The sequence below is a fragment of the Mya arenaria genome, chromosome 10 (genome assembly GCF_026914265.1).
Source record: "Mya arenaria isolate MELC-2E11 chromosome 10, ASM2691426v1".
Taxonomy (NCBI): Eukaryota; Metazoa; Mollusca; class Bivalvia; order Myida; family Myidae; genus Mya; species Mya arenaria.
In genome coordinates, this window is record NC_069131.1 from 55,100,031 (window position 1) to 55,244,209 (window position 144,179).

General features: G+C 35.3%; 7 protein-coding genes across 10 annotated transcripts in view; 4 read left to right on the forward strand and 3 right to left on the reverse strand.

Annotated features, from left to right (window-relative positions):
* Positions 1-20,426, forward strand: part of LOC128205467 (nuclear receptor coactivator 2-like) — a 108,319-nt gene extending 87,893 nt beyond the window's left edge. For all 3 annotated transcript variants that reach the window (XM_052907118.1, XM_052907119.1, XM_052907120.1), the window contains 13 exons: positions 1-14; positions 543-743; positions 2,302-2,445; positions 3,137-3,283; positions 3,685-3,889; positions 6,621-6,730; positions 7,997-8,160; positions 9,376-9,496; positions 10,144-10,242; positions 10,428-10,593; positions 11,564-11,680; positions 12,504-12,646; positions 12,945-20,426. The exon at positions 1-14 is cut by the window's left edge. In XM_052907118.1, coding sequence (XP_052763078.1) covers positions 1-14; positions 543-743; positions 2,302-2,445; positions 3,137-3,283; positions 3,685-3,889; positions 6,621-6,730; positions 7,997-8,160; positions 9,376-9,496; positions 10,144-10,242; positions 10,428-10,593; positions 11,564-11,680; positions 12,504-12,646; positions 12,945-13,013 — 1,700 coding nt within the window. In that variant the 3' untranslated portion in view covers positions 13,014-20,426. The remainder of the gene's footprint in view (positions 15-542; positions 744-2,301; positions 2,446-3,136; positions 3,284-3,684; positions 3,890-6,620; positions 6,731-7,996; positions 8,161-9,375; positions 9,497-10,143; positions 10,243-10,427; positions 10,594-11,563; positions 11,681-12,503; positions 12,647-12,944) is intronic.
* A 3,970-nt stretch (positions 20,427-24,396) lies between these two features.
* On the reverse strand, positions 24,397-28,117 carry LOC128204159 (60S ribosomal protein L30-like). The gene is made up of 5 exons (XM_052905532.1): positions 28,064-28,117; positions 26,733-26,772; positions 26,183-26,328; positions 25,237-25,367; positions 24,397-24,482 (listed from the first exon to the last, which is right to left on the reverse strand). Exons 2-5 carry the CDS (start codon positions 26,751-26,753, stop codon positions 24,436-24,438), a joined length of 345 nt encoding a protein of 114 aa, XP_052761492.1. The 5' UTR covers positions 26,754-26,772; positions 28,064-28,117; the 3' UTR covers positions 24,397-24,435.
* Positions 28,118-33,507: 5,390 nt separating this feature from the next.
* LOC128205860 (WD repeat-containing protein 35-like) lies at positions 33,508-59,633 on the forward strand. Its single transcript, XM_052907873.1, has 28 exons — positions 33,508-33,634; positions 34,855-34,972; positions 35,803-35,877; positions 38,977-39,069; positions 39,402-39,583; positions 40,074-40,154; positions 40,884-41,049; positions 41,392-41,537; positions 42,382-42,507; positions 43,174-43,266; positions 44,472-44,619; positions 44,990-45,131; positions 45,564-45,690; positions 46,507-46,616; positions 46,991-47,132; positions 47,860-48,057; positions 48,757-48,963; positions 49,367-49,452; positions 49,946-50,089; positions 50,978-51,110; positions 51,665-51,727; positions 52,524-52,736; positions 53,372-53,515; positions 55,808-55,940; positions 56,316-56,402; positions 56,758-56,887; positions 57,931-57,999; positions 58,185-59,633. The coding sequence occupies exons 1-28, from the start codon at positions 33,611-33,613 to the stop codon at positions 58,348-58,350; spliced, it is 3,546 nt and encodes a 1,181-aa protein (XP_052763833.1). The 5' UTR covers positions 33,508-33,610; the 3' UTR covers positions 58,351-59,633.
* A 3,257-nt stretch (positions 59,634-62,890) lies between these two features.
* LOC128205861 (uncharacterized) lies at positions 62,891-76,098 on the reverse strand. Of its 2 annotated transcripts, none has more exons than XM_052907874.1 (5): positions 75,994-76,098; positions 70,479-71,079; positions 70,215-70,373; positions 69,387-69,672; positions 62,891-68,732 (listed from the first exon to the last, which is right to left on the reverse strand). In XM_052907874.1, exons 2-5 carry the CDS (start codon positions 71,007-71,009, stop codon positions 63,607-63,609), a joined length of 6,102 nt encoding a protein of 2,033 aa, XP_052763834.1. In that variant the 5' UTR covers positions 71,010-71,079; positions 75,994-76,098; the 3' UTR covers positions 62,891-63,606. The 2 variants fall into 2 exon arrangements, with proteins under 2 accessions (XP_052763834.1, XP_052763835.1); XM_052907875.1 differs by lacking the exon at positions 75,994-76,098 and adding an exon at positions 73,017-73,106.
* Positions 76,099-87,524: 11,426 nt separating this feature from the next.
* LOC128204832 (WD repeat-containing protein 35-like) lies at positions 87,525-91,101 on the forward strand. The gene is made up of 6 exons (XM_052906240.1): positions 87,525-87,536; positions 88,277-88,409; positions 89,110-89,196; positions 90,028-90,157; positions 90,680-90,748; positions 90,936-91,101. Exons 1-6 carry the CDS (start codon positions 87,525-87,527, stop codon positions 91,099-91,101), a joined length of 597 nt encoding a protein of 198 aa, XP_052762200.1.
* A 4,323-nt stretch (positions 91,102-95,424) lies between these two features.
* On the reverse strand, positions 95,425-104,308 carry LOC128204833 (uncharacterized). The gene is made up of 4 exons (XM_052906241.1): positions 104,060-104,308; positions 103,796-103,954; positions 101,847-102,132; positions 95,425-101,144 (listed from the first exon to the last, which is right to left on the reverse strand). Exons 1-4 carry the CDS (start codon positions 104,195-104,197, stop codon positions 95,425-95,427), a joined length of 6,303 nt encoding a protein of 2,100 aa, XP_052762201.1. The 5' UTR covers positions 104,198-104,308.
* Positions 104,309-126,349: 22,041 nt separating this feature from the next.
* On the forward strand, positions 126,350-129,664 carry LOC128204834 (WD repeat-containing protein 35-like). The gene is made up of 5 exons (XM_052906242.1): positions 126,350-126,625; positions 128,130-128,216; positions 128,576-128,705; positions 129,248-129,316; positions 129,499-129,664. The coding sequence occupies exons 1-5, from the start codon at positions 126,463-126,465 to the stop codon at positions 129,662-129,664; spliced, it is 615 nt and encodes a 204-aa protein (XP_052762202.1). The 5' UTR covers positions 126,350-126,462.
* Positions 129,665-144,179: the final 14,515 nt, after the last annotated feature.

The following is a 144,179-nucleotide window of genomic DNA, read 5'->3' on the forward strand; positions in this document are numbered from 1 at the left end:
CTACAGCCATGCAGGTAACCAGTCTAGAAATAAAATATTATTTGTTCAGTGTCGCAAATTTATTATGAAGGTAAATGTTCCAAAAATTAGATTGCTTCATGATTGCAGTAACCAGTTAAAAAAAAATCATCATCATCATCATCATCATCATCATCATCATTTGGGTAACCAGGATTAATTCTATAGTTTTTCATTACATTATGAATACAAGAATTTTTTGATGCAAAGCATTGAATATGTGGCTGAATAGATTAAGATATGAATGTATATTTTTATATCCTTATTAAAATGAAGGTAAACATGAATTTTAACATTCTTATAAGTGATAGAAATAGTCCATTACAAATTGTAAACATGTATTCTGCTAGACACGGTCTGAAGGCTGCGTCTAGTAAGCAGTCTAAAAATAGAGGATTTATTCCATCAGGTACTGGACCATTTTGAAACCCCAGTCATTGTCGAATTGGACAACTTTATCTTGTATGATTATTATTATTATGTATTGTAAAAAGAGAGCTGAAGTCTTAATTTTTTATTCCTAGGTTCGACAGTCATTACTCCATCAGCAGAAGTTGAAAATGCAGAGAGAACGTGAAAAGGAAAGGGAACGGGAAAAACTGCGGGTACAACAACAGTCAGACAGGCAGAAATTGGTGCTGCAACAACAGCAGCAGCAGCATCAACAGCAGCAGCAGCAGCGGTTTCAAGGACCACAGTTTCCCAGCCAACAGAGGTTTTCTAATGTAAGTTTGATAATTTCTTAAGCAGCTTTTATGTACTCCTACATACAAAAGTAATGAATCTAATAGGAAACTTTTAAGGGACTTGGCATAGTGTGTGTATACCACGTGATAAATTATGTCATGCTATGTCAGAAGGCAACACTTTGCTTAAAATAATAACTTAAATCAAACATAACTTTACTCTTACTACACCATTTTATAAAAAACAAAGGGCACTCTATGCCGCTTAAAGAGTCTCACTTCGTTTTATTACCTAAGTTTGATAAGGTAAAAAGTTTCATCATACACTTTGACAAGCCAGTTTCCAAAATAATGCTTTGACAGTGCTCCGTCAGACGGCCATATTGTGAAAAGGTTAGTCAAAGTGTTTGAAGAAACTTAACCCTCAATCAAACACTGGTAAAAGACTGAAGGCGGGTCTCTGTAAGAGGCGTAGACTGCTCTATGTTTCATTTAAAATGGAGCAGAAATAGTGAACTTATTTTCGTTTAAAGTCTTCATTCGAAGCAAAGTATTGCCTTCCAACATAGCATCTATGGTGCAATTTATCACGTGGTATACGCACACTGTAGACACCAGATGATACAGTTGCAAGAAAAATAAGAAAATTTTCAAAACCAACAAATATTATGTACAACAAAATTTAAGGTTAAGAATTTCTTTAAAAAGTTGAGTGATGGTCGGACATTTAAGATTTTTTGTTACAAATTTTGCCAGTAGCCAGTTAAAATAACAAATAAAGACATTTGCAGATGTTTTAGCTACTCAGAAATATTGATCTGAAAAAGCATTTGTCCAATATGTGCATCGGTAAAATGGTCCCATCTTGTTACGAGGCCTATTGATAATACGAGATCCTCGTGGGTATAACTGTAAGTTATGTGATGTCACACAGTGTGACTCTTTGATCTGAAGCCGATTCAGTTCAGTGCATGTATAAAATGGTGTTTTAATTAACTTGATGAAGGATTTACACTTAAAGGCGTAATAAATAAGTTTATGACCATTGATTACTACGGATAAATTAATAAGTGGTAAAAAGCAAACATGAAGAAAAAAGGCAGGTTAAACAAACATGTAAATAAAATGTAAAAATGATAATTTTCTATGTATTCGGAGAGCGAAAAAAATAATTAATTTATAGTGTCCGAACTCTTGTGAATTACGGTATTCAATATTATTTTAAATAATAAATTGAATTAAACAAAAATCAAACTTACATATAAAAAAGCAAAGTTGGGCACTGTCAAAATATTTTTTGCATAACATAACTTTTCATTCTCGACAGTATGGTTGTATGGTTTTAAAGATAACCATCGCCATTTTCACGAAAAAAATTTTTTTGTCACTGTCAACAAACATGATGGCTGAAAATGCCGGACGATTTTGACATTTTTTCTATGCGTCTTTTAACCAAAAACAGATTAAAAGTTTTTTTCTCAGACTTTTCACAGATTTTTTTCCTGCGTCTAATACCCCCTATCGTCTTATACCCAGTCATTTGCGGTAATTTAATGTTGACTGCTTGCTGATTATATAATGTTGTAATGTATTTCAGGATAACCTGCCTATGAGTCTCAGTGGTTCCCAGCTCCCAACTTTTCCGGAGAATCTTGCTGACATGATGAACAGCGGGAATGTTCCCAATGTTACCCTTCAGAGGAATAACGGCCTGCCCGGGCCTATGTCGCCCAGATATCAGGTATGGGCAAACTTTATTTTGGGGCAATTAAGTTACATCAAATTCAATAGCCACACACCCAAATAATGAGCCAGATATACTATAGGTATTATAGGTACACAAGATTGTATTTGATTTAAAGTTCATGTGGCTAGATAGTTAAATCGGAAGCAAGCTGTAGCATGTGATAAAATATTTCATGTCTTTTTATGATGAATGTTAATCAGATGTGGATTTAGTACTGATTAAAATTCAAAGTAAAAAAGATTAACCCCACCTTTCTTAAGAGTAAGGAATAGAATAAAGATAATGTGTTTTATATCTTAACACAAAAAAAAGCTTTCTTAATTTGTTTGTGGATGGATTTTGCAGATTTCGAGTTTGATTTTTTTGTGAAACTTGATACATTCACATATTTTGTTTTATTTAATTTTGTTAAAGCTACACTCGTTAGTAATTAAGGCACTTCGCCATAAAACATCAATTTTCAAACATCAATATGAAAACTGCGATCTGTTCTTTTGTGAGCAGTCTTTTATCACTTGTTTCCCGACATTTATGCAAAAATTGGCTTATTCCAAGACAAAAAATGAAAAAGTTGTCTAAACAATCAATCTGTGAGAATGCAGTTTTAAATGAACTTGGCTGCCTTTAATGCACATAAATGTATTGTTACTGCTGTTAAATCACTAAAATATTTGTGTAAATTCAGACGGGGATGCTGCCGCCTCAGAGCCCAAGCCAGGGGGGACAGGGCGTGATGTTGCCTCCCAACTCCCAGCTGTCTCCAGGGTTTCCTCAACAGCAGCAGCAGCAGCAGTGGGGTGCCACAGGGGCAGCAATAAACATCTCACCACAGGTATGGAAGGCTCCACAGGGGTGTAAATGTGACATTCACAGATTTGGAAGAGAATTTAAGTGTCTTCAATGGCTGAGAGTGTACAAAAGGTTTATCCCAACCTGAGTGAAGGGTGTCTGGCGAAAACAAAGTTTTTCCAGAACACACTGTGCTAGGGTTTAGATGAACCTATCTTACACAAGCAGCGATGGTAGATATTTTTTTCTTTAAACTCAGTTAAACAATATATAGTATAAATGTAATTGTACACAATTGTTAATATAAGATTCCAATCTTGTGAAAAACAACACTGAAAACAGGTCATTTTCCCGAAATACCAAGAAAGAACAAATGTTAGAATGCATTGAAACACTAATATATTCTTAGGACGTTAACATCATTTAATTAAATAATCCACACAGGGAGGCAGTCAGTACAGTAATCGGCACCGGTCCATGTCCGGTGGAACGCCAATGCAGACATCTCCGACGCAGCGGTTTTCCTTTGCCGACGGGCAGTATGGTGGGAGCGCCCCTGTGGGAGGTATAGGTTATCCCCAGCAGCAACAGGCGATGTACTCGCAACCTAACCGGGGCAGTCTGCTGCAACGCCAGCTAAGCATGCCTGGTAAGAAATCGCTTTAAATAGACACGTGTTAACTTAAGTTTATTATTTAAAAGAAATATTGTTTTAGAGCTGCACTCTCTTAAGATAAATATGTAAAACATTTTGACCATTTTTGAAAAAAGAATGTCTTTGAATGAACCAGTAAATGGCGTGTCTTGAAACCGAAGACTGCTGACAAAAGATAAGATTGCAGTTTGTAATTCATTTGAAAATTGATGTTGTATACATGTAGTTCGAAGCGTTACTAACGCTTTAAGAAATGTTTTCGGCAGCTTTCAAGACAAATTTAGATCTGTTCTTGTGGGAGTTATCTTATATGACTTAATTGAGGCCATAATCAGCTGATTAAGTAAAAAAAATAAAAGAAACGTCAAAGAAACATCAAAACTGTCAATCTGTGAGAATGCAGCTTTAAAATATGATATCGAATGAAAAATAATTTATGGCAAATTCAGTGTAGTATGAATGAAAATGTGTATGATGTTAAAGAAGTAGATAAATATACATTTTCATTGAAAGCCAACGTGAATACACGATAAAATGCTACAGAATGGAATGTAAAACGTCAAAAAATATTTTCGCCTACATGAAAAGTCAACAACAGGTTTTGACACATGAGTTAGGCGTCATTTCAGTCTGACAAAATAACATTGTTATAGATAGATTTATTCGTGCATATATATATGTCATAGTAACAAACCAAATATCTCATAAATTTATAACACAGACTGATTAACAAAGTACTAGTGATGATATCTATACTAAAGCACAACATCATTAGAATGCTTTGGATACATACGTGCGTTAACAAAGATTTAATTCAATGTGACAAATATATAACACAGGATAACCCATTTAAGTTATTCAACTTATTTCCAATGGGGTCCTTATGACAAATATAATTATTTGCCAAAATCTCAGTTGTAAGCTGTTTAAATTAGGTTTTCTTATACAAAAATAACATGCATGTCACAGTGCTCCAGCCAGGATTTGAAAGGGGCAGGGTGGAGTTTTGAAAAGGGCAAGCTACTTAAGTCGTGTAGAGGTTGGGGGGGGGGGGGGTCCACCCCTGTCACAAGGTGTTTGTTTTTTTTGTGGGGGGGGGGGGTCTCCCCCTAGAATTTGTTTTGTTTTTATACTCAATTTAAATCATTTTCCATGATTTTCAGACTTATACAAAATGGTGTTGTTGTTTTTTCTCAAAATTTAGAAGGGTGTGTTTTAATATCAAAATTAAAATTTGTCTTTTTGTCTGTGGTAGTATGATTGCACTTGTTTGGCATCTTCTTTAGTGCAATGCCACATATTTCTTTTAAAAGTTTGTAAGATGAAGACAAAAACAAACACAGTTAAACATCAAATAAATAGATACACACACAAAAAAAAATGTAGGGGACGAATCTTAGTTTGGTACGATCGGGTTTGGGTACGAATGTTACATTCAGCCTGTTTGTTATTTAATTGTCTTTGGTAAAATAATGTTTAATATGCTGATGTTTTAGAATAAAATGACAATAAAAATCACTACCCTGGTTTAAAAAATCACTTATTAAACATAGAACATTGATAAAATAACTCCGAAAATCGTTCTGATAAAATGGCAGTTTCGGCGAATTTTGACAAGATCGTGGACATGATAAGTAAATACTAAATAAAGCATCAACATAATTTTGTGGATTACAAAGAAATTTTCATCATGAATATTTTATAAATAAACTTTCCAAAAATTTACTGAAAAGGTGATGTATTTGATTGTATTAGCGCCACCTTTCTTATGTTTACATATCGGCAGTGCCGTCTGCTTCAAATAAACAATGTTGAAAATGGCAAGTCTCGTCTGTACAATACAATAAACAATTATTTTAAAAGATTTAATTGTGCTTCACAACATTTTTCACCATCCCTTCGCATTTTCTATCGCATTTTACGAGCTTTCATCATTGGTTGAACGAGTTCTCAATGTATATTCTGATTGGCTGACATTCAATAGGCACGCCTCCTGCCGATGTTTCCCTATTTGGCTCTTCCTAATTATCGGATTAGTAGATGACCGATTATGAATACACAGGTCGTCTGCTCACTACACAAATACACAATTAGCTGTCATATGACTTGGTCAAGGCACATGGAAAGATGAAAGGGCAGTACGGCATATTTTAAGCAATCAATGGGGGCATGGTGACACCTAGCGGGAACACTATTATCATAGATATTACGTAATTTGTCTCAATTATGACAGCGGATTAAGGGCTGTCAATCTTTTATAGTGATTTCAATAGTAAAAAGGGCACTAACGGGATATTTGGGGCTAATAGAGCATTTGTGAAAAGGGCACTACTCAAAAAGGGGGCAGGGCGGTAAGAAAAGGGGCACGGGCGCTGCGCCATTGAAAAACGGGCTAGCTGGAGCACTGCCATGTACTCTTGACCAGTTAAAGAATGATTAAATGTTTGAGATCAAACTTTTACAGTTATAATGCAACCGACGGTTAAAACCATATGACACTTCAACATAATATGACAAGAATCTTTGAACTGATATGCAAGATTAATTGAATAACAATTAATAAAATAGGAAAAATGGTTTAAACAGTTAAACGTGACAAAAAGTCACTTAAAGATTGCATGCACACTGTGTACAACGGTTGTTCACAAAATGTTCATCAAATTCACGCATGAAAATAGAAAAAGAGATATCATAAATATAATGTAATTTTTAACTTTATTTTTAGGTCGAGGATCCCCTAGGAGTTCACAGGGAGGTTTTGGTGCGTCGAATGACCCGCTGCTAATGTCCCCGCATAATGTATCCCCTAACTCAATGAGAGTACCACAACAACAGGTGAGATTTGAAGGGTTTTCTTGGGGTGGGGGAGTGGAGTGCTGCTGATTGGAATTCCCAGGGAGCTTTTGGTGTTAAAACTGAGTTCCAAGGGAGTGCTTGTTGTGGCCAACAACCCCTCCCCTAATGTTCCCTTCTATGTCCTTGAGTCAACCTTGAATGGAACTTTCATATAAGTTTTATATTTACCTTATCTGTTGCTGTTTTTTTTGAAGAAAAATATCTCGTCACTGTGATAGCATGCATGTTGTTATCATTGGTTTGCAAAATCTATCAACTATAACTAGGCCATAATTTTCAAACCATTTAAGATATTCAAATGCAACTCGCTCCTTTACTATGACAAACAACATTAGACAATCTGTGTCGTAGGATTGATGGCGCTCTTTTTTGACAGAGGAAATTGCATTTTAAAACATGCTTCACCAGAATGTACAATACCATACATGATTTCAAAATGCTTTGATTTGCATGCAAGCAAATAAAGCAATGACATTTACGATGCATAGTTAAACATATGTTATGTTATAGTATAATTATGTTACAGACTTTCAAAAATAAAACATACAAGGGGATTGGGCAACGAGTTTTACTGACACCAGTTAGTGGCATCTTCCAAAACATGACATTAAATACACAGCAAAAATCCTAATATAGAGACTTCAGTTTTAAGGGAGATTAAATGTCAAACGTTTTTTTAAAGCAATTTCATTCAAGGTTTATCTTAAAAATGAACTAAATATCGGACATCAGACTTGCTTGAATGTCTTTTTCTCCTGACATGCTCAAAAAAATCTTGAGTGAGTAGATGTGATGATGTTAACGTCATCGGGATTGCCAATTCTGTTGGCCACGCTGGCACAGCATAAAGGTCATTGTCACAAGGACAATTCATGTTACTATGAATATTTGTGAAAAACTTTGTTTCTTTTCCTAAAAAAGTGAATTTTCAAGGGGCATTAAGCAAACTTATTTTTCAAGTTTAATTTGAAGCAATAGTTAGTATTATCAGCTCTAAAATAATTGAAGTCTTGACTGCCAAGCTTATATCAATGTTTTTACACCCGCCATTATAGAAATGTGGTCTTTCTGAACGTGGAAAATGTTTTTTGTGTGAAAAATTTGTTAATTAAATATTGCATACAAATGATCAAGAATACTTTTAATTATTTAAATTTCTTTGAATTATTTTTAAGAAATACTCTATTTAAATTTCCTTAAATTATATTTAAGTAAAACTAACCTTTTAACGTTTCAATATTCCAGGTGAGCCCGCCTTACAGTGCCGGCTCGATGACCAACACCACCTACGGTCCACCTTCTGTAACCATGGCAACAGCTGCAAGTGCCCTTCCCTCCCCACAGTACGCTCCTGGGGGTCAAGGTCACATGGGAGTTGGGGCCGACCATGATCTCGCACTATTTGATAGGTAGGTGAAGATTTTACTAGCTTGTCTGATTCTCAAAAAAAGGAGAAGGTCTAGTAGATGTCATAGTCTTGGTGTTATTGTTGCCATTCGGATCCATAGTCTTTGTGTTATTGTTGCCATCCGGATCCATAGTCTTGGTGTTATTGTTGCCATCCGGATCCATAGTCTTGGTGTTATTGTTGCCATCCGAATCCATAGTCTTGGTGTTATTGTTGCCATCTGGATCCATAGTCGTGGTGTTGTTGTTGCCATCCGGATCCATAGTCTTGGTGTTATTGTTGCCATCCGGATCCATAGTCTTGGTGTTATTGTTGCCATCCGAATCCATAGTCTTGGTGTTATTGTTGCCATCCATAGTCTTGGTGTTATTGTTGCCATCCGGATGCATAGTCTTGGTGTTATTGTTGCCATCCGGATCCATAGTCGTGGTGTTATTGTTGCCATCTGGATCCATAGTCGTGGTGTTATTGTTGCCATCCGGATCCATAGTCTTGGTGTTATTGTTGCCATCCGGATCCATAGTCTTGGTGTTATTGTTGCCATCCAGATCCATAGTCTTGGTGTTATTGTTGCCATCCGGATGCATAGTCTTGGTGTTATTGTTGCCATCCGGATCCATAGTCTTGGTGTTATTGTTGCCATCCGGACCCATAGTCTTGATGTTATTGTTGCCATCCGGATCCATAGTCTTGGTGTTATTGTTGCCATCCGGATCCATAGTCTTGGTGTTATTGTTGCCATCTGGATCCATAGTCTTGGTGTTATTGTTGCCATCTGGATCCATAGTCTTGGTGTTATTGTTGCCATCTGGATCCATGCAAAACTTAATTCTTACCCATAACTAAAGAACTGCAAGATATTCAAATGAAATTTGGTCCACATGTTGGAATAGACGTAAGCAAGTCCCATAACGCTGCCATTAACAATAACAACCATATACAGTACCATTTGCATTCTCTCCTTATTGCTTGTGTTTAAATAACCAGTTAATAATTATGTTACACATGATGCTAAGTCAAATTCCTTATTTTGTCATATACAGAATTGTTGTTTTAATTATATATTAAAATTATTTGGATTTTCTTAAACGATTCTCACATTCTTAAACTATAATGCCTTCAATTAATAGGAACCATTCACACACAAAACTGGTATTTAACATAAAAACATGAGAACAGGATCAGTTGCTGTAAATATTAACCGTCTCTGTTACAGCAGTAAGAAGGGACTAGATGGATCTGTGCCGGGAACCAACCCCGGGCTCGTGGGTAACAACCAGGGCTCCTCCCAGTTCATCAAGCAGGAGTTACGGAACATCTGTAAAATACGCTCACAGGTATTTGGGAATTTAGGAATACATACTACAAATATATATTACGAAAATCATAAACTCATGGAATATGATATTTATTTTTCGGTTGCCAGTCTTGTTTATGGTATGTTTATAGGTCATATAATAAACATTTATACTTATCAATTTATCCTCCTTAAAATATGGCCTTCAAATATGTCAGATTTGATATAATCCATCCTCCTTAAATTAAATCAGATTTTCCTTAAAATTTATCAGATTTGATATAATCTATCCTCTTTAAATATATCAGATTTGATATAATCTATCTTCCTTAAAATATATCAGATATCAGATTTGATATAATCTATCTTCCTTAAAATATATCAGATTTGATATAATCTATCCTCCTTAAAATATATCAGATTTGATATAATCTATCCTCCTTAAATATATCAGATTTTATATAGTCTATCCTTAAAATATATCAGATTTGATGTAATCTATCTTCCTTAAAATATATCAGATTTGATGTAATCTATCTTCCTTAAAATATATCAGATTTGATATAATCTATCCTCCTTAAAATATATCACATTTCATATAATCTCTCCTCCTTAAAATATATCAGATTTGATATAATCTATCCTCCTTAAAATATATCACATTTCATATAATAACTTATATTTCAGAGCGGAAGTCAGATGATATCGCAGCCCTCTCCTCAGTATATGGCCCAACAACAACAACAACAGCAACAACAACAACACTCTGCTTTACAACAACAACAGGTATGTTTTGCTTCAGTTTTAGATTTGTTTTTGAACCGAACCTAAGAACAAAGATATGTCCTGGTATTTTCTGTTATTAGAAATGTTGAACATTTATGGTTGACAGTTGGTCTGAAGTCGCAAATTATTCTGTCAGCTATGTTAAATGGTAGTGGAGGTAAATAATATATTTTTTTAAATTACAGGCTGTCTTACACCAACAAAGACTTAAGCTGCAGCAACACCAGTCAATGCTACAACAGCAACATCAGCAGCAACAGCAGCAACAACAACAACAACAGCTTCAGCTACAGCAACAGTCGTCAGCTGATGATGGGATGTCTGAGCTACCACTTGATATCCTGGAACAGAGTAAGGACATGCTACACTTTAGATAATCAGAATCAAGCTTTATTTGCACTGCCACCTGAATTACAGATAGGATTTGTTTTATCACACACACACACACACTCACATTTCATTTTGTTAATGTTTGTTGCAACAGACAAACAAAACAACATTACAATCCACTCAGCAATTAACATGACAAATGTTCACTATTAGGCAATCTTAATTAGTAGGGTAGAGTGAAGTAATATCACACGACAATCAATCAACGTTATGTGATTACTGAAGAGAAAATACAATGATGTCCATACTTTAAAGTACACAAAAACACACTAAGATTTTTACTTTATGTATATTTTGTAATTAACATGTCATAGATAACATGATCCATTTAGAAATAAAATGATCTGTAATCGTATCTGGTACATCTATCTTCGTAACATCATAACATGGGGCTTATGCCAATAGGAATCAAGCGACCTTAAAGTAAGTACTTCTGCACCAAAGCTGCACTCTCACAGATTTATCATTCTTAGAACTTTTTTAATTTTCGTCTTTGAGTCATATCTGCGTATTTGTCTGGAGACCAGTGATTAAAAACTACTGACAAAAGATAATATTGCACTTTTCTTATTTATGTTAAAATGTTTTATTCCAAAAAAAATCATTATCCTAAAAAATATTATCCTTAAAGCATTAGTAAGGCTAATAGCCATAAAACATAAAAAATTTAACATAAATATTAAAAGTGTGCTCTGATCTTTTGTCAGCAGTCTTATATCACTGGTTTTCTGACATTTACACAAACAAAAAATGGCTCATTCCAAGACAAAAACATAAAAAATGAGAGTGCAGCTTAAAGATAAGGAAGGTTTTGGTATTGTCAGCATTAACTTATGAAACATGTACCTTATCTCTGATTGGCTTTACTTAATCATTAGACCAATCACCTAGAAGATACCTGACTTTATAGAAAAATATTTGCATGTTACAGTAAATGAGATGACAGAGGAACACGGCATTGAAGATTTCAAGGAGGAGGTGATCGTGCCTAAAAAACGTGAGGAGGCGAAATCACGTTACGAGAAGTTTCAGAAACTAGCAACCTCAGGTATACAGTCATCAATGTTATTCTTCTCATCTTTTTGTGAATGTGGCCATTTAGGAAAAGTGCAGTGCAAAGAACCATAGCTCTGGGCTCAGTTTTGTTTTGGTTATTGCCCTTTGTGAATTTTCATACTTGTTTTCTGTCCGGGTCATAACTTGAAAAGTCTGAGGTATATACTTAAAATTCATATAACGAAAAATATCATTGAGGAGAACCACATACCATGTGACACTATTGTTTGTACAAGGTGATAAAGTTTACTTGTAGTGTGTTACTTTGACAATATTCAGGATTCTAGCTAGGTCTATACAGGAGATTGGGGCACCCCGCCGCCCTTCTCCAGAACCCTGCTGTCTTTTTACTACACCTGCTGTGTTCTTTTGTTTGACATAGTCAATTTTCAGAAATAAGTATAAAAAACATCATTTTGACTTTAAAGTAAAGATAAAAACTGAGGTATTTATAACAAACTATTAGTATTGAAGGTAGTTTCAACACATACACAATAAGAATTAAACATAAGCCCTTGCAACAGATCCTTTAAGGCTCATTCAATGTCACCTAGCACCCTGCCCTTTTCAAGTCCTGGCTGGAGCACAACAACATAAATGCCAGATTGTGTGTAAACAACTCAACAATTTACATACTCTGTACACAACAGAATAATTTTCCAAAATAATAATGCTTTATCCATTTACCTTGCCTTTTTGTTTGTCAGTATGTAACAATATAAAAACACTTTATTTCTGTTAGGCTTTCTTTAGGTATATGACTGTCTAAATTACTAATCAATTTCATTATTCATTCTCTGCTTTCCTGCACACAGAAGAACAAGATGGAAAAGCAACGAGCCTGTTCCGCAAACAGTTAACGTTACACGGCGGTCAGCAGCGACCAACATCACGGGACTCTGGTATCTCAATGTTGCCCGACCATCAACCAGTTAACGTCGTACAGAGTGAACCCAGGGTATGTCATTATGTTTGGTCTTGCGGCTTAAAAATTTACCATACAACGAATGCCACAATGCCTTTGGATGAATAATCAGAACTTAGCATGTATATTGCAAGGTAGATTACATTGAATTACATAACATTACATTACATAAATTAATTAAAAAGATATGACAAACTATGGTTAATCTCTCAGAAATAAATCAGTTTTAATATAATTATTTAAATCAATGTTGCTCATCACATAAAGCAACTGACTGATTTTATCAACTGCGTTGAAGGAATGATAATTTTGAATTTGCTTTCTGTTGCAGACACCTATTGAAGAAATCAAGCCAGCTAATCAAAAAGACAGCTTACTTCAGCAACTGCTAGCAGACTGAAGAAACATCTGTACTCAATACTGTTGTGTGGTTTACTTGTGTTCTAACAAGTGCTTGTGTTGTTGTTTAAGAGTTGAATAAGGTCTGCTGGCACATGCCTATTAGCTGCAAAATGGCCTGACCAAGTGTTCGCAATAAGAGTATTATGAATACTCTATCATTGTGTAAAGGATTATTCAAAGGGATACTCTTCAATAGAGAAGGTAGTGCTCTTCAAAGAAATACTCTTCAATGGAGAAGGTATTAATCTTCAAAGGGATACTCTTCAATGGAGAAAGTAGTGCTCTTCAGATGGAGGTGGAAAAAGCTGCTCAATTGGAATGTCTCGGGTATTTTCCTCATACACATGTGATCAGAATTTGTGTCTTATCACATTTTCTCTATGATATTATTTGGCTTTTTTTAGTCATGGACAAAAAATCAGGGGATTTGATTTTCAACCCAAAAAAGCCAATCAGCATTAGATGTTCAAGTTTCAATGCTATTATAAAGACAATCATATAGCTGCCAGAATGAGTTATAGTGTAACTAACAGTCATAAAATGACTACATGCTCCATATTTTTGTGATTTTTTACGTGCAAAGTGCTTTCACTGTTGGGAGAAAAGTGAAATGACAAATTCTTGTGGATTTTGCGTTATAGCGTGTAATTCTGTTTTTAAGAGTGTAACGGCTGGAAACTAGAGCCGTTAACATTATTGAATGACGCTGTGAGGATTTGAAGGTGTATTAAAGTCTAACAAAGTTGTTGCAAGTTTTCCGAAACTTCAAATGTAAGAAATGACTCATTGATAGTGATGGATAGGTATTTGTGTCATAATATTTCGCTATTGAGCTTTCTTACACAAGGAAAACTTCATCTGGACACTGGTTGTTATCAGTGAAAACAATTTTGACAAATATTACAAGTTGTGTATAGATTGAAGTGCTATGATTTTCAGAGTCTGTGATATAATCTTTGAAATTTTGAAATGTTGTTAAGAATGGATTCTGTTGTTGACGAGATTTGTTTTGTTTTTTTATTGAAAATTGAAAAACCTTTTTTCAAATTGTGAGTGAAATATTAGATCGTTAAATTCATCAGGAATTTGTTTTGAAGGCCAGTGGTTGAGAGAGCTGGGATATTTTGTTGATTGTAAGTGTGTCTTTAATTTAGGAGCTTTGAATGATCTCAGAGGTTACATTATACTATTTCTCATTGCTCATGTGTTGTGCTTTGAAAAGAAAAACATATATATATATATACATATATATATATAAATTGTTGTTTGTTTAAACGTTAAAGCTAGCAAAAATTATGCTGTTAATTGAATTTTGCCTTTAAGCATGCTTGTTGCTGAATCTGTTGAGATTTTGTTAAATGTGTAAATATAAATTAGTTTGTGTCATATTGAGTCTATGTTTAGCACTTTTGAGCATTAAGGTTTATAGCCATCAAAATATTTTTTTTTACAGAAATCTAAATTAAGCAAAGAAGCAATAACTATCTGTAGATACAATGTAGCTTAATGATTTAATATAGACACATGGTTGGTTTCGAAAATGGAATCTGATGCTAAGCTTAGAATCAATTTGGATATATGGTTTTGCTAGCTGAATATGTTTTAAAGCTAACTTTGATTTCACTTGTGCTTTCGGTCAAGGGTTAGAAAAGTGCTATCCTTACACTCTTAATTTTTTTTTAAAAACAAACAATTATATGAAATTAAAGTGTAATAATTTTTTACCTGAAAAAAATCATTTGTAATTTCATAATTCCTAAGTATAAGATTAGTTGTATAATCTGTGAAAATTATAAACAGATATTTTAATTGAAAATGCATAAACTACTTCAAATATTTTTTAAAAAACCCATAAAATTTTAGCTTGTCCATTGATGGAAAGAAGATTTTTAAACTGAATAATGTGATGTAATACCATAGCATTATCATCAAAGTGCAGATATTTCAACATTGCCTGCTTGAAGTGTTTTACAAGTGACAATACACTTACTATGTGTAGCATAGCCCATGACTCCCGCATAATTGTCAAGGTATAAAGACCATGATCAACTCGGAATATGTATAGGTTTTTTTCCTGTGTTTCTTGTTCGATGAAAAATCTGTCCCTCTGGCATGCTGTGTAGCAGTCAACTCTGTAAGCCTCGTTATCAGCTTTTGCAGGTGCCCTCATGTCGGATTTTTACCATTCGCACCGGAAACACATGATTGAAACTTTTCTTGAATATATTTAACTTTAAAATTTCTTCAGATTTGAAATTAAAAGCATGTTTTTTGTACACTTCACCAAAAAGCATGTGTCATTATTTACTGGTTTTCATCAGTAATTTAAAATAACATTTGACATCGAAAAGTTCCTAAGAGTAACACATTATAACAGAGTTTGAATAATTTGTTCAAATATCTGTTCATTATCATTTGATTTGGCTTTTTTTTTTAAATCTCATATTTTAAATTGCATCAAATTTTACACCAAAATATTGATCACTGTGCCTAGCGGCCAACGTCATGTCCAGCAAAATTGACGAGCATTTTCATTGCAGTATGATTTTTTAAAAACATTTTTTTCATTTTCAGTAGTCAAATAATTGAATTAATATGTTATCTTTAGGTTGATAAAATTCGCTGTTAAAATGATTTGAAACTTATCATATTTTTAAAATTGAACAGTTTTAATGTCTGCTATAACATATTTTTACAAAATTGTCAGATTTTGTGTTATATACAGTTATACACATTTATGTACATGTATATATCTGAATCGTGTACGTGAATGCTGGATATAAAGTGCAATTGTTGTTAAAACTATTCGGCAGGATTTAATAATAAAGGCATCAATGTGCATAGAGAATTGTGACGTGTAATATTGATCGTTTCTCTGTCATAGAAGTTTAAAATTCATCTCTTCATTCTTCTGTCATATAACTCTTTATTCAATTGTAAAATAAACATTGTACATTGGATGATATAATATATAGTGTGTATATTTTGTGAGATATATCATTTAAACATCGTTAGTTGAAAATAACATTTTCTTGTACATCAGACCTCATTAGCCTTTTAAACACATTGCACAAAGTCATTAATATTCATCCGTCATTTATATACATCATGTCATTGTAAATGATCATCTTTAGTCTAATCATGTTTTTCAATATACATATGTACATGTATATGATATAAAAATTGTCTTCACGCCATAACTTACACTTTAATACATGGACTTATCAGAGTTTAAAACTGTCACTGTTTCGTTTTTAGCTCGTCTGTTTTTCCAAGAGAGAAAGTCAAATGTGTCATAGAATTATGTGTCATTATTGTCAACGTTGTGCAAAAAACTCTAAAGACTGTTTCAAGTATTAAATTCTGAAACTCGAAACACCTGTTGCCTAGAACAATGCGCACACATAACGCAATGGCTACCGGTATATATACCTGTTTTTCTACTGATAAATCCAAGAAAAAAAGACTATGAACGGTAGAGTCAGTGCCTATTTCATATACAGATAGGGTCGGGTAGCCGGAACCAAACGTTTTTTTTTTAGGCTTTAACACAACAGATGAGCATTTGTTTTTGTTTCTGAGGCACTCTTTCTTAGATAAATATACGATAAATAGCTAGAATAAAGGGTTTAATAAGCTAACACATAATTGCACGTTTAATCATAGTATCTTTTCTATGTTGTACAAAGAAAATTGTTGTAAAACTTTACTGTACCCAAGACCAGTGTCATTGAAATGCATGATACACGGGTGCAAAGGGCGAGTTGTGTAATTAAAATCAGGAGGGTAGTCGTAGAAGTATCTCTCTTTAACCATATTTTCAAGGACTGCTTTCATTAAGTAGCGTGCCTTTAAGTGAACATCGTTTTAATTTGTACGCTCACTCCTTATCGGATAATAAAAACTCTGCCTACCGGTTCCCTTTCTAAAATTATTGAAAACTAAGAAAATGCTGAGATTTAATGAATCACTGAACATTTAGTAAACACTTCACAATTTTTTGGAAAAAAGGATTACTATTTCAAATTTGGAAAAACTTTCTGTTATGGAGGTTAAATATTGTGTGTATATTCCGCCAAGGGAACAGTATAAGCTTTAAAATGTCTGTAACCCATGTCTTATTGTATTCTGCTTAAGTAAACTATATGGTGGTTGTGAGACCTTAATAAGGGCATTTTGATGAGAAAATAAATATAAACTAAAATAATTATAATAGACCTATGCCATCAACCTTACATAGCACTGTTAATATCACCAGCAAAAACATGTTTCCAAATTTTGGAAGGTATATAGTTTCGGAACATTTACTTCTTACATTTTAAGCTTAGTAGTTTTTTAACATTTTGGAACCTTTGCTTCTTAAATTTTAATCTAAGGATTATTTTAACATTTTGGAAACATTTTCCTTAATTTTTAAGCTAATGAGTTTTTTTTAATATTATGGAACTTTTTCCACTTAAATTTTAAGCTAAGAAGAATTTTAACATTTTGGAACATTTTTCCTTAAATTTTAAGCTAAGGAGTGTTTGATGCTTTGGAACATTTTCTTTTTAAGTTTTAAGCTAAGGAATATTTTAACGCTTTGGAACATTTTCTTATTAAGATGAAAGATAAGGGGTTTTTGAACTCTTTGGAACATTTTTCCTTAATTTTAAGTATTGGAACATTTTCATCTTAAATTCAAAGCTAAGGAGCATTTTAACGCTTTGGAACATTTTTCTTTAAATTTCAAGTATTGGAACATTTTCATCTTAAATGCTGATACTTGGAAGCATTTTAACGCTTTGGAACATTTGTCTTTAAATTTTAAGTATTAGAATATTTTGAAGTTTGAGAATTCTTGACCGTACTCATTTGGAATATTTGATAAACGGCGATCAATGTTTGATCTCATTTTGCTATAAAAACCAATGTTAAATGATATTGTATTTCTACAGATGTCCGTTTTTGAATTGTTTCATTATGAGTGCAGACAGACATATTGCTATTAATAATTTCCTTTATACCATATTAGCGAGAAATTCAGTATTCACTTTAATGAACTCAAAAATCACAATCATCAAGTTTTTATCCCAAAAATATATGAATAGTTATTATGATAAATAATTTATTACCTGATGTGATGTTGAATTGATATGATGTTTTAATCGAATTAAGACTTCTATCGTTAATTATTATTTACTTCGCTTAACAAAAGAATAATTTGAATCCAAGTTCACATGCATTTGTTTGAATAGGGTTATCATGTGACTACTATATCTCCCGATAGGTTTAATGGTTATGAATATTTATAACAGAGTGGTTTCAGCGTCACACCAATTAACCATACACGAATAGGAGTCAAGTCATGCCTGGGCACTTCTTGGAGGGTGGTCAAAGTAACCCATTGAATTTCACAACCATGCATTGAAAGTGGTTATTTATCGATGAAATAAAACTCCTTTATCGGTCCATTGAATGGTTAAACGACAACCATCTTCCACCTTAATGATAAGAAATACTTCATTATCGATTCCTAATAGAAATTTACAAATTATGATAGTTCCTTATCTATGAATCAGTGCTATTTACGTATTGCTGTACAATTTTATTACCCCCCCCCCCCCCCATTCTCAGTATTACGCGAAGTCTTGCTCACCCATTCCTGGTACGGAGTCTCTTCAAAACATGTTATTCCAAATTGACTGCAAAGAGACCTCCTTGTTATTATGAATAGTTAATAAGGTGAAATCCAGAGGTTTGATTGGATGTCCGAGACACATTTTAGGTGATACTGAAATAGCCTAGAAGTTATGGAGATGAATATTATTGCATTACAAAGTTTCTTAAATAGTCTATGTTCCAATGGTATTAGTGTAATCGGAATGATATAGCATGGGTTCTGACTCACAAGGGATTGTAGTTAGTAATAAATTCAAATATTTGATCAATAAATCCACAGAAATAGTTTTAATGATTTACTGAATCATGATTTAAATATTTTGAGGTAAAAACAATAACACTTTATGTGGCTATGAGAGAGAAATTTTGCTTAAAAACAATGTTTTTTCCTTGTTGAGAAATTATGTTGATGATGAACAGTAAATAAGTTAACTTATGCCATTAATTGAATCTGAAATACAATTATTTTCATTATTATTATTATTTTCAAGGCATTTTTTTCTGCAAAACACGGACTTAGATATAAAAGAAAAAATGCACTGGTCAATTCTGCGAAGACTTGCTCAAAATCTGGATTCTATGTAACAGGGCTTGTTAAAAATAATTTGTGCCGAGCAATACTGAAAGAATTAAATGGGCTGGTTCATCCAAGTCGTAATTTCAATGACTGCCTTGCCAGTGCTTCATGATAAATTTTAAGAATCACCTTACATGAAATTTGTGATTTCTGTTCTAGAAGTGCTATTCTGTAAAGTATGTGTATATACATGTAATACAGTTTTTGATGGGCTCACAACTTCACTGTTAACATTTTGATTACACTCAAACTTGAACTTACTTCTAATAAATCACACTTTTTAAGCAATATTCATGTAATTTATATTTCTTGGCCTCGCTTTTTAAACTGCCCATATTGGCTCCATTTTATCACATAATGACTAGGATTGATTTTCATTTATATTCAGTTATATTCATTTCGAAACAAAATGACTAGTTCAATTGGACAAAGCACTTATGACTTTAAAATAAAACTTTATTCAATTTGTATCTCTAATTTGATATTGATGTTACATTACTTTGCCTTTCAAGGCATACTATAACCAGGATAGTCCTAGTTTTACTTTCTCTTGCACTCAAAACCTACTATTCTAATGTTCAATTTTCAGGTAATTTCCTCTTGTACAGTATTCATAGAAATTATTCAATAAACAGGAGTTAGTCATTCAGATCTTGTATTGTAGATCTTGTACGATAGTGCCGGATCTTGTATTTTAGATCTTGTATGATAGTGCCGGATCTTGTATTTTAGATCTTGTATGATAGTGCCGGATCTTGTATTTAAGATCTTGTATGATAGTGCCGGATCTTGTATTTATTATCTTGTACGATAGTGCCGGATCTTGTATTTAAGATCTTGTACGATAGTGCCGGATCTTGTACGATAGTGCCGGATCTTGTATTTAAGATCTTGTACGATAGTGCCGGATCTTGATTTGTAGATTTGTACGATAATGCCAGATCTTGTACGATAATGCCGGATCTTGTATTTTAGATCTTGTACGATAATGCCGGATCTTGTATTGTAGATCTTGTAAGGTAGTGCCGACATAATCATGTTTTTGTTGAGTATATATCTGTTATGTGATCACCATTGTTTTGGCTTGTTATGTGTAAATAGATTTTAAATGAACAGACTTCTGTTGTATGGTGACCATTGTTGCTATGACAAATAAAATATTCTGTATGAAAGGATTTTGTTTTTACTTTACTGAAATTTCTTTCACCAAGAATCGTAGGTACATGGTGCACAAAACACTTGTCATTTTGTCACTTTGTAATCATACCAAATTCTTGTGCTCCTCTTCAAAGGAGAGGGAGTACATTACTTTACAAATGTCAGTCAGTTGACGAAAGCTGAAAGCTTGTGTTCAAGTTATAACTCGACAATGCCTGGACCTATGGTCCTCAAATTTGATCTGGAGGTTAGGCCTGACCTTAAGATGACTCCTATTGATTTTGAGGTCAATGGCTCAAAACTCTAGGTCACTGAGACCTTGAATGCAAAAAACTTGTCAGAGTGATAACTTGACAATGCCTGCACCCATGACCCTCAATCATGACATGAAGGTTGGATGTGACCAGGAGATGATCCCTATTGATTTGGAGTTCATCAGGTCAAAAATCAAGGTCACTGACCTTGAACCTGGAAAGCTTGTCCGAATGATAACTTGTGCCTGAATCCATGGCCCTCAAACTTGACATTAATGTTGTGGGTGTGACCAGTAGAAGACCCTAAAGATTTTGAGGTCACCAGGTCAAAAGTCAAGGTCACAGTTACCTTGAAAAGCTTGTTCGAGGGATAACTAAACAATGCAGACCTATGCTCCTCAAAATTGACATGGAGGTTGGGTGTTTGGCAATGACTCCTATTGGTATTAGGGTCATTAGGTCCAAAGGTCAAGGTCATGATGACCTTCAACGCAAAAAAAACTGGTCTAACTGATAACTTGACAATACCTGCACAGAGGGTCCTCAAACTTGACGTTATCAGTCGATGACACCTATTGATTTAGAGTTCATCAGGTCAAATCAGTTGGGATTTCAGTCCATGCATATTTCATTAAACTGTCCAAACATTCCTGACAACATGGCACTCAGGAGAGCATAATAATGTATGACAAACACCACATGTTAATTGTGAGACATGTTTAAATTAACTCTGTTCCTTTTAATCCTTAGGGGTTTGCTTCAGTATAGGAGTTTATTTGTAACTTCTATTATCTTTAATCTGTATAGTGTGTTTTTATTTCCTCACTATAGGTATTCATTTTTCAATATTTGCTCTTGTTATTTCAAACAAATGAAGCTAAATTATGAAACTCAGGCCCTAAGATAATTTCAATTTACAACTAAAATTGACTAATATCTGAAGTGAAATGGCCCACATTACTTCGAATTTCATCTTAATTGTGCTGAACTACAATATTTTCCTGTGTTTACTGTTTTGGACCATTGTGCTGGAAACTGCAGTTTTATTAAACTGGTTTATGTGATTGTAGGACACTTTGACAGTAATAAGTTGAAAAATTATATATTTTACAATCGTGAAGAAAGCTATGATAACTTGTACGAAGTTGATTTTGTTGGCACAATTTTGCCCGCGCGGGACCGGTCCCCTTGTGGTCTTGTGGAGAAAACCGTACTACCTGGAGGAAACCCCCTTGTCCGGCTTGGTGACCACTTGCCACATTCACATGCATCCAGGCCAGGAATCGAATCCGGGTCTCCTTGGTGAGAAGCGATTGCGATAACCACTGCGGTAACTGGACACCCCAATTGTATTAACAATTAACAGTTATTGGGTTAAGACAGGTCTCTGGCTTAAAGGGACTAGACACCAGATGAAACCATCGCAATAAAAAAAGAAAAATGCCAAAAACTTATCCAAAATTGATATTTTTGTGTACCATGCATTGAAACTTGTACTAGAAGTGGTCTTAAAGTGACGCTCTTATTCAAATTCATACACATGTATAACAAACTTAAATTTTGAGTGATAAACCTTCAACTACTTACTAAATAATGCTTTTATGAAAAAACAATCCTTACAACATGATTGCAACCATGTATTTAATAGCTGAAATGCAAAATTATTAAATGATTGGTGAGTGCTAAAAGATTTACTGTGATCTTCGATTGTCTCATTAGGTAGAAATGCCGTGTTTTTTGCATATTTTTCAAATTAAACTCGGTATACTCGAACTATTATTTTTGACATTTGTTTATCCTTTTTGGGATATTAAAACAATTATACAAATTGTGGTAAATCTTATTTGGGAGTAAGAGTGCATCTTTAAATATCCAATAATTGCTACAGCGAGAAGGGACCTCATGTGTTCTCGCTAATAGCTCTCTGCCTATAAAACTTGCCCGAGGGTCTTCTCATGGACAGGTCCAATGTCGAGGCAACAACCTGGGTGCGTTGATTAGCCAATTTCTAGCAGGCAGTTTACAGCCAAATCCCGGGAAATGGAAAGTTAGCTGTGATCACCATGCTCTATAGTCCCATGGCTGGAATCATCCAGCCTTGCAGATAACACGATTTTTTTACTGTATGTTAAAAACCATGTGATCTTACTTTGGGCAGAACTTAAATTTTCCGCTCTCTATCGGTCAACTTAAATAATTAACCACACTCAGTTTTTCAATTATTTAAATAGGACTCTTACTGAGCTATGTGGTACTCTCTGTCTTTGCAACTCCCGTTTATCAAAAGCGCTTTCACTTTGGGGAACTGGAGGTCACAAGCTCAAGTGTGCATTAAAGCTTTCGGCTTAAGCAATGCACCTTCACTGCTTTATTTTAAGGCTAACAGTCGCTCACATTTGCAAGTTGGTCTCACGCTTGCAGTGTGTGTGCTAGTCTGGAGTTCCTTCCATGAAATATCAGTAAGCAGGGAACCAGACTATGTATGTGCTTGTAAGCAGGGAACCAGACTATGCATGTGCTTGTAAGCTGGGAACCAGACTATGTATGTGCTTGTAAGCAGGGAACCAGACTATGTATGTGCTTGTAAGCAGGGAACCAGACTATGTATGTGCTTAGATACATAATTGGCTTACTTGAGCTACTGCTGGCCTTAACTTCATGCCAAGAAAACAGGCTAGCCATCTCATTACCTCACAACAGTATGTATATATTATATACACACCAGAACTACAATAGGACTGTCAAGCATGGGAAAAACTTTGAAATAACTGCCCTACTATCAAAACACATTTGAGTGATGTCGTCTGAAAGCCATCAAACAGAGTCAATATGTAAATAGTTTGTTATGCCATAATAGTGCTATTTGCAGGCTATCGAGACCTTGCAAAGACGATCAATGCTCAACACTTAATCTGGTATGGTGACCCTAACATAGCATGGTTCTAGCAGGTTTTGCAGATCATCTTAATGTATGCATGTGACCATTATCGTTACGTTGACTAGATGAAATTTAATAACTTTGCGGCACAAGTTGAACAAGCTTGACTTGACAGTTGCCAAGTCTCTCATGGGTTCTGCACATCACCTAAGTTTGAGAGTTGTGATTGGACCATTTCTGAATTTTATTTGTAATTCTCTATGTTGAAGATACAGAGCAGACATAAAATCAATATTCAAACTCATAACCTACGGGGTAGTTTCAAGACCTTGACCAGCCGTGGTTCAAATATTTGTTTTTCATAAAATCATGAACATGGGTAAAATGTGTGCTAGAAATGCATATAGCTTTACTAAAAAAGTGTAAATACTAAGTACATTCCTTTTCAAGTTCATAGTAATAGTTCACAGTATAAATAGTTCACAGACCAATTGCATGTAGCATTCATTAAAGCCATCAAGTTTATGTTTGTTCTTTTTGTGTGCTTTCTGACGAGTACTACAAATCTACTTTTATATAGAACTGGAGTATATTTCTCACAAACCCATTGACAACAAATGAAGATACAGGCACTTTAGGCTAAATAATTTATTTTTTATTGGTTTGAACTGTTCAATGTGAACAGATTATCAGAATTCTTGTTTTAAAAGTTATTTTTTATATATAATTCTGATTTTATTTCAAACTCGACTTATTTTCAACAATTATTCACCAGGGTGAAAACTGTGTTGCTTTACAATTACAGACAGACCCAATCATCAGTTTACAAATGTTGAAGGCAAAACAAGACTGATTTTCTCGTACAGGTTTATTTTATCAGCTGTACAATAAATTATGAAGTCCCGTCTGTTGGCATATTTCTGATGATGTCAGAGTCACCTGAAATTAAACAATGGTTTGACAAGGTTACAAATGATATTTCACTAGGAAGAATGTTTTATACCTACATTGTACAAGTTCACCAACCAATTATAATTACGCAGCTTAAATCTCATAAAATACAATCCTTTCCAAACTCAACAAACTACTGATAAACAGTCATTAGATTAACAAGCCAGACTGACTACACTAATGATTGGTATCAACTTTTTTTAACCCATAAGCTGCTGATGGCGATTTTAAAGGCTTTGCAAACAGCTTGGAACCAGACCAGACGCCGAGTAACTCGGCGCCTGGTCAGGTTCCAAGCTGTTTGACACTCAGTCAATATATCCCCAAAGTTTTAAGTAAATTGAAAGAAATTTGGAATAAACCAGACAACATTTTTGAGCAGACGACAATTTACCCAGCATGCAAAGGGTTAACAAGTGGCCAGTTAGAATTTGAAGGAATGGTCCACATTTTGACACAACATTGAAAAAATTTCAAACTGGTCACAGGAGTGGTTTAGGATTTGAATGGTGAACTACCCAAACAGCAGAAATGACAGGCAGACAGCGAAACAACCGTTTATCAATACATCATAACTGTTAAACCAATGGAAAGATTCACTGGTCACATGACAACAGTGGACAAACAACCTGAGGACTTGGATTCAATACATTCTTTCGTTGTATCAACCAATTTAAGCCTCATTTTAACTCTATCACTGGTGCTTGTATCAATAAGGACTATTGCAGAACGAGCCACGTACCAGGGTCTGTGATGCTGAGTGTGCAGACTCGGAAGTATTTACCACAGGCGGTACCCAGCTCAATGTTGTTGCCGGTGTAATGATGGACTCCGGTCTTGGCCAACATGGCGTAGTACTCAATCTCACTCTTCCTGTAAAACATACAGCAGGTTAACATTTTGGCAACATCTGGTTGCCATTTATATTGGCTTATTGACTTAACTTCTAGCATATTTTTTTTTAATGTTTTTAATGTGTATAGTAATATCTAAAAGAATAATTGTCAAAGTAAAACTTAAATTACTGCCACAAAAATCATGCATCATTGATTAACGAGTAAACCATGTGACACATGATTGTTTATCTCCTCAGTCCTGGAAGGTCCAATTATTGTCCGCAACATCACTCAGAAGTTTTACCTTTTTACCAATAATACACGAGTGTACCATTCAAACCTGCCAGCAATAATGGCTACAAGGCCAGCGTGCTATTTGCTGTTCACTTGGAGTAAGAAAACAGAGCACATTAGAGAAAATGACTTCATCTTAACTGGTCAAGAGGCCCCAGCTCCGAAGTCCAAACATTAATATTAATTTATAATCATCATTCAAACATACATGGATACGGATAAAAAATTAATTTAGAAACTGCTAAGAATGGTCACAAGTTTTCCTGCATGTGATATATTATAAAACAAGATAAATGAAGAGGAGGCATCAGTCAAACGAGTAGTACCCCTTTATAACACAAATGTACTAAAACTTTTGATATTTTTGCTTCAAGTTGACAAATTTTAAAACTATTTTCTACCTTGTCTTTCCTAGCAAAAGAAATGACAATGAATTATCAGACTGAATTAACAAGACAAATATAATGAAATATCCCAAGATGAAGTTCATTCAAAATTTACAGACACCACTATGCTGCATATGCCTTCCCCAAAATGTAACTTTACGACAGTACTAACCTGAGGGGTGGAGTGTTGTTGGCGATGATCACGAGCTTAGCCTTGCCCTGGCGGAGAGTCTTCAGTGTCTGCTTGTACCCAAGACAAAACTTGCCACTCTTCATGACAAGAGCCAGGCGAGAATTGATGTTCTCAACATTCTTTTTCTGTAAAAAAAGAAAGCATGTATAATTTAAGAAATAATCAATACAATGATAAATACATATGTTATCATAGTAATAAAAAGTTTTTTCATAATTTTATCAGACTATCACTGTTCAAAAACAGAAAGAAAATATGACATGTAACCAGCAAATTAATGTTCACTGTGCATAATCGAACCATCAGGCAGACATAGGGTTGAAAAGGTTACAAATGATTACTTAATAACTGCATTTTTTTAAAAATAATTTCATTATCAGCTATGCACGCTATTCCCACCTATTCAACAGAGGCAAGTCTTGAGAGCATGCTTCATTTCATTCACAAGCCTGGTAAACTCGCCTTTAAGAACAGTTAAATAACTAGGATGAAAAACTTCTGTCTCTGTAATAAAATTACTAATATTTACCGTCTTTTTAGGGGGTGCCATTGTGATTGTTTCTGAAGTGCTGAAATAAAAAATAACTATAAAAACTTTATCTGGGTAAATTTATTTGTAAAACTAGTTATTTTCAATTTAAAGGCCTTTTTGCTGTTCCACAAGTCATAGTCTGACAACTTGATCAAAACAATTTTGATTGAGCAAATCCAAATGCCAAAGGCTACATCGCTAAAAATTGATGCTGTACTATGACCATGACACTTTAACTCGAAAGTCATATCAGATATATTACCATACTAATCATGTATATACAAATAAACTCTGTGCAAAATGACAGGAAGTCTTTTGATATACTGTATTCTGTAACAAGATTGTTTAGAATAGGTTTTAAAGTAAACCTCGGAGGAAAAGTGCGCCGGTGTGGGGCTTGAATCCTTGTCCACAGGAGCACTAGCACGGAGCTCTAACCAACTGAGCTAACCAGGCGGCTGGTGCTAACCCTAGCTACAATAATGAGCGATCAGGGATACTTTTTTTTATTATTTTGACATTTCTTATGTATCCCTGTAACGCTACAACTCTCTACCATTTAACACTTGGCGATAGATATATAGTAATATTATGCATCGATGTTGAATAATAACGACAAAGTTGTTCAATTTATAACCGACAATATTCTAAACTGGTCATAATCGTTATTTTCACATAAATATATTCTTGGTCACGAATACCGTTAAACATGTACACAACCAGTCAGATCTGTCCCAGATTTACAGATATCGGAATACTTCATAAACAATCAACACATGTTAGCGTTTTATGATATCTGGAATATGTATTTTGGCATAATGACATAAATACGTGCTTAATAGTAGGCAATAATATTATGGTAGAAATTTGAATTTATAACGCAAACATCTCTCTGCGCAAAGACCGTTTGCTACTTTTTGCTGGGATGGTGGACGTCACGAGACTGCCATAGTAAAACAAAATCGTCAAAAGACTTGTGTACGGCCATTTAGGTGGACTAGTGCTAACCCACACACTACATTTACTCCTAAAGCATTCTAGTAAAGCATGAAGAGCAAAAGTGGGCCGAAAGAGACCAGTCATAATCGTTGACAGCAAACATGAAGTATATGATTTGACTTACTGTACTGACTTAGTGGCCGTAACTTAGTCATTAAGATTTATGGCACATTCCATAAAGATTATAACTGAGCATCAAGACTTTTAAAAATAACGTATCACACGGACCGAACAATGTTTGAAAATTAGCAGGAGAAATAAAACATTTTGAGCAGTATGGCATTGATAATTAACATTATAATGCATTTTTTTGATATGATTCTACTTACACACGTGCTTCGCCAACGAGGTCCAAATTAGAAAGGAAGTGACGTCAAACTTTTAGCGAAATGTAATAACGGCCCGAAGTAAAACGGGATACCCGGTGCGATGCGAGGTGATACAGGCACCAGTGGATATCGGGTCGGTATGAAATGCATACAACAAAGAAATAGACTAACGCATACAACATAGGCAAAAAAGGGTTTTCACATTTGCATACAACATACACAAAAAAGGATGTTGAGAAACGCATAAAATATAGAATAAGAACAAAAATATTGACATTGAAATTTTATTGTTTAAATCAATAAATTATTGTGTTTACTCAAGTTAAAGATACTTTATTCATTTATTTTTGAATTTTGCTTTTAAAATTAAACATAATTGATTGTTTTTTTCAAACTTTTTGTTTTGTCTGAATAGGTAAAAGAACCTCATTTCAAATCATTAAAATTGGTTTAATAGCTTGAAGGAAACAAAATATTAGTTTTTATATGAAAACTTTGCAATTGGATGAAATAAAGAAAAATAAAATAGAACTTTGAAGAGTGTATTCATTATTCATTACGAAACAGAATCATACCATGTCACACTGATTACAATACATATCAGATACTTGTAAAATAAATAGATATAAATAATTTCTCATAAGTATAATAAAACACCACGTACATAATAATACTTTATAGACATACATGTATTTTCAAGAATTATTGTAAATACAGTTATAAATTGTATCCGAAATTAACAACACAGTTGCATCAATATGATTATATAAAAATGATGTTTTACAAAAAGGAGCATGCTGGATATAAAGAGTATAAAGAATAAATGTACATTCATTCGTGTACTATACTGAGTATTTTTTACTTAAATATTGCATGAAAACACATTTCTAAATTCCTCAGTGGTTGTTGAAATGTCTGCAGGTGCGTTAACACAATACTTGTGAAACCAACAGAAGCATTTGTCACATTGCTCCATATTATCAAAACAAGATGGCATGTTGCATATAAAGTAATTTTCAATTTCTATAACTTTTATTTGTTTATTCCTTCTTAATCCTATTGTTTTACCTGTTGTTGGAAATGCTGTAAGTTTTCCGTTTTCAAAGCATTGAAATAAATGTTCTCTTAATTTAGTAGTATCAAATAATGACGGAGTGTTTTATTCAAACAGAAGAAAGTTGCAAATGCAATGGCAAAGAGGCCACAATCAATTTTATTTGTTTGTTTCACATCACTAGGCACTTTTATTTTAATTATATATATTTTTCCCCCATAAATTTGTGATATTTATTAAATTTTCAATTTGTCTGGTATAATATTTTTCTATCTGGTCCCAAACTATCCAATAAATAAATGATATCTTTGTGAAAAATTGAACACACCCAATAAAGTCTTTTTTGCTTTCCCGGAATTTTGTGTTGTCTTTGGCGTTAAACTTAATAAGTTATCAAGTTTTACAAAATCATCAAATTTAAAATTCAATAAAGATTAAGATCAATACACAGAAGCTGTGACATCATGAAACTATTGAAACTTATAATATAGACAAGTAAAATGAAATATCTTATATTTATCAACCATATATTAAAAGACTTACCGAGAAAAAAGGTGCAATATCCAAGCGCTGACAAATATTTTGTCTGACTATATCCTATCACTAAAGCCATTGTTAATAAAAAAAATATGGTATTTTTATTTCAATCACTAATATTGAAATTAATAAAATATGCCCATGTTAACTATAAATTTAATCTAACAGAATAACCAAATTGACTACACAAACTTTTACTCATTTTCCCTTTTCAATTTATAATTTCAAAAGGATCATTTCATACATTTTGGGATTGTTTGTACTAATGAAATTTCATTAGTACAAACAATCCCAAAATGTATGAAATGATCCTTTTGAAATTATAAATTGAATGTATTGGATACGGAAAGATCAAACGTTTCTTTTGCATTGAAAATTAAACTATGTTATTAAACTTTATTAATATCATCAACTAATTATCAAATTTAACATCTGAGGGTTATCCCTTTACAAAATATATTAACACTTATCTATATTTCTCAGTTCGCAATGAATGAAAGAACTTATAAATCCTATTTTCACCTATTACAATACAAATCATCAATTCAGACAATTTTACAACCCCCAAAGAATTGTTCAGTTTTTCATGTCGTAATGAAATGAAAGTTATTAAAAGTAATTCTGTTTTTGGTCTTTATAATCCTCATGCTTCTTCATGCATTCTTAAAATTCCTATTTTGTTATTGTTGTTTCATGTTTTTTACTTAATCCAATTGCAAAGTTTTTATAAAAAAAATAATAAATTGCTTCTTCATAAATCTAGATATTAAACCAATTTTAATGATTTGAAATGAGGTTCTTTTCCCTATTCAAACAAAACAAAATGTTTGAAAAAACAACAACAATCAATTATGTTTTAATTTAAATAGCAAAATTCAAGTGAGTAATCTATTTTTCACGTGACTTAACTCTTAAACATATTAATTTAGACAAAAAAAATCAATGTCAATAATTTTGTTCTTATTCTATATTGTATGCGTTTCTCAACATCCTTCTTTGTGTGTGTTGTATGCAAATGTGAAAACCCCTCTTTGCCTATGTTGTATGTGTTACTCTATTTCTTTGTTGTATGCATTTCATACTGCGCCGTGGATATCACGTGAAATCCAAATATGATTTATTTCATATGTTTTGCATTTTGGCTATGGATGATATGTCATTTAATGCTGAATAAATGTTATGTTATGAAATCCAATTGAAAATTGAAATTCACTAATAACTCATTAATTATTTACAACTTTTTGTAAAAGTATTGAAATATGCTTTTTAAAGGGTTTATATTTCAAATTCTAATGAAATTAATAAAAAATGAAATAGTTATAGAACAGTTTCGATAATTGTACCGAAATCGACGTGAAATCTAATTTTTGAGAAGTGAAATTTTAATAACTTTTCGATTTTCACATTTTTTTATATTTTACACATATTGGAAGGGGCTTTTTATTTCACATTTTAAAGAAATTGAGCCCAAAATTAATATTAATATATATGGAAACTTTTCAAAACATGTACGGAAATCAAAGTGAAATCTAGTGATGGAGAAGTGAAAAATGCAATTTTTCAGAAGGAAATTCATTTTTACAAAGTACAAAGATTTTTTATTTGATATTGTTTTAATGGGAATCATGGTACGATGATATTACAATATATTTCATATACTTACAATAGTAAAATATAATCCTTTTTAGTCATGAATTTCTATATAACAATAAGTCAAATACCTAAGGCAGGATAGTAATTGCAATGTCGTTTTTGTGTGTGTGTGTTTTTAAGCTGTAAATACATAAACCTTTAATATAAATATATTCAGTTGTTTTTCTTTTCCTTGGTCTGTGTGAAACAAAGCCGGTGACCTCGACTTCCATGTGCCGACACGTTCGCGCCTTTCACAATTCGCTGTTCAGGTGTTTAATCAAATTTCCGTGAAAGTAACAACCTTTAAGACCTATATATCGAGTGGTGATGTTTGATTTATCAGTGTACCATTTATTGGTGTGTCTTATATGGTGACAAATTGACAGTTATGACCTTTTCTATACAAAATTAGCATGATATATCTAAATATGAGTTATATTTCCAGACCGTTATATTATTTAATATATGAATTGTATGAACTTATGACGGTATTTAAATATATTAAGGAATAAGGACTAAAACTTTTGTGTTCAAAATTAATTGCAATTATTTTTACAAAAAGACTTAAAGACGCCCAAGACTAAAACAGTAGTAGTTATAAGGCAACCAAGCTAAATCAGAATTGTTACTTCTACATAAGTAAGTTACAGGTCTGCCTAAAAGTAGAACATAGTTAAATAACCTTGAAATAGCTCTTGATCCATCGTACGTCAATGAAGTGGCATAAAAAATAATAGAAATGTACTATCCAGTAGTGGACCAGACTGTGATGCCTTTGAAAACGATTAGCTACGAAAACTGTATGTACAGCGCTGTTTCGCTGTCAGTGTTCTCAGCGCAATAGTATCGCTTCGTTCTGCGTTTATTAACAGCAATACAAATTATCCGAAATCGAACATTCTACGATAAGAACTCTGGCACAAATTGCCTTTTAACACACCCTCATGTAAGTGCAATTGATGTAAGTTCTTTGACCAAAGATGCTGCTAAATGTGCGAGTTTACAGAGGTTGCCCACATTCAGGCATTTAATTAGTACTGTCTTAAAATCTGGTTTCTCTACACACCTTTGGAAGATATGCAAATGTCAAACGCATTGACTGGAAATATGGTAGGTCGGTCTGTATTGGCAATGAAAAAAGCGGATATGTGAGCTGATGTTGTTATCAATGGTCCAAACCCACAATTTATCTAGAATACCACTGTTCAATCATCTCATTGTGTGATGATGTTTTTCGTTGGGTGTCCTGCGATGGGTGCGCAGAAGCCGAGAATCACTATTGAAGCCCAGCATGGGTGACAGTGCACATCCCCATGAAGTTTTTTTTCACTTTATTTCCATTTGTTGTCACTCCAACTTTGTGTATTTTATTGTCGTCCCTTTTCATCAATGTCGCAAACAATATTATAGAAAAAAACATGTGAGGACCAATACAACTGTCACAGACAATAAGAAAAAAAATGGGGAGAACCCGTGCGTAAATACCTTTAAGTGCTTACTCCTTTGCCGCTGTAAGCGTATACTAACTGGCCTGTTCGAGAGATGGGTATGACATCGTGTCGAAGTATAAACACGGTACAACTTAATTCTAACTAATCAATGAGAAGTTCGACCGAGATGATCTTAATGATATATGAAAATCCACATTCACATTACCAGTCAGAGATTGAAAATCTTTTTATGATCCACATCCTTTTTTAAAACCTGGCTAGAACCCTTCATGCTATTGTTGTGTGTTAAGTGTTGCCTCTAAGTGGCAGAACGAACGAACTTTATTAGCTATTCCGAAAATTCAAGTTTCTGTTAATGTGTAATATAATAGTCAAGAAACTGCATCAAATCATCAATGCGACATATTTACAATGCCATTTTCAGAAAGAAAATTCCAGAAAACATCTTGTTAAATTTAAGTGCAGATTCGCTGATTAATTCTACAATTATAACGATAGGACGCTTTTCTTAATACCTGTTTGAAGTCTAGTTCGGTGTATGAACAGATCTGTTTTGTTGATATTTCTATTTCGACGATCAGATGTGAAATTATACTAATTGTCTGACGTCTTTGAATTGATAGTAATGTAAGTAAGTGCATTTAGAATAAAAAGTTGTTAGTTGATTCATTTTTATTTATTATACTGAATTGCTCTATAACCGTATCATGTATTGGCCGGTCGACATAAGTACGTTTTGACTACAGCAACAAATTTGAAGTTTGTGAGAATAGCGAACATTCCGCAGCGACAGTAACAACAATTTTGTCACTGGTTGCTGAAAATACAATTTTCTGTGTGATATAGCAGAACTCCACTTAAGCAATCATCATGTTTGTGTATTTAAGTAAAAAGGTATAAAAAATCATTCTAGTTAAGAGATGACGTGCGGTTGCTAGAGAAGCTATCGATTCGTTGTCAATGTTTTTCGTACCTTGTTGATTATCATTTTATGTTGTCATTTTTGAGCTTCTAGTCCTGACATTCCCGTTAAACAGGCTCGGCCTTATCAGTCTATACTAGCTTAATTGGTCTACTTAGGTCCAGTTAGTTTTTTTCACAATGAATTAATCAGTTTGAAGGAATGTTAAAAATCAAACAATTATTTTTAATATCTGTCCCTACAAGTAGCCCCCTTGCCTGGCCCTCGGCAATTAAAGGGTAATGCTTGGAAAAGTGGTGTACTCAGTACTGGTTTAACCCAGGAAAGTTGTACCCCATGTATCGGTGCTTTACACCAAGCACCTGAAAGAACCAAGGGGTTTCTTCGAAAAAGACCTAGGGTATCGCACAGGACTTCCTTGTATCCCACCACTGTCTCTTCCTCGTGCTGTCCCTTCAGCAAAAACAAAGGACCCCGCTGGAAATAAGTGCTTGCATTTTCACAGGTTATCCTTGACCGCAAGGTCTAAAGAAAAATACATGCACATTGTGATCTTTAAATATTTCCAACATAATGCATTTTGTGTATTTTTTACTCATCCAATTTATCAGACCCTTATTTGACAAATCAATCATTTGAATAACCATTCCTATTTATTAATTTCATAACTTGATCATTCATTCAATCAAAGCAATGAAGAATTGATCATTCAATCAATCATTTGTCCAATAAATAGATCAATCAATCAATAATTAAATCAATCACTCGCTAAAATACTCAATTATTTAGGTTTCATCAATTACTTATTTGATTTTGATTTCATCAATCACCCATTTTTTCACTCATTTAGTTTCATTATTATTATAATTATTATAATCAATCACTCACTTATTTGTTTTTAATCAATTATCTTTTTTTGCTTGATCCATGCCTCTGTGATTTGTTACTGTGAACTGTGTAATGAAAGGAGATGGCAAAGTGTAGAGTGTTTAGGTGTTTAAGTCTAAAGAACTTGATAATTTGATACAACATTAGCCGTGTAAATACCTGATATTATGCACTATCCTCCTAACTTCCCTATACCCTGGCACATAAACGAGCAAATTGCAGGTGTTTTACCCATTAATCGCTTGTTTGAAATCTAAGGCTGTAATTAAAACATCAAAGTATTGCCTTCTTTCAAACTTTTAAGATTGCCATACCAAACAACACAAAGCTGAGATGTGTAAGCTGGAACAAGGACCAGGGTTACATTGCATGTGGAGGGGAGGATGGACTTCTCAAGGTCCTCAAACTGGAGACCCAAACAGGTAAGCCTTTATCATCAAACATCTGGATATTCAAAAGTTCAATAGTTTAATGAAAAACAATAACAGTGGGATGTTAAGTGTAAGAAAAACACTAATTTTGTTGATATTTACCGTAATATCATTTATTCAGTGCCTTTGTTCAATTCTTAATGCGTTTGTGTTGTAACTACTATCAAAACTAATAGTTTGTTATGAATACCTTAGCTGTTATGCACCAGTCATTTGTAACCACGGCCCCCCCAGGTCCGGGGAATAGCGGGGACGTTGACTTTCGGTCCAGCCAAGCCTGGGCAAAGTCTCCGCACTGCGGGGACAATCTGCTGGTAAAACCCCCGCCAAATGCCCCCACACCCAAGGGACCCTAGATAAGGCCAATTTCCCGCTAAATTTGGCGTGAAGACAAAACCACCGCAGTCACCTGGCACTGCGGGGCCACCTGAAAAGTAAAAACACAGCCCATTTCCCCGGCTATCCCCGGTATACCCCCGGACCGGGGGGGGGGGCCATGGTTACAACTGACTGGTGCATTATTTTTACTTAAGTATCAAATTATGTCTATTTATTATTTTTATACTTACTTCTAAAAATTGACTCAGTCAAAAAAAAGTGCACAGCAGGGTGTAGTCAAAGGCACTAGGGTGCTGGAATAGAGCGGCAAGCTGCCCCACCCTGATTTTTAGGCCTAGCTGGAGCTCTGATTAATTGATATCACTCCAAAAATCTTAATGTAAATTGAATAATTGTCAAGCACCTTAAGAAGCAGATGAGAATCAGCATCTTCCTCTGTTAGGTTTGGTTTATGTTTTAAAATGTGTTGTACATGTTTGCAGGGAAAGATGTTAAGGCGAAGGGCCTTGCCGCCCCCAGCAACCTCTCCATGAACCAGACACTGGAAGGCCATAGTGGTATGTCTTAGAAATTTGTGAAAACTGAAGGCCTAAATATTTTATCTATGTTTAGGACTGTGGTCTCAAAAATTAAAAGTAGGGTAGGGATAATGTTTTGATTCTTAGTAAGTCCAGTCAAAATAGCAGAACATGTCGCAAATGCTTAGGATGACATTTCAGTATGTTGTGAATTTAATCTTAACTATTAAATGTTTTTAATTGTATTTTTAATGACAGATCATCCATATACACATCAGATCAATTTTATTAATTTTTTGATGTAAGGTAGAAATAAGTTTTGGGTTGGAGGCATGCAGGGTCTGCTAGGTAGGGTCGGGATGCCAGAAACACATTTTTTACTCATTCTTTATTGTTTTGGAATTAACTTAGGCTCTGAGCAACCTGTCAATAAGCAAGAGACTGGAAGGCCACATTGGTCAGTTATGATGACTTTGAATTACGGTATACCAGGGATTAAATATTTCTACAAAGTCTCAAAAAGTAAAAATTGAGTTGTTGCCATATGAAAGGTTTATACAGATTTAAAAATATTGAACCTACGAATAAGATGCTTTAATGAAACAGGCCCATGGGTTACCCGGGGAAATTTCAGGTGGTGTCATAAAACCCTTATGGTTGAAAAAGTGGGGGTCTGTGTTAATTGTATGGGGTCCCAATATAATGGTTTTTTGATTAATACTCATTTAAAGAATTTTTTGGGGCTCACAGGGATGCACAGTAAGTTTGAAATGGGATTCCCTAGCAAAAAAGGGGCTCATATTTCTGTGTGAAGTTGGTCTGTGTGGACATGTCCATTACAACTTGTGTGAACTGGTCCATAACATTTAATATACCTGTTCTATTTTTGTGAAATAGACATTGTCCAATTACAGTTTTACAATTACTTTTTTGATCCGACAACATTTTAATGTAAAGTTGAAGTTTAGATAAATCATTAAGTGATTATCTATTAATGTTAGGGTCAGGAGGGATGGTTATATTTAGGGTATGTATGTTTATCTGAACCACAAATATTTTGTGGTTTTCTTGCTGTACTGATTTGAAAGATGAGTATTGTTATCCAGGTAATGAATAATACAATAATGTGATAGCTGATGATTGATTTTATATCTACATCAGTATAACATTAACCCCATTTTTGGCTGGCATTAATCACTCCTCTCCCATGTCAATTTGCCACAAGCCATATACTTGTACTTGCATTGTTTAATGAGGCCAAGAAAAATACAATTGTGTGGTTTGGGTAACATCTTGTCCAAAAACATGTAGGGTTGGTAGTGTTTCTTATTTTTTTTTTATAAGGCTTCATGTTAGAATATTATTGTCATTATTGGAGAATGATGTCAAAGTATTCTACAGTAATGGTTTTTAAGCCTCATTTATTTAAACAAACTATTTTTTTATCTTTTCCTCAGTTTTTATTGAAATTGTTTTTTATCTGACTATACAATGGTAGGGTCGGCATGTATTTTATAGGAAGGGATGGGTAACCCAAACCAGAAGTATTTTACTTAGGCCTGATGTGAACCTAAATTTTGTTGACCTGTATTTGTAACCTACTGATCAATTTTTGAGTGTTCAAAGCAAGATTGAAGTAACTTATTAAAATTGTATTTGGAGTTATTTCAATCTTGTGCTGAGTCATTGTTTTGCTAAAAACATTACTGGGTTTGGTTTCTGCAGCTTTCCTGTGCAAATAAATACATGTTGGCCTTGTATACACATAATTGATTCAAGATATTATACATAAATCATTTTATTCAATGACAATATGTAATCTCAGTACAGGAGAGGATCCAGGAATCAATGTTAGAGGGGGTGTAATTTTAGAGCCCAAACATGCGCCCCTCCCTCAGAACCAAAATTGATATGGTTTAAAATGTTGGCAGGGGGGTTTGTGGGTAATGTTTGTTAGGGATTTTACCAATCTAACTACCTACCCTTTGTACATATATGAGGGTTTATTTGCAGGCCATGTTTCATGTGCATCATGGTCTTACTGTGGCAAGTTAGCAAAGCCTCGAGTTGCATTCGGAGACTCCCGAGGGAAAGTGTCTGTCTGGGCTTTAGGCATCTATGGTAGGGTATGGGGGCATTGAGATCATGTTGAATTGTTACATTTTCTGTTATAAAGGGATTGAAGCAATTATTTCTTTTCCTTGAAATGGAAACTTAGTGTGTCGTAAAAAAGCATAGTTTTTTGGAATCAACAGAATTATATAAATACAAACCATTTTTGTGCATGTTTTGGGAATTGGCTTACTGAGCTTGGGCAAATTATGAATGTTTTCAAGTGTTTCATCTAATCACATTGAATGGTGATATGCTCGAAACGCCGCTATTCTGAATTTTGATTTGAATCACGGAATTTGAAGCTGTTTTGCATTAGTTAACAAATAAAAAGAGAAAATGCTACATCTGAAGTTTGCCCACTATTCTTTATTCAATTTTCAAACAACAAAAACATTTCCAGTAAAAGGAAGAGAGATAATTGAATCTAATCCCAATCGAAGGCCCCAGTGTTACTGTGTAACATTGTGGTCAGTTAAGGCGAAACAAAAAATGTTTGTTTCCTACTTGACCTACCCTAAAAAAATACTGCCACCCAACACACGTTTTTTATAAGGTTAATTTTTTATCCTTTTCGGTAGATTCTTGTTCTGCCATGGTGCATTCATGTGCTGTTTTTACAAAGCATTAATTAAGATTGACCCTGACAAATTTGCGACAGTTCTATTAATGTGAAGTTGAATAAATGTTGCCCAATATCTCAGTGGTCGAAATAAACACAAGCTGCAAGCCCAGCACAGGTAAAATGTCTTCCAGGCTTGCTAAAATTCTGAATTCTATTTAGCAGGACTTGTTCAAAATTTGAGGCCAAACAATAGTATAAGAATTCAGATTTGTTTATCCAAAAGTCTAATTTCGATGTCTTGGAACCTATTTATTTTTTTAAGAAATCTCTTCCAACCTACACAAAGTCATGAACCCTTTATGCTTGTGGCATTGACATTGGAAACAAAGATTTTATTTTTCTGCCTAAATATTTTTAAGCAGTTTCTGGTTGGCTGTTACTGTTGTTGTTTGACGTTGTAGGTGCAGTGCAGGTGGTGACGTGGAACGGTCAGTATCAGAAACTGACCACGAGTGACCAGTATGGCCTCATTATCGTATGGATGCTGTACAAGGGTACGGACGACTGGAACAGATTGTTGACATATATTTTTTTTTATTTGGGTTATTTTTCTGTTTACATTTATTTTTGTTCTTTATAAGAAGGCGTTAAAATAATAATAGCAATGATAATCTATAATCACATTTATACACATGTGTTTGTTGGAGCACAATATAGGGATATACCAAAATATGATATATCTTAAAATTACTTAAGAACAACATGATGCAATTATGAGAACTATATATGGAACTGTAATATGGGCGTTGGTTTCATCAGTGAAAAGGTAAAAAGTTGCTTAAGTTGAAAGTAAAAGTCTGAGATCCATTTAAACACTACCATTCAGGCTCCTGGTATGAGGAGATGATCAACAATCGTAACAAGTCCGTGGTGCGAAGCATGGCCTGGAACGCGGATGGTCAGAAGATCTGCATTGTGTACGAGGACGGGGCGGTTATTGTAGGCTCTGTGGACGGGAACAGGATCTGGGGCAAAGAGCTAAAGGGCATACTGCTTGCCTATGTGGAGGTGAGTGATTTGTTTAAAATATAAGCAATAATTAGATAAGATGAAGTAAAATCTTAATGATTAAGACTGGGTGGAGTGAACGTAGAAAACAAGCCCTTCTTAATCATTAAGATGTTACTTCAGGTTACCTTATTGACTTAGAATACAACCTCATTGGCTGACCCATTGTCTTTGAATATGGGAGTGTGTATCCGATGAGTGGCAGTAGGTGGAACTTTAAACACCTGCGAAAGTTGAAATTCTTAATGATTGAGTCAAGAACTTAATGATTGCCTATCTGCAATTTCATTTACTGAAAATATAGGTTGTATTCTAAGGGTTTTTAAATATCTATACTATTTAATAATAAAACATAAATAAGCCCTAAATGGACTTCTAGAACCCAAATCTTGGAGCCAGTAACTATTAGTGAAATAGCATTTTTTAACTACATTTGTGTTTTAATTTTGTTGATTGTATGAATGATCTAATCATGTTCATGTTTTTCCAGTGGTCCCCAGATGGGAAGTTACTGCTGTTTGGGATGGCGAATGGCGAAGTCCATACATACGACAACATGGGCAACTTCATTGTGAGTATAGTCTGGTTCAAAATCATAATCAATAATCAAAAATAATCAGCAACCCATTTCGCTTTCATTTTGGATTTTGTAATTTAAACTATACATTTATGTAAAAAAAAAAATTTAATTTGAAGTTAATGAGTGATTTGATTTTTTTTGTTAAATGCTGCTTAACTGTCACATAATCAATTCGGTACATTTCTACTACATGGCCAAATCTCGATAATCAATTCTGAGATTATGGAATCAAATATCAGCAACCTCAGTCATAAATGGTCAATTTTTGACAATACTTAATCATTGTTTTATCTCTAGAAGTCCACATATTTTGATTTTGCATCAATGAGTCCAAATTCTTACTTTTCATCTTGGCTTTGGACATTGTAATAAGCCTAGCGATGGAATATTAAAACTTTGAAGAAACCCAATAACCATTATTCTGGTGCCAGGCTACCATGCTTGTTCTAATTTTTTGCCCACTGGTATAAGAAAAATATATCGGAAAGGTAGTTTTTTTAAAACCCAAGCCCTGTAAAGTCTCTTTCAGGCTTCTTCCATTAAAGGATCTTTAAGTCGTAACCTCAGTAATGATTTGGCGCAAAATGGCAAAAGGTTTATTTGTTTTTATTTTTCCACTCGCCTTCACACAAATATGTAGCAAATTAACAAAAATATGACACTAAGGTAATTTCAGTTATTGCCTTAAATCACAAAATCTTCCAATCTCTTCCATTCCAGAGCAAGTTGAGTATCTACTGCCTAACCAACTGTACAGGGGCTATCAAAATAGCTGGAGTACACTGGTACAATGGGGCTAATGGCTATGTCGAGCCCGGGTGTCCTTGTCTGGCTATCTGCTTCGATAACGGGCGCTGTCAGATAATGAGATCAGAGCTTGATGAGAGTAAGTGTTTTTTATGATATGATATCAAATGAAAGAGAAACATTTGTGTTGATGTCTTCAAAAAATATTTAAGAGTGAGTCAAATCGAATTGAACCAAGGTCACTTAGGTGAGAAGCGAGTGCGCTAACCACTGCGCAAACCAGACACGATCTCTGAAAACCAGGTTATAAGAATGGAGATGTTGTTGGGTGGACAGGCGTCAGACATTGGTTTCAGACCAATACCTTAGGCTAGCATTGATGGATGGTAATGAAAATTGGTGTGTTGGTAGCTTATATGAACAGCTAGTTTTTTTATTGTATTATATTGGTATGACATTGCGATCACACTATACATTTCAGACCCAATCCTAATAGACACTGGTATGACTGTATGTCAGATAGCGTGGAACCACACTGGGGCTGTTATGGCGGTGGCCGGATCACAGAAGGCCATAGGTCAGGACAAGGATGTGAACGTTGTTCAGTTTTATGGACCAAATGGAGAGGTATGTGCCAATTTTTTTGATTTTAAAATCAATACATACACATGTATAACAAACATAAATCTGAGAGATAAACATTGAACTGCTTGCTAAGTAATGCATTGATTGAAGTATTAATTACTGATTACAGGATTGTAACCATGTATTTAATAGCTGAAAACGTCCTAAAAGATTTACAGTGATCAACTATGGTCTCGTTAGGTAGAAATACTGTTTTTTTCTGCACCTTTTTATCAACATAAACACAGTATCCTTCATAAGAACCATTGTTTTCACTATTTATTCATCCTTTTCGGTATATTAAAACAATTGTATTAATTGTGGTACATCTTATTTGGGAGTAAGAGTACATCTTTCAAGGATTTTGTCAGTAAAAGATTGTGTTCAAAGATTGTCGGTCCCAGGATGTATTTTCTTCTACGAAATATTATCAAATGTATGACACTCAAACCTTTTTTCAGTCTTGTTTAAACATGTGGATCCTTATGAAATGGAAAAACACACACAGTTTCTGATATGTCAGAATACCCCTGGAAGGCCTGTTTAACCTTGAATCCCCAAAGTCCTATTTTATCAGCCATGAATATTGTAATGCAATTTTCCCATACAAAAAAAGGATGATCAGTGAACTCATGATTCAGATTTAAAACTGTTGCATCATTGTATGATTGAATTTAAAGTAAAACAGACAGACCGTTAACAATGGAGTAATCGCCCTAATGACAAACTGTTTGTGTATTACAATTTCTGCATTATTTACTCATGTAAACAATTGTCACACTTTTGCTACGAAGAGCAATTATCTTAAAGGATATCATTGTTTACTTCTCTGCTGTTCTGATTCCAGCACCTGAGGACATTGAAGGTTCCCGGGAAGCAGATGTACTCGTGTTCCTGGGAGGGTGGAAGTCTGCGTGTTGCCCTTGCGGTGGATTCATTCATATACTTTGCCAACATCCGACCGGACTACAAGGTAAATGTTTAACCAAGGTTTTATAATGTAAAAAGGTGGCAGCCTGAGTGTGGGATTCGTCAACATACTTCACCAATATCCAACCTGACTACAAGGTAATTGTTTAACCAAGGCTTTATATCGAATAAAGGTGGCAGAGTGCAAACTTCATACCTGACTACTAGGTAAATATTAAAATAAGACGTTATATACTGGGAAGGTACAAGTGTAGCCCTCGCTGTGTGTTAGTATACTTTGCAAACTTCAGACCCAACTACAAGTAGAATGATGTTAACTTGATTTTAGACCTTAACTCGTAGCACTCCTGGTAAGCCATTGTTATCAGTCGTTCAATGTTACCTGTTTACTTGTACATGCTGTGACAGTCACTTATTTTCGCCAAAACTTTATGAGACTTAGTCCAAATGTTTGTATACATGAAATCTTGTGGTAGGTATTTTTCCATTATAAGTTATTTCTGGTAAAAAAATCTATCACTTGCTCAATAATTTTGAATCTGGTTTTAATGCATATTTACCTGAATTCATATTCAATAATATGACTCTATTGTGAAATGATGGTTTTCCAGTGGATTTACTGTTTGAACACATTTGTGTCCTAAATGTAAAAAGAATACTGTGACTGATTGTGTTGTGTGTTTTAAAGTAGCATGTTTGTGCTTTCCAGTGGGGCTACTGTTCAAACACGGTGGTGTATTCATTCACGAAGCCAGACAGGGCGGAACACTGCGTTATCTTCTGGGACACGAAGAATAACGAGGTATTTCATTTAATAACACAATGCTCATGGTTGCCAATCCAATAAAACGATTACATCTCGTCAACAAATAATAGCACATCGATTCACAATCAAATGGATTCCTTTGAACATCTTTGACAACCTGTAACAAGTGACAAGGTTGAGCGATACATTGATGTGTATTTTCAACCCTCATATTTGTAAAACAATGAAAACTAGATCAATTCTGGATCAATCTTCATATTTGTAAATCAGAACTAGATCAATTCTGGATCGACCCTCATATTTGTAAAACAGAACTAGATCAATTCTGGATCAACCCTCATATTTGTAAAACAGAACTGGATCAATTCTGGATCAACCCTCGTATTTGTAAAACAAAACTAGATCAATTCTGGATCAACCCTCGTATTTGTAAAACAGAACTAGATCAATTCTGGATCAACCCTCATATTTGTAAAACAAAACTAGATCAATTCTGGATCAACCCTCATATTTGTAAAACAGAACTAGATCAATTCTGGATCAACCCTCATACTTGGAAAACAGAACTGGATCAACCCTCATATTTGTAAAACAAAACTAGATCAATTCTGGATCAACCCTCATATTTGTAAAACAGAACTAGATCAATTTTGAATCAACCCTCATATTTGTAAAACAGAACTAGATCAATTTTGAATCAACCCTCATATTTGTAAAACAGAACTAGATCAATTCTGGATCAACCCTCGTATTTGTAAAACAAAACTAGATCAATTCTGGATCAACCCTCATATTTTGTAAAACAGAACTAAAAAAAATCTGGATCGACCTTCATATTTGTAAAACAGAACTAGATCAATTCTGGATCAACCCTCATATTTGTAAAACAGAACTAGATCAATTTTGAATCAACCCTCATATTTGTAAAACAGAACTAGATCAATTCTGGATCAACCCTCGTATTTGTAAAACAAAACTAGATCAATTCTGGATCAACCCTCATATTTTGTAAAACAGAACTAAAAAAAATCTGGATCGACCTTCATATTTGTAAAACAGAACTAGATCAATTCTGGATCAACCCTCATATTTGTAAAACAGAACTAGATCAATTTTGGATCAACCCTCACATCCGTAAAACAGAACTGGATCAATTCTGAATCAAACTTCACATTTGTAAAACAGAACTAGATCAATTTTTGATCAACCCTCATATTTGTAAAGCATATTATTTATTTCAGAAATATGTGAAGTATGTGAAGAACCTTATCAGCATCACTGCGTGTGGGGATTACTGTTGCCTAGCAACGAGGGCTGATGAGATGACCAATCAGTATGTGCTCGTGTTGTGTAACTCCATCGGGACGCCGCTCGACTCAAAGTACATAGGTCGGTGACTTGTTTATTAAAGATTTTATAAGCTGTTTGAGAAACGGGATATATATGTTATTTATGGAAATTGGAGCTTTCCAGTTTGATAGGCTTACTTACACCCTTTAACTTATAGCTATGAATTTATTTGGACAATAGATAAATCTCCTTTCTGCAATTTTGAAGTTGTGAAAAATATCCACTGAACAGATATAGAATCATAACTTGATGTTTGACACTGTTCCTCTGATTTTTAACTACATCTTACTAAGGCTGATTTAAAATAAATAAAAAAATTGTGTCAGCAGGTATTAGATATCGATTGGTGGAGATGAGATTATAAAAACTATTTTTTTCTGGTCATCTTCATATGACTCTTAATTTTCAGAGATCGACCCTGTATACCTGACCATGACACGGACCCACATTGTGGCAGCCTCAAGGGAGGCCTTCTACACATGGCAGTTCAAGAATCCCAAGAAACTCTCCACCTTGGAGGTAGCTGGCAGAAGGAAAACTGGCTCTGAGAGGTAGGGGAGACAATTTATTGCCCTTGGTGTACTCTTCATTTAGAGGTCAAATGTAGAAACTCTCCAGTCTGGAGGTAGCTAGCAGGATGAAAACTGGCTCTGAGAGGTAGGAGAGATAACTTTGTACCCTTGGTTAACTTTTCATGTAGAGGTAATGTATAGAAACTCCCAACTGGAGTTTGATTGCAGGAGGAAAACTGGCTGAAAGAAGTAGGGGCGATAACTTTGTGCCCTTGGTGTAATCTTCATTTATAGGTAATGTGAAGAAACTCTCCAGTCTGGAGGTAGCTGGCAGGAGGTAAACTGGATCTGAGAGGTTAGGGAGATAACTTGGTGTGATGTTCCGAAACTCTCCAGGTCTACTGTGCGTTCTCCTTCAACAATATTGCTGTACATGTTAGGTTGTTAATGCCATATACCCTTCTTTCACAGGCTCCACCACATAGATGACCAGCCTACTGGCGGAGCTGCCATGGAGGAGATAGATTTCAGTAAGGCCTTCACAGGAACAGAGGACCAGATATGTTGTGTGTGCGCATCTGACAAGATACTAATTGTGGTATGAGTTGATTGTTTGGATTAGTTCAAATAGATTGTTTATGTTCTGTAAGCCCAAGCTGCAAGTTTCATGCATCTAATAAGCAATAGAAGCCTATCAGCACAGTAATTTCAGAATTGCAGATTCAAAAAATTCATAAAGACAAATTGTATTATGAAATAATATTAATAATCTCAAATTTGAGTGTTTTCTTTTTTATAAATGTTTTAACCTTTGTGTTGTCATTGCGTTGAAACTTTGTCGGCTTTCACTAGAAAACGTCTTAGGATAATTTTATGTCCATTGGTCAAGTGAGAAAACACAATGGAGCAATGGCATCTGCTTGAAGTTTGCTTGTTTATGATATTTAACCAGGTTATGACAAAGTGAAACCTGGTTATTAGAATGAAGTACATCTTTGTTTTGGTGGGCCGGCAGGAGAGCGGCTTCAAACTCACCTATGGTATCAAATTATTTTAATAAGGTTTGACATATAGTGATCAAATTTGGTATGTAGGAAGAGTTTATGGAGGTCTTCCATGGGATTGCATTTGGAACCCCTAGGGTCAATGTCAAGGTCACTGTTAATAAAAATAGAAAACCCCCAGTTCAAACTGAATCTCACAACAAAGTTATTCTGTCAATTAATGAAAACCTGGTTTTGTCACACTGCGGGGTTCCTTGTTTGATATTTAAACCAATTCAATATGTGTTTCAATCGGTCCGGCACCCTTATCTGCAACTTGATGCCATTGTTGTCACTGTCACAGAAGTATGCACTTGAGTGTCGAGGTTTTTTTGAGATTTCTTTAACCAGATGTAAACATATACTTTCAGGGTCGTGAGTCAGGCACCCTTAACCGCTACTCGATGCCAATGTTGTCTCTGACACAGAAGTATGCCCTGGAGTGTCGACCACATCAGCTCTCCCTCAACTGCACTTCCGGGTAACTGCAGAATTAATCGAATATATTCTTTTTCTGATAAAGTTCCTATGGAAAGTTCCATAATTTGTGGCCACATCTATGCCTTTTAAATAGAAACAAGTGTTCATTTTTCTGTTCAACAAGCTGAGAAGTAACACAAAAAGGTAAGCTGGCACTTAAACATTGGTAAGCATATGTCTTCTTTTCAGAAAAAAGCAACACTAACAGGAAAAAAAGCAAAAGTTTATAGTCTGTTGATGTTGTGACAACAGTAAAAATGGTGAAAATTAGGAAAATAGCGACTTATCCACTGCGCTAGTAATTCATTATTGAAGAGTAATCAATGGATATTTCCTTGAAATATTATAAATAAATATAATGTCTTTTCCTATCAGCCGTCTGGCCATCATTGACATCAGTGGAGTGCTGACCTTCTTTGACCTTGACACAAGGATGACCGACCCTGATGGCAAGGAAGTGATTGGGGAGCATCTCAAGTTTGAGCGGAAAGATGTCTGGGACATGAAGTGGGCTGAGGTAGGGGCCTTCTCAAAATTAATATTAAATCCGATATATCCAGGTTGAAAGGAAAAATGTCTGGAACATTAAGAAGGCTGAGGTAGTTAAATTAGAAAGAAAAATCTACAGTTTGAATGCATAACCATCTGAGACATGGCTCCAATTTCTCACATCTGAAGTTCCTTATAACAGGATCAAGCTCAACACCCTATTTTTGATTTTGTATATAAATTGTATAATATTCTTATTTTAAAGAGTTTTGAGGCTTTAAAAAGAAATGATATTTGAGATAATTAAGATAAACTACATTTAAAATAGTATTTAAGTAATTATTTTTGCTAAATGAAATAAGATACCTAAATGAGTTACACTTAAGATTTTTTGAGAAATTGGGCCATGAAGATAGGCTGAGTTAAGGATTGATGTGATTGTCTCAAGCTTTTAACATGGAATTAAACTAAATGAGTGATTTTGAGCTGATTTCTGACATCTCACAATATTTTCATCAACTTAAAATCATTTCCTCTTACCAAATAAATAATGGGCCCATGTGAGTTTGGTAAGTGGTAACCAAGCTGGACAAATGGGTTTTCTCTGGGTACTCCGGTTTCCCCCACAACACAAGACCACACTCTTGGGCAATATCGTGACAAAGAACTTGACTAAGTATAAGCTATCATATATTTCTTCACAATCTTTGTAAAATATATAATGTTTAATTTAAATAAATAATTTTTTCCAAAAGGACAACCATGAGCTGTTTGCCATGATGGAGAAGACCCGGATGTACATATTCCGAGGTCTTGACCCTGAGGAGCCGATCCTGTCGAGCGGATATATCTGCCAGTTTAATGACCTCCAGATCAAAACAGTCCTCCTGGATGAAATCATGAAGGACCCAGAGAATCCCACCAAGGAATACATGCAAGAAATGGAAATCAAGGTATTGTATCATTAAAATTATATTGAATTTAATCAACTTATTTAAAATAGAAATGTTTATGATTCCAGTGTAGAATAAATTGATTTTAATTAATGGCCTCTCTTTATACAGTCATTGTACAATTATACAATAAACAGATAAAATCATTTCGCAAACATGGGTATGTACTCTTTCTATAATTTCATATCTTTGTCATCCCCATATTTCTAAACCACACATGTCTTTATGTCTTGCATGTCTTTATAAAAATTATGCAACCTTTTTGCTTATCAACATGGTAATAACTTTACAAATTGATTAGCAAGGTAATCAGATCATTGAACATTTATATAAGACCAGTGTATCATAAATTGTTTTAAATTAATGCCTGCTCCCCTTTATACAGTCATTGAAATTTTCGGTGAACAATTCTGAATTCTTACATTAGTGCCCAGCATCAATATTTTAAAATATACAAGACCTATCATATTAAATCAAGATATTTTAGCAAATGAATATCTATGGAAAGCATTTAGTCATTGCAGGGTTGTGCTAATTTTGCCGACTGTCTATATTAAAAACTACATGTAATATACTGGCAATTTCTCTGATATTAACAGTTTGTAAAAGATACCCCTCACCCTTGTTTGTGGAGACTTTCAGCTGAGTTGGCCTATGACAATTCTTCTAATGTTAACATCTTTATTTCATGCATTTCAGTCACTGAGGGATACAAGAGACCTTCTTGAGAAGATTGGATTACAGGACGCCCAACAGTTTGTTGAAGACAACCCCCACCCACGTCTATGGAGACTTTTAGCTGAGTCCGCCTTGGAACAACTTCAGTTGAAGATTGCTGAGACGGCATTTGTACGATGTAAGGACTTCCAGGGCATTGAGTTTGTGAAGAGGTTGGGGAACTTGCAGGTAAATAGAAGCGCTGAAAGTTAAATGCCTTTAAATGTTTACTTTTGTACTTAATATTTAATATCATATAGTTTTTATGATTCTTTTCAAGAAATCTTTCTTACATAATGCATGTTATACTTCTTATTTTATATTCAACATCAATAAATGTACCATTTGATTATTCTGTTGAAATTTGTAGAAAAAATGAACAAATTCTGTCAAATACCAGGTACTTTTTATTAAATCAGCATTGAACAATCAGTGATGTCTTCTTTTTTAAATTGAATTGTTTCGCTCATATATTTACAATAATAGTTATTAATTTCAATTATGATTTATTTGTTTTAGAATAAAAGCATTGAATAACTTTCTCATATTTTACCTGGTATAAATACAATTTGTGATATTATTAATTTTTCAGAATGAGAATATGAAGCAGGCGGAAGTAGCGGCATACTTCAAGCGATTTGAGGAAGCGGAGAGGAAATACCTGGATATGGACAGAAGGTGAGAGTAGGAGCTTAATTAATGGAAACAGACTTGGAGTTGACTTTCAGCACGATAAACATAAATAGTCTTTATTGTCATAGGTTTGGCCTCGACCAAAGGTGCAAATACTTTAAACTTGGCCATGGTTTAAAATGTATTCAAATAAAACTTGGTACATGGTATCATGGTGCCTATATTGTATTTATATTTGGTGACTGGTTTCCTTTTGATCAGCTGCTCAAGACTGGTTAAACATTTTATATCTGCTTACAATATTTATGTATTCCATTTCTCCCACCTGGCGTCCAATAATCCAATGTTAAAAAATATAAAGTATACAAATTTGTTAAATTAATTTGAAAAACTTCATACCAAGGACCTACCAAAGAAGCTAAGTTGACTGGTTTTGCATTGTTCGACTCCTCAAAACTGGATCATGCTATTATGAATACATTAAAATCTGCAGTATTATAACAGATCTGTTGAATATATTTGAAATCGTTTTATCCAGGGACCTTGCAGTGAGCCTACGGAAGAAGCTGGGTGACTGGTTCCGTGTTGTTCAGCTGCTCAAGACTGGTTCAGGTGGAGACGATGTGCAGTTGGAAGAGGCATGGAACGCCATCGGGGACTACTATGCTGACCGCCAGAAATGGTGAGTCTGGCAGGAATGTAACATGGAGATAAAACCAGTCTTACTATAGTATCACGGAAAACTACATACTGTAATTTGAATAATGTTGACCTTGCTTCACATTGACATTATTTAACTTTGACCTTGTTTAACATTGACATTGTTAAAGTTGACCCTGTTAAACTTTGACCTTGTTAAAGATGACCTTGTTTAACATTGACATTGTTAAAGTTGACCTTGTTAAACTTTGACCTTGTTAAAGTTGACCTTGTTTAACATTGACATTGTTAAAGTTGACCTTGTTTAACATTGACATTGTTAAAGTTGACCTTGTTTAACATTGACCTTGTTAAAGATGACATTGTTTAACATTGACATTGTTAAAGTTGACCCTGTTAAACTTTGACCTTATTAAAGATGACCTTGTTTAACATTGACATTGTTAAAGTTGACCTTGTTAAACTTTGACCTTGTTAAAGTTGACCTTGTTTAACATTGACATTGTTAAAGTTGACCTTGTTTAACATTGACATTGTTAAAGTTGACCTTGTTAAACTTTGACCTTGTTAAAGTTGACCTTGTTTAGCATTGACCTTGTGAAAGTTGACCTTGTTTAACTTTGATCTTGTTTAAGTTGACCTTGCTTATGATTGAAGTTGACTTACATAGACTAAGCTTAATGTTGACTTAGTTTGAAGTTGTTTATGTTTAATGTTGACCATGTTTGACATTGTCCTTGTTTAACATTGACCTTGTTTAACATCGACCTTGTTAGATATTGACCTTGTTTTATAACGACCTTGTTAAACTTTGGCCTTGTGTTAATCAACCTAGTTTAATGTTGAATTTGCTTGACCTTGTACAATATTGACCTAGTATGAATGTCACATGTCTCTATATGATCTGTAGGCAGCAGGCTGTGACATACTACGTGCAAGGGCGTAACCAGGAGAGACTGTCAGAGTGTTATTACATCCTGGAGGATTACACCGGCCTTGAGAAGATGGTCTCCAGTCTGCCAGAGAACCACAAACTTCTCCCAGTCAGTATTCTCTTTATTATGCACACTAACGATTAAAGTTAATATTAAATTAGACTGCTCGAGATTGTTTACATCAGAGGGCTTCATCAGATTGCAAATTTTAAACATACAATTTTTTTTCTTTGACAGGTTTTTTTCTGGTGATTAAATTGTGAAGTCACATTTTTTAAACATGGCCAAATACGCCTAAACTGGATTTTGAAATAAAAATATGTAAAGTCTAGCACTCTGAGGGTGATCTAGTAGTATAGGTATATACCCAGAAAACACACTTGAGTGTGATTTTGTATCATTTCCAAACTGTCTTTAGGGAATTGACCTTGTTGCATGGAAACAAATATATATGATTTTGATAACAACAATTAAATAAAAACTTGGCAAAATATCTTTTTTTTTATTCTACTTCTACATAAAAAAACTGGTTTTATAAATAGTAGACCCAAATGCTTTGAAAATGGCTGAGGAGTAGAAAAAAACATTTCTTTAATAAAAATAAATTATGTCTGTTAAGTTTTAAGATTCATGTTAAGTTTCTGTGTTTTGTGTATTTTCAGGAGATCGCCTCCATGTTCATGACGGTGGGGATGTGCAACCAGGCGGTGGATGCTTTTATCAAGGTAAACCAGTGTTAACAAAGATTGAATAAGGTCATCTTTTTACATATGGCCTCTCTAGCTTGTTTTTCAAGAGTATTGGGTAGTTGTTGAAATTTTTTGCAATGATTCACTCGTGTTAAATTCACGAAAAGACACTTCTTTGATTATGCACACGAAGGAAAATCGCACTATCCATGTGTCCGTCAATCTGGTTTTACATGTCTGGAAGAGATTTTAAAATTACTTAGCACAAGTGTTTGGTATACAAAGATGTAGTGTCGCATTCAAGACCCATGTTCCTACTTTGGGAATTGGGCGAGGCTTTTTAGATTGGGAAAACTAGTTCATCTCCACTAAAATTGGGTTTTGAACAAGAATGCTTTAAAGATAGACAGAAAAAATGAAAGTATATGATACAGTTCTTTTCTTTGAGAATATGCCAACACTTATAATTACAACACTGTTATTGCTGTCTTAACAAATGAACCATAATGATGAGTATATACTATGAACCAAAAACTGTATAAGACAGGAGCTGAGTATCAAACATAAATTGATCGGTTGCGTACTCATGAAGCAACTAAGTTAAATAAAAAAAAATAAAAAATTACAAGTTGAATTTTATGAAAGCGAACGATATTTGCACAAAAAAAATATGTATTTAAGCTAGAAAATTATCTGAGTATTAAAAGTATATATATAAATTTCAAGGAAAGTAGACCTTTTCTTGAAATGATCTTTTTGTCAATAACTTGGATATTTTCATTACTATTAAAGTTGCATTGTGAAAACACCTCTAGAATTTGTTTGCTTACAGTGTAACCACATCAAGGCCGCCATAGACTGCTGTGTGAATCTGAACCAGTGGAACATGGCCATCGACCTCGCCAAGACCCACAATGTACGCGAGATTGACTCGCTCCTGGCCAAGTATGCGCAGCACCTCCTGGAGAAAAACAAGATCGTCAACGCTATCGAGCTGTACAGGAAGGCTGGACACCACCTGGAGGCTGCAAAACTGCTGTTTAAGGTAGTTTGATATTTTTTATATGTTTTTTACATCTATGCTTTTTTTCACTTGTGTCAAAAGAAAAACTTATGAATTTTATGATAGACCATGGATGGTTTGAATTTGTCATACATTTGGCTAAATAAAGTGCAGTCTCTGACAAATAAACAATTGTAATACAGTTAAAACCAGTTGGCTCAAACTCGCTTGTCTCGATTTCCTGGTTAGCTCAATCTTGACCGATTCTTCATTCTGAAGATAAACATTTTCAATTGGTACAAATTTTCTAAGGCTCGGGATATTTTTGCCAGTCTCTGCGAGTTCAAGCCAACATGGTTCGAATTTTGTGTGAATAGAAGCAGAAGCTGGTTCACCTTTATAAAAGGTTTGGTTGGTCTGATATGCACAACTGTTCTCACTGCACTATCAGTGCTTTGATTTTGGTAATAATGTGACAGATAGTCAATAAACATCACAGAAAGATTATCAGACCTCATTGACAATAACATATGTGCTTTGATCTCGGAAGTGTAAGAAAATACTGTTCACAAAAAGCCTATATTTAACATGAAAGGAAACATTAGTATGTGTTCACAAAACTTTTTATATGGGTAGTCTTTGAAAAATAACAGTCTGTCACTCTTATTTCATTACAGATTGCAAATGAACAGCGTGAGAAGAAACAGAAGCCGTTACATGTGAAGAAATTGTACGTGCTTGGCGGTCTCCTGATTGAGCAGTACCATGAGATGATGAAGATGACCTCTAGGGCAAAGGCCAAGGACAAGCGGGGAGCTATGGTAACGGTTTGATATTTCTATGATAATATAAATAATGCCATGTTATTTGAACCATGAAGGACTATTTTAACTTTGGACTTCAATGAAGCATTATGTAGATAGGTTGCAGGTTTTTTTAACCTTTTTATGAATTGAACATGAGCCCTAAGAATTGAAAAAATAGCGACAAACAATTGTCATTATACCATCCATAAATCAAAGAAAGAAACTGCTGTATATATGTGGCAAGTGTATGTTGTTTAAATATTTAAGCTCCTGTTTTTTTAAGCATTTGGTGGGCCTAAAATTGCATTTAAACATATCTGTAATAGTGCGATCTTTAATGAAAAAAGTAAACTTCGGACGTTGTTTCCCCGTTACAGATAAACCAATCTACGAATACAATTTAGATTCTATTATTCTACATAATTGTTCCCGAATAAAAGCTATTTGAATGATGCAATGTTGATAACGAACCATGATATTTGGGTAAAATATTAACAATTGATAAGAAGTGAAAGAATATATGTTTAGCATCTTGTAAGAATGGTTCAATCATGTTGAAAGTAATGGATGATGACCGAATGCCTTTGTTTAGCATCTTGTAAGAATGGTTTAAACATGTTGAAAGTAATGGGCGATGACTGAATGCCTTTGTTTAGCATCTTGTAAGAATGGTTCAATCATGTTCAAAGTAATAGGTGATGACCGAATACCTTTGTTTAGCATCTTGTAAGAATGGTTCAATCATGTTGAAAGTAATGGGCAATGACCAAATGCCTTTGCTTAGAATCTTGTAAAATGGTTCAATCATGTTGAAAGTAATGGGCGATGACCGAATGCCTTTGCTTAGAATCTTGTAAAAATGGTTCAATCACGTTGAAAGTAATGGGTGATGACTGAATGCCTTTGCTTAGAATCTTGTAAAAATGGTTCAATCATGTTGAAAGTAATGGGTGATGACCGAATGCCTTTGCTTAGAATCTTGTAACAATGGTTCAATCATGTTGAAAGTAATGGGTGATGACTGAATGCCTTTGCTTAGAATCTTGTAACAATGGTTCAATCATGTTGAAAGTAATGGGCGATGACCGAATGCCTTTGCTTAGAATCTTGTAAAAATGGTTCAATCATGTTGAAAGTAATGGGCGATGACCGAATGCCTTTGCTTAGAATCTTGTAACAATGGTTCAATCATGTTGAAAGTAATAGGCAATGCCCGAATGCCTGTGCTTAGAATCTTGTAGCTGTTTAAAAAAACCTTTAAACCTTTGTAAAAAGTGAAGAATAGTTACTGTTATGTGTATGCATATATGTACATGTATGTTAATATGTTATGTGTATGCCTTATGTACATGTATGTTAATATGATCTGTTGTATACATAAAATTAATGTTTGCATATTTATCATGCTCAGTACGGGCCAGAGGTAAACCATATGTTTTGGTATTTTTGTTCATTTTGTTCATAGAAAAAATATATGTTCTTTTCACTTATTAGAGTGGGAGTTTAGCAGTTTTGAAGAAAAAAATCCAGGGTTTTGCCAAAGCCTTGGTGTTGATGACCGCCATTACTAAAAAAATACTTTCGAAGATATTCATGTTAAATTTGGTACACATGTAGTAAGACACAATGTCCACTTGTGTAGGATGGCTAATAACTCTGGCTTAAATAATTATAGAGTTGTGTCCCTTCATTGACTAAAATAAAAACAACAGGCAAGTGAGAGCTAATAGCACAGCAGCACTTTAATTTCAGTTTCATTTATTCATATTGTAAATGGTGTGTTTCAGTTATTGTTGTTTTTTTTGTTGTTTTTTTAACTTTTTTTAGTTTTTTTGTCTTTGCACTTAATGTAGAATATAATTTTTGTATTATTTTTATTTTGAATATATATTTGTCTAGGTTATATATTACAATATAGAGATATCAGATCGATGCCATGGAGGGTAAAAGCAGATATTAAGGTTAACTGGAATAGGTTCTTGCCTAGAGAGGTGTTAGAACAGATAAAATAATATAAGCAATATTTTGGTGCTTTTTTACTGGGGATATTTTGGCCATGTAGCTATTAATTGAAAACCTCATATAAATTATATCAAGATTTATAGTGTTTTGTTTGTTTTTTTTATGATAAAATTTGGATGAGTTAAACATAACAGGTTACCCTAAATTTTTTACAGTCAAACTATTATACTACTTTAGTGATGGAGTCTAGCCGAATAATCTCTAAAAAAAAGCTGAACCCTTGCCCAGACCTTTTAAGTTCATAAAAAATGTAGATTATAAAAATACCTTCTTGTCTTTCCCCAGGCGAGCTCTGCACTCGCAGGATTCCTTGAGGAGGATACGGCGGCAGTGTCGGATGGCAAGCTGATTGAGAATGCCTGGCGTGGGGCAGAGGCCTTCCACTTCTACCTGCTAGCTCAACGACAACTCCAGGAAGGTGGGTGTGACAGAAATAAGATAATTATCACGTTGACATTACTTTATTGCGAGGGTTGTTCAAAAATATTTTATAATTTATATATAAGATGTTAAAGATTTTTTGAGAAATTTGAGCTTGTGGTGGTGGGGAGGCGTTATATATAATTTCTAGTGATTATGAACACTAAACAACTTTCTTTGTTCAAAGCTGACTGAAAACATGTAGTATGTAATTGAATGATTAAACCATATTTACTTTCGTAGAAAAAAAGCTCAAGATAATTTTTTTTTTTTTATCTGACACAAAACTGTGCTCATGCATATTTAAGACATTTGCATCGGTGGGCATAATAATGTTAATTAGATCATTAATATACGTCCTATATATTTGCAGGTTATGTTGACCTGGCCATGAAGACAGCCTTAGGTTTGAGGGATTATGAAGATGTCCTTGACCCGGCAGATATATATTCCCTTCTCGGTAAGTACAAGAAATTGAAAATTTTACTTGCATGTTCAAAAACGCTTTATCTCAAGTATCTTTAGGCAAAAATGTAAACTGTTTCCCTGTTTCCGATTTCACCGCCTACAATAAATGTGTCTGTAGATTTGGATTTTGTTTTTAAAAATTGATAAAATTGTATATGAAAGTCATTTTCATAATTAAAATAATTGGGGTATGTTTGCCTCATAATCTGACAATTCATATGTCGACTTCAGAACTCATGGAACCACTAATGATGTCAAATAATAACTCAGGTGGAAGATGCCCATTTACTTCCTCTGCCATCTCAGTTTGAAAACAGATTAATGAATTATGAAGTTCTTCATTTTAGCTTTGACTTCGACTGCTAATCGAGCATTCCGAATCTGTTCCAACGCGTTTATCAAGCTAGAGACACTGGAAACTCTAACACCTGATCATCGACAACAATACGAGGAGCTGGCGCTGGAAATATTCACAAAGTATGATCAATGGGTCTTAGTTTAGATAGTTTAGATGAATTTGAATGTGTTGCTAGATTGTAAAAAAAGCTGTAAGCTGATATATATGCTCTTAATAGTACTGGTGTCATTTTTTTACTGTTTTGATTTATTTTGCATTAACAGAGCTTGGGCAAAATATTTAAAAAAAACAGTTTTTAAATGAAATTATATTAATGAATGATCTGGAGTTCTCATTAAGTCTAATATCATTTTTAATGATTCTAACAGAACAATGTTTTTAGCTTGTCTGTTATTTTTGAGAAAATATGTTCGGACATTGTGCCAAAAACAAGGGAGTATGTCCCAAATTGAATGGAGCTTGGTACACAGATTTAAGAAAAAATGTTCCGGCATTGTGCAAGACTGGGTATTGGAGAGCAAAGACTTGAAAAAAACATGTCCCAAATGGAATGAAACTTCGTACACAGTTTCCAAAGGACAACACAGCATTTCACTAAACTGTGGATTTAAAAATCATTCCGTTATGCCTGTTGGTCAGCTGAAAAAATACAGATAACCTTAGCCTTAGGCCAGACTCAGCAGCGCTCTTTCATCTGTATCATTGGAACTTAGTGATTAAACAATTATCGAGTACAATCGATGTGATTTCCGGTATTAACCTTTATCTTTCTAATGCGGTAACTTACTGGTACTTGATGGGGTGTTCATTATTTTGCATCTGATAAATGTGTTTTGTTGTTACGTTTGTTAGTGGTGAAGTCATTAAATTCATTACAAGTTCATGGCCATTGATTAACTGCTTCAATCAGGATGACTATAGTATCACACTTACTGACTCTTGGTTAAACCATTTAAATGATCATGATGATACTATGTATATGAATGTATTCCGTAATAATATTATGAGCTTTCCATTATTGTCTGATAGTAAATCAAAATGCTTGGTCCAATTTGATTTGATTATCAATAGCAAATGGAGTCCGATTTTCAAACACTTCTGGTACTTACAATAATCCTCTATACCTTTTGCCTTCAGAACTTCATGTTAATGTTTGTTTTAGACACAGTCCAAAAGACAGCCGGAACACGTCTATAGAATGTACAAGCTGTTCAGCAAGCATTCCTGACTGGTAAGACTAAACATTTTATGTTTTACTATACATACGGCCGTGAATGTTTTTCACATCACACAATAGAAATCTCAGCTCAATTTTAAATGAAAATACAGTATGACATCATATTGATTTCTTATTTTATCACATTTAGGATCCATTTATGCTAGTTGTTCTATAATTGGATGTTATTTCTCCAACAGGGCAAGCTCTTGTCCAAACTGTGACACAAAGTTTCCGACGTGTATTGTGACGGGACGCCCACTCATGGAGTACCAGTTTTGGATGTGTAGTGCTTGTAAACATAGGGCTTATGAATCGGAGATAGCGCAGCGACAGACATGCCCACTTTGTCACACCTCAGTGTAGAGATGCTTCGCGTTTTGATTGAAATATGACTGTTTTATCAATGATCGTTTAACAATATAGCATTATATCAAGAATTTCAGTTAGATTATTAATTTGTACACTACATAATAAAACACACACACAATTTTTTTTAATAAACAGAATATAAAAATGGAAAGGTCGGCACCTATTTCAAAGGTAGGGTGGGCTAGCCGGAACCAAGTATTTTATTTTTTTAAGCCAAATTAAAAATTTGCTTGGTTTCATATAACAGTGACAAAGTCAAGCAATTTGTTTTGAAACCAATGACATTCCATACTATTATTGATAAAAAAAAAAACAATCATTAATGCACCAGTAAATTGTGCCACGCTTCCCCAGGTATGGGGAATAGCGGGGACTTTGACTTTCGGTCCAGCCAAGCCCAGGTATAATTCCGCCCTGCGGGGACGAACTGCTGGTTAAATCCCCGCCAAATGCCCCCGCACCCCAGGGACCATAGGTAAGGACCATTCCTTGGTATTTTTGGCGTGAACACAAAACCACCGCATTTTATCACCCGGCACTGAGGGGCCACCTGGAAGGTAAAAACACGGCCCATTTCCCCGGCTATCCCTGGTATACCCCCTGACCTGGGGGGCTGTGGTTACAATTGACTGGTGCATAATACAGGTGATAAGACAGCAGCATTTTGTGTACATTGTATATTGTCTTTACACATAATCTATATTTATTCTATACCTTGCCTTACATTCCATGTCTGTCATATATCTATTTTTAGATAATAATGAGTCAAATTTCCACATTTTCACTTTGAAAACAAACTCCTTACTACTGAAAAAAATGTTGGGTTGGAAGGAAAATAAAGGGCAGTTGGGTTAGTGAACATTTTTTTAAGCCTCATGTCATTTTTTAAGCCTCATATCAATACCTGACTGCATTTTCTAAGTAAAGTACATGTATATAAATTAGAATCTCCATATAAAGTTAATGTTTTTCTTGGTTGTTTTATTTTTATGGATCTGATTTGTAAACTATCAAAGAGATGTTAGTGCTATTTTATCAGCATGTATTGAGGCGTTGTGAATGACGATTGTTTCATGTATCTTTTTGTTTGTTCATCTACTATCCGTCCGTATTTTCTGGATTATTTATTTATGAGCATATTTATGAATATATTTATACCATTTTTCAATTCTTTGTTCTTAAAAAATATTCTTAAAAAGAAACACTTGTGAGTGAGAGTTATTAAAATAAAAAATTACAATGTTTATGTTTTTCTTCAAATAAAACTTATGTATACATGCAGTCGTTTGTAAAAAAACTTACATAAGTTATTCAGAGGCTGTGTTGAGAGGAATCTGGGTCATCTTGGCCAAATTACATTTTACACTCTTGCACACAGTGGTCAGAAATTGGCTCAGGGTGAGCAATATTTGATAAGCATATAGAGAGCTGATTTTTCTACCTGCTGTACCCTGTGCGTTGGATTGTTTAGGCCTTTGGGTCTGTATTCAATAAGTCTCTTAGTGAATATTTTCAACTAAGTGAGAAATTCGTAATTTTTGACATCTATTATTTTAAATACCCACTACTTTTCATCAGATTTATTCATATGCATATATTGTTTAGACCATCATCTTGCTTATTTTCATATTTTTGGTGTACAAACATTCTTCATTTTCTTAAAATTCAAATAAGAAAAAAGGAAATTTTTCACTAAGTTGAATTTTTTTAACTAAGATGCTTATTGAATACGACTCCTGGTCCTTTTTGGCCCAGTTACAACAACGGCCTGGTCCATTTCGGCCTACGTTGGTAACAATATAATTATTAAAAATACCCGGTGATATTTTTATGTTATGTCACCATCGGTTATATATGATATTGATTCTATATACCGGTAGAATATTTTATCTGGTTTTATCAGATTTCTATTCATAGAGCTTTTGCATTTTTCTTGAAATGTCCTACAAAATGAATATTTTTTTCTGTCAAATTAATCAATACGACTCAATGTCTTAAGTCTTTGTCGTGATTGCAGATATTTTAAGTAAGATATTTGTATTTTTGCAACCAGCAAATGAATTTAATTCAGTTTTTTCGTTATTATTAGTCGGCGCCCAGGCGCCGACTACATTTGATATTACTTTAGAAATATTCCGACTTAGGGACCAATTCATAAATTGCAGAACAATGCTTTCAATAGTTTCCACGTTGCATGATAAAATATGAAGTTTAGTTTGTTTTTATAAAACTTTACACTTTAATTGATCATGAAACCTTCAATTATAATAGCCCTGCTTATCGTTTTGATTTTAAATACCAACCCAATCATAACAACTCGGCCATCTCCGAGATAGATACAGGCCGAGGTGTTCCGATTGATATAGATGAAGGTTACATGGTACTATTAAAATATCCTTTATGTCTGTAAACCTCCTACGCAGTAATCTCCCTTGGTGACAGCAAAAATGTCGAGTTTTGATTTTTTTTACCTTGAGCTTATTTGTTTGTTTTGAAAATGCCATTCGAAAGAATGAACTCCAGATAATTCCCCTTTGATATATAGTATTTTTATCCCCATTCTATATACTCATATGAGTGAAATGTGTTACATAAACTTGTACAAAATATAAAGCAAGGAATTCACATAACATGCCGGTACAAATAAAAGGTGAATTTCATGCTATTGAAATCTATGTATTAGACCATTGACTCTATTTAACCCGAAGAAACGTATGTATATTTTTATTATTATTCAGTTTTAACCGGAGGATTAGCTTGGGGAAAAAATAACCATAATGTCTTTCGAGCATATGTACACCCAACATAAAACAAAATATTTTCATTGAAATAATAACCATTTTTGGTTATCTGCATGCACGTTTTTCTTCTAATTTAATTGCGCCGACTTGATGCTATGCATCAACTTTTTTCTTGTTTTATTGAATGTCTTTCTTGTTTATAAAGATAGCACCAAGAACGCGCAAGTTATTTCAGTTTCAGACGACTTCGTTTATCCCGGTAGTAATTATTGTTTTATTTAGCCTACAGATAAATTCATGATCGTAGAATCAAAGTCCATTAAAGTAGAAGGAAAAACCTTTCTTGACGTCATAGATCATATATCTATAGTTCAACTTTGACCCGTGAGCTGTGACCTTTAAGACAATTCCACTGTTGCATTCATTCAATTTAGAGCTACCTTTGCAGAGTGACTAACCTTGAATAATATACATTTAAAGTAGGTATCGTGTGGGGCTGTAACGCGAAAGGTTGCGAGTTCGAGACCTCTAAAAGTTATACTTTTTATTGCATTTTTGTGGTATTTTCTTCGCTTTTCATGATTTCAATTCAGTTCACAACAGATGTGTTTTATCCGAAACATCTATATATTTTATTGCTATGTATGTGTCCATGTCCGTTCACCTATAAAACAATGTTTCGCGACCCCCTAGCATTAATAATTTGAACTACATGTAAATAGGCTCAATATGTTTGATGAATACTTACTCAAACTGTCACAGATATTTTGTGAGAATTGGGGTGGGGGATGGTAGATTCTAGCGCCTCCGCCACGACATTGACACCCATGTGCATATTGAGTTTATCTTTACCATTATGAGCTCTGATTGAAATGAGTAAATACCCATTTTGTGGAATGCCCAAAATATATTTATAAATACATAGGGGATATAATGATAGGACGCTTTTATGGTGACTGAGACCGCAGGTCGAGACGGGTACATGTTAACTTACCGAACGAGACGTGATGCAGGTCACCAGAAATTCGTTGTATCGTAATATTCCATTTATTTTATACCTGCCAATTTAATTATTCCTTTTTATATTTTCGATTTCAATTTGATTTAAATTTACCGCCATCTGTCAAATGCGCGAAAGGAATTCCAATGTGTTACCTAGTTTTGTCTAATGAAGTCAAGGGAGGCCACTACAGCGAAACGAAGTCAGAAGTTAAAGAATTCACATTTTTGAGCAAAATAAGAACATAATATTTTATATTTTAGCAAAATTAACAAATTGCTTATACGGAAACAATTATTAAATGTCACAGCACAAAAAACAACAACAAAAAACGGTATTTATTTTACGAGTATACTGTACACTAATCGTCACTTCCTGTAGACGTAACGCGGCCATTTTTAACAAAGTAATTATTCGTGGAATTTTTTGACGATCATAATGCAGAATTCAGGGAAATTTGTGAGTCATTCGCTTTTTCTATCGATGACGTGAGTTCGCCTTTTTCTTTGTATTTGCGAGATGGACTATGCCTTTCGTTAAAGGTTGGCATACATATTTTTGTTTTCATTACAATTTGATGGTTATTTTGCCACTGTTATACACAAGGATTAAATGACATTATCTAATGCATTCGTTGTCCTCCTTAAGCATGTTATTTCTTCATGTTAGAAATTAGATCAACACAATATAATATCTTTATTGATGACAATGTACATAAACATACTCATATCACATATTAATACGTTTGCTTTAAATAATTGCATTATATATGCAATATATCGTTCAACTGCATCATATGCAAACCCGATTTTTTACAAACAAAATAATTTAATACTTGTAAAAATAAACAAATCTGTTATATTTTTTTCAATATACAGTTTCTATGAGTCTGCATGATTTAAATAAAGTTCAAAAGTTTACTCCAAAATAATGCTTTGCAATAAACATTAAAGTATTTTACAAGAATCGCCTCAATTACTTTTGTTATAAATGTGTCTGTTTATAACTTCAATAAGCTTTAGTCTAATAAAACCTATGTTTCCTTTACACATTTATTGATTTGAAGACCATCAGTGCCGGTATTGCTATATATACCCCGTTGGCTCGAACTCATTTAGCTCGAATTCCTCGTTGGCTCGAACTATATGTTAAAGACAGATAATTAAACTGAAGGTAAACAATCCCGCTTGGCTCGAATTTTCGAGGCTCGAGGTTATTTCGCCGGTCCATGTGAATTCGAGCCATCGGGGTCCGACTGTATACGTTATACCACACTGTTAAAGCCGGTCGCCAACCAAATATAGTTAGGATGTAACGTTTACTGCATGATTATATGACATTGCGTCACTGCATCACACGTCTTTAATCATATTTGATTTTTTATTCAGTACCGCGTATTAAATCGTATGTTTTATATCCATTTATCTATCCTGGCAGGTTACAATGTAATTAACATTGAACCAGCATCTACAGTTTTCTTATTCGATCGTCGATTGTCCAATATAGTGTTTATATTTGTTTTGAGTGAACTTGCTCATAAATTACACACCCTTTCGAGCGATACATTTTCATTCGTTGCATAACCTCAGGAACACTTTTGGCATCGCTGAGAATGGCCTCACTAAGCTTAATTTCTGTTATATTGGAACACTGACTTAAATCAATAGGTTCGTCTAAAATGATGTTAACCAGGCCCAATTTCTTTAACTTGTGAGTGAACTTTGCCCCACCTAAAATTGTCACCTCCATCGGCTGTATATTTCCTCTCATATGTTCAACGTTCAACGCCCTAAATATCTCAAACTTGGCCGGGGAGATGGTCACATGCCGAAGGTGGACGTTACGAAAAGATATCACAGTGAGGTCCGCGTATGAGGTCAAGTCCAGGTGATAGTCTTCAGGGAATGTTAATGTGGCCAGTCGCAGTGTCTTTAGCTTACAACACTGACTTATATCTAGGTTTCCATTTAATACAATATTATCCAGAATGAGCTCGCGTAGCTTATTCGAAAACCTTTCTTCCTGGGCGAACGTCACTTTTATTGGCGGAATTGTCTCAAGCAGGTCTTCACTGGTGGAAACCGAGAACTGCTCTAGCTTAGACGGGTCAATAGTCAAATGCTGTATGCGGATGTTCTGCAGTGTTATTTCAGTGAGGTCCGTAAATGAGGACATGTCCAGGTGATATTCATCTGGGAATGACAATTTATCCAGCTTCAAATTCTGCAGTTTATTACACTGACTTATATCTAGGCTTCCATCTAAAATAATATTGTCCAGAATGAGCTCCAGTAGAGTGTTGCTGTATTGTTCCCCCTGTGCTAATGCCACCTCCATTGGAGAAATCTCATCCCACAGGTTTTCACTGGTTGAGACCCCGAACAATTCAAGCTTAAACGGGGCAATGGTCAATTTCTTGAGACGGATGTCAAGTAGTGCTATCTCAGTGAGGTCCGTGTATGAGGACAAGTCAAGGTGATAGTCATCAGGGAATGACAATGACTCCAGCTGCAAAGTATGCAGTTTATCATACGAACTAATATCAAGACGATCATTTAAAATAATGTTGCCAAGAAACAGCTCCAGTAGGGTGTTGTTGTACTGTTTCCCATGTGCCAATGTCACCTCCATTGGAGGAATCTTCTCCCGCAGGTCTTCACTGGTAAAGACCAAACAACATTCAAGCTTTAACGGGGCAATGGTCAAATGCTTGAGGCGGATGTCAAGTAGTTCTATATCAGTGAGGTCCGTGTAGGAGGATACGTCCAGGTGATAGTCGTCAGGGAATGATAATGCGTTCAGCACAAGTCTTTGCAGTTTATCACATTGAGATATATCTAGTAGTCCATTTAAAACAATGTTGCGCAGACTGAGTTCCAACAGTTTGTTTGTAAACTGTTCTCCTTTTTCGAATGTCACCCTCATGGCGGGTATCTTGTCCAGTAGGTTAGTATTTGTATAGACCCAGAAACGCTCTAGCTGAGCGGGTGCAATGGTTATATGACAGAGGCGAATATTTCGTAATTTTATCCTAGTGAGGTCTGTGAAGCTGGATATGTCGAGGTGATATTCATCAGGAAATGATACATTGTACAGTCGCAGTTTCTGTAGTTTATCGCACTGACTTATATCAAGGTATCCATTTAATACAATATTGTCCATACTGAGCTCCTTAAGTTTGTTGGTATACTGTTCTCCATGTGCGAATGTCACCTCAATGGGTGGAATCTTTTCCCGCAGGTCTTCATCGGTGACCACCCTGAATGTCTCCAGCTGCGCCGGGGCAATGGTCATTTGCTTGAGGCAGATGTTACGTAGAATGATCTCAGTGAGGTCAGTGAATGATGATACGTCCAGGTGATAGTCGTCAGGGAATGAAATTGTAACCAGCTGCAAAGTCTGCAGTTGATCACATTGAGATATATCTAGTTGTCCATTTAAAACAATGTTGCCAAGACCTAGCTCTAGTAGTTTGTTAGTAAATTGTACCCCATCATCGAATGTGACCTTCATGGCGGGTATCTTGTCCAGTAGATTAGTATTTGTGTAGACCCAGAACTGCCTAAGCTGAGCGGGGGCAATTGTTATATGCCAGAGGCGGACATTCCGTAATTTTATCCTAGTTAGGTCTGTGAAGCTGGATATGTCGAGGTGATATTCGCCAGGGAATGATACATCGTACAGTCGCAGTTTCTGTAGTTTATCACACTGACTTATATCAAGGTATCCATTTAATACAATATTGTCCATACTGAGCTCCTTAAGTTTGTTGGTATACTGTTCTCCATGTGCGAATGTCACCTCAATGGGTGGAATCTTTTCCCGCAGGTCTTCATCGGTGACCAACCAGAATGTCTCCAGCTGCGCCGGGGCAATGGTCATTTGCTTGAGGCAGATGTTACGTAGAATGATCTCAGTGAGGTGGGTGAATGATAATACGTTCAGGTGGTAGTCGACAGGGAACGATAATGTGTTCAGCCAAAGTGTCTGTAGTTTATCACATTGACTTATATCTAGGTGTCCATTTAAAGTAATGTTGTCCAGGCTGAGCTCCCGAAGTTTGCTGGAAAATTGTTTTCCATGTTGGAATGACAGCTCTATTGCCGGAATCGTCTCCATCATGTATTCGCTGGTGGAGACGCAGAACAATTCCAGCTGGGCCGGGGCGATGGTCAATTGCATAAGGGAGATGTCGTTTAGTGTTATCCTAGTAAGGTCAGTGAATGAGGATATGTCCAGATGGTAGTCGTCAGGAAATGATAATGTGTCCAGTGTCAGTGTCTGTAGTTTAGCACACTGACTTATATCTAATTGTCTATCTAAACTAATGTTGTCGAGCCAGAGCTCCCGTAGTTTGCTTGAAAACTGTTCTCCATGTTGGAATGACAGCTCCATTGCCGGAATCGTCTCCATCATGTATTCGCTGGTGGAGACGCAGAACAATTCGAGCTGGGCCGGGCCGATGGTCAATTGCCAGAGGCGGATGTCCTTCACTGTTATCTGAGTGAGGTCAGTGAATGATGATACGTCCAGGTGGTAGGTGGCACGGAATGACATTGTGTCCAGTTCCAGCTTCTGAAGTTTATCGCACTGACTTATATCTAGGCGTCCATTCAAAAAAATGTGGACCAGACTGAGTTCTCTTAGTCTGTTGGAAAACTGTTCTCCATGTGCGAATGTCACTTCCATTGGCGGAATCTTCTTCCAAAGGTCTTCACGGGTCGAAACCACAAGCTGCTCCAGCTGGGCCGGGGCGATGGCCACACGCCTGAGACGGATGTTCTGTAGTATCAATACTTTAAGATTTTCGCAATAAACGAGATCTATTTCATCGGTTCGTATTTCAAAATTGTCAAGCCATATAAGTTCCAAGGTTGTTAGAGATGTTTTGGGGAATACTTGCAGATTTGAATAGTAGGTTTTTAATGAAGTGATGTTTCTTTCTTCCATTGTTTCTTTGGAATTCATATTCGTTGCGCATACGCCGTAACGCATCATTGCATATGTTTCTGTCGTTTTTGCGTTGGAATTCAATAGATAATGGTCATCTGACATAAGCTCATTATCTATATAACTGTGCCTTAACGCAAGCTTTGGCTCAGAAACGCCATTGTTCACACATTCGTTGTACGACTGCAGCACCGTAGACTGATACTCGATGAGCTTTTCGAAATAGAATGTACTCTTTCCGTAAAACGTACGATCTATGTCCCCGAACATTTCCGCACATCGCTGGCCCTGCTCGTAATTCATGACACACAGAAATAACATTATCTCTGGTGTAAATGTACTTTCGAAATGGCTTTCATATGCCATCCAATCTTCACTTTCGAATTTCAATGACGAAAGATACACAGCAGCAAAGAATTCCTGGTAGGTTTTGTGTAAAAAACGATACATCGTGTTTTTAATGCTGCATTTGTGTGACTTTATAGCTGTTATGAGTCCTGAAGCTTGTAGAAGTTTATTTTCTTTTAACAAGTTCATGGTGTCCTGATCAAAACAACATTTCAAGTCGATTAACATTTGAAATGCTATTTTTCCTGTTTCATATATTGTGTCGGAGTTTGCTTTACAAGTATTGCATCGCTCGAAACACGTTGGAAGCCGCCTTTCATTTGGAGCTTGTAGTTGAGCTCGTGGTAAGCTTTCTTTATACCTCTTTTGTCCTATATCAAACATCATTTCTAAAACGTCGGCATAAATGAGTGACCTTGTTTTCCCAAGCGTTAGCTTGGTATTGCTCTTTTGCGGTGTTTCGTCGTCTATACATCGACCGTGCCAGACACAGTATAGTTGCAAACCCATGAGCGTGTTTGAGGTAAAAGACTGCAGTTTTTGCGACTCGACAGCGGCAAAGAAATCTTCGACCTTAAATGTGGTTCCATAATGTGCGTTAAGACGTATGTTTGCATGTCTTAAAAGCTCTTTAACGGATTCAGCATCCAAAACATCGACACTAAAATGCAAATACGTGTGTCTTGGTATTTCCATGTCTGCAAGTTTCCATGGACGGCACGTAAGTACAACGCTGTATGTCCGGTTGGCTATTGGCGGTTGTAGTTTTGATATAGCAGTTTCGTCTAAACCGTCTAAAATCACCAAGCCTCTCTCTTGTGTGAACAGCTTTTCGAAGAGTTGTTTGTCATCTTCACTGTATCCTAGTTCATCTTTCAAATGCATATAAAGTATTTCTTCTACGGAATTTCTTTCTTCTGATGGAATAGTGGTCATGTCTATATAAAAGAGGTATTTTATGTCTTCTAAAACATCAAATGATAGATTGTATCGTTTCCCGAAATGTTTTAAAACATCTCTTTCGTTTGTTTGCGATGCGCACCATAGGACAGCTAAAAAATGACAAAATGATGTCTTGCCAACACCCGCATTTGCTGTTATAATTGTGAATTGTTTCTTTGTATCGTTCATAGTCAACAGCGGTTCAAGAGATGTAATAGGCTGTTTCTTGGTTTCTAACGGATTTTTATTGTCACACGTCGTTTGCGTGAATACCTCTGACAGCATTGGTGGTACGTAGAAGTCCTCAATACGAGATGCACCATTAGGAAAAAACGGCCCCATGGGCAGCGTCGAAGTGGTTGTGATATGGTGTTTAAGAAGAATTTTTTTGAGCTCTGTAACACCAAAACAAATTTATTTCATCCAATATCTAACGGCTTCAAAGAAAAGCATGCGAAGTTTTGCGTACAATATAAAAATAACGTTTTGAACTTTGTAAAATGCCTCCATGGTACCCGACAACATGTATTCATATGTTAAATTAAATGGTATTGGGCAAACGGAATCATAAGTTTTGGTGCCAATATAGATAAATAGCATGTAAACACACGGGAATTTAGCAAAGATTGTATAAGCACCTACAGAGGAATCACATGATTGAATGATCAAGCAAAAGGAAAGTTTAATAGCTATACAAAAACATTGTCGTTTACCAATGAGGTTTTCTTTGGGTTTTTAACTGATACGGTTTTAAAAGAATTTCGTTTGCTCAGTATAACGACATCATACACAATTAACACCTTTCTAATTTGAAAACAAATAAAAGAATATACAAATTATTTTATTTAGACATTTTTGAAATGTCAACCAGTTCGAACACTCTAGAATATATATATTCTGCATTGCATGAATATGGAATACTTGTGATATTTAGATTTTGAATATTAACAACCATTAATTAACTTTACATGGATATTAATTTTATATATTCGGTAGCATTTCTTATTTTATCTTTGAAATAAGAATAACGTACCTAAAAAGAGACTTACCTTTCTTAAACTCGTTAAAGCTCTGCTGGTAAGCATCAACCTTGTTATCGATGATCGGCTGCAATGTACTCGCATGCTGTGTTCCCTCAACCTTTTTCTCATCGATCAAATCACCAACGTTACGTTTATGTTCTTCAACCTGTGTTTCAATGTCCTGCTGAATTTCTTGGAGCTTGCTGATGTTGTCAATCAGTGCTTCAGAGTTGAGGCGTTTCAATGAAGTTACTACATCTATTATGGCATCGAGCACGTCCGTCCTCTCGATATGCAACTGGTCATGCTCCAACTGTAACGCCAGATAGACAAACTATGTCAAATGTTGGTGGAAGATCGAAATGAATTCCACAAAGAAGTCACAGAATGCAATACTTTTAAGAGTTATAAAATGTTAATATTTGGACGAATTTTATGAAAAGATCTGTTTCTCGTATACTTTTATTAAGAAATGTATTGATTGATTGACGTGAATTACAAAATTATTTTGATGTCTTAGTTTAACTTTTGTTCGGCACAATCACGTTACTTTTCTTTCGCTAAGGAATCAATAAATTATCATACAGCAATAAAATATCAAAGATCTACTCACGGAAAAGTATAAAAAGTAAAATAAATACTTACTTTGAAAGTTGGACAACTATTGACATCAGTGTAATTTAATAATTGACAATTGTCTAAACCTTAAATAACCAATATTTTCAACTGCAGATAAAGAGCACAAAATCATCAGTTTCATAACAAAATCTAATGCATGAAACGTTACGCGTTCAGAGAAAAAAGCAGGAACTGAGAAGGAACGAAAATCATGGACGCCAATACGTGCAATAGTACCTTGTTCAATACATCTAGCGTACTCTGTGCATTAGAATTCGCTGCAAGGTGTTGTGGTATATTAAATAACGCCCTCATGTCTCCAAACCATTGTTTAAGCTCATCGTCGGTAACTTCAAGTTTTGATGTGTGGCGTAGTTTCCGTCCAATGTCGCAAACCTGTAGGTGTATACATTAAGTAACTTAAATCTGATTGATTAAAATTTAATATAAACTTTGTTGATATCAATGGATTTGCGCTTTATTCGTTGAATCGAAGTTTACCTTAGTACAAACGTTGACCGTGTGTGCTAGGTCAGGGATGTAGTTCTCAAAAAGAAGACAGTTCATAAGAACACTGACAATGCTGTTCAAATCTGTATCATCAGATGTGCTAATCGTGTCATATCCGTCTGGGGTTACAAATGCTTTAGCAACTTCCCATGCATTTGAGCACCAATCTCTGGCGTTTGTATTTCGCCAGGATGGACCCACCAATCTATGCTGATTTATAATTGACTGTCTAAGTCTATCGCAAACCTTGTTCGGGCATGGACGATATGTCACAAATTCGTGCAATTTGCAAACTCCACGTTTACAAATTTTGTTTTTAGGGTAACATGGTACAATTTCTGCAGTAGAACACGCGGAACAGTTGATTCCTGGCGGGACTTGGCCGTTCTTCCACGTTTCCACGGTATTTTCTACGAATGGTGCAAGTCCACGTTTGGTAATGATCAATCCAACCGATATTTTCAGCCAGTTGCGATTGTCTTTCTCTTCAAACCATTTGATATAATCTTCACACGACGCCATGTTGAAGCCTATTTTTCGTTCATGTGGCGTCTTCCGTCGATGAGGCGTTAAGTGTAATGTAGGACGTTATCTGAAAAAAAAACATTATTGAAAATACTCGTATATGAAATAAAAGAAAGTAAATTGACTTAATAATACTCAATAGATATCATCATGTTAAAAGCATATACTTTTAAATGATGATGGCGTTAGTGCTCATGTATTACTTGCATCGACTGGTAGTTAAGACTCCCTTTTAGAAGTTTGATACTATAAATTTCAGGAATTATTTTGTCGGCCCTCGTAGTTTATATCACTAATCGTATATAAGAAAATACGGCAAAAGCTTTCTATATACCAATTTAAATGTGTATTAAAAAATTACCACGTAATGATCGTGCAATGTGTACTCAAGAACTAGGCTTAAATGGGCATCGATTTTAGTAACAATGAACGAAAGGGAATTACCTCGGATAAACATGATATTTACGAAAAAAAAAACACACACAAAAAACTTGTTCAACAATGATAGTGCGGATATATTTTTGCACTACCTTGTTGAAAAGCAATATAAACATTAAAGTTTTGTTAACACTGCTTTAATAATGATGGTCTAAGAATTATGACAATGCAATTGGAACTTTGGAACTACTTAAATTTTGCATACTATTCTACTAATTTGAGCAAATGGTTTAACAATGTCTTTTTAAAAACGTGAAACGAGGTCATTATTAAATTTAAAATAAATTTGAATTAAATACCAACACAATGACAGCTTAAACTATTGTTCTCCATGTACCGCATTCGAAAACTGATGTCCCTCTATACGGGACCAAAGTAATTAGTATGTTATGAAATCGGAAAAGCATTAAAAACGTGCACCAATACTCCCAATTAAGATTTAACACATTTTATTAAATTGTTTTAATATACCAAAAGGATGAACAAAATGTCGAAAACAATGGTTCTTATGAGGGATACTGAGTTTAATTTAAAAGAAATGTGCAAAAACACGGTATTTCTACCTATGAGACCATAGTAAATCGCAGTAAAGCTTTTAGCATTCACCAATCATTTAATAGTTTTGCGTTTTCAGCTATTAAATACACAGTTATAATATTGTAAATAGTAATTAATATTTTCCATAAATGCATTAAATTGTAAGTAGTTGAGGGTGTATCACTCAAGAAATGCAAAAAAATGCAGAAATTTAAAAATGTTGTTTAGTTCACTCCAATAGTTTGGAAGTCATATTAAGACAGTATGTATTAATGAAAATCAAAGTGCAAGGGGAAATAACCTTACACTTCTGCGCCTATGAGTATCAGTTCGTAGGTTATGTACAGATCTGCAGTAATCAATGTTACAAGATTCAAATTAATTCCTTCTAATGTCTTTGAGTTATTTTTAAGATAAACTTTGTCTGAACTGAAAGTACTACAAGGCATTATTTTCTGATAGAGTGTATTATATAGTTAGAATAAACAAATGTCCAAAATTTGATTGACAGTCTTACATCATTTTAAATTTCATCAAATTCTGTATGAATGTTTCTGAGTTAGGCAGATGGACAAACCCTTTCTATGAAGCTCAAGTTAATGAGAAACAACTCTGTAACAACGGGACTAAGAGTGACACTAACTTGTCATTAGTGCACTCTGCGTAACTTTCCACTGTCATTTTGACAACATCGAATGTATTTTAGTTCGTCCGATACATATCACACTTTTCACCTTTATATTCGGAAATATACCAAGAAACACGTTCTTGTGGAGCTATGCAAAATCCTGTAATGAGATGTCTATGACTGAGTCATGTAGTGTTGTCCTTAAATTCAAAGCATTAAAATCAAAGACATTTTGTTACTAAAGGCTACGTAATAAACGTTGGGTAATGTAAATAATAAACTACATTATATCAATGTCCCTGAACACTGATTGGCTCAGACAATCTCAGGCATCATTGTTACTTGGTCTCTTTGACACTGCTGAAGAGCTGACATAATGTTATGCATAACCCTTTACTCACTCAGACAATTCCAGGTGTTACTTTCATTGAAGAGGAGATGAAAGTTAATTATTTCTGCATAACTCCTGATTGGTTCAGATAAGCCCAGGCACCTCTGTCACTGAGTGGACATTGTATTTTTGCATTACTTCTGTTTGGTTCATAAAGGCCCAGAAATATATCTCTATGCGGAAGAGCTGATATACTTTTCTGCTTGAATCCTGATTGGCTCAAATAAGTCGAGTTATTGCTCTCACTGCAATAGAGCTAGGATGGTTTTCTGTGTGACTTAGAGGTATCTCTGTGCCTGCAGAAGTGCTGATATAGTAAACCTTATGACCCCTGACTGGCGTAGATTAGCCTCAAGTATGTCTGTCACAGCTGAAGATGTTAAAAAGTTATCTGCATTTCCCCTTTTTGGCTACGATAAGTCTAAATCTCACTGTCAGTGCAGAAGACATGATAATGTTTCTTTCCTGCATGACCCCTGATTGGCTCAGATAATCACAGGTTCCTCTGTCAATACAAAATTATTGATATGGTTTTCTGTCTGACTCCTTATTTGCTCAGATAGGCCGAGACATAGTTTTCACTGCAGAATTACTGACATAATTGTCTGCATGACCCTTGTTTAAATCAGATATGCTACTTCAGAAAGCTACCATAGGTTTATGCATAACAGCTGAATTACTCAGATAGACCCAGTGATGACGGGTCCAGATAGATCCAGGTATCGCTGTTATAGCAGAAGAGCTGATATTGTTCTCTACATAATCATTGCTTGGCTCAGTTAAGCGCAGATAACTATGGTTATGCAGAAGAGCTGACGAATGTTACTGCACGACCACAGATTGGCTCCCGTACGACCAGGTATCTCTGCCACTGCATCATATCTGACATAGATTTCTGCATGAAGCCTGGATTGCTCCGTTAAGCCAAGGTTTATCTGTCATTAAAAAGAACTAACATAGTTGTCTGTATGGCCCCTGAATGGCTAAGATAGGCCAAAGTTTCTCTGTCATTGTAGAAAAGTGGGTATTGTTTTCTGTAGTATGAACCGTTATTGTCTCTAACAGGCGCAAATATCTCTGCCCATGCATAAGAGCTGACACAGTCTTCTGCATGACCCCTGATTGCCTTAGAAAAGTTCAGGTATCTAGGTCACTGCAGAAGAACTGACATGGTTTTTATACCTGACTTGCTGATACTCTCAGGATATAATGGATTTTGTGCACAGGGAAAACGTGCACCAAGTGTAAATAAAAACCTTATGAAAATGAGAAAGTAACAGAGAACTTGCACGACAAACAATATCAAAATTGTCGGATGAAGTGTTTTTAAAACAAACTAGTCACTTAATTCATTAAGCAAGAATAAGGGAATATGAACAACTTTCTGATAAAGTGCAATGAATTACTTATAATTTTAACCTGACTTAATGTTCAAGTTATATATCAATCTTGTCTTGAGGAACCAAAATAATATATTTAACAATAAACAGTGTATGGAATACTTTTTAGTAATTGATAATAATTCGAAGAAGACTTGGAAGTACAATATTACAATAAGTTTTTGTTTGGGCCGGCCAGCTCTTATACTGAAACGTTTAGAACACTTAAGTTCAAAAGTGTTGGTTTAAAAATCTCCAATATGCATGTTTTAATATGAACAAACAAACAGACATCACAAGAAGAACTTGTGTTCTTTGAATGCCTTAATTACAAGTAATTAAGACCGTTGTGAAACTCGTAAAAATCTGGGTTATTTTGCTTCTATTGATCCCCATGATCTTAATGGCAATCAGTTGTTAAAGTATTCTATTTTGCGATAACTCCGAAAACGTAGGCATATCAGCTCAATTGTAAATTTTCCAGGCTTATAAAACCGACTATAGCTGGTTCGAGCCCAACAACAGGCGAATTTCCAATAAATTATAATGTTTTAATTTTTCGAGGGAGCACAATCCATGATATCCAAAATTTTGTTCCAACATTAAAAAATCACATCAATTTATCAAAATCGGATCTTGTAATTTATCCAGCATATTGCAATCATTATAATAATAACGATCATGAAATACTTCCACTGCATGATTTGATTGCTGCATTATTAGACATAATTCAGACAGGAAAGCAATTGTTTACATTGATACAAATTTCAGAATAGTTTCACTGACAAATGAATTTTATTCGAAATAGAACGCAGCAGGATACGAAGAAATCGATTAAATAAAATAAATTTAAATAAAAGTTTGCCAGTATTTTTGTTGTCTATCTTCAATTACTTTCAATAAACTTTCGCAATATAAACGGTCTGCCATGTGAAGTGTTTCGACCATGGAGTGAAACATCTTAATCAGCGGCCGAATCACGAGTAAACAATCGATTTAGTAAAGTATCACACTAAACGTTTGAACCGCCACACGATTTCTGAGTATGCGTATTAACACTGAGAATTACCGTTTTCAATAATGTTAATCGTAGTTCCAGCATCGGAGTCAATGTGTTGTCTTAAAAGGTCTGGTAAAGGGCGAATAAACATTTGAATCCATTGTATTTAATACTTAAGATATATAGCGTGATATTAAAGTATTAATATTTATTTAGTAAAAATATAAGATATAATCCAAAGATGATGAAAGAATAAAAGGAATTTTCAGGCCTCAAGACTTTTTATTGTGTCTATCACTTTTACGATGCAAGTTAAACATACCGCAACCATCATTTCAGTAATGCTGTTAATAGTTCTTAAAGCTATTTCTTGTTATTAATCATAACACTACATTTATTATGCATAAACATGAAATTTCGGTTTAAAGAAGTGTTTATATTATAATGTACGATTAGTTATAAAAGTCAATTCAGAAAATTAAGAGTAATGTGATGAAACATATAATGAGCACAGCAACCAAAACCGTCTAGGCTACTTCCATGCTCCCCATTTAACATAGTATGATATATATATTTACTTGAATAAATTGAAAAAAACACACACTTACATGAGTTTACATGCGAGTCCTTTCCGATCACTGTCAGCGCACCACTGAGCGGCTGTTTGATACACGGGATTTTATAGATCACGTTCTGATCCGCTATCTATTGATAAACATTTTAAACAGTGTCTGCCACTTTTTGATTGATAATTTTATATGATATGTTTGAGAATTTAGTGCAACCAGATTCTTAATCAAAATGCGTCGGGCTCTTGACGGATATTTCAACATTTGTGAGTAGCGATATGGATGATCAAGAAGGGTCGTTAACTTATGAATTTATAGATAGCCTGGATTTAGATGATACTACACATAGGTCCAAAAGTCGTATAGTGTCATAGCATGATTCCTTACATGTCATTGAGAGATTATAATGCGTTTTATCTAGCTAGTATCAATTGTTAAATCGTCCATACAGTGTAACAAGATTGTACAAGCATTGTAGGCTTAACACTGGATTGTTCAGAACGCTTGAGCTGTTGCTCACATCTGTCGATACAGCTGAACCCAGTGTGGACATACCACGTGGTTTGAGGAGTCACATTTGGTTATCGCAAGAAGAAAAAACATCTCGCTTCATATCGCTGGCGCGGTGACTCATGCAATGTTGGTACAATTTGATGGGTACAAATGTATGTATTTGCTGATTACAAATAAGTATAATGAATAACCGAAAATACAGCATACGTAAAATAATAACACTTTGCGTATTAATTATTAATATATACTAAAATCGTAAGTAAGCGAGGTATTTTGCCCACTTAGAAGGCCCCAAAAATACGTATTTGTGATGTTGTTTTCGTTTAAGGTTTAATAGTTCCCTTTTCTCTACATAAAACACTTTAAAAATCTTACCAAAATAAAATGGGATCAACAGGCATCCAATATTCACATATTTGTTGGATGGATTTCTTAAAACCAAAATTTGAATGAGACTTCACTATTCTTACTGACCGTCATTTCAATTTTATATTCCAGTTCTTTTCCGAATTGATGTGAACTTTATTTAAATCTATATAAAAAACTACAGAAACCAGTCCAGCAATCAAAATATTATACATAAAAAACAAAGGCGACAATAGTAAAAAAGGACAAATAAATTTGCAAACTACTGCACATACTAGAGTATTTCAACGCTAGCTTTTATACAATATACAAACGCTTAAGTTATCTATATTTTCCTATCCTTTTCAAGTCTATTTCAACAAACAACTCGAAGATCCTATTCTTCAGGTCTTTATCAACTTAACCTCACGCGGATACAAGAATTGATAAAGGTGTCCTTTTTGACATTGCCGTACAAGAAATAAAAATAATGTTAATCGTACCTTTCGTCGTGTGCGGTAAATCGGTTATCTAATAAGGACAAATAGACGTTGAAGCTGTTTTATTTGTATGTATTGCTAGCTAGGTCATATTATGTAACGTTTGATAAAAACGGTAATTTATGTCAAATAAGGATAATTTAAGGAATTGGAAACAAACTAAAGATCTAAGTATGTCTACTCAACCCAACTTAAACATTGTAAAACTTTAACAAACACGTCACATTCTCCTAAAAGGGTACAGTTCAGAAATAAAATTATTTCGATTTGACTCATTAAAATGGCCTACGAACGGATACACCTTCAACCTTGAACGCTTTAATCCTGAAAAATTATTAGTGTAAAATTGATATATGTTGCTGAAATCATTGGAAGATATCAATAGGCGGACATGAACAAGCAGCGTTAAAGATGTGCTTTTTAGACTTGGTTTATGCTATTTATGGGATTTAAATTGGCGGACATGGCCAACCAGTGTTAAATATGTGCTTCTTAAGTTCGGTTTTGGGTAAGATGTTGGAGATATGTTTATATATACTTTCAAGCGGCGTGTTACTGATTGCAAGACGCAGAATTGGCACGACAATATAGATGTATCCTCTCGTTATTACACACAAATATATACTGCCCTACGGTCATTAGTAGAACAAGTTTACATTATACATGTACATCTAATGCATATTCTCTCAATTGAAACTCTCCAGCAAATAAATATAACAAACAATGGAGAGTACGGCAAAACAATTTTGCTTACATTTCAAGGGAAATAGACTCTAACATAGGTGCGTTAGAGTTTGTCACAATAAACTCACAAAACATCCAAAAGATGAAAGCTGAGCTGCTCCCGTGGACTTTGCAGCAATATGGGTTTGTAATTCGTCAAAACAACGGTCAGATGATAAGATGTGACGAGTACTAGCGCGTTTTATACGATGAAATCATGAATAAAATACTAAACTGGTACGACAATGTTATTGAACAGCGCGAGTGTTTGCATTGTTTCTCACGTTTTAATGAGAAAGCTTTTGATATATACCATGCCATTTTTGAAGGCCTCACTTTGAGGAACTTTTAAACTGGTACAGTGGTCTCTAGAGAATATGTGGATGTTATAACAGGACTTTTCCCGACGTCCTGTATTACGTCGAGTCCGGTTTGTAAACGCATGCTTAGACACAGCACACGACGTTATACAGGTCTCCAAAAGCGTCCTGACCTAATATTCATTTTTATTCTATGTCTGCTTTGGTTATTGTTTTGATTTAACGCACCGCTTAACCTAACGAAACTGCAGTAAGATTGTCCACGACATTTTCCCGGAATTTCCATTACGAAATTAACGTCATTAATCAATCGCAGTAATGATTAATTCCATTTTGTTGAATATAAACACAAGTAAGCAATTAAATAAATGCGAAATAATTTCTTCAGGAAATATAGTTAGTTCCAAGTCTGAAACTTTACTAATACGGATTTGGAAAGCGACAGTAGCGTGCTACGGGGTTTCAACGGCGTGAAGTATTTTCCCTGTTGGATATGGCAACGGAAATTGATAGGCATATAATTAAATCAAATAAAATCAAATATATATAGCAAAATACGTTTAACAGATTGCATATTCTATTTAAAAAACCATGACTGTGATGTATCGGAACACCTTTTCCATTAAAAACAACCTCGAATGTATTTGAACGGTTTACAATGTCAGAATTCATTACATTCAACTTTGTTGCAAGTAGATCGCGTATGAATTTCCGTATAGCAGTTAAGCATTAAGCTTAGTAATCTTAACTATTTATGAAATAATACAGTTTATTTGGAATCAATTCGAACTTAGTAATACAAATAACACGTTAAAACGATGCAATAATTGATATAATATTTACGAACGAATGCCCTTGTTTACATCCGAGGCTGTTTTTGATGGAAAACGGGTGAAGGTGTTCCGATTGGACTGCGATTGAAACAAAGAGTCATTCAGTCAACAAAGTAAGGTGGTACTGAAGACTAAAAACGTTGTTTTTCTGGGCCGAACGCCTTCTCCACAAATAAGATTTAGTTGATTTGAGATTGCAGTACAAATGCTTTATATAAAGTGAGAACTCAAAATTCATTGTCCTTTCTTGCAATAGCTTGTTTGTTTTACATGTTATATATTCAATCGAATGATGAAAACTTTATCGCCCGAGACCCGTAGGTAGAAAATAATTCTTTCGAGTGTTTAAGTCTGATAAACAAGACTATTAATAATATGATGGAGTTGGCCTACATATATTATCTCATACGGGACATGTTTACCTACTCGCGTCTAAAGTTTAAAATTGGATTTTTTGACAACATAATTCAGGTATTTGAAGTCTTTATCAAATAACTGGACAAATGCGTGTTTAAAGCATGTTGAAGTAATCTCTGAAAAAACAAACAAGACGGCGTACGTGATGTGTCTCGAATACACCTGACAAACGGATAATAATGCCAAAAAATCTCTTCCCAAATAAGCAAAAAAGTATAAATGAGTATTAACTCGATATTAGGTATTCGCTGTAAACATTTTGAAATTGAATTGTTTCACTCATATATTTACATAAAACAAAAATTATTACAGTTGTATTTTAATTGTTTCAGAAAAAGAACATTGAATAACTGTATCATATTTTACCTGAACTAAATACAAATATGATATAATTTCAGAATGAGAATATGAAGCAGGCGGAAGTAGCAGCCTACTTCAAGCGGTTTGAGGAGGCTGAGAGGAAATACCTTGACACAAACAGAAGGTAAGAGTATGAAATCAGGTAATGGAAACAGACTTTGAGCTGATTTTCAGCATGTTTTCTTTTCAAAGATATATAGTCTTTAAATATTGTAGTAGGTTTGGCGTTGACCAGTTGCAAATATATAAATCTTTACCATAGTTCAAAATGTATTCAATTGAAACTTCTTACGAAGGACCTTGCAGTGAGCCTACTAAAGAAGCTAGTTGATTCGTTTTGCATTGTTAGACTCCTCGAGACTGTGTAATACAGTATATGTAAACAAATCAGTTGAATGCAGTTGAAATTGTTGTCTCCAAGGACCTAGCGGTGAACCTGCAAACGAAGCTAGGCAAATGATCACGTGTTATTCAACTTCAGAAGACTGGTTCAGGCTAAAATGAATATGAATAATCTGCAGCATATATAGAAATCAGTTGAATGCAGTTGACATCGTTCCCTCCAGTGACCTTGCAGTGAGCCTACGTAAAAAGCTGGTTGAATGGTTTTGCATTGTTCAGCTTCTCAAGACTAGGTCAGGTGATGATGAATGCATGAAAATCAGCAGTATTATTACTGCTGATCTGTTGAATATATTTGAAATCGTTTTGTCCAGGGACCCTGCAGTGAGCCTACGGAAGAAGCTAACTGACTGGTTTCGTGTTGTTCAGCTGCTCAAGACTTGTTCAGATAGGGACGATGTACAAATGGAGGAGACAAGGAATGCCATCGGAGTATACTATGCTGATCGACAGAAATGGTGAGTCTGGCAGAAATGTAATATTCAGAATAAATCAGTCTCACCATGGCATCATCGAAAACTACATGCAAGTACTGTAGTTTATATAATGTTGACCTTGCATCACGTTGACCTTTCTAAAGTTGACATTGTTTAACTTTGACCTTGTTAAAGTCGACCTTTTTTAACATTGACCTTGTTTGACATTGTCCTTGTTTAACATTGACATTGGTTATCATTGCCCTTGTTAAACATTGACCTTGTCAAACATTGACCGTTTCACAACGACCTTATTGAACATTGGCCTTGTTTACCACCATCTTGTTAAACATTGACCTTGTCTAACATTGACCATGTCAAACATTGACCTTGTTTTAAAACGACCTTATTAAACATTAACCTTGTTTAACAACAACCTTGTTTAACATTGACCTTGTCAAACATTGACCTTTTTTAAAACGACCTTATTAAGCATTGACCTGGTTTAACAACAACCTTGTTTAACATTGACCTTGTCAAACATTGACCTTTTTTAAAACGACCTTATTAAACATTGGCCTTGTTTAACAACAACCTTGTTTAACATTGACCTTGTCAAACATTGACCTTGTTTTACATTGACCTTGTCAAACATTGACCTTGTTTAACAACGACCTTTTTAACATTGGCCTTGTTTAACATTGTCCTTGTTGAACACTGACCTTGTTTAACATTGGCCTTGTTAAATATTGGCCTTTTTTAAAACGACCTTATGAAACATTGGCCTTGTTTAACAACAACCTTGTTAAAAATTGACCTTGTTTTACATTGACCTTGTTTAACATTGACCTTGTTTAACAACGACCTTGTTTAATATTGACCTTGTCAAACATTGACCCTTTTTAAAACGACCTTATTAAACATTGGCCTTGTTTAACAACAACCTTGTTAAAAATTGACCTTGTTTTACATTGACCTTGTTTAACATTGACCTTGTTTAACAACGACCTTGTTTAACATTGGCCTTATTAAACATTGGCCTTTTTTAAAACGACCTTATTAAACATTGGCCTTGTTTAACAACAACATTGTTTTACATTGACCTTGTCAAACATTGACCTTGTTTAGCAACGACCTTGTTTAACATTGTCCTTGTTGAACACTGACCTTGTTTAACATTGGCCTTGTTAAACATTGACCTTGTTTTACAACAACCTTGTTTTACAACGACCTTGTTAAACTTTGGCCTTGATTAACATTAACCTTGTTAAATATTGACCTTGTTTAACATTGACTTTGTCAAACATTGACCTTGTGTTAAAACAACCTTGTTAAACATTGACCATGTTAAACATTGACCATGTTTTACATTGACCTTTTTTACATTGACATATTTTAATGTTGACTTTGTATGATTTTGTATATTATTGACCTAGTTTTACAATGACCTTGTCAAACATTGACCTTGTTTTAAAACGACTTTATTAAACATTGACCTTGTTAAACATTGACCTTGTTAAACATTGATCTTGTTTTACATTGACCTTGTTTAACAACGACCTTGTTTAACAACGACATTGTTAAACATCAACCTTGTTTTATATTGGCCTTGTCAAACATTGACATTGTTTAACAACGACTATTGTTTAACATTGGCCTTGTTTAACATTGTCCTTGTTTAACATTGACCTTGTTTAACAATGACCTTGTTAGACATTGACCTTCTTTTAAAACAACATTGTTTAACATTGGCCTTGTTTAACATTGACCTTGTTTAACATTGACCTTGTTAAACATTGACCTTGTTTTAAAACATCCTTGTTTTACAACGACCTTGTTAAACTTTAGCCTTGATTAACATCAAACTTGTTAAACATTGACCATGTTTTAGATTGACCTTGTCAAACATTGACCTTGTTTAACAAACACCTTGTTAAACATTGACGATGGTTTACATTGACCTTGTTTAACAACGACCTTGTTTAACAACGACATTGTTAAACATCAACCTTGTTTTATATTGGCCTTGTCAAACATTGACATTGTTTAACAACGACTATTGTTTAACATTGGCCTTGTTTAACATTGTCCTTGTTTAACATTGACCTTGTTTAACAATGACCTTGTTAGACATTGACCTTCTTTTAAAACAACATTGTTTAACATTGGCCTTGTTTAACATTGACCTTGTTTAACATTGACCTTGTTAAACATTGACCTTGTTTTAAAACATCCTTGTTTTACAACGACCTTGTTAAACTTTAGCCTTGATTAACATCAACCTTGTTAAACATTGACCATGTTTTAGATTTACCTTGTCAAACATTGACCTTGTTTAACAAACACCTTGTTAAACATTGACGATGGTTTACATTGACCTTGTCAAACATTTACCTTGTCAAACATTGACATATTTCAATGTTGACTTTGTTTGACCTTGTATATAATTGATTTAATTTTACAATTACCTTGTTTAACATTGGCCTTGTTTAACATCAACATTGTTAACCATTGACATTGTTTTACAACGACCTTGTTAAACTTTGGCCTTGTTAAACATCAACATTGTCAAACATTGACATTTTTAACATTGACATGGCTTACTGTTGACTTTGTTTGACCTTGTATATTATTGACCTAGTTTTAATGTCACATGTCTCTGTATGATCTATAGGCAGCAGGCTGTGTCATTATACGTTCAAGGGCATAACCAGGAGAGTGTTACTACATCCTGAAGGACTACACCGGCCTCGAGAAGATGGTCTCCAGTCTTCCAGAGAACAATAAACTTCTCCAAGTGAGTGAACATATATTGATGTAATTGAGTAGTTAAGGAGTGCTTCAAAAGAAGTTATTATATAAGTAATTATATAATAATTACAGTCGTAACCTGTTGCCTCAATATTTAAGAAACCGGCCAAATACTTTGAGCCTCGCAAAAATCGAGGCAAGTGGGAATGCTTAAAATGAGTTAAACAAAATTGGTCCTTAATATCAAGTTCGAGCCAACGAGAAAATCAAGCCAACGGGTTTCGACTGTATATGTATTTACATTATTTATATTTAATGTTCATTGAAAAATGTTTTATGGCTATTTTAGTATTATAAGCCACTGGAATATTCTTGTTTTCCGATGAAAAGACATCAAGCTTGTTATGCGATATGTCCAATTATTATTGTCTTTTCCCAAATTGAGGCTTTGATCTAAATGTTTGAAAGTGAACAAAATTGTTTACTCCCATGACATGTGTATTTTCAGGAGATTGCCTCCATGTTCATGACAGTGGGGATGTGCAACCAGGCGGTCGATGCTTTTATCAAGGCAAACCAGTTTTAACAAAGATTGAATATCATCAGCTTATTATATTGCTGAATATACACTTCTAGAAAAACAACACGGCACTTCTAGTTTTTATCTAGGAAACAGATGCTAGAGTTAATTATACCAGATAACCACCAGCTAAGATTTACTTCAGAAGACAAGCCAGTGTGTGTATACCTGTCTTCACAATTGACCTATAATGATTAGTACCAGTATATACTTAAAACCAAGGGAGGTATAGGAAAACAATATACAACACTGACCAATAAATAAGGGGCTGTTTCCATGAAGCAACTTACGTAAAATTTTCAACTTAGCAGAAAGTTAACATTTACTAAGGTGAATTTTAAGAAAATTAACAATGTTTTACTCCAAACTGGGAAACATTTGAAAAATACGCTAGATATTGTCTGAATAATAAATTTGTATGAATAAATTTTATGAAAAGTAGACTTTTTCTTGAAATAATCTCTGTCAATTCATTAATTATTTTCACTAAGATGCATTGTGAATTTGCCTCTAGTATTTGTTTGTTAACAGTGCAACAACATCAAGGCTGCCATAGACTGCTGTGTGAACCTGAACCAGTGGAACATGGCAATTGACCTCGCCATGACCCACAATGTACGAGAGATTGATTCGCTCCTCGCCAAGTACGCGCAGCACCTCCTGGGGAAAAAGAAGATCGTCAACGCTATCGAGCTGTACAGGAAGGCTGGATACCACCTGGAAGCTGCAAAACTGCTGTTTAAGGTAGCTTGTTATTTCTTATATGTTTTTGTGTGTGCGCTATTTACATGAAAAGTTTTCTCTCGCTGTGCCAAAAGTAAAACTTTACTTTCCTATGAAAGACCATGGATGGTTTTAATTTGTCAAACATTTGGGTAAATAAAATACTGTCTCTGACAAAAAAACAAATGTAACAGTGTGTGTAGAAGCAGAAGCTGTTACTCCTTTATAAAAAGTTTTGTTGGTCTGGGCATGCACTTTTATTTTCACAATGCCACAGATGGTCAGACTATTAGTGAACAACACAGAAGGGTTTTCAGAACTCATTGACAATGCCATCTCTGCTTCGATCTCCAAAGCATAAAAAATCGAAAGAAAACACTGTTCACTTTGTCATTCACAAAGAGCATATGATTAACCGGAAAAGAAACATAAGCTGTTCCATGTGAAGAATTTGTATGAGTATGGCTGTCTGTTCATGCTGATATGGGTAGTCTGATGAATGAAAGTGTTTCACTCTTATTACATTACAGATTGCAAATGAACAGCGCGAAAAGAATCAAAAGCCGTTACATGTGAAGAAATTGTATGTGCTTGGCGGTCTCCTGATTGAGCAGTACCACGAGATGATGAAGATGACCTCTAGGGCCAAGGCCAAGAACTAGCGGGAGCTATGGTAATGGCTTGATATTTATTCGATATTATATATGGAAAATAATTACAGTGTTATTTGAACTAAGTGGGATATTAATAATGATAACTTTTTATTATGGACTTCAATGATGTTAGATGTAGATAGTGTCCAGTTTTTTACCAACCTTTTTATGAATTGGGAGCCCTTAGAATTGTGAAAATTGGGACAGAATGTCTTACATTGACTGAGTTATACCATAGTTATTTCAAAGGAAGAAACTGCTTCATGTATTTGACAAGTTTATGTTGTTCAATAAATAAGCTCCTGTGGGCTTAAAATTGCATCTAAACTAGGGATGGCAACGAGTAGTAAAATTGGTACTCGAGTACTCGGACAATCTTTACTCGGAAATAATGAATTTGTTTTCGGGAAAGACAAGATCGTGTAATCTTGTCTATACATATATCGTTCATGACGTACATTGTGCGTTGGTCGTATTATTGGTATTTTTCATCTTTAAATAAGACTTTATGTACTTAAACAGAAATTTAAATAAAAGGAAAACAAAGGTTGTTTCATGCTTTTAATTTTGTCTTTTTCATTTCATTTTAATGATTTTATATATAAGTATGCACTGCAAAATAGCTACAATATAGCTGGAAAGTTATACCCGGATTTAATTTGAGCGTCTAGATAATCGAGATTTATAATGAACAGCAATCAGAATTAAAATACACGAAAATTAAAAGCATACATAAAAATAATGAAAGAAATGTTTCTTACTGTAATATTGTTTTTTACCTCATTAATATTCATAATTCATGATTTAAGATATCAACCAATCAATTGTGATAATCATTGCAAAAATAGTTAGAATACGCCCATTAAGAAATCAATGCTCGTAACGGTCGCTACTCGTTCGCTCGTTAGCGTCCATTGTTTGGTGAAAGGTCCCTAATTGGTAAACAATATAATTGTGTAGGTGAAAGTACCCCTGTAAAAACTTCATTAATTAACATCAGTGCTAATTGGAAATAGAGGCCCTTTGTTGACAGTTTAACTAATATATTAGGGTCAATTGTGTACACAGCGGGGATTAGAGAGACCGTAAATTGTCCTCTTGGCAACTAACCAGATCTGATACTTCGTCTGTAAATCGTGTATTTGGTGATTTTTTTTATAGATTTAAAAAAAAAAAATCCGAGTACTTGAGTAGTGATTTGGTACTCGAGCACTCGGACGATCTATCGAGTTCTTGGGTACTAATTGCCATCCCTAATTTAAACATATCTGTATTAGTTTTTTTATGATTTGGGAATTTTGAGTTAATTTTTGTGTCGAAAGTATACTGTTTTAGGATTGGGAAATTTGAATTGGAAAAAAAAACACACACTGGCTTATCTTCGGAAGTTAATCTTAGCTGGTGCTTCTATAATTATACCTTGTGGCTCAGGTAGAAATAAGAAACAAACTATGAATACAATGTAGATTTTATTTTTTTACATTATTGTTCCGAATAAAGACAATTTAAATGTTGCAATGCTATAAGTGAACAAAGATCTTTGAGTAAGAAATAAACAATTGATGAGTAGTGAACTTTTTGGGGGGATAAAGAGTGTTTTTTTAAGAATGGCTCAATCACGTTGAAAGTAATGGGCAATGCCTCAATGCCTGTGTTTAGAATATTGTAGCTGTTTATAAAGTCCTTTCAACCTTTGTAAAAGAGTTATTGTTAGTGTTATGTGTATGCATATAATATTTATGTAAATGTATGTTAATCATTGATCTGCTGTATATATAAATGTTTACAAATTTATTATGCTCAGTATGGGCCAGAGGTAACCCATATGTTTTGTCATTTTTGTTCATTTTGTTTATAGAAAAAATATGTATTTTTTTCACTTATTTAAGTGGGAGTTTAGCAGTTTTGAAGATACAAATAGAAGGTATTGTCAAAGCTTTGGTGTCGATGACCGCCATTACTAAAAAAAAAAACAAAAAAAAAATGCTTTCAAAGATTTTCATTTTTAACTTGAAACACATGTAGCAAGACACAATGTCCACTTGTGTACAATAGGATGGCCACTAACTCTGGCTTTAATAATTATAGAACTGTGTCCCTTCATAGACTTAAATTAAAACAACAGACAAGTTACAGCTTTTAATAGCACAGAAGCACTCTTATTTCAGTTTCATATTTTTGGTGTCGTGTTTCAGCTGTTTCTTTTTTGTGTTTCGTTTTTGCACTTAATGTTGCTTATAAATTGTTGTGTTATTTTCATTTTGAATATATATTTGCATAGGTTATAAATCAATTTAATCATAAAAGTATAAAACACAATATATGAATATCAGATGCCATGGAGAGTAAAAGCATATAATATTACTGCACGAAAATAATTGTCTACTGAGGCGTTAGTACAGATGAAAAATATTAGCGATATTTTGGTGCTTTTTACTGGGGATATTTTGGCCATGTAGCAATTAATTAAATAACTCACAGTAAAAGGCTTATAGTTATTTGTTTTTATCATTAAAGTCAAGTGAGTTAAAAGCTCATAAATAATGCATTAAGATGAAAAGAAATTGTTTGCATCTATCAAGTGTACAATTTTATTGTACCCCTGTAAAGACAAATGCTGGACTTGCATGTATTTTTACCGTATAAATTTTACAATCAAACTATTATACTACTTTATTGATGGAGTCTAGCCGAACAATCTCTAAAAAAAGCTAAACCCTTGCCCTACCTTTTTAAGTTCATAAGAAATGTAAATTATAAAAAAATACCTTCTTGTCTTTTCCCAGGCCAGCTCGGCGCTGGCAGGATTCCTTGAGGAGGATACGGCGGCGGTGTCTGACGGCAAGCTGATCGAGAATGCCTGGCGCGGGGCAGAGGCCTTCCACTTCTACTTGCTAGCTCAAAGACAACTCCAGGAAGGTGGGTGTGGCAGAAATTAGATAATAGGCAGAGTGACATAACTTTTTTTGTGAGGGGTTGATAAAAAATTGGCCCTATTTCTTGAAAAGGCTTGTTTCATTCAGCTAAAATACTTGGTTATAAAGTTGATTTTACAAAACAAAACTACCGGTACTTTTATTGTGGTCTTTAAAATAATTTCATTTAAGAATCTCAGAAGTCTTCAGGATGAGAATGTTACACAAATTATATAAAGCATCTTAAGATCTTATCTTAAGATAATCTGCTTAGCTTGATCCTGGTATAAGAGGTTTAAGATTGTTCAAGAAAGTGGGTTCTTGGGAGGTGGGAAGGCCTTCAACCGAACATTAGGATTTAGTGAGTTTTACAGAGATAAGCCTGATATAAGTTAAGCTACATGAGGGTGGATTTTATTTATTTGAGAATGCCTGACGTGAAGTGGTGGCTGCTAGCTCAGAGGCAACTCCAGGGACTTCTATCCAGATTATAAACACCAAGCAACTTCATTTATTCAAAAGTGACTTTAAAACATATTAAAATAAGTATGTAATTGAATGATTAAGCCAGATTTAATTTCATAGAAAAAAAGGTTGATCAGAATTTTATGTGACTCAAAACTCTGTGCTCAAGCATATTAAAGATGTTTGCATCAATGGGCATGATAATGTTAGTAGATCATTACTTTCCTAGATATTTGCAGGTTATGTTGACCTGGCCATGAAGACAGCCTTAGGTTTGAGGGATTATGAAGATGTCCTTGACCCGGCAGATATATATTCCCTTCTCGGTAAGTACAAGAAATTGGAAGTTTGCATGTTCATGAGCACTTTATCTTAAGTTTCCTATTTACAGCCAAAGATATAAAGTTTTTGTTTCTCATTTTACTGCCTGCAATAAATGGGTCTGTAGATTTGGATTTTGTTTTTAAAATTAGTAAAATTGTGTCTGATATTCATTTTCACATTTAAAATCATTCCCATTTTGTTTGGGTCCTTGTTAACTAGGGCGCCGTATGGTAACAATCCATTCACACAACTTGATAGAACATGAAGATACCATAAAGTATTCCAAAACGGGAAACATTAGACAGGCAGTTAAACTTGTCTGAAAAAAAGATTTGAAATGGACTATACACAATATTTACATACATACAATTGATGTATATGTGTATAACGTCTGACACTAAAAAAATTTCAAAATGAATATAACTGGAAAAATTGTTGTAATATTTGAATTGAACCAATCAGAAACATTAGAAAGTTGATGTCTTTCATTATGGTTTTGTTGTGGAGTAGAATTGCGATAAGTAGGCTGAGCAATTATCAAACTGTTTTGTATCCCTGTTGCAACTCAGTGAATACACTGCAAGCAGTGAATCAATGATCATTTACTGAATGCATGGCTGATTAACACCCTCCCCCACCCACACACATCCTTATACGGTAATATGTAAATGGCATTATGCTTGACTCAAAAACTGAAAATTCATGTGATAACTTCCGAACTCATGGAACCATTAATGATGTCAAATAATAACTCAGGTGGAAGATGCCCATTTACTTCCTCTGCAATATCGCTTAAAAAACAGTCTTATGAATTATGAAGTTCCACATTGCAGCATTGACGTCAACTGCTAACCGAGCATTCCGAATCTGTTGGAACGCATTTATCAAGCTAGAGACACTGGAAACGCTCACGCCTGATCATCGACAACAATATGAGGAGCTGGCACTGGAAATATTCACAAAGTACGGGCGATTGGTCTTAGTTGAGATGAATATTTGTTAGATAGATTTCAAAGATAGTTGTAAGCTGTTATAAATACTCTAACTGGTACTGGTGTCATTTTTTCACAGTTATGATTTATTTTTGCATGAACAGGGCTTGGGCAAACTATTAAAAACATCTGTTTTTAAATGAAATTATATAAATGTATGATCTGCAGCACTTTTATGAGAATATGATCCAATTAATCTCATTTTAAATTACTCTAACCTTACAACATTTTTAGCTTGTCTGTTATTTTGGAGAAAACCTATTCGGGCATTGAGCAAGACTTGGTTTTGTAGAGCTAAATTTTGAAAAACCATTGAGTATATCCCAAATGGAATGAAACTTGGTACCCAGACTCCAAAAGACAATGCAGCAATTCACTTAACTGTGGATGCAAAAATTATTCTGTTATGCCTGTTTTTCAGCTGGTATCCCTTGTACTTACAATAATCCTCTATACCTTTTACCTTCAGAATTTCATTTTTTGTTTGTTTTAGACACAGTCCAAAAGACAGCCGGAACACCTCTATAGAATGTACAAGCTGTTCAGCAAGCATTCCTGACCGGTAAGACTAAACATTTTATGTTTAACTATACATACGGCGGTGAATGTTTTTTTCACATCACACAATAGAAATCTCAGCTCAATTTTAAATGAAAAGATAGTATGACATCATATTGATTTCTTATTTTATCGCATTAAGGATCCATTTATGCTTGTTGTTTGATAATAAGATGTTATTTCTCAAACAGGGCAAGCTCTTGTCCGAACTGTGACACAAAGTTTCCGACATGTATAGTGACAGGACGCCCACTCATGGAGTACCAGTTCTGGATGTGCAGTGCGTGTAAACATAGGGCTTATGAGTCGGAGATTGCGCGGCGACAAACATGCCCGCTTTGTCACACCTCGGTGTAGTGATGCTATGTGTTTTACAATAAGTTATTTACTGAAATATGACTGACTTATCCCTGAACGTTTAACAAAATAGCATTATATCAAGAATTTCAGTTAGATTAATAATTTGTAAACTACATATTAAAACACACACACAATTTTTTTAATTAACAGAACATAAAAAGGAAAAGTTGGCACCTATTTAAAAGGTAGGGTGGGCTAGCCGGAACCAAGTATTTTATTTTTTAAGCCAAATTAAAAATATGCTTGGTTTCATATAACAGTGACTAAGTCAAGCAATTTGTTTTGAAACCAATGACATTCCATACTAATGACATTATTGATGAAAAAATAAATCATTAATGCACCAGTCAATTGTAACCACGGCTCCCCCAGGTCCGGGGAATAGCGGGGACTTTGAATTTCGGTCCAGCCAAGCCCGGGTAAAGTCCCCGCCCTGCGGGGACGAACTGCTGGTTAAATCCCAGCCAAATGCCCCCGCACCCCAGGGACCATAGGTAAGGACCATTCCCTGCTATTTTTGGCGCGAAGACAAAACCACCGCATTCACCCGGCACTGAAAGCCACCTGGTAGGTAAAAACACGGCCCATTTCCCCGGCTATCCCTGGTATACCCCCCGACCTCGGGGTGGGGGGGGGGCTGTGGTTACAATTGACTGGTACATAATACAGGTGATAAGACAGCAGCATTTTGTGTACATTGTCTTTACACATAATCTATATTTATTCTATACCTTGCCTTACATTCCATGTCTGTCATATATCTATTTTTAGATAATAATGAGGTTAAATTTCAACATTTTCACTTTGATAACAAACTCCACACTACTGAAAAAAAATGTTGTGTTGGGAGGAAATAAAAGGGTCAGTTGGGTAAGTGAACATTTTTTTAAGCCTCATGTCATTTTAAGATTCAGTACAGTTGCCCTATGCATATACATTGGACAGTATGGTTTGACTAAAAAATACCTGACTGCATGTTTTAAGTGAAGTACATGTATAACAATTAGAATCTCCATATAAAGTTTATGTTTTTCTTGGTTGTTTTATTTTTATTGATCTGATTTGTAAACTATTAAAGAGATGTTAGTGATATTTTATCAGCATCTATTGAGGCGTTGTGAATGACGATTGTTTCATGTATCTTTTTGTTTGTTCATCTACTATCCGTCCGTATTTTCTGGATTATTTATTTATGGGCGTATTTATGAATATATTTATACCATTTTTCAATTCTTTGTTCTTAAAAAATATTCTTAAAAAGAAACACTTGTGAGTAAGAGTTATTAAAATAAAAAAATACAATGTTTATGTTTTTCTTCAAATAAAACTTATGTATACATGCAGTCGTTTGTAAAAAACTTACATAAGTTATTCAGAGGCTGTGTTGAGAGGGATCAGGGTCATCTTAGCCAAATTACATTTTAGGCCTTTGGGTCTGTATTCAATAAGTCTCTTAGTGAATATTTTCAACTAAGTGAGAATTTCGTAATTTTTGACATCGATTATTTTAAATACCCGCTAGTTTTCATCAGATTTATTCATATGCATATATTGTTTAGACCATCATCTTGCTTATTTTCATATTTTTGGTGTACAAACATTGATCGTTTTCTTAAATTTCAAATTAGAAAAAAGGCAATTTTTCACTAAGTTGAATTTTTTAACTAAGATGCTTATTGAATACGACTCATTGTCCTTTTTGGCCCTTTTTGGCCCAGTTACCACAACGGCCTGGTCCATTTCGGCCTACTTTGGCAACAATATTATTATTAAAAATACCCTGTGATATTTTTATGTTAATGTCACAATCGGTTATATATGATATTGATCCTATATACCGGTAGAATATTTTATCTGATTTTATCAGATTTCTATTCACAGAGCATTTGCATTTTTCTTGAAATGTCCTAAAAAATGAATATTTTTTTCTGTCAAAATAATCAGTACGACTCAATCAACAATATCTTAAGTCTGTTATGATTGCAGATATTTTAGAAATATATTTGCATTTTTGCAATCCACTTTTTTCGTTATTTTATTGAATGTCTTTCTTATTTATAAAGATAGCACCAAGAACGCGCAAGTTATTTCAGTTTCAGACGACTTCGTTTATCCATGTAGTAATTATTGTTTAATTTAGCCTACAGATAAATTCATGATCGTAGAAAAAAGTCCATTAAAGTTGAAAGGAGAAAACCTTTCTTGACGTCGTAGATAATATATACTTTTTCAATTTTGACCCGTAAGCTGTGACATTTAAGACAAGTCTACTCCTGTTGCATTCATGAATAGGTGAAGTGAATCAATTTAGAGTTACCTTTGCAGAGTGACTTACCTTGAATAATATAGCCTCTTATTTAACTGCTAAACGGAGTAGTTTCATGTAAATTACATACAGTGCAGTAAGTATCGTGTGGGGATGTAATCCGAAAGGTTGCGAGTTCGAGACCTCTGAGAGGTATACTTTTATTGCATTTTTGGCGTATTTTCTTCGTTTTCCATGATTTCAATTCAGTTCATAACAATTATTGTTTTTTAATTCAAAACATATCTTACTCAAACTTTCACAGATATTTTGTGAGAATTGGGGTGGGGGAGGGTAGAGTCTAAAGCCTCCGCCACGACTTTGACACCCATGTGCATATTGAGTTTATCTTTACCATTATGAGCTCTGATTGAAATGAGTAAATACCCATTTTATGGAATGCCCAAAATATCTTTATAAATACATAGGGGATATAATGATAGGACGCTTTTATGGTGACTGAGACCGCAGGTCGAGACGGGTACATGTTAACTTACCGAACGAGACGTGATGCAGGTCACCAGAAATTCGTTGTATCGTAATATTCCATTTATTTTATACCTGCCTATTTAATTATTCCTTTTTATATTTTCGATTTCAATTTGATTTAAATTAACCGCCATCTGTCAAATGCGCGAAAGTAATTCTAATGTGTGACGTAGTTTTGTCTAATGAAGTCAAGGGAGGCCACTGCAGCGAAACGAAGTCAGAAGTTAAAGAATTCACATTTTTGAGCAAAATCAGAACAAAATATTTTATATTTCAGCAAAATTAACAAATTGCTTATACGGAAACAATTATTAAATGTCACAGCACAAAAAAACAACAACAAAAAACGGTACTTATTTTACGAGTATACTGTACACTAATCGTCAATTCCTGTAGACGTAACGCGGCCATTTTTAACAAATTATTCGTGGAATGTTTTGATGATCATAATGCAGAATTGAGGGAAGTTCGTGAGTCAATCGCTTTTTCTATCGATGACGTGAGTTCGCCTTCTTCTTTGTATTTGCGAGATGGACTATACCTTTCGTTAAAGGTTGGCATACATATTTTTGTTTTCATTACAATTTGATGGTTATTTTGCCACTGGATTAAAGGACATTATCTTATGCATTCGTTGTCCCCCTTAAGCATGTTATTTCTTCGTGCAAGAAATTAGATCAACACAATATAATATCTTTATTGATGACAATGTACATAAACATACTCATATCACATATTAATACGTTTGCTTTAAATAATTGCATTATATATGCAATATATCGTTCAACTGCATCATATGCAAACCCGATTTTTTACAAACAAAATAATTTAATACTTGTAAAAATAAACAAATCTGTTATATTTTTTTCAATATACAGTTTCTATGAGTCTGCATGATTTAAATAAAGTTCAAAAGTTTACTCCAAAATAATGCTTTGCAATAAACATAAAAGTACTTTACAAGAATCGCCTCAATTACTTTTGTTATAAATGTGTCTGTTTATAACTTCAATAAGCTTTAATCTAATAAAACTAATGTTTCCTTTACACATTTATTGATTTGAAGACCATCAGTGCCGGTATTGCTATATATAAAGTAATATTCAGTCGAACCCCGTTGGCTCGAACTCGTTTAGTTCGAATTCCTCGTTGGCTCGAACTATATGTTAAAGACAGATAATTAAACTGAAGGTAAACAATCCCGCTTGGCTCGAATTTTCGAGGCTCGAGGTTATTTCGCCGGTCCATGTGAATTCGAGCCATCTGGGTCCGACTGTACGTTATACCACACTGTTAAAGCCGGTCGCCAACCAAACATAGTCGAGATGTAACGTTTACTGCATGATTATATGACATTGCATCACTGCATCACACGTCTTTAATCATATTTGATCTTTTTATTCAGTACCGCGTATTAAATCGTATGTTTTATATCCATTAATCTATCCTGGCAGTTTACAATGTAATTAACATTGAACCAGCATCTACAGTTTTCTTATTCGATCGTCGATTGTCCAATATAGTGTTTATATTTGTTTTGAGTGAACTTGCTCATAAATTACACACCCTTCCGAGCGATACATTTTCATTCGTTGCATAACCTCAGGAACACCTTTGGCATCGCTGAGAATGGCCTCACTAAGCTTAATTTCTGTTATATTGGAACACTGACTTAAATCAATAGGTTCGTCTAAAATGATGTTAACCAGGCCCAATTTCTTTAACTTGTGAGTGAACTTTGCCCCACCTAAAATTGTCACCTCCATCGGCTGTATATTTCCTCTCATATGTTCAACGTTCAACGCCCTAAATATCTCAAACTTGGCCGGGGAGATGGTCACATGCCGAAGGTGGACGTTACGAAAAGATATCACAGTGAGGTCCGCGTATGAGGTCAAGTCCAGGTGATAGTCTTCAGGGAATGTTAATGTGGCCAGTCGCAGTGTCTTTAGCTTACAACTCTGACTTATATCTAGGTTTCCATTTAATACAATATTATCCAGAATGAGCTCGCGTAGCTTATTCGAAAACCTTTCTTCCTGGGCGAACGTCACTTTTATTGGCGGAATTGTCTCAAGCAGGTCTTCACTGGTGGAAACCGAGAACTGTTCTAGCTTAGACGGGTCAATAGTCAAATGCTGTATGCGGATGTTCTGCAGTGTTATTTTAGTGAGGTCTGTAAATGAGGACATGTCCAGGTGATATTCATCTGGGAATGACAATTTATCCAGCTTCAAATTCTGCAGTTTATTACACTGACTTATATCTAGGCTTCCATCTAAAATAATATTGTCCAGAATGAGCTCCAGTAGAGTGTTGCTGTATTGTTCCCCCTGTGCTAATGCCACCTCCATTGGAGAAATCTCATCCCACAGGTCTTCACTGGTTGAGACCCCGAACAATTCAAGCTTAAACGGGGCAATGGTCAATTTCTTGAGACGGATGTCAAGTAGTGCTATCTCAGTGAGGTCCGTGTATGAGGACAAGTCAAGGTGATAGTCATCAGGGAATGACAATGACTCCAGCTGCAAAGTATGCAGTTTATCATACGAACTAATATCAAGACGATCATTTAAAATAATGTTGCCAAGAAACAGCTCCAGTAGGGTGTTGCTGTACTGTTTCCCATGTGCCAATGTCACCTCCATTGGAGGAATCTTCTCCCGCAGGTCTTCACTGGTAAAGACCAAACAACATTCAAGCTTTAACGGGGCAATGGTCAAATGCTTGAGGCGGATGTCAAGTAGTTCTATATCAGTGAGGTCCGTGTAGGAGGATACGTCCAGGTGATAGTCGTCAGGGAATGATAATGCGTTCAGCACAAGTCTTTGCAGTTTATCACATTGAGATATATCTAGTAGTCCATTTAAAACAATGTTGCACAGACTGAGTTCCAACAGTTTGTTTGTAAACTGTTCTCCTTTTTCGAATGTCACCCTCATGGCGGGTATCTTGTCCAGTAGGTTAGTATTTGTATAGACCCAGAAACGCTCTAGCTGAGCGGGTGCAATGGTTATATGATAGAGGCGAATATTCCGTAATTTTATCCTAGTGAGGTCTGTGAAGCTGGATATGTCGAGGTGATATTCATCAGGAAATGATACATAGTACAGTCGCAGTTTCTGTAGTTTATCGCACTGACTTATATCAAGGTATCCATTTAATAAAATATTGTCCATACTGAGCTCCTTAAGTTTGTTGGTATACTGTTCTCCATGTGCGAATGTCACCTCAATGGGTGGAATCTTTTCCCGCAGGTCTTCATCGGTGACCACCCAGAATGTCTCCAGCTGCGCCGGGGCAATGGTCATTTGCTTGAGGCAGATGTTACGTAGAATGATCTCAGTGAGGTCAGTAAATGATGATACGTCCAGGTGATAGTCGTCAGGGAATGAAATTGTAACCAGCTGCAAAGTCTGCAGTTGATCACATTGAGATATATCTAGTTGTCCATTTAAAACAATGTTGCCAAGACCTAGCTCTAGTAGTTTGTTAGTAAATTGTACCCCATCATCGAATGTGACCTTCATGGCGGGTATCTTGTCCAGTAGGTTAGTATTTGTGTAGACACAGAACTGCTTAAGCTGAGCGGGGGCAATTGTTATATGCCAGAGGCGGACATTCCGTAATTTTATCCTAGTTAGGTCTGTGAAGCTGGATATGTCGAGGTGATATTCGCCAGGGAATGATACATCATACAGTCGCAGTTCCTGTAGTTTATCACACTGACTTATATCAAGGTATCCATTTAATACAATATTGTCCATACTGAGCTCCTTAAGTTTGTTGGTATACTGTTCTCCATGTGCGAATGTCATCTCAATGGGTGGAATCTTTTCCCGCAGGTCTTCATCGGTGACCACCGAGAATGTCTCCAGCTGCGCCGGGGCAATGGTCATTTGCTTGAGGCAGATGTTACGTAGTATTATCTCAGTGAGGTCAGTGAATGATGATACGTCCAGGTGGTAGTCGTCAGGGAATGATAATGTGATCAGACAAAGAGTCTGTAGTCTATCAAACTGATTCTTATCTAAGTGTGAATTTAAAATAATGTTGTTCAGACCGAGATTCCGTAGTTTGTTGGTATACTGTTCTCCATGTGCAAATGTCATATTCATGGGGGGTATCCTTCCCAGGAGTTCATCCCTGGTTAAGACACAGAACACTTCCAGCTGCCCCGGGGCGATTGTCACATGTTTCAGACTGACGTTTTGTAGTGTTACTCTAGTGAGATCCGTGAAGGAGGACATGTCGAGGTGATAATCGTCAGGGAATGCTACTCTGTCCAGTCGCAGCTTCCGAAGTTTATTACACCGACTTATATTAAGCCGTCCATTTACTATAATGTTACCAAGACGGAGTTCCACTAATTTGTTTGAAAACTGTTCCCCATATGCGAATGTAACCTCCATAGGCGGAATCTTGTCACGGTGTTCTTTTTTAGTAAGCACCCAGAATTGCTCAAGCTGAGCCGGCGCGATAGTCACATGCTGGAGTCGGACGTTCCGTAATGTTATCTTTGTGATATCTGTGAAGGAGGATACGTTCAGGTGATAGTCTTCAGGGAACGATAATGTGTTCAGCCAAAGTGTCTGTAGTTTATCACATTGACTTATATCTAAGGGTCCATTTAAAGTAATGTTGTCCAGACTGAGCTCCCGAAGTTTGCTGGAAAATTGTTCTCCATCTTGGAATGACACCTCTATTGCCGGAATCGTATCCAACATGTATTCGCTGGTTGAGACGCAGAACAATTCCAGCTGGGCCGGGGCGATGGTCAATTGCATAAGGGAGATGTCGTTTAGTGTTATCCTAGTAAGGTCAGTGAATGAGGATATGTCCAGATGGTAGTCGTCAGGAAATGATAATGTGTCCAGTTTCAGTGTCTGTAGTTTAGCACACTGACTTATATCTAATTGTCTATCTAAACTAATGTTGTCGAGCCAGAGCTCCCGTAGTTTGCTTGAAAACTGTTCTCTATGTTGGAATGACAGCTCCATTGCCGGAATCGTATCCCACATGTTTTCGCTGGTGGAGACGCAGAACAATTCGAGCTGGGCCGGGCCGATGGTCAATTGCCAGAGGCGGATGTCCTTCAGTGTTATCTGAGTGAGGTCAGTGAATGATGATACATCCAGGTGGTAGGTGGCACGGAATGACATTGTGTCCAGTTCCAGCTTCTGAAGTTTATCGCACTGACTTATATCTAGGCGTCCATTCAAAAAAATGTGGACCAGACTGAGTTCTCTTAGTCTGTTGGAAAACTGTTCTCCATGTGCGAATGTCACTTCCATTGGCGGAATCTTCTTCCAAAGATCTTCACGGGTCGAAACCACAAGCTGCTCAAGCTGGGCCGGGGCGATGGCCACACGCCTGAGACGGATGTTCTGTAGTATCAATACTTTAAGATTTTCGCAATGAACAAAATTTATGGGATTGTTTCGTTCATGTATTTCAAAATTGTCAAGCCATATCAGTTCCAAGGTTGTTAGAGATGTTTTGGGGAAAACTTGCAGATTTGAATAGTAGGTTTTTAATGAAGTGATGTTTCTTTCTTCCATTGTTTCTTTGGAATTCATATTCGTTGCGCATACGCCGTAACGCTTCACTGCATATGTTTCTGTCGTTTTTGCGTTGAAATTCAATAGATAATGGTCATCTGACATAAGCTCATTATCTATATAACTGTGCCTTAACGCAAGCTTTGGCTCAAAAACGCCATTGTTCACACATTCGTTGTACGACTGCAGCACCGTAGACTGATACTCGATGAGCTTTTCGAAATAGAATGTACTCTTTCTGTAAAACGTACGATCTATGTCCCCGAACATTTCCGCACATCGCTGGCCCTGCTCGTAATTCATGACACACAGAAATAACATTATCTCTGGTGTAAATGTACTTTCGAAATGGCTTTCATATGCCATCCAATCTTCACTTTCGAATTTCAACGACGAAAGATACACAGCAGCAAAGAATTCCTGGTAGGTTTTGTGTAAAAAACGATACATCGTATTTTTAATGCTGCATTTGTGTGACTTTATAGCTGTTATGAGTCCTGAAGCTTGTAGAAGTTTATTTTCTTTTAACAAAGGCATGGTTTCCTGATCAAAACACCACTTCAAGTCGATTAACATTTGAAATGCTATTTTTCCTGTTTCATATATTGTGTCGGAGTTTGCTTTACAAGTATTGCATCGCTCGAAACATGGTGGAAGCCGCCTTTCATTTGGAGCTTGTAGTTGAGCTCGTGGTAAGCTTTCTTTATACCTCTTTTTTCCTATATCAAACATCATTTCTAAAACGTCGGCATAAATGAGTGACCTTGTTTTCCCAAGCGTCAGCTTGATATTGCTCTTTTGCGTTGTTTCGTCGTCTATACATCGACCGTGCCAGACACAGTATAATTGCAAACCCATGAGCGCGTTTGAGGTAAAGGACTGCAGATTTTGCGACTTGACAGCGGCCAAGAAATCTTCGACCTTAAATGTGGTTCCATAATGTGAGTTTAGACATGTGTTTGCATGTCGTAAAAGCTCTTCAACGGATTCAGCGTCCAAAACATTGACACTAAGATGCAGATACGTGTGTCTTGGTATGTCCATGTCTGCAAGTTTCCATGGACGGCAAGTAAGTACAACGCTGTATGTCCGGTTGGCTATTTGCGGTTGTAGTTTAGATATGGCAGATTCGTCCAAACCGTCTAAAATCACCAAGCCTCTATCTTGTGTGCACAGCTTTTCGAAGAGTTGTTTGTCATCTTCACTGTATCCTAGCTCATCTTTCAAATGAATATAAAGTATTTCTTCTACGGAATTTCTTACTTCTGATGGAATAGTGGTCATGTCTATGTAAAAGAGATATTTTATGTCTTCTAAAACATCAAATGATAAATTGTATCGTTTCCCCAAATGTTTAAAAACATCTCTTTCATTTGTTTGCGATGCGCACCATAGGACAGCTAAAAAATTACAAAAGGATGTCTTGCCTACACCCGCATTTGCTGTTATAATTGTGAATTGTTTCAATGTATCGTTCATTGTCAACAGCGGTTCAAGAGATGTAATAGGTTGTTTCTTGGTTTCTAACAGCTTTTTATTATCACATGTCGTTTGTGTGAATACCTCTGACAGCGTTGGTGGTACATAGAAGTCCTCAATACTTGATTCACCATTAGGAAAAAACGGTCCCAGGGACAGCGTCGAAGTATTTGTGGAATGGTGTTTTAGCAGAATTTTCTTTAGCTCTGAAACACCAAAACAAATTTGTTTCATCCAATATTTAACGGCTTCAAAGAAAAGCATGCCAAGATTTGCTTACAATATAAAAATAACGTTTTGAACTTTGTAAAATGCCTCCATGGTACCCGACAACATGTATTCATATGTTAAATTAAATGGTATTGGGCAAACGGAATCATAAGTTTTGGTGCCAATATAGATAAAAAGCCCGTAAACACACGGGATTTTAGCAAAGATTGTATAAGCACCTACAGAGGAATCACATAAGATATGTGTATTAAGGCATTTCACCCAACATATGTACAGCCATGATTGAATGATCAAGCAAAAGGGAAGTTTAATAGCTATACAAAAACATTGTCGTTTAAGAATAAGGTTTTCTTTGGCTTTTTACTGATACCGTTTTAAAAGAATTTCGTTTGCTCAGTATAACGACATCATACACAATTAACACCTTTCTAATTTGGAAACGAATAAAAGAATATACAAACTATCTTATATAGACATTTGTGAAATGTCAACCAGTTCGAATACTATAGAATTTATATATTCTGCATTGCATGACTTACATTGTAATACTTGTGATATTTAGATTTTGAATATCAGCATCCATTAATTAACTTTACATGGCTTTTAATTTCATCTGTTCGGGTGCATTTCTTGTATTATCTTTGAAATAAGAATTACGTACGTAAAAAGAGACTTACCTTTCTTAAACTCGTTAAAGCTCTGCTGGCCAGCATCAACATTGTTATCGATGATCGGCTGCAATGTACTCGCATGCTGTGTTACCTCAACCTTCTTCTCATCGACCAAGTCCCCAACGTTACGTTTATGTACTTCAACCTGTGTTTCAATGTCCTGCTGAATTTCTTGGAGCTTGATGATGTTTTCAGCGTCCACGGAAGAGTTTAGGCGTTTCAATGATGTTACTACATCTATTATGGCATCGAGCACGTCCGTCCTCTCGATATGCAACTGGTCAAGCTCCAACTGTAACGTCAGACAAACAAAATGCGTTTAATGTTCGTGGAAGATCGAAATGAATTCCACAAAGTAGTCACAGAAAGCAATACTTTTACGAGTTATATTAATGTTAATATTTGGACAAATTTTATGAAAAGATCTGTTTCTTGTATTCTATTATTAAGAAATTTATTGACTGATTGACGTGAATTACAAAATTATGTTGATGTCGTAGTTAAACTTTTGTTCGGCACAATCACGTAACTTTTCTTTCGCTAAGGAATCAATATCTTAGCATACAGCAATAAAATATTAAAATCGATGTACTCACGGAAAAAGTATAAAAATGTAAAATAAATACTTACTTTAAAAGTTGGACAGCTATAAACATCAGTTAAGGATTGATTCTTATTTTTTGTGCGTTCATGCAGTATGAACGCTCGGCCGCGATTTTGCATATGCATAAACCGCGTTAGCGGTTTTTGCAAAATATGCAAAATCGCGGCCGAGCGTTCATACTGCATGAACGCACAAAAAATATGGATCAATACTTATATTTACATTTTTCCTTCTTATTTGTTATTTTTTTCGACCTAATAGTGATTGAGAATAAGCCTTTAATTACAACAAAGGGGAACAAAACGTGAAGAGCGAATGTAAATGGTAAGAGAACTTGTCGCCCTTGGTGTTTTAGCTGGGCGTATTTTTTACCCTCCGCATAATAAATAGTCCATTAGTTATTTGCATAAAGAAATAAATAATCAAAGACTATTTTAATCATTTGGTAGTTTATGTAAAATGTGTGGAGGTAATAATGATTTTTGTTGTAATATATTCATTTTAATCAAGATAACTTTCGATACATTTTAACTCATGTTTTAAATATGCATGACCCATGTGAGAGGGCATAAAAATGTAGTCATGGTGATTTCATGGATAACTTCCAGTTCAAGGTATTTATAGCGTCATAATTTCATTTGTTTGTTGTCTTTTAACATTCGCAAAGGTATTGAAGTGTTGTGATGTGCTAGTCTTCTCGAATTGTCAATATCAAGACGTTTGTTCGAACAAATACATTTGTCATAGAAAGAAATCGCCGAACATAGAATCATAGCCATGTTTGTTTTGACAGTTGTTACAGAAGAACCGTAGTAAAAACCGTGTCAATTTTAATTTGTCTTTATTATTTGTTCAATGCGTGTTCTTTGGTTATCAATTGCAAAATAAAGCATTTTATAAATGATATTTCTAGAAAATAATGTCTTTCATTTCAATTCTTCGTAAAACCTCAAAAGAAACATGTAAACAAGCCGGCATTCAACAGAACATGTGCCATGCTATATTTAGCAATAAAGTAGATCGTAGTAAGATCACTACGACCAATCAGAGCGTTACTTTGTTGCCAAACTCCGCCTACAAAGGTCACGAAAGGTCGACCAGTTCATGCAAAATGAACTCATTTTTTATCGTTCAGAAAATCAAGTACGGATGTAAATATTGTAATTTAATAATTGACAATTTATTATTTGTCTAAACCTTAAATCTTTATGCATATGAACCAGTTTTCATCTGCAGATAAAGTTCACAAAATCAGTCTCAAAACAAAATATAATGCATGAACCGTAACGCGAGAAAAATGCAGGAAATGAGAAGGAACGAAAATCATGGACGCTAATGCGTGCAATAGTACCTTGTTCAAAACATCTAGCGTACTCTGTGCATAAGAATTTGCTGCAAGGTGCTGTGGTACATTAAACAACGCTTTCATGTCCCCAAACCATTGTTTAAGCTCATCGTCGGTAACCTCAAGTTTTGATGCGTGGCGTACTTTCCGTCCAATTTCGCGAACCTGTATGTGTATGTGTTATTTAAAACCTGATTGAAAACAACAATACAATAAATAAGTTGTTTATATCAATGGATTGAAGCTTAATCAAAATAAAAAAAAGTTTACCTTGGTAGCAACGTTGGCCGTGTTTGCTAGGTCGGGGATATAGTTCTCAAAAAGGAAAAAGTTGGTAAGAACACTGACAAAGCCGTCCAAATCTGTTTCATCAGATGAGCTGATCGTTTCATATCCATCTGGTGGCATAAATGCTTTAGCTACTTCCCATGCATTTGAGCACCAATCGCAGGCGTTTGTATTTCGCCAGGATGGACCCTTAAATCTATGCTGATTTATAATTGACTGTCTAAGTCCATCGCAAACCTTGTTCGGGCACGGACGATAGGTAACAAATTCATGTAATTTGCAAACTCCACTGTTACAAATTTTGTTTTGTGGGCCACATGGTACAATTACTGCGGTAGAACACGCGGAACAGTTGCTTCCTTGCGGGACTTGGCCGTTTTTCCATGTTTCCACTGTATTTTTTACGAATGGTGCAAGTCCACGTTTGGTAATAATCAATCCAACCGAAACTTTCAGCCAGTTGCAATTGTCCTTTTCTTCAAACCATTTGGTATAACCTTCACACGACGCCATGTTGAAGCCTATTTGTCGTCCATGTGGCGTCTTCTGTCGATGAGTCGTTAAGTGTAATATGAGAATTTATCTGAAGAACAACATTATTGAAAATACTCGTATATGAAATAAAGAAAGTGAAATGACTTAATAGTACTTAATAGACATACTCATGTTAAAAGCATCTACTTCAAATGATGGTGGCGTTAGTGCATATAAATAACTAGCATCAACTGGTTTTTGAGACTCCCTTTCAGAAGTTCTAAATTATAAATTTCAGTAATAATTGTGTCGGCCCTCATAGTTTATATATAAAAATGACCACGTAATGATTGTGCAAAGTGTACTCAAGAAATAGGCCCAAATGGGCATAGGTTTTAGTAACAATGAATGAAAGGGAATTACTTAAAATAAACATGATAATTACGAAAAAACACACACAAAAACTTGTTCAACAATGAAAGTGCGAATATATTTTTGCACTACCTTGTTTAAAAGCAATATAAACATTAAAGTTTTGTAAACACTACTTTAAGAACGAAGGTCTAAGAATAATGACAATGCAAATAAAATTATTAAGAACTTGCATACTATTCTAATATTTTGAGGTAATGGTTTAACAATGTCTTTTTTAAAAAGTGAAACGAAGTCATTATTAAATTTAAAATAAATTTGAATTAAATACCATCACAATGACAGCTAAAACTATTGTGCTCTTGTACCGCATTCGAAAACTGATGTCTCTCTTTAACGGGACCAAACTAATAAGTTTGTTATGAAATCGGAAAAGCATTAAAACGTGCAAATTTAAATGGGACAAATAATGCAGAATTTAAAAATGTTGTTTAGTTCACTCCCGAGGTTTGGTAGTCATATTAAGACAATATGTATTAATAAAAATGAAAGTGCAAGGGGAAATAACCTTACACTTATATGACATTCTTTTCTACTTGATTCCTGATTGGCTCAAACAAGTCGAGTCATTGCTGTCACTGCAGTAGAACTAGAATGGTTTTCTGTGTGACCACTGATTGGCTTAGAAAACCCCAGATTACCATGTCCCTGCAGAAGTTCTGACATAGTAATATTTATGCGAAAAACTACAGAAACAAGCTCAGTAGCAAAAAGGTTAAACATAAACCCGGTTTAATGACACTGGGCAAACGCCAAAAGACATAGAACATAAAAACAAAAAAAATCACAAACAAGAAACATGGAGGAAGAGCACAAAACTTCACAAACAGCACAAGATTGTGCTCATGACCCCTAATTGGCTTAGATCATGACCCCTAATTGGCTTAGATTAGCCAAAAGTATGTTTGGTACAGCTGAATATGTTAAATAGTTATCAGCATGATTCCCTTTTTGGCGTCGATACGCCTAAGTCTTACTGTCAGTGCAGAAAAGCTGACAACGTTTCCTGCCAGCATGACCCCTGATTGACTCAAATAATCTTAGGTTTCTCTGTCAATGCGCAATACTTGACATGGGTTTTTTCGTGACTCCTGATTTGCTCAGAGAGGCCCAGACATATTTTTCACTGCAGAAGAGCTGGCATAGTTGTCTGCATGACCCCTGATTAGCTAAGATATGGCACTGCAAAAAGCTACCATGGGATTCAGCATAACAGCTGATTTACTCAGATGGACCCATTGATGACGGGCTCAGACAGATACATGTAATACTGTAATTACAGGGAAGCTGAAATGTGTTTTCTGCATGATCCTTGCTTGGCTCAGATAAGCACAGATACAGATGGTAATGCAGATAAGCAGACTAAGTTTTCTACATGACCACATATTGGCTCACGTACGACCAGGTATCTCTGTCACTGACATGGACTTCTGCATGAGCCCTGGTTTGCTTAGATAAGCTCAGGTCTACCTGTCACTAATGAAGAGCTAGCATAGTTGTCTGCATGACCCCTGATTGACTCAGATAGGCTCAGGTATCTCTGTAACTTCAGAAAGGTAGGCATTTTATTCTGTAGTATGAACCGTTATTGTCTCTGATAGGCGCAACTACCTCTGTCAGTGCATAAGAGCTAGTATAGTTTTCTGCATGACCCCTGATTGCCATAGAAAAGGTATCTAGGTCATTTCAAGAAACTGACATGGTTTTTTATGCCCGCTTTCTGATTTGCTGGTAATCTCAGGATATAAGGTACTATGTGCACAGAGAAAATGTGTACCAAGTTTAAAAAGGAACCCTATGAAAAAGTATCATAGAACTTGCAAGGCAAAGAAAATTGTTCGATGAAGTGTTATTAAAAACATACGCATTACTTCATTAATAGAGTAAGAATAATGGAGTACGAATAACTTCTATGAATATTGTGATAAAGTGCAATGAATCACTGGCAATTAAAACATCCTTATTATTTTACTTATATATTACTATATGTTAATCTTTACTCGAGGAACAAAAAAAAATCAAAAGTAACCAATTGAACAATAAACAGTGTATGCAATACTTTTAGTAACTTAATAATTTTTTTTAAGAAACTTGGAAGTACATTAAAATATTAAAATTTGTTTTTGTGAGGGCCGGCACGGATATTTATGTATCAATATGAACAGACAAACAAACATCACAAGAAGGACTTGTGTACTTTGAATGCAGAAATTACTAGTTATTAACTCGTAAAAATCTTCGTTAATTATGCTACTATTGAATCAGATGATTTCAATGGCAAGGAATCGTTTAAGTTTCATTGATTGCAATAATGCTAACAAATAGAAAAATCAGCAAGCTCAGTTGTATATATTCCTAGCTTATGAACCGACTTCAGTTGGTTCGAGCCTCGCAATAGGCGAATTCTGTACAAATATTAGAAATTTAGGAGTGAGAAAAGTCACTGAAATCCAAAATGATGATCCCACATTAAAACACACACACGCACGCACGCACACACGCACACGCGCACACGCGCACACACACACACACACACACACACACACACACACACTATCAATATATCAAAATCTGGCCTAGTAATATATCCAACATATTGCAATTTCAATAATGATAATTACAACAATAACGATCATTCATAATTTGGCATCTGTTGACAGCTTAATAAAAGACCTTTGTTTATGAAATGAATTAAAATAAAGGGTTTGGTGTAATGCGGTTTTAAAAAGTGCGAATTAAAAGATCACTTAATTTTAAATGCGTTCATAAGATTGCAACCGTAATATGAATTTCAAAGCAACAGTAACGTAAGGATATGAAAAATCGATTAAATAAAAGAGTGGGAAATACTTATATTGCCAAACTGTGACAAATAAAAGTTTGCCAGTGTATTTGTTGACCATCTTATTTACTTTCTTTAAACGTCTCAAAATAACATGTGTAGTGTTTTCGCACGTGAAGTGAAACTTATCAATCATCAGCGGCGAACAAAAGCATTTAAATCTATTGAATTAAATACACAAGGTTTATAGCGTGGTCATTTTTTTATTGGTAGAATTATAAGTAGTAATCCAAAGAAGATGCCAAAAATGAAAAGGAATTTACAGAGCATAGGCCTCATAAAGTTTTTTTATTGTGCCCATCACTCCTGCGTTGCCAGTTTAATTTACAGCAAGGATCTCTTCAGTTATGCTGTTAATAGTTTTTAAAGATATTTCTTGTAATTTATCATAAAACTATATATAGTTATGCATAAAACATGGAATTTTGGTTTAAAGAAGTGTTTTGTATTATAATGTACGATAAATAATAATAATCAATATACAAAATTAAGTGTAATATATATATATATATATATATATATATATATATATATATATAAAACCAAAGTAAACAAACCAAAATCCTCCATAGTCCCCCTATATATATATAAATATAAATTCACTTACATCAGTTTCACAGGCGAGTCCTTTCCGACCACTGTCAGCGCACCACTGAGCGGCTGTTTAATGCATGTGATTTTATAGATCATGTTCTGATCCGCTATCTATTGATTGACATTTTGAGATCACCCAGAGTTTATCTATAAAACACATGACATTCCTTGCATTTTAATTAAAGGCAATATATCTCAACATTGCCTGCAGTGCTAACAGTGCTTGCTTTAAGACTCGTCCAAAAACATTTTTACGACAGTGAGTGCTACTGAGCTCATCGGAATGAACATTATTATATTCTTTCTGCTTCTAACCGACAGTGCTAGCACACGAACTTATGTTAATGATAAATATGTTATTGTTACTTCTTCTAACCATATGCGCTTGCTATTGTAGTTTTCCTGTTCCTCACCAGCATGGCTTGCTTTGGTTCCATTTGAGAGATAATTATTATATTCTGCTTCTTACAAATAGAGTTTTGTTATTCATCTGTTCCGATTTCATCCTTCCGCCCCTCCTTTCGTACTCGCTCCCCTACCTCTATCCGATCGTTGGTACAGAAAGTACGATGACGGGTATATCTTGGTTTAAACAATATTTATTTCGATATAATATTTACAATAAGTTTAGTTGAACAAATTTGAGCATAATCAACGTTAACAAAGACCAAATATGTAATGCATTTAAACAAAAAACATGTAAATTATGCAGAAACAATAGTGTAAACAGAATTGAGAAGAAAGCCTTAAGGCTTGTACTATGTCTCGCTTCTGTAGGTCATTCACGCTGCTTAGGCTGGTGCGCAAGTTGCGGTGACTCGAATAAATATAATCTTAAAGTCCTATTGTGTAAACTATGGTATGTAAAAACAGGTCGTTTAAGTCTGTAATCAGTTAGTTCGAAGAAGAAAGGATAAAGATAGAATAAAAGGTAGGTGAAATGAGTAGTAGAAGTCAGGAACTTGTTTTATGTTCTTATTAAGTTTGTATTTGAAAGAAAGCACGGATAGCGATGAACGAATTTCTTCCGGGAGTGCGTTCCATGCGCATATAGTTGATGGCAACAACTGTGATTTGCTTGAAATGTTCTGAAGATTATCTGCATTTTGAAGGTTATACGAAGTAGTATCGCCAACTCTTGATGGAATCAGTGAAGTTAGATATGCTGGTGTAAAGAGCGAAACATCTTGTAAAATAGGATAAGTTTATGTTTACGTCGCCTTTATTTGAGTAACTCGATTCCAGTTTTAACATAAAGATTGGTTAAAGATAAGAGTTGAGTTGTACCCGATATAATTCTGACCGCCTCATGTATTCCAGACAACATCGGCATATTCCAAAAAAGGCCTAATAAATGTGAAATACAGAACCTCGAGCGATGTACGATCAAGAACGTATTTGAATGATCGCATGAAGTGAATTCGCTGCCAAGCTTTCTGTTTGACGGATTGAATTTGATTGTGCCAGGAGCAGGTGCTAGAAAGAGTGACGCCCAAGTGTTTATGAGTTGGGTATTATTCATGAATATTGAGGGGTGCACTTGCCTATATTAGACTTTCTAGTGAATAGTAGCGATTTGGTTTTCGCAGGATTAAATATAACAAGCCATCTGTCAGCCCAAACATGATTTTTTTCATAGTCATTAGTAAGTTGCTGCGCGCCAGACACGGGGTCTTCGACAATTAAATACAAGGTTGTATCATCTGCGAATAGTCGTATATGTGATTGTATATCGCAAACAATGTCATTAATGTAGATAAGAAAGAGCAGAGGCCCAAGAATTGAGCCTTGAGGGTCTCCAGCTGATATCATAACCGTATCAGACATAGAACCAGAAAAAACAACACGTTGTTTACGTTCGCTGAGATAATCACAAAGCCATAACAATAAAGAACCGGTAATGCCACTTTCACAAAGTTTATGGAACAAAACCAGATTAAATGGTGTTAGATAGTCGTTTTGACGCAAGAAATTGAACAAACACTTATACAAAATTCTTTCAAGAACCTTACTAACAACACTTAATAGGGAAATAGGATGATAATTTCCAACATCTTGAGGGTCAGACTTCTTATAAATAGCACAGACATGAGATAGCTTCCACTTACATGGTACTTTACCAAGACGAAGTGAGGTATTAAAAAGGTGTGGGTAAGAAATTTCAATTGCTACTTCCCTTAGCACATAGCTATTTATTAGGTCTGGTCCAGTTGATTTGCTTGTTTTAAGAACCATTATTAAATCAATTACATCTTGAAGTGAAATAACAAAGACTTGTAGTTTTGGATTATCAGTGTCAGTGGAGGAAGGAAGGGGCCTGTTTAGTATATTTAATTGAGTCTGAGATTGAGAATGTGTTTAGTTTGTTCGCTTTGTCTGTATCTGATTCGTAGATAATACCGTTATTGCTAAGTGGAGGGATTTCTTTAGATGAAATTGTTGGTATAGCGAAGTTCTAAATGGTTTTCCAAAAAGTCCGATGTGAGAATGTTTTTTTTCCTTAAGTCGTGTACCTAGTTTTTCATAATGAGACTGCTTGGCAGGGTTGGCAACATGATTTCGTATTTGATTGTATATACACCATTGGTGTTTAGAATTTACACTTTTTGCCTTTCTATAAGCGCGCCGTCTTTGTCGAAGAGATTTTCGGATTTCGTTGTGAAACCAAGGGGGGTCCCTATTGCGAATTACAACAGTCTTTGTAGGTATGCAGGTCTTACACATAGCAATGAAGTGATGTGTGCACACAAAACTGCCAGTCAAAGTTAGAGAAAAGGTTCCTTAGTTTTGCATAATCACCTTGAACAAATTTCCAAACCTTACGTTTGAATGATGAAATGACAGTTTTATCGAAGCGTAGGACGCAATAAACCGGACAATGATACCGGACTAACTGTTCGAGGAATGGTTCACCTACTCCACAGTCGAGAACAATATCTTTTGAAGAGACGAGAAATAGGTCAATGAGAGACTCAAAGGACTCGGTAAAATGGGTAGGGTCACGAATTAATTGGGTCAAGTTGAACTGTTGACAGATATAATCAATCTTTTGACGTGTTAAGGGATTATTTATATCTAGGTTAAAATCCCCTGTGATAAGAATGTCTGTAATACCAGTATCAACAGCCAATGCAATTGAGTTGGTAATACATTCAAGGACATACGGATTGGAGTTAGGAGGTCTATAGAATGTACCAAGAATAAGGCGTCTATTTTTAATTCGCAGTTCAAGCCAAATACATTAAAAGTCGTTTATCTCGAGGTCATGTCTTTCTAATGCAAACAAATCTGACTTTATATATACAATAATACCACCATGTGCATCAGAAAGTCTATCTCTTCTGTGAGGTACATGGAAATTTGGAAATATCAAATCGGGGGTTGCTGAGTAAGGAGTGAGCCATGCTTCGGTGAAGGCTAATATGCTAATAAAGTTGCGTAGGCCAGTAAACAAGATGTCCGTTTTGCTACTAAAACATTGAAAATTATAGTGGACGACATTAAGGCACCCAGTAACGTCAACTGGGATTTGAGAAGAGAAGGAGGAGGATGGAGAATGTGTGGGGCCAGGATTTTCTTGAACGTCTCCAGAACAGAGTAGGAACATTGCTAGCCAGCAAATTAGTTCGAAGTGAGTGAGGCATTTGATTCCCTTAGCACGAGATTGATAGTAGCAGAACAAACCTACCCTCATTCGAAATGTACCTAAATCAATAGACATTTGAAAACAGTGATTCCGGAATCAAACGGCGCTAAGAATGAGTGGTATCCAAAAACCGTCTGACCTGTACCGCCATGAAATAGAAAGAAGAAGGAATAGGTTGAAAAGTAAGTAAGTGAATAGAAGCAAGATGACATATCATAAGGAAAAATATGATGATTTCCCTTTTTAAAAGAATTGTTAGGGTAAGTGTAAATTTCATATTTAAGCGTGCGGAAAAAAGTGTTGTGCTCAATGTATGAAGCGGGTATTCTACGTTAACATGTATTTGCAAAATGTGATTTTTGTAACATTCAAAATAATCTGATCGGTAATATGTTTGATACAGTGATATTGCGATTAAAACAACAATGCGGTAGAATAAAATCAGAATATCCGATTAGAATAATTCATCAGTCAATGTACCTATTTATCTATCGCTTGACCAGCCACGACTCTGACCGACCAGAAAGGAATGTAATGTATATCTTGTAGTTCTTAAATAATAAAAAAGTTGAAATGCTAATACGAGTTTTCATTACAGATTGATGAAAGCCACTTTGATAGGTGTGTAGTCGAATTGAAGACTTTACGAACGTCTCAGATATATGCAACAGATGCATCAAGCGATTTTAAACAGTACTTGCCATTTTTGGATTGATATATAATGATATGTTTCAGACTTCTTGAGCAACGAGATTCTTTACCAAAATGGGGTGGGTTCTTGAAAGATATTTTAGCATCTTTGACTAGCAATATGAATGATCAAGAAGTGTCGTTAATTTATAGATAGACTGGATGAAGATGATACTACACATAGGCCCCAAACAAAAGTCGTATAGTGTAATCGTGATTCCTTAAATGTCATTGAGAGATTGTTATGCGTTTGATCTTAATGGTAGCAAATGTCAAACGGTCAATACAGTTTAACAACATCATATGCTTAAAATTGATTGTTCAGAACGCTTAAGCTGTAGTGGTGTGTAAGCTCATTTATACTCGCTGCGGGCCTTGCCCATTCGGCGAGTGCTAAGATTGTTTGTCACTTTAGGTTTTTGGAGCGAATTGCACATGCCAGAATGTAACCCTGGTTAGAGCTACCCTGGTTATTAAACGTGCACAGCTACACGGGACGGACCCCCATTTAACGTCCCTCACGGAAGACGATTAGTATTTTAAGTGATGCGACGGGGAATCGAACCTACGACCCCTTGATTGATAGTACAGTGGGTTATCACTCGACCACAGATCCACAACGCTTAAGCTGTTGCTCACATCTGTAGATACAGTTGAACCCAGTGTGGACATACCACGTGATTTGTGACGTCACATTTGGCTATTGCAAGAAGCAAAACACATTTCGCTTCATATCGCTGGCGCGTTGACTAATGCAATGTTGGTACCATTTGATTGGAATTTACTTGCTGATTACAAATAAGTATAATACATGACCGAAACTACAGCAGACGTACAATTATTACACAATGTATATCAATTATTTATATCTACTAAAATACCATGTTTTATGCTCATTTCGTTCAAATTAAATTCGATATCCTTCATAAGAACAATTGTTTTCGATACGTATCCATTCTTTATGGAATATTAAAACATATTATTAATTGTGGCAAATCTTATTTGGAGGTAAGAGTGCATCGTATAAAAAACCTTACAAATAATACCAAGATAATATGGGATAAACGGGCATTCAATATGCTCATATTTGTTGGATTAATTCCTTAAAATTAAAATTTGAAAGAGACTTCACAATTCTTACTGTCCGTTATTTCAATTTTATATTCTAGGTCCTTATTTTTATTGGTGTGAACTTCATTTAAATCTGTATGAAAAACTACAGAAACAATTCCAGAAGTCGAAAGCTTAAACATAAAAAGTTAAAGCCGATTATAGTGAAAAATGACAAATAAATTTGGAGTGCTACTGCACATACTTGAGTATTTCAACGCTAGCTCTTGTCCAACATAAAAACGGTTACGTTATCTAAATTTTCCTATCTTTTTCAAGTGCATTTCAATAACCCACACGAATATCCTAATCTTCAAGTCTATATCATCAAACCTCACGCGCATACAAGAACCGATAAAGGTGTCATTTTTGACAGTGCCGTACAAGAAATAATAATAATGTTAATCGTACCTTTCATCGTGTGCGGTAAATGGGTTATCTAACAAAGACTTATAGATGTTTAATTTATCAAAATGTTTTTTCTAGATGGGTCATGAAGTATAATGTAATGCTTGATAAAAACGGTTATGTATGTCAAACAAGAATACTTTAAGGAATTGGAAACAAACTTAGAGTCTTAGCGTGTCCATTGTACCCAACTTTTACATTATAAAACTTTAACAAACACGTCACATTCTTCAAAAATGGCATAGCTCAGATATAAATTTATTTCGATTTGTCTCATTAAAATGGCATCCGAAAGAACACAACTTCAACATTTAAAGTTCTAATCCTGAAATTTAATTAGTGTTAAATTACAATATTGTGCTGAAAGCTTTGGACGATATAGATAGGCGAACATGGGCAAGCAGCGTAAAAGATTTTTAGACTTGGTTTAGGCTATGTTTGGGGTACGGATAGGCGGACATGGCCAACCAGCGTTTAAGATGTGCTTCTTAAGTTTAGGTTTTGGGTAAGATGTTGGAGATATGTTTATATATACTTTCAAGCGGCGTGTTACTGATTGCATGACGCAGAATTGGCACGACAATATAGATGTATCCTCTCGTTATTACACACAAATATATACTGCCCTACGGTCATTAGTAGAATAAGTTTACATTATACATGTACATCTAATGCATATTCTCTCAATTGAAACTCTCCAGCAAATAAATATAACAAAAAATGGAGAGTATGGCAAAAACAATTTTACTTACATTTCGAGGGAAATAGACTCTAACGTAGGTGCGTTAGAGTTTGTCACAATAAACTAACAAAACATCCAAAAGATGAAAGCTGAGCTGCTCCCGTGGACTTTGCAGAAATATGGGTTTGTAATTCGTCAAAACAACGGTCACATGATAAGATGTGACAAGTACTGAGAAATCATAAATTAAATACTAAACTGGTACGACAATGTTATTGAACAGCGCGAGTGTTTGCATTGTTTCTCACGTTTTAATGTGAAAGCTTTTGAAATATACCATGCCTTTTTTGAAGGCCTCACTATGAGGAACACTGGTACAGTGGTCTCTAGAGAATATGGGGATGTTATAACAGGACTTTTTCCGACGTCCTGTATTACGTCGAGTCCGGTTTGTAAACGCATGCTTAGACACAGTACAAGACGTTATACAAGTCTCCAGAAGCGTCCTGACCTAATATTCATTTTTATTCTATGTCTGTTTTGGTTATTGTTTTGATTTAACGCACCGCTTAACCTAACGGAACTGCAGTAAGATTGTCCACGACATTTTCCCGGAATTTCCATTACGAAATTAACGTCATTAATCAATCGCAGTAATGATTAATTCCATTTTGTTGAATATAAACACAAGTAAGCAATTAAATAAATGCGAAATAATTTCTTCAGGAAATATAGTTAGTTCCAAGTCTGAAACTTTACTAATACGGATTTGGAAAGCGACAGTAGCGTGCTACGGGTTTTCAACGGCGTGAAGTATTTTCCCTGTTGGATATGGCAAAGGAAATTGATAGGCATATAATTAAATCAAATACAATCAAATAGATATAGCAAAATACGTTAAACAGGTTGCATATTCTATTTCAAAAACCATGACTGCGATGTATCGGAACACCTTTTCCATTAAAAACAACCTCGAATGTATTTGAACGGTTTACAATGTCAGAATTCTTCACATTCAACTTCGTTGGAAGTAGATCGCGTATCAATTTCAATATTGCAGTTAAGCCATAGGACTTAAAACGTAGTATTCTTAAGTATTCATAAAATAATACAGTTCACTGGGAATCAATTCTAACTTAGTAATACAAATTACACGTTAAAACGCTACAATTATTAATATAAGCTTTACTAACTACTTTTACGAATGCACTGGCGTACATCCGAGGTTGTTTTCGATGGAAAACGGGTGAAAGTGTTCCGATTGGACTGCGATTGAAAAAAGAGTCATTCAGTCATTAAAGTAAGGTGGTACTGCTTTTAAGACTGTAAACATTGTTTGTTTTTTTTGGGGCCGAAAGCTTTCTCCACAAATAAGATTAAGTTGATTTGAGATTGAAATATAGATGCTTTATATATAATGGAAACTCAAAATTCATTGTCCTTTATTGCAACAGCTTGTTTGTTTTACATGTTATATATTCAATCGAATGATGAAAAATTTATCGCCGAGACCCGTAGGTAGAAAATATTTCTTTCGAGGGTTTAAGCCTGATAAAAAAGACAATTAATAATATGATGGAGTTGGCCTACATATATTTTCTCAAACGGGATATGTTTACATAGTCGCGTCAAAAGATTAAAATTGGATTTTTTGACAACATAATTCAGGTATTTGAAGTCTTTATCAAATAACTGGACAAATGCGTGTTTAAAGCATGTTGAAGTAATCTCTGAAAATACAAACAAGACGGCGTACGTGATGTGTCTTGAATACACCCGACAAACGGATAATAATGCCAAAAAATTCTCCCCAAATAAGCAAAAAAGTATAAATGAGTATTAATTCATTATGAGGTATAAACTGTATACACCAGTTTTCGCTGTTAACATTTTGAAATTGAATTGTTTCACTCATATATTTACATGAAACAAAACTTTATTAAGTTGTATATTAATTTTTCAGAAAAAGAACATTGAATAATTGTATCATATTTTACCTGAACTAAATACAAATGTGATATAATTTTAGAATGAGAATATGAAGCAGGCGGAAGTAGCGGCCTACTTCAAGCGGATTGAGGAAGCTGAGAGGAAATACCTTGACATTGACAGAAGGTAAGAGTATGAAATCAGTTAATGGAAACAGACTTTGAGCTGATTTTCAAAGATTATTATTGTCTTTAAATATTGTAGTAGGTTTGGCGTTGACCAGTTGCAAATACATAAATCTTTGCCATAGTTCAAAATTTATTCAATTGCAACTTCTTACGAAGGACCTTGCAGTGAGCCTACTAAAGAAGCTAGTTGATTGGTTTTGCATTGTTCGACTCCTCGAGACTGGTTCTAACTTTTATGAATATGTGTTATACAGTATATGTAAACAAATCAGTTGAATGCAGTTGAAATTGTTCTATCCAAGGACCTAGCGGTGAACCTGCAAAAGAAGCTAGGCAACTGATCAAGTGTTATTCAACTTCTGAAGACTGGTTCAGGCTAAAATAAATATATATAATCTGCAGCATATATAGAAATCAGTTGAATGCAGTTGACATCGTTCCCTCCAGTGACCTTGCAGTGAGCCTACGTTAAAAGCTGGGTGACTGGTTTTGCATTGTTCAGCTACTCAACACTAGTTCAGGTGATGATGAATACATGAAAATCAGCAGTATTATTACAGATCTGTTGAATATATTGGAAATCGTTTTGTCCAGGGACCTTGCAGTGAGCCTACGGAAGAAGCTAAGTGACTGGTTTCGTGTTGTTTAGCTGCTCAAGACTGGTTCGGGGAGGAACGATGTACAAATGGAGGAGGCATGGAATGCCATCGGAGATTACTATGCTGATCGACAGAAATGTTGAGTCTGGCAGAAATGTGATATTCAGAATAAATCAGTCTCCCTATGGCATCATCGAAAACCACATGCAAGTACTATAGTTTGAATAATGTTGACCTTGCTTCACATTGACCTTGCTAAAATTGACATTGTTTAACATTGACATTGTTAAAGTTGACCTTTTTTAACATTGACCTTGTTAACAATGAAGTTGTTTTACATAGACTAACCGTAATGTTGACTTAGTTTGAAGTTGTTTAGCATTGACCATGTTTGACATTGTCCTTGTTTAACATTGACCTTGTTTAACATTGACCTTGTTAATCATTGACCTTGTTTTACAACGACCTTGTTTTACAACGACCTTGTTAAACATTGGCCTTGATTAACATCAACCTTGTTAAACATTTACCTTGTCAAACATTTACCTTGTCAAACATTGACCGTTTTACAACGACCTTATTACACATTGACTTTGTCAAACATTAACCTTGTCAAACATTGACCTTGTTTTAAAACGACTTTTGCATTTGCATTGTTTAACCTCAACCTTGTTAAACATTGACCTTGTTTAACAACGACCTTGTTTAACATTGACCTTGGCAAACATTGACCTTGGCAAACATTGACCTTGTTTTAAAACGACCTTATTAAACATCAACCTTGTTAAACATTGACCTTGTCAAACATTGACCTTGTCAAACATTGACCTTGTCAACATTGACCTTGTTTAATAACGACCTTGTTTAACATTGGCTTTGTTGAACATTGTCCTTGTTTAACATTGACTTTGCTTAACATTGACCTTGTTAAACATTGACCTTGTTTTACAACAACCATGTTTTGTTTTACAACGACCTTGTTAAACTTTGGCCTTGATTATCATCAACCTTGTTAAACATTGACCTTGTTTTACAATGACCTTGTTTAATATTGGCCTTGTTTAACATCAACCTTGTTAAACATTTATCTTGTTTTACAACGACCTTGTTAAACTTTGGCCTTGTTTAACATCAACCTTGTTAAACATTAACCATGTTTAACATTGACTTTGTCAAACATTGACCTTGTTTTACATTGACATGGTTTAATGTTGACTTTTTTGACCTTGCATATTATTGACCTAGTATTAATGTCACATGTCTCTTTATGATCTATATGCAGCAGGCTGTGACATACTACGTTCCAGGAGAGACTGTCAGAGCAGAGTGTTACTACATCCTGGAGGACTACACCGGCCTGGAGAAGATGGTCTCCAGTCTTCCAGAGAACCATAAACTTCTCCCACTCAGTGAACACATTTTGATGTAATTGTGTAGTTAAGGAGCGCTTCAAAAGAAGTTTTTATAGTAGTAATTATATAATAATTACAGCTGAAACCTGTTGCCTCAATATTTAAGAAACCGACCAAATACTTTGAGCCTCGCAAAAAATCGAGGCAAGTTGGAATGCTTTAAATGAGTAAAACAAAATTGGTCCTTAATATCAAGTTCGAGCAAACGAGGAAATTAAGCCAAGTAATATCAAGCCAACGGGTTTCGACTGTATATGTATTACATTATGTATATTTAATGTTCATTGACAAATGTTTTATTGCTATTTTATTATTATAGGCCACTGGAATGTTTTGTTTTATTGAAGGACATGAAGCTTGTTATACATAATGCCCGTTTATTATTGTTATTTCCCAAATGGAGGCTGAGGTAAAACTGTTTGAAAGTGAATAAAAATCATAACTCCTATGTTTTGTTATCTTCAAGAGATCGCCTCCATGTTCTTGACAGTGGGGATGTGCAACCAGGCGGTGGATGCTTTTATTAAGGTAAACCAGTGTTAACAAAGATTGAATAACATCAGCGTATTATATTTTGCTGAATACACACTTATATAAGAAAAACAACACTGCACTTCTAGTTTTTATAGGAAACAGATAGAGTTAAGCTTTAACACCATCTTATTATATTGCTGAAAAGCAGAATACACACACTGCAGTTCTAGTTTTTACATAGGAAACAGATGCTAGAGTTAATTATACCAGATAATACCTGTCTTCATATTTGACCTATAATGAATAGTATCAGTATATACCAAGGACCAAGGGAGGTATAGAAAAAACAATATACAACACCGACCAATAAATAAGGAGCCGTTAACATGAAGCAACTTATTACAAATTATTTTTTTCAACTTGGTGGTAAATTACCTTTTTCTAACTTGAATTTTAAGAAAATTAACAATGTTTTATTCCAAACATTTGAACATCTTGAACAATGTAAAGGGAGAAATTGTTTAAATAATAAATACGTATAAATAAATTTCATAAAAAGTAGACTTTTTCTTGAACTAATCTCTGTCAATTCATAAAATATTTTCACTAAGTTGCATTGTGAATAGCCTTTAGTATTTGTTTGTTTACAGTGTAACCACATCAAGGCTGCCATAGACTGCTGTGTGAATCTCAACCAGTGGAACATGGCCATTGACCTCGCCAAGAGCAACAATGTACGCGAGATTGACTCGCTCCTCGCCAAGTACGCGCTGCACCTCCTGGAGAAAAACAAGATCGTCAACGCTATTGAGCTGTACAGGAAGGCTGAACACCATATGGAGGCTGCAAAACTGTTGTTTGAGGTAGTTCAATGTTTTTTATGTCGATGCTTTTTTAGCTTACCTTAGCCGTAGGCTGAGGATGATCTTTCAGGATCGATGATTGTCCGTCGTCCGTCGTCTGTCTTCCATCCACACTTAGTTTGTTAACACTCTCGGGGTCACATTTTTGCCTCAATTGTCACGAAACTTGGTCAGGATGTTTGTCCCAGTAATTACACGGACGAGTTCGAATATGGGTCATCTGGGGTCAAGAACTAGGTCACAGAGCCCAACTATGTAAATACCTTGTTAACACTCTCGAGGTAACATTTTCAGCCCAAATATCCTGGAAATTCGTCAGAAAGGTTGTTTTAATGATTTCTAGCCCGAATTTGGTCATATGGGGTCAAAACTAGGCCACAGAGTCCAATTATGGAAATACCTTGTTAACACTCTCGAGGTAACATTTTCAGCCGAAATTTTCTGGAAATTTGCCAGAAAGGTTGTTTTGATGATTTCCAGCTCAAGTTCATTTATGGGTCATATGGGGTCAAAAACTAGGTCACAGAGCCCAATTATGGAAATACCTTGTTAACACTCTCGAGGTAACATTTTCAGCCCAAATATCCTGGAAATTTGTCAGAAAGGTTGTTTTGATAATTTCTAGCTCAAGTTCGAATATGGGTCATCTGAGATCAAAAACTAGGTCACAGAGTCCAAATATGGAAAAACCTTGTTAACACTCTCGAGACAACATTTTCAGCCCAAATATCCTGGAAATTTGTCAGAAAGGTTGTGTTGATGATTTCTAGCTCAAGTTCGAATATGGGTCATCTGGGGTCAAAAACTAGGTCACAGAGCCAAAATATGGAAAAAACCTTGTTAAGACTCGCGAGGTAACAATTTCATACATCAGAGAAGCCATATCCCTGTTATTGCCCTTTAATTATCAACAAGTCTATAGCACAAAGATTCACTAAGGTGAGCGATATAGGGCCATCTTGGCCCTCTTGTTTCACTTGTCGTGTCAAAAGAAAAACTTATTCTTATGTAATACCTTTGATGGTTTGAATTTGTCATACATTTGGGTAAATAAAGTGCAGTCTCTTACAAATAAACAAATGTAATACAGTCAAAACCAGTTGGCTCAAACTCGCTCTGCTCGAATTCATCATTGGCTTAAACTAGATGTAAAGAACTGATTTCTTTATACTGAAGGCAAACAACCCGATTGGTACGAATTTTCTAAGACTCGAGATACTTTGACCAGTCTCTGGGAGTTGTGTATATTGAAGCTAAAGTTGTTACACCTTTATAAAAGGTTTGGTTGGTCTGAACATGCACAACTGTCCTCTCTGCACTATCAGCGCTTTGATTTTGGTAATATTGTGACAGATAGTCAATGAATATCACAGACGGATTATCAGACCTCATTGACAACGACAAATTTGCTTTGATCTCTAAGGTGTAAGAAAACACTGTTCACAAAAAGCCTATACATTTGTATTTAACATGAAAGGAAGCAGAAGCTGTTTCAAGTGAAGAATTTAAATGTGTGAGCGATCTGTTAATGTTTTCACAAAACATTTTATATGGGTAGTCTATGAAAAATAACAGTCTGTCATACTTATTTCATTACAGGTTGCAGCGTGAGAAGAAACAGAAGCCGTTACATGTGAAGAAATTGTACGTGCTTGGCGGTCTTCTGATCGAGCAGTACCACGAGATGATGAAGATGACCTCTAGGGCCAAGGCTAAGGACAAGCGGGGAGCTATGGTAACGGTTTGATATTTATATGAAAAAAATAATAATGCAATGTTATTTGAATCAAGAAGAAATATTGTAACTTTGGACTTCAAAGATGTAAGATGTAAAATATAGGTTGCAGGTTTTTTTCCCAACCATTTTATGAATTGGACATGCGCCCTTGGAATTGTAGAAAGAGCGACAGAGTTCCTACCATTGGCAATTAAGTACATATGTGACAAGTTTATGTTGTTTCAATATTTAAACTCCTGTTTTTTAGCTCACCTGAGCACGAAGTGCTCAAGGTGTGCTATTGTGATCGCCATGTGCATGTCGCCTTTCGTCTTCATCGTCCGTCGTCAACAATTTGACTGTTAACACTCTAGAGGTCACAATTGGGGCACAATCTTAATGAAACTTGATCAGAATGTTACCCTCTTGGAAAGTTTAATATTGGGTCATCTGGGGTTAAAAACTAGGTCACCAGGTCAATTTAAAGTTAAACATTGTTAACAATATCAAGGTCACATTTTTGACTGTATCTTCAGAAAACTTGGTTAAAATGTTAATATTAATAATCTCTAAGTCAAGTTCGAATCTAAGTCATTTGCGCTCAAAAACTAGGTCACTAGGTCAAATTGAAGGAAAAGCTTGTTAACACCCTAGAGGTCACATTTATAACAGTATCTTCATGAAAGTTGGTCAGAATGTTTATGTTAATAATCGCTAAGTCAAGTTTGAATCTGGGTCATGTGTGGTCAAAAACTAGGTCATTAGGTCAAATCATAGGAAAAGCTTGTTAGCACTCTAGAGGTCACATTAATGACTGTATGTTCATGAAACTTAGTCAGAATATTTATATTGATAAGCTCTTGGCCAATCAGAATCTGGGTCATTTGCAGTCAAAAACTAGGTCAACAGGTCAAATTTAAAGAAAAGCTTGTTAACAGTCTAGAGATCACATTTATAACTATATCTTCATGAAAGTTGGTCGGATTGTTTATGTTTATACTATCTAAGTCAAGTTCGAATCCGGGTCATGTGTTGTCGAAAACTAGGTCATTAGGTTAAATCATAGGTAACGCTCGTTAGCACTCTAGAGTTCACATTTATGACTGTATGTTCATGAAACTTTGTCAGAATGTTTATATTGATTGGCTCTAGTTTGAATCTGGGTCATGTGCGGTCAAAAACTAGGTCACCAGGTCAAATAATAGGAAAAACATGTTAACAATATAGAGGCCACATTTATGACCATATGTTCATGGGACTTGGAAAATTTTCATGTTTATACTCCAACCATAACAAGAAAATAAAAATAAAAATGTACAAACAAAAACCAGTACGCATCCTTTCTAAGGTAGCAGACCACCAGACTGACATTTCAATTTCTCTTAAACTGTAATACCCTCAACTATTTTATTTAATATTATATATTTTATATATTTAATGTAGCATTTAAAACTATTCCTATTTTTTATTAATTTAGTCCCCTCTCGTTGCACTTTCTATTGCCCTGAAAAACACTTATTCCCTCCCCCTGTCACAATTGCCCTCGCCCTGGAAACACTTATTTCACACTTGAATTGGGTTAGGTGAGCGATACAGGGCCTTCAGGTCAATCTTGTTTAAGAATTTTGTGGTCCTAAAATTGCATTTAAATGTGTGGTTATTTATGATTTGTGAGTTTTGAGCAAATGTTTTTAGGAAAAAAGTAAACTTCAGAACTTGTGTCCCCGGTACAGATAAACCAATCTACCAATACAATGTAGATTCTATTATTTTACGTAATTGTTCCGTTTGAATGATGCAATGTTGATAATGAACCATGAGTTTTGGGTAAAATATTAACACTTCATAAGTAGTGAAGGAATAAAGAATTGTTTTTGAGAATGGCTCAATCATGTTGAAAGTAATGGGCAATGCATGAATGCCTGTGCTTAGAATCTTGTAAAAATGGTTCAATCATGTTGAAAGTAATGGGCGATGCATGAATACCTGTGCTTAGAATCTTGTAAGAATGGCTCAATCATTTTGAAAGAAATGGGCGATGACCGAATGCCTTTGCTTAGAATTTTGTAAAAATGATTCAATCATGTTGAAAGTAATGGGCAATGCATGAATGCCTGTGCTTAGAATCTTGTAAAAATGGTTCAATCATGTTGAAAGTAATGGGCGATGCATGAATACCTGTGCTTAGAATCTTGTAAGAATGGTTCAATCATTTTGAAAGAAATGGGCGATGACCGAATGCATTTGCTTAGAATCTTGTAAGAATGATTCAATCATGTTGAAAGTAATGGGTGATGACCGAATGCCTTTGCTTAGAATCTTGTAAGAATGATTCAATCATGTTGAAAGAAATGGGCGATGACCGAATGTCTTTGCTTAGAATCTTGTAAGAATGGTTCAATCATGTTGAAAGTAATGGGTGATGACTGAATGCCTTTGCTTAGAATCTTGTAAGAATGGTTCAATCATTTTGAAAGAAATGGGCGATGACCGAATGCCTTTGCTAAGAATCTTGTAAGAATGATTCAATCATGTTGAAAGTAATGGGCAATGACTGAATGCCTTTGCTTAGAATCTTGTAACAATGGTTCAATCATGTTGAAAGTAATGGGTGATGACTAAATGCCTTTGCTTAGGATCTTGTAAGAATGGTTCAAACATGTTGAAAGTAATAGGTGATGACTGAATCCGTTTGCTTAGAATCTTGTAACAATGGTTCAATCATGTTGAAAGTAATGGGCAATGACTGAATCCCTTTGCTTAGAATCTTGTAACAATGGTTCAATCATGTTGAAAGTAATGGGTGATGACTGAATGCCTTTGCTTAGAATCTTGTAAGAATGATTCAATCATGTTGAAAGTAATGGGTAATGACTGAATGCCTTTGCTTAGAATCTTGTAACAATGGTTCAATCATGTTGAAAGTAATGGGTGATGACTGAATGCCTTTGCTTAGGATCTTGTAAGAATGGTTCAAACATGTTGAAAGTAATAGGTGATGACTGAATCCCTTTGCTTAGAATCTTGTAAGAATGGTTCAATCATGTTGAAAGTAATAGGTGATGACTGAATCCCTTTGCTTAGAATCTTGTAAGAATGGTTCAAACATGTTAAAAGTAATAGGTGATGACTGAATCCCTTTGCGTAGAATCTTGTAAGAATGGTTTAATCATGTTGAAAGTAATAGGTGATGACTAAATCCTTTGCTTAGAATCTTGTAAGAATGGTTCAATCATGTTGAAAGTAATAGGCAATGTTCGAATGCCTTTGCTTAGAATCTTATAGCTGTTTAAAAAGCCCTTTCAACCTTTGTAAAAAGTGAACAATAGTTACTGTTATGTGTATCTGTATGCCTTATGTACATGTTTGTTAATATATGATCTGTTGTATACATACATTTAATGTTTACATATTTTTCATGCTCAGTACGTGCCAGAGGTAAACCATATGTTTTGGTATGTTTGTTCATTTTGTTTATAGAAAAATTATGTGTTCTTTGCACTTATTAGAGTGGGAGTTTAGCAGTTTTGAAGAAAAAAATCCAGGGTATTGCCAAAGCCTTAGTGTCTATGCCCACCATTACTAAAAATACTTTTAAAGATATCCATTTTAAATTTGGTACACATGTTCTAAGACACAATGTACACTTGTGTAGAATGGCTATTGACTCTGGCTTTAATAATTATAGAGTTGTGTCCCTTCTTTTACAATAAAAACAACGGACAAGTTAACAGCTTAAACACAGAAGCACTCTTATTTCAGTTTCGTATTTTCATATTGTAGATGTCCTGTTTCAGCTGTTTCCAGATGTTGTTTTTGTTGCTTTTATTTAGTTTTTTATCTATGCACTTAATGTTGTTTATAAATTGTTGTATTATTTTTATTTTAAATATATATTTGTATAGTAAATAAGTCAATAAAGTATAATGTTAACCCATTAAAATTATTGTCTACAGAGGTGTTAGTACCGATAAAAAAAGATAAGCGATATTTTTTTCTTTTTTTACTTGGGATATTTGGCCATGTATCTATTAAATGAAAACCTATGAGTTAAAGGCATATAGTTTTGTTTTTCTGTTTTTTTGTCATTAAAAGTCAAGTGAGTTAAGTTCCTCATGAATAGAGCATTTAAATGAAAAGAAATTGTTTGCATCTATCAGGTGTAAAATTATTTTGTACCCCTGTAAAGACGAATGATGGACTTGAATATATTTTAACCGTATAACGTTTACAGTCAAACTAATTATACTACTTTATTGATGGACTCTAGCCGAACAATCTCTAAAAAAGCTGAACCCTTGCCCTCTCTTTTAAGTTCATAAAAAATGTCAAAATACCTTCTTGTCTTTCCCAAGGCAAGCTCGGCACTGGCAGGATTCCTTGAGGAGGAAACGGCAGCAGTGTCGGACGGCAAGCTGATTGAGAATGCTTGGCGTGGAGCTGAGGCCTTCCACTTCTACCTGCTAGCTCAACGACAACTCCAGGAAGGTGGGTGTGGCAGAAATAAGATAATTATTATCTTTAGCTCGATTATTCGAAGAATAAGGAGAGCTATCCTAGTCACCTGAGCGTCAGCGTCGGCGTAACCACTTCAAATATTTTTAAAGTCCATTGAAATCTGGCTTTGAAATTTTGCACGCTTGTTCACCAACATTCCCCGAACCTGAACACAGGTGGAGGTAACTTTATCAAGCATTTTGACAAATTTTGCCACTTTTCCGACTTAGAATTTATGATAAAGTTTGCATACCACCGCAAATATTTTCAAAGTCAATTGACATCTGACTTTGATACTTCGCACACTTGTTCACCATCATGCCCCCGAACTGTACACAGGACAGGTCACTGTATCAAGCATTTTGACAGAATTATGCCATTTTTTTCGACTTAAAACTTACGTTAAAGTTTGCGTACCACCTCAAATATATTCCAATTCAATTTATCTAAATATCTCAGCACATCATGTATTGCATTGAAATCTAATTTAACTGTGATACATGCAGGTTTCTCTAAAACTTTTCAATCCATGCACCGAAAAGCGGCGGAATAGTTGAGCGCGCTGTCTCTGTGTCATCTCTTGTTTACATCACTTTATTGCATGGGGGTGGTAGGGCGGCCTTTCTTTTATACCCCTCATTAGGATTTAGTGCACTTTACTTAAGTACAGGGTTTAGCCTTATATAAGCTACACTGTTCCCAATTTTTCGAAAGTTTTTAAGTGTAACAGGCTTAAAGTAGCTAATTTCATTTAGCCATATTTCTTTCTTAATCTTGACTTTACTTAATCAAAATTATTTTATTTTGATTATCATGAATAAAATTTCCTTTTAAGGTCCCATAACTCTTTAGAATGAAGCTATTTCACAATTTATACCGAAACAAAAATGAGGAGCTTAACTTAATCCTATAATATAAGGCACTAATTATGTTTCGAAAATTTGGTGCCTGGAGGGTGGTTTTTACTTATTTGGGAATGCCTGACATGAGGTGTTGGCTGCTAGCTCATAGGCAACTCCAGAGGCAGGATTCAACAAAGTCTTATCCTTTTTTAGCTATGCCCCAGTTATTCCATTCAGTCTATTGGCCAGTTATTTTTACAGTCCAATTAAATCACTCCTATCCTTAGATATGCCTCAGTGATTCCATTCAGTCTATTGGCCAGTTATTTTTACTGTCCAATCAAAACACTGACTGAAATTCTACTCTTACACTTAATTTTGATTTAAGTTGGTTATTGAATATGGCTCCAGGGACTTCTAGCCAGATTATAAACGCTAATCAACTTTCTTTGTTCAGAAGTGATGTTAAAAACATGAAGTACAAAATGTATGTTATTGGATGATTAACTTGATTAAGTCAGATTTAATTTCATAGAAAAGAAGGTTGATCGGAATTTTATTTCACACAAAACTGTCTTCACGCATATTTAAGATGTTTGCATCAATGGGCATGATACTGTTAAGTAGATCATTACTGTCCTATATATTTGCAGGTTATGTTGACCTGGCCATGAAGACAGCCTTAGGTTTGAGGGATTATGAAGATGTCCTTGACCCGGCAGATATATATTCCTTTCTTGGTAAGTACAAGGAATTGGAAGTTTTACTTGCAAGTTCCAAAACGCTTTATCTAAAGTATGTTTAGGAAAAAAATGTAAACTGTTTGTTTCCCTGTTTTTCATTTCACTGCATACAATAAATAGGTCTGTAGATTTGGATTTTGTTTTTAAAAATTGGTAAAATTGTATATGAAAGTCATTTTCACAATTAAAATAATTGGGGTATGTTTGCCTCATAATCTGAGAATTTATGTGATAACTTCAGAACTCTTGGAACAATTAATGATGTCAAATAATAACTGAGATGGCAAGATGCCCATAAATTTTCTCTGCCATCTCATTTTAAACAGCCGTATGAATTATACAGTTCCACATTTCAGCGTTGACGTCAACTGCAAACCGAGCATTCCGGATCTGTTCGAACGCTTTTATCAAGTTGGAGACGCGGGAAACTCTCACACCTGATCATCGACAACAATACGAGGAGCTCGCACTGGAAATATTCACAAAGTACGAGCGATGGGTGTTAGTTAAGATGAAGTTGAGTTAGCTAGATTTCAAAGACAGTTGTTGGCTGATATAAATCAGTACTGGTGTCATTTTTTCACTGTTTTGATTTTTCTATTGCATTAAAAGGGCTTGGGCAAAATATTAACAATTTTAAATTTAAATAAAATTATGTTAATGTATGATTTGGAGTATTTTTGTCATAAAATCTGATCCATTTAATCTCATTTTTAATTATTCTAACCTTACGTTTTAAGCTTGTCAGTTTTTTGAAGACTTTGTTTTAGAGAGCAAAAACTTGAAAAACCACCGAGGATGTCCCAAATGGAATGAAACTTGGTACCCAGACTCCAAAAGACAACACAGCAATTCACATAACTGTGGATTTAAAATTTCTTCAGTTATGCCCGTTGTTCAGCTGAAAAAAATACAGATATGCTTAGGCTATGCTCTGCGGCGCTCTTGCATCTGTATCACTGGTATTTACATGTAGAATAATCCTCTATACCTTTTACCTTCAGAATTTCATTTTTTGTTTGTTTTAGACACAGTTCAAAAGACAGCCGGAACACCTCTATAGAATGTACAAGCTGTTCAGCAAGCATTCCTGACTGGTAAGACTAAACATTTTAATTTTTACTATACATACATACATCAGTGATTTTTTACAAATCACACAATATAAATTCAATTTAAAGTGAAAAGAAAGTATGACATCATATTGATTTCTTTTTTTATCACATTTAGGATCCATTTATGCTTGTTGTTTTATAATTGGATGTTATTTCTCCAACAGGGCAATCATTTGTCTAAACTGTGACACGAACTTTCCGACGTGTATAGTGTCAGGACGCCCACTCATGGAGTACCACTTCTGGATGTGTAGTGCGTGTAAACATAGGGCCTATGAGTCGGAGATTGCGCAGCGACAGACATGCCCGCATTGTCACACCTCAGTGTAGAGATGCTTCACGTTTTGATTGAAATATGACTGTTTTATCAATGATCGTTTAACAATATTGCATTATATCAAGAATTTCAGTTAGATTATTAATTTGTAAACTACATATTAAAACACACACATTTTTTTTTTTAATAATCAGAATATAAAAAGGGAAAGGTCGGCACCAAATAGGGTGGGCTAGCCGGAACCAAGTATTTCATTTTTTTAAGCCAAATTAAAAATATGCTTGGTTTCATATTAAAGTGACTAAGTCAAGATATTTGTTTTTAAACCAATGACATTCCATACTAATGGCATTATTGATGAAAACAACAATCCTTAATGCACCAGTCAATTGTAACCACGGCTACCCCAGGTCCGGGAAACAGCTGGGACTTTGACTTTCGGCCCAGCCAAGCCCGGGTAAAATCCCCGTCCGTCGGAGAGAAATTTTAAGGGAAATGCCCCTGCACCCCAGGGACGATAGGTAAGGATTATTCCCTGCTATTTTTTGAGCAAAGACAAAACCACTGCATTCAGTCGGCACTGAGGGGCCATCTGGAAGGTACAAACATTATTTCCCCGGCAACACTGGTATACCCAGGGACCTGAAGGGGGTGTGTGGGTGGTTACAATTGACTGGTGCATAATACGGGTGATAAGACAGCAGCATTTTGTGTACATTGTATATTTTCTTTACACATAATCTATATTTATTCTGTACCCTGCCTTACATTCCATGTCTGTCATATATCTATTTTTGGATAATAATGAGGTCAAATTTCAACATTTTCACTTTGATAACAAACTCCACACAACTGAAAAAGAAATGTTGTGTTGGGAGGAAGGAGGAAAAAATAGGGTCAGTTGGGTTAGTGAACATTTTTTTAAGCCTCATGTCATTTTAAGATGCAGTACAGTTGCCCTATTGCATAAACATGGACACTTTAGTTTGTTGTAAAATACCTGACTGCAATTTTGAAATGGAAGTACATGTGTAACAATTAGAATCTCCATATAAAGTTTATGTTTTTCTTGGTTGTTTTATTTTTATGGATCTGATTTGTAAACTATCAAAGAGATGTTAGTGCTATTTTATCAGCATGTATTTAGGCGTTGTGAATGATGATTGTTTCATGTATCTTTTTGTTTGTTCATCTACTATCCGTCCGTATTTTCTGGATTATTTATTTATGAGCATATTTATGAATATATTTATACCATTTTTCAATTCTTTGTTCTTAAAAAATATTCTTAAAAAGAAACACTTGTGAGTGTGAGTTATTAAAATAAAAAATTACAATGTTCATGTTTTTCTTCAAATAAAACTTATGTATACATGCAGGCGTTTGTAAAAAACTTACATAAGTTATTCAGAGGCTGTGTTGAGAGGAATCTGGGTCATCTTGGCCAAATTACATTTTACACTCTTGCACACAGTGGTCAGAAATTGGCTCAGGGTGAGCAATATTTGATAAGCATATAGAGAGCTGATTTTTCTACCTGCTGTACCCTGTGCGTTGGAGTGTTTAGGCCTTTGGGTCTGTATTCAATAAGTCTCTTAGTGAATATTTTCAACTAAGTGAGAAATTCGTAATTTTTGACATCTATTATTTTAAATACCCACTACTTTTCATCAGATTTATTCATATGCATATATTGTTTAGACCATCATCTTGCTTATTTTCATATTTTTGGTGTACAAACATTGTTCGTTTTCTTAAAATTCAAATTAGAAAAAAGGAAATTTTTCACTAAGTTGAATTTTTTTAACTAAGATGCTTATTGAATACGACTCCTGGTTCTTTTTGGCCCAGTTACAACAACGGCCTGGTCCATTTCGGCCTACGTTGGTAACAATATAATTATTAAAAATACCCGGTGATATTTTTATGTTATGTCACCATCGGTTATATATGATATTGATTCTATATACCGGTAGAATATTTTATCTGATTTTATCAGTTTTCTATTCATAGAGCATTTGCATTTTTCTTGAAATGTCCTACAAAATGAATATTTTTTTTCTGTCAAATTAATCAATACGACTCAATGTCTTAAGTCTTTGTCGTGATTGCAGATATTTTAAGTAAGATATTTGCATTTTTGCAACCAGCAAATGAATTTAATTCAGTTTTTTCGTTATTTTATTGAATGTCTTTCTTATTTATAAAGATAGCACCAAGAACGCGCAAGTTATTTAGGTTTCAGACGACTTCGTTTATCCCGGTAGTAATTATTGTTTTATTTAGCCTACAGATAAATTCATGATCGTAGAAAAAAAGTCCATTAAAGTTGAAAGGAGAAAACCTTTTTTGACGTCATAGATCATATATCTGTAGTTCAATTTTGACCCGTGAGCTGTGACCTTTGAGACAATTCCACTGTTGCATTCATTCAATTTAGAGTTACCTTTGCAGAGTGACTAACCTTGAATAATATACATTTAAAATAGGTATCGTGTGGGGCTGTAACGCGAAAGGTTGCGAGTTCGAGATCTCTAAAAGGTATACTTTTTATTGCATTTTTGTGGTATTTTCTTCGCTTTTCATGATTTCAATTCAGTTCACAACAGATGTTTTTTATCCGAAACATCTATATATTTTATTGCTATGTATGTGTCCATGTCCGTTCACTTACAAAACAATGTTTCGTGACATCCTAGCACTAATAATTTGAACTACACATACTTGGTCTCAATATGTTTGATGAATACTTACTCAAACTTTCACAGATATTTTGTGAGAATTGGGGTGGGGGGATGGTAGATTCTAGCGCCTCCGCCACGACATTGACACCCATGTGCATATTGAGTTTATCTTTACCATTATAAGCTCTGATTGAAATGAGTAAATGCCCATTTTGTGGAATGCCCAAAATATCTTTATAAATACATAGGGGATATAATGATAGGACGCTTTTATGGTGACTGAGACCGCAGGTCGAGACGGGTACATGTTAACTTACCGAACGAGACGTGATGCAGGTCACCAGAAATTCGTTGTATCGTAATATTCCATTTATTTTATACCTGCCTATTTAATTATTCCTTTTTATATTTTCGATTTCAATTTGATTTAAATTTACCGCCATCTGTTAAATGCGCGAAAGGAATTCCAATGTGTTACCTAGTTTTGTCTAATGAAGTCAAGGGAGGCCACTACAGCGAAACGAAGTCAGAAGTTAAAGAATTCACTTTTTTGAGCAAAATAAGAACATAATATTTTATATTTTAGCAAAATTAACAAATTGCTTACACGGAAACAATTATTAAATGTCACAGCACAAAAAACAACAACAAAAAACGGTACTTATTTTACGAGTAAACTGTACACTAATCGTCAATTCCTGTAGACGTAACGCGGCCATTTTAACAAAGTTATTATTCGTGGAATGTTTTGATGATCATAATGCAGAATTGAGGGAAGTTCGTGAGTCAATCGCTTTTTCTATCGATGACGTGAGTTCGCCTTCTTCTTTGTATTTGCGAGATGGACTATACCTTTCATTAAAGGTTGGCATACATATTTTTGTTTTCATTACAATTTGATGGTTATTTTGCCACTGTTATACACAAGGATTAAAGGACATTATCTAATGCATTCGTTGTCCTCCTTAAGCATGTTATTTCTTCATGTTAGAAATTAGATCAACACAATATAATATCTTTATTGATGACAATGTACATAAACATACTCATATCACATATTAATACGTTTGCTTTAAATAATTGCATTATATATGCAATATATCGTTCAACTGCATCATATGCAAACCCGATTTTTTACAAACAAAATAATTAGGGATGCAAACGAATATTCGAATATTCGAATATTCGATCAAACGTTTGGTATTCGAATGGCAAAATCGGTATTCGAATATTCGAAAAAAAAGTTGAATAAATAAAATAAAAAAAACCTTTGACCTACAAGGCTGCAATTGTGTATTTAGTTCTTTTGTCATGTTTTTACAATGATTGGCCCCTAATGCCAGAGGTGTGAATGTGATGACAATACACTAAACACGCGTCATATGTCATTTAGGGACATATCGCCGGGTACTATAAAAAGTCCCCGTAATTTTACAACTTGCTATTGGACAAGTGACACCAATGCCTTTGCCAATTAAGGATTTAAGGAAACGGCCTTCACACTAATGTGCTGTCTTGGTTGCAGATTAAGCTATGCAACATTGCTCAAATTGCCGTGATACTATGTATGGCATTTGCTACAATAATGCAGATAACTAATTTTGAGAAAATTTAATAATTATCAAGGGAGGGAACTCTTTCTCAGCGCCGAATGTTTAATTGTCCGCCCCTCTTTATTTTGGCGCCTTTCTCACTTGTTCTCTAGTTTTAATCCGGTTCGGACGTGTGTTTTCTTTGTTCGTTGCCAAAAATGGCGGATACTGGGGCTCGTCCCAAAGAAAAAGTATCAAAGCATACTGCAAGCATTCAAGATCAGCTGGTTGGTCTTGAAAATTAAGAGGTGCGTTTGAAATCAGACTTACAAAAGCTGACGCCAAAGATGATGTAGAAGAATCAAATTCATAAATGTTTCGTTTTATCATTTTACTAGTTCCCGAGTTGGTTTGGTATATAAGGTAGAGGTCTCTCCCAGAACGAGACTGCTCGTCCTACGGAAAGACCCTCCATTGGCTCAGTACGCCATATGATTAGGAATCCATCTAATTTCACATTGTTTCACAATATGAAGGCAGCGGAATTATTCGATTTTGATTTTTGATTGTTCATAATGAATTACCGTTTTCTATATAAAAATGGGGAATTTCAGAGGCTCATATGGGGAAATCAGGGTCCGCCGCGCGTAGTTGCTACGACAAAGAAGGATCAAAATGAATTGGCTATTACTTAAGCGAATGATAATAATAGTTTAATACAACTTCGAAAAGATGTATTTTGGTTATCGAATATTCGAATATTCGATCGAAAGAATTACCGAATATTCGAATATCAATTTTGCCATTCGTTTGCATCCCTAATCAAAAGCTATATGCACCAGTCAATGGTAACCACGGCCCCTCCAGGTCCGGGGAATAGCGGGGACTTTGACTTTCGGTCCAGCCAAGCCCGGGTAAAACCCCCGCCCGGCGGGGACGAACTGATGGTAAAATCCCCGCCAAATGCCCCCGCATCCCAGGGACCCTAAGTAAGGCCCATTCCCTGCTATATTTGGCGCGAAAACAAAACCACCGCATTCACACGGCACTGCGGGGCCACCGGGAAGGTAAAAAACAGTCCATTTCCCCGGCTATCCCCGGTATACCCCCGGACCTTGAGGGCCGTGGTTACAATTGAGTGGTGTATTACACTAAACATCAAACACATTACATTTTCTTTTTAAAGCCATACTTTAATACAAGCTGGAAGTTATTGGACCCAAATACATGTAATAACAAGAAACGCCGCAATGCGACGAAACCAGGTTTTCAATGATTGACAGAAGAACTTCAGCCTTTGTCTGTTTTTCTCTTTTTAGTAACAGTGACCTTGACCTTTACCCTAGGGGACCCCAAACGCAATCCCATGAAATGTATCCATAAACTCTTCCTATAGACCGCCCGAACAACGACGTTCGTCATTCTAATAACCAGGTTTCACTTTGTGAAAACCTGGTTAAAAAGATAAAACACAATTATCTCAGAGAAAATATTAGCAATAGTAATTTATTAGATAAAATAAGTATTTTTATTTTATCCCAAAGAAGCATTGGAACTTGTTGGCCACACACCACCATTATAGTTCCTTAAATGTGCTGATGCATGCATCCCTTATGTCTGTATAAAAGGAGAAGCCCTCTTTCAGATACATGCGGCGGATCCGTGGTCTAGTGGTAACACACTTGACTGTCAATCCAGGGGTCGCAGGCTTAATTTTCCGCCGCACAACTAAAAAAATACTAATCGTCTTCCGGGAGGGACGTTAAATGGGGGTCCCGTGTGTCAGTGCTATACAATGATGCATGTTAAAGAACCAGGGAAGCTCTAACCAGTGTTACATTCTGTCTGTGCACTATGCTACAAAAACATAAAATGACTAACAATCTTATAAGAGCACTCACCGAATGGGCAAGGCCCGAGTGCGAGCATAAATAAGCTTACACACCACCACCACCTCAGATACATGTGAACTATTATCATTTAAACTAAAAAATGGTTGGGAATATAAACGTAGCAGGTAGCTTACACACCACCACCACCGCCTCAGATACATGTGAACTATTATCATTTAAACTAAAGAATGGTTGGGAATATAAACGTAGCAGGTAGCTTACACACCACCACCACCACCTCAGATGCATGTGAAATATTATCATTCAAACTAAAGAGTGGTTGGGATTGGGAATATAAACGTAACAGGTAGCTAAATCATTATAAACCATTTTGCACGATAAAGTAACTTTATATCGAGGTCTGATAAGGTTATCAGTCGAAGAGGGGGAGGGGCAATACATTCACTATAGAGTCTTTTAGGCTTTTGGCCTAGAGACTTGCGCTTACATGGTCCGTGATTGCGAACAATGTCAATGGTTGTTAATGTAAGTTATTGTTGCTAATCAAGCAAGCTGCTGCTAAAAAGGTTATAGGTAACGTAGAAAAAAGTAATGCCAATGAAAGAGGGTTTGCTTAGGGGGTCAAAGTTTATTAAAGAGACTGATGGTTGCTATGGAAATAGGAAGTTTCGGTGATTTGGAGAAAGTTGGTTAAGGACCCCTAGACAAATTTTTCATATTAAATATGTCAGCCCTAGGTAATTGGGTTTCATAGCAAAGGAGATTTTTATGTGTTCCTTATCTAAGAAAACATGAAGCTATTCAGGCCCCTGTTATTTTCATTTACAAACTAACCTTAACTCGAAGGATTGTTTCTGTAAATCAAGTTATCTGTTTCTAACCAGAATTTTTTTTATTGCCATGTACGGTAGCCATATGGTGTCAGCTCCGCTCTCAGGTGGCCATGTTTGTTACGAGCTAGAAACGTTTCTAAGGGTAAAAATGGGAATCTGGAAAAGCACCAACCAAGGAACATTTCTGTGATGTTTGGTTTGAAATGGCACAGTGGTTTACACATTTTCATTAGACATATAGTAATTAAAAAAACTCAAGATAAAAAAATAGTTACTGCCCCAACGTCCATAAGCTTCAGACGCGCCAGAATTAACAAAAAGAATGACTGACACAAGTTATGGTTTGTACCTATCCTATCATTAACAATAAAGACACGGAACGAAACCAAAAGTAGTATGCACAAGCGGATTCAGGAGGGGGGGGGGGGCGCACCCAAGTTTACTTTTTACATCAATATTGGAGAAGAAAATTAATTAAAATACGCCCAAAATGCAACATTCGGACCAGAAATTGTTAAGCTGAGGGAGGGGCGCAAGTAAAAATAGTACGCCCCTAAGTTACGCCCCCTCTAACGTCGAAACCTAGAACCGCCCCTGGTATGCATATCATTTGTCAGTTGTATAACTAAATATATATATATTTATCATTTCTGCACATGATTGAATTACATTTACACAATATTTAGAGAGCACTTTCTCAAATGCGTTTTTGCTCGGCTTGTTTCACTTGTAATCTCGGGAATGTACTTGCTTGAAACTCTGGCATCGGATTTTCAAATATTATTTTCAATCATTTTTTTTTAAATCATATTATTCCCAACTAAAAACTATAATACCAAAAATGTGAAAAGATATTGATTTTTTTTTTGATTTTTTAAATATGGATTTGTACTGTATATAATACTGTAAAAAATCAATATGTTTTCACATTTTTGGTATTATAATTTTTAGATTGGAATTATAAGATTTTTTTTATATGATTGAGTTTAAAAATCCGGTGTCAGTCGCTTGAAACTACGGCTTACTTGACACATGACCGTCACATGAGGTACGTGAAGTTAGTCGGATAGCGTTTACCGGCTGGAGAATAATTTTCCGAAAGGATACTATTTTCCGGCCGTTTTTTTTTAATTCTGGCCGAAGAAATATATTTTCCGGCTGGGTCTAATGCTCACTAGAGTAAAGTTGGCGGAGTACCACCTAGTAGGTGTTGTAGAGGACACATACTCCTACCACCCTTAAAAGGTAACCATAATAGGATAATTCATTACTCGTTTACACCACTTGCACAAATAATCCTCCAAAATCGACACAAAATACATTTCTCGGTTAGGTCTAGTACACACTAAAGTGGATTAGGCGGAGTACCATCTAGAAGGTGTTGGAGGGGTGATATACACCTACCATCACATATCGGTCCCAATACTAGAAAAACTCGTTTACTCGTCTAAACCACTTGTAAAATTGGCCAAAATTCCACAAATGATCGACACAGAAGCAGTTATTAGGCTGTAAGCCGTTGGCTTGCAGACTTTTATAACCGTATCTCGGAAATCAACGTTGGCAGATCGTCATAATTTTTTTAACTTTTGACGAATTAATGCGTGCACGGGCGTATCAACCCAAGCTCTGTTAAAACTGCGGTGATCAACGACCTTATTTACAGTAACATTTAAATCTAAATTGCCTAGTTATCAATCTGCTCCAATAGCTAAGGACTGCGCTCTGGCCCCGATTTCTCGAAACTTCTTAAGTCCCTTATAACAGGGTTAAGCTAAGCTCACTATTTTTATGTTTCTATAATGTGCGTTATCTTTACCTTTTTAAGAGTTTTTAGACGATATATAGGAATTATCTGTATGATAATCATTATAAACCGTTTTTCATTTATCAAAATCAATTTTAAGTATGTATTTTGGCTAATTGAAATAAGCGACTTAAGCCTTTTAAGCTTAAGAAATTTAGAGAAATTGGGGCCTGCATATTAAGTAGCTTGCTAAAATTAGCGCTGTAAGGAGTATTCATAATATGTTATGCGGTTAACATAGTGCGAATAAACTGCGTTTTCACGAAATTACGATATTAAACTCACAGAAAACGCAAATATTCTAATACCACGAGTTACATAAGGCAATATAGAAAGCAGAATACGCAAATAATTTCAAAATGAATGCGTCCTGAATCAAAATAAATACATGTATATGTCTATGTTTAGATCATTTGGCCACGGCCGGGGAACTAGAAACATGTACTATCGGTTAAAAATAGAATCTGGGTCATCGGATTATTTCAAATAAAACTAGAATGTTTCATTTTACCCTGTTATCAGTATGTTGTGATTGTAGTTCATTCATAAGTATATTTTTCTATGTTTAAAATGGCCTACATCGGCTCTTACTTGACAATTTTTATAAAGAGTGTTAGTATGTACTTACACAAAATAAATTAACCTTTAACCATTACTAAATGCATAGTATACACTTTTACAATTAAAATGGTATAGTCATGATATGCCTAATGGAACGGAAAGTGTGTAAAGATTTCTCAGTTTTGCTCATTCTCACTCAGCCGAGAGCCTTGAGCATATTGCATATGCATATCTATATATTTATAAACCACTGATATAAATATGTTCATTTTGTCCAAGAGTGACATTGGTTGAGGGCAATATTAAGATACATCAATACGTACAAGGAATAAATAGTTTGTGGGTAATTCGTTCCAGAGAAATTTAGCGCAAGGATCCTGTCATTGTAGAAAGGAACCCTGAAAATACACTCAATTAGCATGTCCAATGCATTTTGTTGGATGCATTTTGTTTAGCGGTCATACCCTGGTAGTAAAGGAAATACGACTCATTTTGTTGGATGCATTTGGTTTAGCGGTCATACCCTGGTAGTAAAGGAAATACGACTCATTTTGTTGGATGCATTTGGTTTAGTGGTCATACCCTGGTAGTAAAGGAAATACGACTCATTTTGTTGGATGCATTTGGTTTAGCGGTCATACCATTGTCGTAAATTAAATACGACTCAGTCATGTTTGAAGTGTACAGTAGAGTTTACTAAAACAAAAAAATGCCTAAATGCTTTATCCGTCGCAGTGCATTATTTTTGAAACCAAAGTTCCAGATAAAGTTTCATATGCAATTGAGTATTACTCCATACCTTAGTAATAATTTGGGTATTCCACATATTAAATGAGTATTTCAAGTGACTTAGACTAAATGGTTTTGATTAAATTGAGAATCAGCATAAAAATCTTAAAGTATTTGCGAAGGAATTCATGAGCAAGCATAAACTATCTTAAGAGGTTTAAGTTAATTTGTTTTAAAATTATATGACTATTCTCACAAAACGTAGCAGGCCGAAAGCCTTTCAACGCTTTAAGCGCTTTAATTCAGCTTGGTCTTGTACTCACTATAGTGAAGCAGGCAGAGAACCACCTAGTTGGTGTTGTAGGGGACCTATTAACATACCACCCAATGTAGGTCACGATACTGGGAAAGCCTTTAAACACTCACCAATTCTGGTTATTTAGTTGTAAATTGTCATATATTCGGCTGTTGGTGTCCGGCCGGAGAAATCATTATTAGGCCGGGTTTCTTTTCTGGCCGTAGGTTTATAATTTTCGGCCAGATATCATTTTCTGACTAGGGGTACATAATTTCTGGCCAGATATTATTTTTGGCTATAAACTTGATATATCTTAACCGACCGTGAATGTTTACCTGCTGAGCGAGTAAAACTAGATCAGAGAACGACATGCCTACCTACCACTCCATATAGGTCTGGTACTCACTAGAGTTAGGCAGGCGGAGTACTACCTAGTACTTGTTGTATAGGACACGCTCACCTACCACTCCATTTAGGCCTGGTACTCACTAGAGTGAAGTAGGTGGAGTACTACCTAGTAATTGTTGTATGGGACACCCCACCTACCACTCCATTTAGGTCAGGTACTCACTAGAATGAAGTAGGTGGAGTACTACCTAGTAATTGTTGTATAGGACACGCTCACCTACCACCCCATATAGGCCTGGTACTCACTAGAGTGAAGTAGGTGGAGTACTACCTAGTAATTGTTGTATGGGACTCGCTCACCTACCACCCCATTACGGTCTGGTACTCACTAGAGTGAAGTAGGCGGAGTACTACCTAGTACTTGTTGTATAGGACACGCTCACCTACCACTCCATTTAGGCCTGGTACTCACTAGAGTGAAGTAGGTGGAGTACTACCAAGTAATTGTTGTATAGGACACGCTCACCTACCACTCCATTTAGGCCTGGTACTCACTAGAGTGTAGTAGGTGGAATACTACCTAGTAATTGTTGTATAGGACACGCTCACCTACCACTCCATTTAGGACTGGTACTCACTAGAGTGAAGTAGGTGGAGTACTACCTAGTAATTGTTGTATAGGACACGCTCACCTACCACTCCATTTAGGACTGGTACTCACTAGAGTGAAGTAGGTGGAGTACTACCTAGTAATTGTTGTATTGGACACGCTCACCTACCACCCCATATAGATCTGGTACTCACTAGAGTGAAGTTGGCGGAGTACTACCTAGTAATTGTTGTATTGGACACGCTCACCTACCACCCCATATAGATCTGGTACTCACTAGAGTGAAGTTGGCGGAGTACTACCTAGTAATTGTTGTATTGGACACGCTCACCTACCACCCCATATAGATCTGGTACTCACTAGAGTGAAGAAGGTGGAGTACCACCTAGTAATTGTTGTATAGGACACGCTCACCTACCACCCCATGTAGGTCTGGTACTCACTTGAGTGAAGTAGGTGGAGTACTACCTAGTAATTGTTGTATGGGACACGCTCACCTACCACCCCATATAGATCATGTACTCACTAGAGTGAAGTAGGTGGAATACTACCTAGTAATTGTTGTATTGGACACGCTCACCTACCACCCCATATAGGTCTGGTACTCACTAGAGTGAAGCAGGCGGAGTACTACCTAGTAATTGTTGTATTGGACACGCTCACCTACCACCCCATGTAGGTCTGGTACTCACTTGAGTGAAGTAGGCGGAGTACTACCTAGTAATTGTTGTATTTGACACGCTCACCTACCACCCCATTTAGGTCTGGTACTCACTAGAGTGAAGTTGGCGGAGTACTACCTAGTAATTGTTGTATTGGACACGCTCAACTACCACCCCATATAGGCCTGGTACTCACTAGAGTGAAGTTGGCGGAGTACTACCTAGTAATTATTGTATTGGACACGCTCACCTACCACCCCATATAGGCCTGGTACTCACTAGAGTGAAGTTGGCGGAGTACTACCTAGTAATTATTGTATTGGACACGCTCACCTACCACCCCATATAGGCCTGGTACTCACTAGAGTAAAGTTGGCGGAGTACTACCTAGTAATTATTGTATTGGACACGCTCACCTACCACCCCATATAGGTCTGGTTCTCATTAGAGTGAAGTAGGTGGAGTACTACCTAGTAATTGTTGTATGGGACACGCTCACCTACCATCCCATATAGGTCTGGTACTCACTTGAGTGAAGTTGGTGGAGTACTACCTAGTAATTGTTGTATTGGACACGCTCACCTACCACCCCATATAGGCCTGGTACTCACTAGAGTAAAGTTGGCGGAGTACTACCTAGTAATTGTTGTATTGGACACGCTCACCTACCACCCCATATAGGCCTGGTACTCACTAGAGTAAAGTTGGCGGAGTACTACCTAGTAATTGTTGTATTGGACACGCTCACCTACCACCCCATATAGGCCTGGTACTCACTAGAGTAAAGTTGGCGGAGTACTACCTAGTAATTGTTGTATGGGACACGCTCACCTACCACCCCATATAGGTCTGGTACTCACTAGTGTGAAGTAGGTGAAGTACTACCTAGTAATTGTTGTATTGAACACGCTCACCTACCATCCCATATAGGTCTGGTACTCACTAGAGTGAAGTAGGTGGAGTACTTCTTCCTAGTAATTATTGTATGGGACACCCAATATAGATCACCATTCTTTGAAAACTTGTTAAATTGTTTAAATCGACCGCAAAATCGGCCCTTAATCGAAACGAAACCCGTTTTCTGGCTTGGTCTGGTAATCACTAGAATGAAGTAGGCGGAGTACATAACAATAAAACACATTCATTGTTTTTTATCAAATTAACTTTAACGCTCAAACTTATGAGTTTAAAATTATATACATGTAGACAAAGAATATTTTGCCAAAATATAAACTGTTTGGCAAATTAGCGGGTAGTTATCGACCCTATTCATACCGGATGCTTTAAATTCAATGTATCCTTAAAATTCAGCTTACATGTCTCTATTTATATTAGCCACAATAATGCGCGTATAGGGAACTTTTTTAACATTTGGATATTTATTTTGTTTCCTAAATGATACAAGTCGACTGATTCATACCAATGTCAAATATATACATCAACTGTAACTCCACAATATTTAACGCTGCTTTGTTAAATAAAAACACATAAGTTACACATACTTATTTTTAGCCTATACCTTTCCTTTATTACACTTGTTTTATGAGAGAGAGAGAGAGAGAGAGAGAGAGAGAGAGAGAGAGAGAGAGAGGGGGGGGAGAGAGAGAGAGATAGAGAGAGAGAGAGAGAGAGAGAGAGAGAGAGAGAGAGAGAGAGATTCTTTATTTCTTCCGATATGAAGAGACATGACACAAAATAATCAGAACATAATACAAAGGCACATATGGAACAAAAGTTTACATAAATTATATACAACAAACAAATATATCAGATAAGAAGGATAACTATAAATAATACATCTAGTAATACTGTATGATAACTATGTAACTATACATGTACTAATATAGTAAATGAAACATAGTTTTGTCATTTCATTTAACCTTTCCCCATTCTACGACGTCTTATTGTTATTGATTTGTTTACTTCTATTATAATTTCTTGTTTATATTTTGAATTTCTATCGTGCTAGCCCAAAATAACCTAGACGACGAAAAGCGAAAGTCTTGGTCATTATCACGGGAGGTATAATTTGTTCTATCAGGTGCCCGTTATCTTTCCGCTCTGGGATCTGTCATTCTTGGCTAGGAAAACAACAAGTGGGATATGGACGCGTAGAGTCGCCAAAACAAAAATCGCCAAAGACTCTGAAGCGGCTGTTTCTATGGACTATATTTATATGACTATGCCTGCATCGAGACAGCTATAATCGAATATATCATATACAGTTTTTCTATAAATACGCAAATACATGGAACAACTTGAATATAAACTTCCAATCTTAATTATAAATATTGTCATATAAATTAATTTCCTTACATTGTTACATTTCATAGAAATTTTAAAGTATTTTCATTGTTATATAGTATGTCTTATTAGCTGGTAGAAGTTCGTAGAAGCGCCAAGTGGGTTTTAGCAGGATAAGTGGTTAAGATAAGGCTAAGCGTTTTAAAATTACACATCTGTTTGTACTTCAGTTTTGCATTACTTTAGTTAATTGTCTATTCAAGCTGTACTCTCTCAGATTGACCATTTTAAAGCTGCACTCTCACAAATATACTGTTTTTAAAAATATTTCATTTTTTTGTCTGGGAAAGAGCAAGTTTTGCGTAAATATCAACATATTTTATGTCAGCAGTCTTTTATAACTGGTT

What these genes read in the sequence shown, in the direction of transcription:
- LOC128205860 (XM_052907873.1), top strand. Translation starts at nt 33,611, where the DNA reads ATGTTTGTGTATTTAAGTAAAAAG. An exon ending in GAGATCAGAGCTTGATGAGA is followed by an intron (nt 41,050 to 41,391) that starts GTAAGTGTTTTT and finishes TATACATTTCAG; the next exon opens with ACCCAATCCTAATAGACACT. An exon ending in ACATCCGACCGGACTACAAG is followed by an intron (nt 42,508 to 43,173) that starts GTAAATGTTTAA and finishes TGTGCTTTCCAG; the next exon opens with TGGGGCTACTGTTCAAACAC.
- LOC128204159 (XM_052905532.1), bottom strand. Translation starts at nt 26,753, where the DNA reads ATGGCACCCCCTAAAAAGACG. An exon ending in TGGCACCCCCTAAAAAGACG is followed by an intron (nt 26,329 to 26,732) that starts GTAAATATTAGT and finishes CTTTTTTTACAG; the next exon opens with AAAAAGAATGTTGAGAACAT. An exon ending in AACAACACTCCACCCCTCAG is followed by an intron (nt 25,368 to 26,182) that starts GTTAGTACTGTC and finishes TATGTTTTACAG; the next exon opens with GAAGAGTGAGATTGAGTACT.
- LOC128204834 (XM_052906242.1), top strand. Translation starts at nt 126,463, where the DNA reads ATGTCAAAATACCTTCTTGTCTTTCCCAAGGCAAGCTCGGCACTGGCA. An exon ending in GCACTGGAAATATTCACAAA is followed by an intron (nt 128,706 to 129,247) that starts GTACGAGCGATG and finishes TGTTTGTTTTAG; the next exon opens with ACACAGTTCAAAAGACAGCC. An exon ending in TCAGCAAGCATTCCTGACTG is followed by an intron (nt 129,317 to 129,498) that starts GTAAGACTAAAC and finishes TTTCTCCAACAG; the next exon opens with GGCAATCATTTGTCTAAACT.
- LOC128204832 (XM_052906240.1), top strand. An exon ending in AGATATATATTCCCTTCTCG is followed by an intron (nt 89,197 to 90,027) that starts GTAAGTACAAGA and finishes TCCACATTGCAG; the next exon opens with CATTGACGTCAACTGCTAAC. An exon ending in GCACTGGAAATATTCACAAA is followed by an intron (nt 90,158 to 90,679) that starts GTACGGGCGATT and finishes TGTTTGTTTTAG; the next exon opens with ACACAGTCCAAAAGACAGCC.
- LOC128205861 (XM_052907874.1), bottom strand. Translation starts at nt 71,009, where the DNA reads ATGGCGTCGTGTGAAGATTATATCAAATGGTTTGAAGAGAAAGACAAT. An exon ending in CGCTAGATGTATTGAACAAG is followed by an intron (nt 69,673 to 70,214) that starts GTACTATTGCAC and finishes CTGGCGTTACAG; the next exon opens with TTGGAGCATGACCAGTTGCA. An exon ending in CTTTAACGAGTTTAAGAAAG is followed by an intron (nt 68,733 to 69,386) that starts GTAAGTCTCTTT and finishes TTGGTGTTACAG; the next exon opens with AGCTCAAAAAAATTCTTCTT.
- LOC128204833 (XM_052906241.1), bottom strand. Translation starts at nt 104,197, where the DNA reads ATGCCACCAGATGGATATGAAACGATCAGCTCATCTGATGAAACAGAT. An exon ending in CGCTAGATGTTTTGAACAAG is followed by an intron (nt 102,133 to 103,795) that starts GTACTATTGCAC and finishes CTGACGTTACAG; the next exon opens with TTGGAGCTTGACCAGTTGCA. An exon ending in CTTTAACGAGTTTAAGAAAG is followed by an intron (nt 101,145 to 101,846) that starts GTAAGTCTCTTT and finishes TTGGTGTTTCAG; the next exon opens with AGCTAAAGAAAATTCTGCTA.